At 44.0% G+C, this 138,498-nt stretch overlaps 1 protein-coding gene across 1 annotated transcript; it reads left to right on the top strand.

The window, feature by feature from the left end:
* Window positions 1-24,927: 24,927 nt before the first annotated feature.
* On the top strand, window positions 24,928-121,079 carry LOC120998891 (shieldin complex subunit 1-like). The gene is made up of 3 exons (XM_040429769.1): window positions 24,928-24,939; window positions 43,693-43,885; window positions 120,275-121,079. Exons 2-3 carry the CDS (start codon window positions 43,714-43,716, stop codon window positions 120,739-120,741), a joined length of 639 nt encoding a protein of 212 aa, XP_040285703.1. The 5' UTR covers window positions 24,928-24,939; window positions 43,693-43,713; the 3' UTR covers window positions 120,742-121,079.
* Window positions 121,080-138,498: the final 17,419 nt, after the last annotated feature.

Below are 138,498 nucleotides of genomic sequence, written 5' to 3' on the forward strand. Positions count from 1 at the left end.
CGGTACGGCATGTTGTCCTGGTACTTAAGGACACATGACGTATCGGTACATCATGTATAGTTCCGATCACCGCCGGGCGGTGATCGGAACCCGGTGCCTGCTCAAATCATTGAGCAGGCACCTTGGCTAAATGCGCCGGGTTAAATGCGCCGTGCCCCCCCCCCCATGTCTGCGATCGCAGCAAACCGCAGGTCAATTCAGACCTGCGGTTTGCTGTGTTTCCGGGTTATTCGGGTCTCTGGGGACCCGATAACCCGGAACAGGATGGTGATCACCATCCTGCGATCCTGAGAGGTGATGGTGACATCACCTGTCAGGATCGTCTCTGATTGGTAGGTGGGCAGTCGGGCGGGAGGTTCAAATTAGAGAGGCGCTCCTCTCCTCTTCCTTTTGTGTCCGGGAGTCGACGCGCTGCTGCACGTGGATCCAGAGCTGCACCGATCTCCAGCCAGCACCCCCATCTGTGCCCCAGCACCCCCCAGGTATTTAGGGAAAGGTTGGGTTAGGCAGGGATATTCAGGGAAAGTTAGTGTGAAAAAAACCAAAAAACTAATTTTTGTTGCATCACCCTAAATCGGGTGTCTGGGGTCCACAGCACAGCTGTGTGACCCTAGACCCCCCCAGGGGTGCTGCAGCTTGCCCCTCCCCACCCCTCAACTTTTTTTTTGGCGCAAGCTGTTTTTTCATTTATTTATTTTTTTTGCGTACACTGACTGTGGCCGGCACTCTTAGCGTCCGGCCACTGTTAGCGCATCGCACACCCCACCGCTGATCAACTTCGGACGGTTGATCAGCGATTAAAAAAAAAATAATAATAATTCAAATTTTTTCCCCTTTTTTAGTTAGTCTTTTTTTTTTGTCTGTTAGGTTTAGGGTGAGTTTGCAAACACCCGTGCCCCCACACACACGCACACTGAATAAAGATTTAAACGCACGCACACACACACGCAGACACACACGACCCTATGGCCCGCCGGATGTTCTCGGCCGAGGAGGCATACGCCCAGCTTGCCTTCGAATCCGAGAGTCCCAGTGAGGACGAGTATGACCCCACTTTCCTGTTGTCATCCGCGTCCTCCTCATCATCTAGCGATGATGATGAGCCCCCAAGGCGGCGGAGACGCGCCTGACGGAGCAAGTGGATTGCCATAATAGGGAGCCTGTAGCCAAGCCTAGTATGGGGAGCTCTGGGGCTCGTACTAGTTTTCCGGCCCACCAGTTAAATCCACCGGAGCCCCCTGCCGGTGAACTTGTCTGGTGTACCCCAGAGCAATTTGAGCCCGTGATTCCTGATTTTGTAGGCCAACCAGGAATCCAGATTTCCACAGTGGGCTTCACTGAATATGACTATTTTAGTTTTTTTTTCAGTGACCACTTTGTAAATCTGATGGTGGAGCAAACGAACCTGTACGCCCAACAGTTCGTTGCTCAACACCCGGGCTCCTTTTTGGCTAGGCCCAGTGGCTGGACCCCGGTCAGTGCAGCCGAGATGAGGACGATTTGGGGCCTCGTGCTGCACATGGGCCTAGTCAAGAAATCTAGTGTCAGGCATTACTGGACTGGGGACGTCCTCTACCAGACCCCACTTTACAGTACGGCCATGACACGATCCCGGTTTGAGGCCATCCGGAAATGCCTGCATTATTCAGATAATGCAGCATGTCCCCCCCCCGAGACGATTCTGCCTATGACCGCCTGTACAAAATCAGGCCGGTCATCGATCACTTTGGGGCCAAATTTTTACAGGCCTATGTACCTGGAAGGGAGGTCGCGGTTGATTAGTCTCTCATTGCGTTCAAGGGGAGACTCATTTTCCGCCAGTATGTTCCCTCTAAGCGGGCGAGGTATGGCGTGAAGCTGTACAAACTTTGTGAGAGTACCTCAGGGTACACTTACAAGTTTCGTGTGTACGAGGGGCGAGATTCCCGTAGTCAACCCCCAGAATGTCCCCCCACTCTGGTTGTTAGCGGGAAACTTGTGTCGGACCTTATGCACCCACTGCTAGATAAGGGTTACCACCTGTACGTGGATAACTTTTATACTAGTATCCCCTTGTTCCAGTCCGTCGCCGCCAGATCCACGTCCACTTGTGGGACCGTGCGGAAAATCAACGCGGCCTCCCTGCCCACCCCCTCCAGGTACCTATCCCCAGGGGTGAGACCTGTGCCCTTACCACTGGAAACCTGTTGCTGGTCAGATATAAGGACAAGAGGGATGTCCTTGTACTGTCCACAATTCATGGTAACGGCATCACCCCTGTCCCTGTGCGAGGTACCGCGGCAACGGCCCTTAAGCCCGATTGTATCGTCGACTACAATCGGTATATGGGAGGAGTTGATCTCTCTGATCAAGTCCTCAAGCCATATATAACGCCATGCGCAAAACCCAGGCATGGTACAAAAAAGTTGCGGTCTACTTGGTGCAGGTTGCCTTGTACAACTCTTGTGCTGTCCCGGAGCGCTGGCAACACAGGGACATTCCTTCAGTTCTATGAGGCAGTCCTCAAGGACCTGATCTTTTCTGACCGGGAAAGAGCAGGCCGGAGTACCTCGGGAACTGGAGGCGCCCGGATCATCTCTGGCCAACACTTTCCAGGTGTGGTCCCCCATACTGGAAAGAAGGGACGGACCCAAAAAAGGTGCAGAGTGTGTCACAGGAGGGGGATACGGAAGGACACCACTACTCAGTGTGACACGTGCCCCGATCATCCGGGCCTCTGCATTATTGGTTGCTTCAGGGAGTACCACACTTCCATGGAGTACTAAATTTAGATCCCAATTTAGCCACTGACAATCGGATAAAAAACTGGTTCTCAGACTTGAGACACTAAAACAAAAAAAAAAAATTTTTCAAAAAGATTATTTAGTAAAACTAAAATAAAAAAAAGTAGACAAATTAGGTATCGCCGCGTCCGTAAGAATCTGCTCTATAAAAATACCCCCCCAACTCCTCAGATAAACACGGTCAAAAAAATAAAATATAAACGGTGCAAAAAAAATTTTTTTTTTGTCACCTTACATCACAAAAATTGTAATAGCAAGCGTCATATGCGTCATAAAAGTCATATGCCCCCCCAAAATATTGGCAATCAAACGGTCCTCTCATCCCGCAAAAAATGAGCACCTACATAAGATAATCGGCTAAAAACAACAACAAAAAATGACTCAGACTATGGAGATACTAAAATGTTTTTTTTTTTCTTTATAAAAAGATAATATAGTGTAAAACATAAATAAAAAGTAGACCTATTAGGTATCACCACATCCGTAAGAATCTGCTCTATAAAAATATTGTAAGCATCTAAAGGGTAAGGTTATTGATGGTAAGTATGTGTCACTGAGGCTGCTGCTCTCAGTGATGTAAATCCCGGAGGTAAATGGCAACCAGTGATGTTAGATTGCTGAGTTTGTGGTAGCTGGAATTTGGGTCCGGGATTTAGGAGTGACTGAAGAGTTTGGGTGGGAAGGTCACTCCCATACTCCATCTCCTGTGTTACCACCTCACCCAGCTGAAAGCTAATTTAAAAGACACACTGTCAGTATGTGTTTGGTGTTGGTCTGCAGAGGACTTAGGAGCATTCCTCTCCACAGTGTTCCTGAGAAGGAAAAGACAAGATTCTGCACAAAGGTGACTCCTGTATTTTGCCTGTTTAACAATTGAACTGTTATATGACACATGAGGGCTGAAGATAAGTGCTTTATGTGACTGAACTTTGATGGGCTGAAGCCAAGCCATCCTGTTGGACCAAATTTGAGTTGTGTTTTTTCCAATAAAACCCTTATGTTGCATCCAATCCTGCCGACTGCCTACCATTTGTACAGCTAATCTCCACATATGGTGTCGGATGCGTGCAAGTGGTTGCTAAGGGTAACGGCTGCATAATAATTTTTTTTTACTCTGTAACCGGCTTATGTCCTGGATAAAGGCTGCTACATTGGTGCCCAGTGAGACTCCTGCCATGGATGAGCTGGTTAAGCAGTTTGTGCAGGTCAGTGCTGCCCAACAGGAAACCAACCGTCTGTTGCTGGAACAGATCACAGTCCTGAGAGAGAGTGTGTCAGCTCAACCAAGGAATATAGAGGAATTAGCTGGGACTGTGAATGAAAAAAAAGCAGTGCACCGCGCCTTGCAAAAAATGACTCCAGATGACGACATAGAGGCCTATCTGGCGGTGTTTGAAAGGATTGTGGAAAGGGAGAAACTTCCTGTGGCTGAATGGACTGCGGTTCTGGCGCCTTATTTGACTGGAGAGCCGCAAAAAGCATATTTTGATTTAACAGAACAGGCCAAAGACTATGATATCCTTAAAGCAGAAATCATGGCCAGGCTGGGAGTCACCTTATCTGTGCGCGCTCGCAGAGTCCATGAATGGCGGTTTGAAGAGAAAAAACCGCCCCGCTCTCAAATGTTTGATTTGTTACACCTTGTGCGCAAGTGGCTACAATCCGAGACACTGAGTACAGCAGACATGGTCGAACGAATCGTGCTCGACCGCTATGTGAGTGGACTTCCTTGGGACATTCACCGCTGGGTTGCTCAGGGAGACCCCAAAACCCTGGATCAATTGGTTTCACTTGTGGAGCGGTTTACCACTACCGAGACCTGCCTGAGGCCTGAAGGTAAACCACAGCAGTTCGTGGGATCCTCTGGTGGTCGTCGACAGAGAGCAACCTCCACAGCCATTTCTACCTCTGAGCAGGAGGACCGAGCCAACAGACAAAGCCTGGGTGGCTCACCCCGGGGAAAGAGGTTTTTCATTCCAAGAAAGGTACCCTCCCGTTCTGAAGCCCCACTCGAAGGCCGACCTGAGGTCCGTTGTTGGAAGTGTCAGCAACCAGGGCATATTGCAGCACACTGTTCCCAGGGGGAGGAGCCAATGGAGTGTGGTGCCACCCGCCGCCTCTCCATGTTTGCTCATCCTGTTTGCAGTGCTACACCCCTGCAGGAACCAGGTCCCCAGGAGCGTCAACTCCAGGTAAACGGGGTTAGTGTTGTGGCCCTTTTGGACTCAGGTAGCCTGGTCACCCTCTTGTGTGCTGCCGTACCCCATGACCTGGTCATCCCTGAAAGGCGGGTGGGGGTGGTTTGTATCCATGGGGACACTAAGCATTATCCGCTGGCCAAAGTGACTGTAGGGACTGGCTGCGGGACAGTAACCCATGAAGTGGGTGTGGTACCAGACTTATTACATCCAGTGATTGTGGGACGTGATTTTCCGTTGTTCTGGGAACTCTGGTCTCATTCCCACTGTAATGATACGCCTGTTGCATGTTCACCTTCTTTCAGCCCAATTCCTTTAGGGGAAGAAGCCCAAACAGATGCTGTAGGGGTGACCAATGAGGTATCAGACAGTTTTCCCCTTGAAGTATTGGCTGGGGATGAGGGTGAGGAGTCTAACCCTGAGCAGAATGTACCGGACTTGGAAGTGTCACGGGAGAACTTTGGGACTGCTCAGTTACGAGACTCCACCCTGAAACATGCATGGGAAAATGTAACTGTACTGAATGAGGTGCCTCAGGAGCCTAATGCTGATCAAAGGTTTCCTCATTTTGCTGTCAGTGATAACTTACTGTATCGTATTACTAAGATGCGTAATGAAATTGTGGAGCAATTGGTGGTACCCATACCTTATAGAAGGATGGTCCTTGATATGGCCCACACCCATTTACTTGGGGGTCATCTGGGGACTGACAAAACAAAGGAAAGAATCCTGCAAAGGTTCTATTGGCCAGGTTGTTACCAAGAGGTTGAAAGGTTTTGTCGGTCCTGCCCTACCTGCCAAGTAACGGCTCCTGTGAGTCACTTTCGGAGCCCCTTGGTTCCCCTGCCAATAATTGAGATTCCATTTGACAGAATAGCTATGGATTTGGTGGGGCCGTTAGTTAGGTCTGCCCGAGGCCACCAGTATATTTTGGTAGTGCTGGACTATGCCACCAGGTATCCTGAAGCCATTCCGTTGCGGAATACCTCCTCCAAGTGCATTGCTCGGGAGTTGGTTCATATATTTTCCAGAACTGGCCTACCAAAAGAAATACTGACTGACCAGGGTACACCTTTCATGTCCAAAGTTATGAAGGAGCTTTGCAAACTGCTGAAAATTAAGCAGCTAAGAACCTCTGTATATCATCCCCAAACAGATGGCCTCGTAGAGAGGTTCAATAAAACCTTAAAGGGGATGTTGAGAAGGGTGGTAGAAAAGGATGGGAGGGACTGGGATTGTCTGTTGCCATATCTCATGTTCTCCATCCGAGAGGTCCCCCAGTCCTCCACTGGCTTCTCTCCATTTGAGTTATTATATGGGAGACATCCCAGGGGATTGCTGGATATTGCCAAGGAGACTTGGGAGAGTGAGGCTACCCCTTACAGAAGTGTGATAGAACACGTGGCCCAAATGCAAGATCGCATCAGCAGTATTATGCCCATCGTGAGGGAACACATGCAGAAGGCCCAAGAGTCCCAGAGCAGGGTGTACAATAGAGCGGCCCGGGTGAGGCAGTTCAACCCTGGGGACAGGGTACTGGTGCTGGTTCCCACGGTAGAAAGCAAATTTCTGGCCAAGTGGCAGGGTCCTTTTGAAGTAGTAGAAAGGGTTGGAGAAGTCAATTATAAAATACATCAGCCTGGGAAAAGAAAGCCCATCCAACTCTATCACGTCAATTTAATAAAACCTTGGAAGGATAGAGAGTCCCTGGTAGCGGCCACAAAACCCCAAATGGATTGTCGCACAGATATTGAAAAGGTTGCAATAGGTGACACCCTGTCCAAACCCCAAAAACAAGAAACCAAGGAGTTTCTACAGCAGAACAGGGATATTTTTACGGACCTGCCAGGCACTACAGATGTCATTCAGCATGATATAGTCACTGACCCCGAGGTAACGATAAACCTTAAACCATACAGAATCCCTGAGGCTCGGAGACAAGCGGTCTCTGAGGAGGTAAAGCGTATGTTAGCTCTGCAGGTTATTGAGGAATCCAAAAGCGGGTGGTCCAGCCCCATTGTATTAGTGCCTAAGCCAAATGGGACCTGGCGGTTCTGCAATGACTTCCGCCGTCTAAATGAAGTCTCTAAATGCGATTCCTATCCTATGCCCCGGGTGGATGAATTAATTGAAAGGTTGGGACCAGCTAGGTATATTACCACACTTGACCTCACCAAGGGGTACTGGCAGATTCCCCTATCAGAGGAGGCAAAGGAAGAGACTGCCTTCTCCACCCCAGACGGGCTCTTTCAATATACCAGGATGCCCTTTTGGGTTACAAGGGGCACCCGCAACTTTCCAGAGAGCGATGGACAGGGTCTTGGGCCCCCATAAAAGGTACGCAGCAGCATACTTAGACGATATTGTGGTCTTTAGCACGGACTGGGAATCCCATCTAGGTAAGGTACAGGCCGTACTGGATTCCCTCAGGAAAGCTGGCTTTACTGCTAACCCGGAGAAGTGCGCTATTGGATTAGACGAGGCTCGCTATCTGGGGTATATTGTAGGTAAGGGCACAATAAGACCACAGGTAAACAAAGTGGAGGCAATTCAGAAGTGGCCACAGCCTCGGACAAAAAAACAGGTGAAGGCGTTCTTGGGGATTGTTGGCTATTACCGCAGATTTGTCCCGAACTTTGCCTCCATTGCAGCACCATTAACAGACCTCACGAAAGGGAGAAAGTCAGTAATGGTCCAGTGGTCTCAAGAGACAGAAAAGGCGTTTCAGGACCTTAAAAAAGTCCTATGCAGTCAGCCTGTGCTGATCGCACCAGACTTCTCAAAAGAGTTTATTGTCCAGACCGATGCCTCAGAGGTTGGTTTAGGGGCAGTAATGTCACAAGAGGTAAATGGGGAAGAACACCCCATCATATATTTGAGTAGAAAACTCACCTCCTGTGAGAGAAACTACTCAATAGTGGAGAGGGAGTGTTTGGCAATAAAGTGGGCCCTCGTGGCTTTGAGGTACTATTTGGCAGGTAGGAAGTTCCGCTTGGTATCTGACCATGCCCCTTTAAAATGGATGTGCCGAAATAAAGGAAACAATGCAAGGGTAACACGGTGGTTCCTGGAGTTGCAGGACTTTAATTTTGTGGTAGAGCACAGGGCAGGGAAGCTTCATGTTAATGCTGATGCCTTGTCAAGGATTTACTGTCTATCAGGGTCAAGTGCCCAGTCCCCTGGCCTTGGGCAGAGGGGGGGGATATGTAAGCATCTAAAGGGTAAGGTTATTGATGGCAAGTATGTGTCACTTAGGCTGCTGCTCTCAGTGATGTAAATCCCGGAGGTAAATGGCAACCAGTGATGTTAGATTGCTGAGTTTGTGGTAGCTGGAATTTGGGTCCGGGATTTAGGAGTGACTGAAGAGTTTGGGTGGGAAGGTCACTCCCATACTCCATCTCCTGTGTTACCACCTCACCCAGCTGGAAGCTAATTTAAAAGACACACTGTCAGTATGTGTTTGGTGTTGGTCTGCAGAGGACTTAGGAGCATTCCTCTTCACAGTGTTCCTGAGAAGGAAAAGACCAGATTCTGCACAAAGGTGACTCCTGTATTTTGCCTGTTTAACAATTGAACTGTTATATGACACATGAGGGCTGAAGATAAGTGCTTTATGTGACTGAACTTTGATGGGCTGAAGCCAAGCCATCCTGTTGGACCAAATTTGAGTTGTGTTTTTTCCAATAAAACCCTTATGTTGCATCCAATCCTGCCGACTGCCTACCATTTGTACAGCTAATCTCCACAATATGAATAGATGAACACGGTAAAAAATAAAAACTGTGCCAAAAAAGCAATTTTTTGGCAAATTTTCCATGTTAATCAGTTTTTTTTTCCAATAAAAAAGCAAGGGTTAACAGCCAAACAAAACTTAATATTTATTACCCTCATACTGCAGTTTACAGAAACACCCCATATGTGGTCGTAAACTGCTGTATGACCAAACGGCAGGGCGCAGAAGGAATGGAATATGGTCGTATGGTTTCTGGAAGGCAGATTTTGATGGCATTTTTTTTTGGCACCATGTCCCATTTGAAGCCCCCCTGATGCACCCCTAGAGTAAAAACTCCATAAAAGCGACCCCCATCTAAGAAACTACACCCCTCAAGGTATTCAAAACTGATTTTACAAACGTCCTTAACCCTTTAGGTGTTCCACAAGAGTTATTGGCAAATGGAGATGAAATTTCAGAATTTCTATTTCTGCTAACCTTGCCTCACAAAAATGTAATATAGATAAACCAAAAATCACATGTACCCTAAAAATAGTCCCAACAAAACTGCCACCTTATCCCGTAGTTTCCAAAATGGGGTCACTTTTATGGAGAATCTACTCTATGGGTGCATCAGGGGGGGGCTTCAAATGGGACATGGTGTAAATAAACCAGCAGAATCTGCCTTCCAAAAACCATACGGCGCACCTTTCCCTCTACGCCCTACTGTGTGCCCGTACAGTAGTTTACGGCCACATATGGGGTGTTTCTGCAAACTACAGATTCGGGGCAATAAATACAGCATTTTATTTGGCTGTTAACCCTTGCTTTGTTACTAAACCCTTGCTTTGTTACTGGAAAAATTGATTAAAATGAAATTTGAGAATTTACTTTTTCTGGCAGATTTTCCATCGCCATTTGGCAATAACTCTTGTGCAACACCTAAAGGGTTAACAAAGTTTGTAAAATCAGTTTTAAAATACCTTGAGGGGTGTAGTTTCTTAGATGCGGTCACTTTTATGGAGTTTGTACTCTAGGGGTGCATCAGGGGGGCTTCAAATGGGACATGGTGTAAATAAACCAGTCCAGCAAAATCTGCCTTCCAAAAACCACACGGCGCATCTTTCCCTCTACGCCCTACTATGTGCCCGTACAGTCGTTTTACGGCCACATATGGGGTGTTTCTACAGAATCGAGGCAATAAATATAGCATTTTGTTTGGCTGTTAATCCTTGCTTTGTTACTGGAAAAAATTGATTAAAATGGAAAATTTGCCCAAAAATCTAAATTCTGAAATTTTATCTCCATTTGCCATTAACCTTCCTAGCGGTATTCCCGAGCGTGACTCGAGGTTAATTTTCGCTGCCAGGAGCGATAACCTCGAGTCACGCTCGGGGTAACAATGAAAAGTTGTCAGCGGAGTCCCCTTACCTTCTCCGCTGTGATCGCAGGCGAGAGGACTGGCCGGCATCTGACTTCCTGGTTCGGTTCCCTACGAGCACCTGCGGCGCATGGGAGCGGAACTGGGCGGGAAATTCTAAATTATAAATGGACACACACATAAAAGATATAATACATTGTAATATGAGAGGATTGCACTGTATCACCTCAGATCTGACAGTTGATCACTTTGTGCAGTCCCATGTTTCAAAATTTATCACACTCAGGATGTTTATTGAATTTTCTTTGTTTTAGCAAATTTCATTATTCTTTATTACATTATTGAATAAAATTATATTAATTAGATTATAATTCATGATTTTGTGTTTCAAACTTTAGTAAGTAATTAATTAGTTTAGTAAGTAATTACTAAGAATTGCAGGCCTACAATGCATAACACCAAATTTCCATGCAAAAAATTGTACCACTTTTGGTACAAAATTCCTGACATAATCATACCGCCAGGGAGGTTAACTCTTGGGGAACACCTAAAGGGTTAACAACGTTTGTAAAATCAGTTTTGAATACCTTGAGGGGTGTAGTTTCTACCTGAACTGGTCCCTAAAAATTGGGTTTTTGAAAATTTCTGAAAAATTTCAAGATTTGCTTCTAAACTTCTAAGCCTTGTAACATCCCCAAAATATAAAATTTCATTCCCAAAATGATCCGAACATGAAGTAGACATATGGGGAATGTCAAGTAATAACTATTTTTGGAGGTATTACTATGTATTATAGAAGTAGAGAAATTAAAACTTGGAAATTTGCAATTTTTTTTAAAAAAATTGGTAAACTTGGTATTTTTTTTATAAATAAAAATTATTACTTTTTTACTTCATTTTACCAGTGACATGAAGTACAATATGTGGTGAAAAAACAGTCTCAGAATGGCCTGAATAAGTCAAAGCGTTTTAAAGTTATCAGCACTTAAAGTGACACTGGTCAGATTTGCAAAAAATGGCCTGGTCCTTAATGTGAAATAAGGTTGTGTCCTAAAGGGGTTAAAGGAGTATTCCCATCACAGACAATGGGGGCATATCGCTAGGATATGCCCCCATTGTCTGATAGGTGCAGGTCCCTATTGCCTGATATGTGCGGGTCCCAGCTCTGGAACCTGCACCTACGCCGAGAACGGAGCGGGCAGAGTGGTGGCAGGAGGACTCCGGATTTTCCGGGGTCCAGCCACCGCCAAGCGCTCTCCCCATACAAGTGAATGAGAGCACACTTCGCTTGCGCGGCTACCCCTCCCATTCATTTCTATGGGGCCGACGGAAATAGCCGAGCCAGTGCTTGGCTATTTTCGGTGACCCCACAGAAATGAATGGAGGGAGGCTACGCTAGCGAGGTGTGCTCCCATTCACTTGTATGGGGAGAGCGCTTGGCTGTGGCCGGACCCCGGGAAATCCGAAGTCCTCCTGCCACCACTCTGCCCGCTCCGTTCTCGATGTAGGTGCAGGTCCCAGAGCTGGGACCGCACATATCAGACAATAGGGGCATATCCTAGCGATATGTCCCCATTGTCTGTGATGGGAAAACCCCTTTAATTCTGCACTCCATAATGACAAAGTGAAAACAGAGGGCCAGATGTATAATTATCCACTTTCACAGCTCACTCCACTTTCACATATGGCTAAAGTCAGTTTTAGGCTACTTTCACACTTGCGTTCGGGGTTCCGCTTGTGAGTTCACAAGCGGCCCTGAACGCATCCGTACAGCCCCAATGCATTCTGAGTGGATGCGGATCTGCTCAGAATGCCTCAGTTTGGCTCCGCTTGGCCTCCGTTCAGCTCAGCAGGCGGACACCCAAACGCAGCTTGCAGCGTTCGGGTGTCCGCCTGGCCGTGCGGAGCCAAACGGATCCGTCCAGACTTACAATGTAAGTCAATGGGGACGGATCCGTTTGAAGTTGACACAATATGGTGCAATTTCAAACGGATCCGTCCCCCATTGACTTTCAATGCAAAGTCTGGACGGATCCGTCTGACTAACTTTTACACTTCGATTTTTTTCTGAACTATAATGCAGACGGATCCGTTCTGAACGGATACCATCGTTTGCATTATAGGAGCGGATCTGTCTGTGCAGACATCAGACGGATCCGCTCCGAACGCTAGTGTAAAAGTAGCCTTAGACAAGTCAGATTTATGATCGGCCCTTTAAGACTGTAATAAATGTGGTTTGATGGTAGCAGTTTATCCGTCAGTAAGCGGCTTTACAAAAGTCGCACGTCTTTACGAAAAAGTCGCATGTTCTTTTAAAAAGTCGCATAAGATAAGTATGGTCCTCACTGGAGTGATTTAGCAAAAAATTTTGCGACTTTTTCAATTGTTGCAATAGTAAATCTGTCTAGAGATTCATTTACATAAGAAAACACGCCCACTTTCAGAAAACTGGCGAGCATAGTGCAGAGCCAATAAAAGTCGCAAATTTTTGCGCAGTTTAAGCGATTGCACAAAAATTTGCGACTTTTTCACTCCATTATTCTGACTTGAGCTAATGATAAATCTGTCCCAGAGTGTTTAAAATCTTTGCTAATTTATTGAAAGGAAAAACTAAAAACTTGCATTGACAGCGTATTCACACCGCTATTGCACACGGGGCAGACTTAGGCCTCATACACACGGCCGTTGTTTTGGTCTGCATCCAAGCTGCAGTTTTGGCGGCTCAGATGCGGACCCATTCACTTCAATGGGGCTGCAAAAGATGCGGACAGCACTCTGTGTGCTGTCCGCATCCGTTGCTCCGTTCCGTGGCCCCGCAAAAAAAATATAACCTGTCCTATTCTTGTCCGCGCTTTGCGGACAGCAATAGGCAGTTATATTAAAGGCTGTCCATGCCGTTCCGCAAACGGACGCCATCTGTGTTTTGCAGATCCACGGTTTGCAGACCACAAAAAACGAAACGGTCATGTGCATGAGGCCTTATGTGCAGAAAATCCACATTAATCCACACCAAAACCGCACAGAAATCTGAACTTTTTATCACGGTTTTGGCTTTTTTATGCAATGTTTGGTGCAGATTTCCCACAGATCTCACCCTTTCATTGGAAAAGGGTGAAATCTGCACAAGAAAAACACAACAATTGAAATGCTGCAGATTTCAAATCCACACAGCAGGTCAATTTCCTCACCTAAGGAAAAATCTCATGTCTAATCTCATACACTTTGGTGGTACTACTGTGTTACGTTGCAGTTTTTCTGCAGGAAAATCCGCACTGAAAAACTGCACGTCATCCAAATCGTGTGCAGGCATGCTCAATGGGACTAGTGTAGTGGTTGCTCTGCCCATAATGGGAAGAGCAGTGCACATCCGCAGGCAACCGTGGAGCAGTGCACGCCTGAGATCAGGGAGGCAGAGGAGGGCAAGAGGGCTGAAAGAGGTGTGGTTTTCTGTGCATCGCCAAAGGGCCTGGGCACTTGCGGCAGTAACGCCGCCCTGGGCACTTGCCGAAGCTCATTTGCATACATTTATAAAGTCTGTTTTTCACGATTTCGACAAGGGACACAGACAAGAGAGGTACTATTGTAATGGGGGCCAAATAGTCTATAACCTGATCTGAGCGGTCTAAAACGCTCAGATTAGGTGACAGACTCCTTTTAAGTCAAGGCTCTAGCTGGGCACTCATGGACATTAACAGAGTTGTCCCCAAGCCACTCCTGTGTTCTCATGGCTGTGTGCTTAGGGTCATTGCCTTGTTGGAAGGTGAACTTTCGGCCCAGTCTGAGGTCCAGAGCACACAAAATCGAGTTTTCATTAAAAATATCTATATCTCTATACTTTGCTTTAGGCCTCATGCACACGACCGTTTTTTTTTTTGCGGTCCGCAAAATGGATTTCCGTTGTTCCGTGATCTGTGACCGTTTTTTCTTCCGTGGGTCTTCCTTGATTTTTGGAGGATCCACGGACATGAAAAGTGAAAAAAAAAACTAAGTCAAGTTTGCATTGAAAATGATAGGAGAAACGGACACGGATCACAGACGCGGATGACTATCTTGTGTGCATCCGTGATTTTTCACGGACCCATTGACTTGAATGGGTCCGTGAACCGTTGTCCGTGAAAAAAATAGGACAGGTCATATTTTTTTCACGGACTGGAAAAACGGATCACGGACGCGGAAGCCAAACGGTGCATTTTCCGAATTTTCCACGGACCCATTGAAAGTCAATGGGTCCGCGAAAAAAAACGGAACAACAGCCGCGGATGCACACAACGGTCATGTGCATGAGGCCTTATTCAGCTTTCCCTCAACCGTGACTAGTGTCTCTGTCGCAGCTGCCAAAAATCACCTCCACAGCATGATGCTGCCACCACCATGCTTTACTGTAGGGATGGTATTGGGCAGGTAATGAGCATTGCCTGGTTTCCTCCAAACATAACACTTAGCATTGAGGCCAAAAAGTTCAATCTTGGTTTAATCAGACCAGAGAATCTTGCTTCTCACAATTTAGGTGGGCTTTCATGTGCCATTTACTGAAGAGAGGCTACTGGCTACTCTGCCATAAAACCCAGATTGGTGGAATGCTGCAGTGATGGTTGACCTTCTGGAAGTTTCTTCTATTTGCACAAATGATCTTTAGAGCTCATCCAGAGTGACCACTGGGCTCTGCAATATAAAAAAATATATAAAAAAAGTCAAAGGGCCAGATTTATCATTAGCTCAAGTCAGAATAATGGAGTGAAAAAGTCTCAAATTTTTGCACAATGGCTTAACCCCTTAGGGACGCATGACGTACCGGTACAGCATGTTTCCCGAGTCCTTAAGGACCCATGACATACCGGTACGTCATGTGTTGTTCCGATCACTGCCGCCCGGCCGGCTGTGATCGGAACAAGGTGCCTGCTCAAATCATTGAGCAGGCACCTCGGCTAAATGCGCGGGGGTTCCCGTGACCCCCCCATGTCCGCGATCGCAACAAACCGCAGGTCAATTCAGACCTGCGGTTTGTTGCGATTTCTGCAGTTTCTGATCCCCGCGGTCCCTGACCGCGGCGATCAGAAACTTTAGTGTGGCGAAAATATATATTTATCACCCCCCTGCACCTCTGAATGATTTTAGCCCGGTGGGAGGTGCGGGGGGGGGGTTGCGGGAGGCCGCCCGCCTCCCATTGAATAATCGTTGGTGTACAGTGGGTATACCAGGGTGCCAGCACATTGCTGACATCCTGGTATAAACGGCTGACATCGGTGATGCGATGTCAGCCATTTAACCCTTTCCATACAGCGGTCCGTACGGACCGCTGTATGGAAAAGGTTAACAGCTCAGGGAGCTCCCTCCCTCTCCGATCGGGGGGCTGCTGTGCCTTTGCAGCCCCCCGATGGGAGAGGGAGAGAGCTCCCAGACAGCCCCCCCGCCAGCCCCGTCCTCACCCTTCCCCGTCTGCGAAGTTGTGGCAGACGGGGAAGGTTCCCATGGCAACAGGACGCCTTCTCAGGCGTCCTGCTGTCCATGGTGCTGAACAGATCTGTGCTGAAGGCATAGATCTATTCAGTGTAAGTAAAATACAGTGCAGTACCCTATATAGAGTACTGTACTGTATTATACAGACATCAGACCCACTGGATCTTCAAGAACCAAGTGGGTCTGGGTAAAAAAAAAAGTGAAAAAAAAGTAAAAATCAAAAAACACATTTATCACTGATTAAAAATGAAAAAAAAAAAAAATTCCCTACACATGTTTGGTATCGCCGCGTCCGTAACGACCTGATCTATAAAACGGTCATGTTACTTTACCTGAACGGTGAACGCCATAAAAAAAAATATTAAAAAACTATGATGAAATTGAAATTTTGCCCACCTTACTTCCCAAAAAAATGTAATAAAAGTGATCAAAAAAGTCGCATGTACGCCAAAATTGTAACAATCAAACCGTCATCTCATCCCGCAAAAAATGAAACCCTACTTAAGATAATCGGCCAAAAACTGAAAAAACTATGGCTCTCAGACTATGGAGACACTAAAACATTTATTTTGTTTCAAAAATGAAATGATTGTGTAAAACTTACATAAATTAAAAAAAAGTATACATATTAGGTATCGCCGCGTCCGTATCGACCGACTCTATAAAAATATCACATGACCTAACCCCTCAGGTGACCACCGTAAAAAAATAAAAATAAAAACGGTGTAAAAAAAGCCATTTTTTGTCATCTTACTTCACAAAAAGTGTAATAGCAAGCGATCAAAAAGTCATATGCACCCCAAAATTTTGAAATTGTATCTCTATTTTCCATTAAATCTTGTCCAACACCTAAAGGGTTAACAAAGTTTGTAAAATCAGTTTTGAATACCTTGAGGGGTGTAGTTTCTTAGATGGGGTCACTTTTATGGAGTTTCTACTCTAGGGGTGCATCAGGGGGGCTTCAAATGGACCATGGTGTCAAAAAACCAGTCCAGCAAAATCTGCCTTCCAAAAACCATACAGCGCACCTTTCCCTCTGCGCCCTACTGTGTGCCCGTACAGTAGTTTACGGCCACATATGGAGTGTTTCTGTAAACGGCAGAGTCAGGGCAATAAAGATACAGTCTTGTTTGGCTGTTAACCCTTGCTTTGTTAGTGGTTAAAATGGAAAATTAGGCAAAAAAATGAAATTCTCAAATTTCATCCCCATTTGCCAATAACTCTTGTGCAACACCTAAAGGGTTAACGAAGTTTGTAAAATCAGTTTTGAATACCTTGAGGGGTGTAGTTTATAGAATGGGGTCATTTTTGGGCGGTTTCTATTATGTAAGCCTCGCAAAGTGACTTCAGACCTGTAGTGGTCCCTAAAAATTGGGTTTTTGTAAATTTCTGAAAAATTTCAAGATTTGCTTCTAAACTTCTAAGCCTTGTAACATCCCCAAAAAATAAAATATCATTCCCAAAATGCTACAAACATGAAGTAGACATATGGGGAATGTAAAGTCATCTCAATTTTTGGGGGTATTACTATGTATTACAGAAGTAGAGAAACTGAAACTTTGAAATTTGCAAATTTTTCAAAATTTTTGGTAAATATGGTATTTTTTTATGCAAAAATATTAACTTTTTTGACCCAATTTTAGCAGTGTCATGAAGTACAATATGTGATGAAAAAACAATCTCAGAACGGCCTGGGTAAGTCAAAGCGTTTTAAAGTTATCAGCACTTAAAGTGACATTGGTCAGATTTGCAAAAAATGGCCAAGTCCTTAAAGAGGACCTTTCACTAGAATAAAACATCTAAACTAACTATACAGACATGAAGAGCGGCGCCCAGGGATCTCCCTGCACTTACTGTTATACCTGGGCGCCGCTCCGTTCGCCCGGTATAGCCTCCGGTATCTTCATAGTTAGGCTCCACCCAGGGGAACCTCCATGCGTCTCATTCTCCCATGCTGTAGTGCTGGCCAATCACAGCGCTCAGCTCATAGCCTGAGAGGCTTTTTTTTCTCTCAGGCTATGAGCTGAGCGCTGCGATTGGCCAGCACTACAGCCTGGGAGAATGAGACGCCGGCAGGTTCCCCTGGGTGGAGCCTAACTATGAAGATACCGGAGCCTATACCGGGCAAACGGAGCGGCGCCCAGGTATAACAGTGCAGGGGGATCCCTGGGCGCCGCTCTTCATGTCTGTATACTTAGTTTAGATGTTTTATTCTAGTGAAAGGTCCTCTTTAAGGTGAAATAGGGCTGAGTCCTTAAGGGGTTAAACTGCGCAAAAATTTGCGACTTTTATTGGCTCTGCACTATACTCGCCAGTTTTCTGAAAGTGGGCGTGTTTTCTTATGTAAATGAATCTCTAGACAGATTTACTATTGCGACTATTTAAAAAGTCATAAAAAAATTTGCTATTTCACTCCAGTGACTTTTTAATAGAACATGCGACTTTTTCATAAAGGCGTGCGACTTTTGTAAAGCTGCTTACTGACGGATAAACTGCTACCGTCAAACCACATTTATTACAGTCTTAAAGGGCCGATCATAAATCTGACTTGGCTAAAACTGACTTTAGCCATATGTGAAAGTGGAGTGAGCTGTCAGAGTAATGATAAATCTGGCCCAAAGGGTCTAAAGACTTTCCAAGTGCATTGTTTCAGTGATCCTAAAACACAACATTAATAGGTTTTCCACCTCATCACCACGACGGCTACAAGGAGATTGACCCCTGACCTCTGTAGGGGCAGGAACAGAGAGAAGGTTTAAATCCCCCCCTCCCACCACCAACACCAGTGTTTCCTGTCCCTTCAGAGGACAGGGGCAGAGAGAGTCTCCCTGCGGGGAGATGAAGATGGGAATTCTTTCCTGGCACCTACCGGTGTTCCCCCTGCCCTCCTGCGGTCGGTGTACTAATGCTGGGCAGGGGTGAGGAGGGAGGCCTCGCTCCATTATTAGATGTGAGCCTGCTCCCGGCTGCGATCTCCCGCCGACGCCGAGTCTGGGGCGTTCGCCGGGTGCGCACCAAAGCGCTTCTGGGGCGGCCGGCGTCACTTCCGGTGGACGGAGGGAAGTGACGTCATCCAGGAAGCGTCTCCAGATTCAAATTTTCGGCGCCAGCAAGCGCTGAACGCCCGATCTGTGCGGTGTACCTGGAGCTGTGTTGGTCATGTCGGCTGAACCCCGCTCCCCTGGAGACCCTCCTGTGCTGCCTACAGTAAGTCCCCTGTGGGGAAGCGCTCGTTGCTCTGCTACTTGTTTTGAAAACACTGTACCAGGTTGCATACTCCTTCTCCTCCACTTCTCAGGCTTGGGGCTTTTTTCTCTCCTCGACTTTTACCTATGGCTGATAGGGATTATTTCCCCCAGGTTCCTAAGGAGGTCCAGAAAAGGATCAAGAAACAGGCCAAATGCGTGTCCTGCCTCAAACGGCTTCCGGACGAGTATCGCAAAAAGCTCTGCAAGGACTGTATCTCTAGCGTCATTGCAGAAGAACAGCCTTCCTTCCTTGAGGAACTGAGGTCCATGATTCGTAATGAAGTAAAGACCTCCTTATCCCAAATTTCCCCCCCTCCCCGGGATTCGCCTCCACCGAAAAGGCGAAGGGAACCATCTCCCTCCTTATCTGACCCGGAGGTAACAGGGGAAGATGCGTCTACATCTAGAGCCTGGGAAGACGAGGAGCTTCTCTCTGATACCGATATGGCTGAGTCAGAGAGGAAGTTTTGCTTTTCGCTAGAGGAGATGCCAGACCTTCTAAGGGCTGTCCGGGCTACGATGGGTATAGAAGACACCCCAAAAGCCCACTCTATACAAGATGAGATGTTTGGGAGACTCCGGGTTAAGAAAACCCGTGTATTTCCAATCAATGAAAATATCCGAGATATGGTTTTGGACGAATGGTCCAACCCCGAAAAACGGTTGGGGGTTTCCAAATCCTTCAAGAACCCTTTATTATTTGATTCAAACGAGGTGAAGATCTTCAATGAAACTCCCAAAGTGGACATTCAGGTCGCCAAGGTCAATAAAAAGACTGCCTTGCCCTTTGAAGATACCTCGCAATTACGTGATCCTATGGATAGGAAGGCAGATAGTCTCCTAAAAAAATCATGGGAGGCGGCCATGATTAATCTGAAGACTAACATCGCGGCCACCTCGGTAGCCAGGTCCATGAGGATATGGCTAGACGAGTTAGGAGATCATATTAGGGATAATACCCCTAGGGAAGAGCTACTCAGGTCCCTTCCCTTATTAAAATCAGCCACAGCTTTTATGGCAGACGCCTCGGCCGAATCTGTTAGATTCGCCGCAAAGGATGCGGGGCTTTCCAACGCTGCCCGCCGCGCCTTGTGGATGAAAAGCTGGTCGGGCGACAACACTTCAAAGATGAAGCTGTGTGCTATCCCGTTTTCGGGGGAATATGTATTTGGCCCGGTCTTGGACCGTATCCTGGAAAAGGCCGCAGATAAGAAGGGCTTTCCTGAGGAAAAATCTTTTAAAAGGAAATATCCCTTTCGGGCCCCCTCTAGCCAGAATAAACCCTTTAGGGATAAGGGAAAGTCAGGGCGTTGGAGCTATTCCAAAGGGGGCAGGGGTAGAGGTAATCCCTCTTCTGCCCAAAATAAATCCGATAAACAATGACGCCAGCGTAGGGGGGAGATTGAGGAGATTTCTGACTCCGTGGGAGTCCATCTCCCCGAATCCTTGGGTCCGGGACATCGTAAAATCCGGCTATCGGATCGAACTTTCCTCATTTCCCCCAAACCGCTTCGTCATTACGAATCCAGGCTCCCCCAACACTCGTCTAAAAATTCTACAAGGAGTTCAGAGCCTTCTGGCTATGGACGTGATAGTACGGGTCCCCCCTTCTCAACTGGGGCAGGGCTTCTATTCAAGCCTTTTCCTAGTGGAGAAGAAAGAGGGGTCTTTCCGTACAATTATAAACTTGAAAGCCCTAAACAAGTTTATAACTTATCGAAAGTTCAGGATGGAATCCCTAAAATCCCTGATCCCCTTAATAGGGAAGAACGCCCTAATGTGCTCAGTAGATCTTCAGGATGCCTACTATCATGTCCCAATTCATCCAGAATCCCAGAGGCTCCTAAGATTTGCTATTCAGGATCACAAGGGGATAACCAACCACTTCCAGTTTACGGCCCTCCCCTTTGGGATATCGTCTGCGCCCAGAATCTTTACGAAGCTGGTGGTCGAGATGGTAGCCTTCCTGAGACACAAAGGACTAGTGATCGTTCCATACCTGGACGACTTTCTCCTAGTCGGGAACTCAGAGGACGATCTAAAATCGGACTTACTAACCTTCCTATCTCTCATCCAAGATCTGGGATGGTTGGTGAACCAGAAAAAGTCACATCTGGTACCCTCCGGCACTATCCAGTTTCTGGGGGTCATCCTGGACTCCCGGGCTCACCGTACCTTCCTTCCACCAGACAAAATCAAAGGCCTCCAACTTAAGATCCATCGGTTTCAGAGCAGAAGGTCTTGTCCCATAAGAGAGGCTATGAGCCTCCTGGGCCTTCTTTCATCCTGCATCCCATCCGTTCCCTGGAGCCAGTCTCACTTTCGATCACTTCAGTTATGGATCCTCAGATCTTGGGACAGGCGACAGTCCTCACTGAACCACAAGGTTCTGATTCCCACCGCGGTGAAGGTCTCCCTAAACTGGTGGAGACACTCAGCCAACCTGTCCTTGGGAGTCGCCTGGGAGAAGACCCCCTACATCCAAGTTCTCACGGACGCGAGCGAGAAAGGATGGGGTGCGAAAGTGGGAGATCACTTCTTTCAAGGCTCCTGGGTTTCGGTAACCCGCTCCCAATCTTCCAATTTCAGGGAGCTAGAAGCGGTCCGGAAAGCCCTGAAGGCGGCAGAAGCCCTCCTTGTAGGTCACCACTTAAAAATACTCTCCGACAATACGACGACAGTGGCGTACCTTTCTCATCAGGGAGGCACAAGGTCAGAGAAACTGATGTCAATCTCAAGAAAAATCTTCGACTGGGCAGAGTCCCGCGTGAAGTCCATCTCCGCAATCCATCTAAAAGGGATCCTAAACGTGGAGGCAGACTATCTCAGTCGTCAGTGGATAGACCATACCGAGTGGTCCCTGAATCAGGATGTGTTCCAGACTCTCGTAGAGAAGTGGGGTGTCCCACAGGTGGACCTGTTTGCGTCCAGGAAAAACGCAAAAGTACCAACATTCTGCTCCTTGAACCCTCGGGACAACCCTTGGGCTCTGGACGCGCTGACGATTCCCTGGGACTGGGATCTCGGCTACGCATTCCCACCCTTGCCTCTGCTTCCCAGGGTAATTCAAAAGCTCAACTCAGAAAACTCGACTTTGATCCTAATAGCCCCCTATTGGCCGAAAAGGAGCTGGTTCACTTCACTAAAGAACCTATCGATAGAAGATCCATGGCCTCTTCCCTCCAGGAGGGACCTTCTTCATCAGGGGCCGATACTGCACCCAAATTCGAGTTTTCTCAAGCTATCGGCCTGGATCCTGAAGTCCAGAGGTTGAGATCTCAAGGACTTTCTGATCAAGTGATTTCAACCCTTAAAGCAAGTAGGAAGAAAGTCACCTTTTCGATATACCTAAAAATTTGGAAGCGTTTTTGTTCTTGGAGCGGCAATCCTGCCCCAAATCTAGAGCCACCCAACTTCCAGAGGATCTTAGATTTCCTCCAGCAGGGACTTGAATTGGGTCTCAGGCCTTCCACCCTGAAGGTACAGGTCTCGGCCCTAGCCTGTTTTTTTGATCTAGACCTAGCCAATCATCGCTGGATCAAAAGGTTTATGAGAGCCGCTTCCCGACTTCGTCCCTCCCTGAAAACTAGGATCCCCAATTGGGACCTCAATACGGTACTCACAGGCCTGACCCTCGCCCCGTTTGAGCCCTTGGATTGCTGTTCTATCAAACATCTCTCTCTAAAAACAGCCTTTTTAGTGGCCATCACGTCCGCAAGAAGGTTAGGCGAGATTCAGGCCCTATCCATTCAGGAGCCCTACCTCCGCATCACCGATGACCGAATTATCCTAAGATTAGATCCAGGTTTTCTACCTAAGGTAGTATCAGATTTCCACCGGAACCAGGAGATAATCCTTCCTTCCTTCTGCAGTAATCCCTCTAATGATAGAGAGGCTAGCTTCCATTCCCTGGACGTGAGACGTTCAGTACTACGTTATCTCGAGGTATCTAAAGGTTTCCGTAGATCTAACAACCTATTCATCCTCTTCTCCGGTAAGAGTAAGGGCCTAAAAGCCTCCAGGTCCTCCTTAGCTCGATGGATCAGGGATTCCATTTCCTTTTCTTATGAGTCTCAGGGTCTTCCTTGCCCCACAAATTTGAGAGCCCACTCTACTCGAGCTATGTCCTCTTCCCAAGCCGAGCGAGCAGGAGCTTCCCTGGAGGATATCTGTAAAGCTGCCACTTGGTCTAACATTCACACCTTCACTAAACATTATAGGTTAGACCTATCCAGTTCAGACCTGTCTTTTGGACGTAAGGTCCTTCAGGCGGTCGTCCCCCCCAGGCGATAATTTTGTATATCTCCTTGTAGCCGTCGTGGTGATGAGGTGGAAAGCCGGAATTAGACTTACCGGTAATTCAGTTTCCACGAGATCACCACGACGGCACGTATTTTCCCTACCCCTTACTTATTTTCTATGAGGTTATGAAGTAATACCCTGTTGATTTACTATGTTTGTTCTCACCACCTTTTTTGTTTGATTGTCTCTGTAATTTTGGACACACTGGTGTTGGTGGTGGGAGGGGGGGATTTAAACCCTCTCTCTGTTCCTGCCCCTACAGAGGTCAGGGGTCAATCTCCTTGTAGCCGTCGTGGTGATCTCGTGGAAACTGAATTACCGGTAAGTCTAATTCCGGCTTTTAGTTTTCTCAAATGGTTAGAATGAGCTTGAAAAAGGCTCTGGAACGTTGCAACCACATGGGTGAATAAAGTATTTATCTTTTCACTAATTTTTTGTGAGAGTGCTGCCATTTTTTCTTTTTATATTTTCCTAGATTTGTTGCCAGATCAAAATTTATATACAGTCAGGTCCATAAATATTGGGACATGGACACAATTCTAACATTTTTGGCTCTATACACCACCACAACGGATTTGAAATGAAACAAACAAGATGTGCTTTAACTGCAGACTGTCAGCTTTAATTTGAGGGAATTTACATCCAAATCAGGTGAACGGTGTAGAAATTACAAGAGTTTGCATACGTGCCTCCCACTTGTGGTGATGTATAGAGCCAAAAATGTTAGAATTGTGTCGATGTCCCAATATTTATGGACCTGACTGTGTGTGTATATATATATATATATATATATATATATATATATATATATATACACACACACTATATATTTAACCTCTATGCTTCTGTCAATATTTGACTGTAACTCCAGGGAATGAGGATGGCCCGGGGTAATGTCATCATCATATGTCAATAAACAATGACATAGGACCAGATAAAGCGTAGCATTGCATGCAGGGCTGGGCAGGGACTAAAATTCAGCCCTGACATTTTAAAACACACAAGCCGACCTGCTGTGTGGTGAATGTGAAATATGTGCACACCACTGCCCGCTCGCCCCAGTGCTCATGGCATATTTCCATGGACATTACATTCTGCACTACCAAAACAGGAGAATAAAGCAGTACATTCCTCTTACTTCCAGTGACATCTCCTCTAATGTGGACGTTCCATTTCCTCATCTTCTCCTTTGGAAGCGGATACAATGGGCCAGATTTATCATTAGCTCAAGTCAGAATAATGGAGTGAAAAAGTCGCAAAAAAATGCGCAAACGCTAAAACTGCGCACAAATTTGCGACTTTTTACTGCTCTGCACTATGCTTGCCAGTTTTCTGAAAGTGGGCGTGTTTACTTATGTAAATTAATCTCTAGACAGATTTACTATTGGGACTATTTAAAAAGTCGAAAAAAAATGCGCAATTTCACTCCAGTGAGGACCATGCTTATCTTATGAGACTTTTTAATAGAACATGCGACTTTTTCGTAAAACATGCGACTTTTGTAAAGCTGCTTACTGACGGATAAACTGCTACCGTCAAACCACATTTATTACAGTCTTAAAGGGCCAATCATAAATCTGACTTGGCTAAAACTGACTTCAGCCATATATGAAAAGTGGAGTGAGCTGTCAGAGTAATGATAAATCTGGCCCAATGTCTTGTTTCTGCAGAGTTGGGCACACCGACATTTTAGATTTCTCAAATGTCCATCTTCCCACCCCCTCTTGTTAATTTGCTGCTACCTCCAATACTGTGCCTGCTATGCACCTAATACCCCCAAACACTATATTGCAGAAATGATAGTGCTATACAGAGAGCCCCACCCCCAATCTAATAGTGCTCCCAAAAGTCCCACCAATTGTAGTTCTCTCCCAGAGTGCCCACATTACCAGTAATGGCCCCTACAGTGATAAAGGGGTTGTCGTACTTCAGCAAATAGCATTTATCATGTAGACAAAGTTATTACAACATACTTACTAATGTATTGAGATTGTCTATATTGCCTCCTTTGCTGGCTGGATTCAGTTTTCCATCACATTATACACTGCTCGTTTCCAGGGATTACAACCACCCTTTAATCTATCAGCAGTGGCAGTGCCTGGACACTATAGGAAAAAGTTATAATGCCTCCCTGTATTGTTACAGGTAGTAATAATGTCCACTGTATTGCCCTAGTTAGTTATAATGTCCCCTATATTTCCCCAGGTAGTAATAATGTCCCCTGTATTGTCCCAGTTTGTTATAATGTCTGGTTGCCATGCCCCCAGTAGTTGTACAGTCCCCCTGAAGTGCCACCAAATAGTTGCACTGTCCCTTGAAGTGCCCCGTAGTTATGCAGCCCCCCTGAAGTGCCCCTAATAGTTGTACTGTCCTCCTGAAGTGCCCCCAGTAGTTGTTAAGCCCCCCTGAAGTGCCCCTAATAGTTCTACTGTCCTCCTGAAGTGCCCCTAATAGTTTTACTGTCACCCTGTATTATCTACCTGTTTTTTCCCAAAAGTGACAGTAAAAAAACTGAATTCCGCTTCTTGCTTCACTCTGAAGAGCATGCCTCTTCTGGCCCATGGCATAACTTCCCGCACCCAGCGCGATGACAGTATAGCAACCACCTGAGACCCTGCGGAGGCAGTCACGATGATGTCATCACTTTGCAACCGTCTGCACAACCTCATAGGCTTCACGCCTAACGCTTGTTTCCCATATCCCGCTGCACTATTCAACTGTTTCTCCGTTCTGAGGACCTTGAAAGTATACTAGATTAAGACATTATTTAAAAATAAAAGAGGTTTTTCAGGTATTTAAGACTGATGACTTATGTTCAAGATAGGTCATCAGTACCTGATTGGTGGGGGTCTAGGACACAGCACTCCTGCCAAACAGCTGCCTCCTTGCAGCTTTAAGGGGTTGTCTCATCATAGACAATGGGGGCATATCGCTAGGATATGCCCCCATTGTCTTTTAGTTGCGAGTCCCACCATTGCTGAGACCCGCACCTATATAGAGAACATAGCCCCGCAAGTTGGTGGCTGGAGGACTCCGGTCTGGCCACCACCAAGCCGGCTCCCCATAGAAGTGAATTGGAGCGTACTGCGCCTGCGCAGCCCCCTTTCCCATTGATTTCTATGGTGCCGACGGAAATAGCGGAGCCAGCGCTCGCCTATTTTCGGCGGTCCCATAGAAAATGAATGGAGAGCGGTTGCGCCTGCGCAGTGTGCCCTCCTTCACTTGTGGGGCTCCGTTCTCGATATAGGTGTGGATCCCAGGCACTGGGTGCATATCCTAGCGATATGCCCCAATTGTCCATGATGAGACAACCCCTTTAACAAGCACGGTCTCTTCCATTTTTTTTAGCAGCTGTGCTTGGTATTGCAGCTCAGCCCCATTCACTTGAATTGAACTGAGCTGCACTTAGGCCATTTGACCGATAAACGTGATGTCACTGGCCTAGGAACAACTGATCGACGGGAGTGCCAGGAGTTGGAACCCCACCGGTCAGATATTGATAACCTATCCTGGGGATGTTTATGGAACTTTGCATGTTATTGCTTGGCCATGGATCTAAGGTCAAAGAATGACCCCGCTAAGGGCAGTTCATTCACCCAAGTCCCCTTCTGCCTCAAACAGCTTGGTGAGGGATGGAGATGAGGGTGCTTGTTTTAGGGGAAAGCTATAGAAGGTGTATAGCCACCTTCGTGTCAAGAAACTGAGGAAACCATAGAGAGAATAAAGATTTTCTCAACCTTCTTGTTCACCTTCTTACAAACAACTAAGATTTCTAGCAAATAGGAATAAATAAATGAATAAAAAGAGGGCAGGCCTGCAAGACAGCTCATTGATGGATGTGAAAAGCAGAGTGGCATTTACCAGATATAACTCGTTTAAACCTATAGGTGCTGTGAAATTGAAAATGCATCTTGTTGAAGTAGGGTTGTTGCGGGTATCGAAATTTTGATACAATACCGGGATTTCCATTTTTACGATACTGGGCTGCGCTGCTGCGCAGTCTAGTATCTCTGACCATGAGTGCGCTGCTGTCAGCGCGCTCATGTTCCCTCAGCAGCACAGGGGAGAAGGAAGCAGTCTCTCCTTCCCCCCTGTGCTGCTGCTGCCGCTGCAACCAATGAACGGAGAGAGGGGTGGAGGAGGGGCGGGCGCACTGCGCCACCAATGATAGGACTTTTCCTGGGTCCAGACTTTAAGTATTAGGCTGCACAGAGCGGCGCCCAGAGATGTCCCAGCACTTACTATTATTCCTGGGCGCCGCTCCGTTCGCCCGCCGTGCCCCATTACTGTCTCCTGCTCCATATGCTAATTACTATCGGAGCAATGGGGAGGAGTCATCAGCTTCTCTCCTGGGCGTTCCTTCTCCCTGCGCTGCGCTGCGATTGAACAGCGCTACAGCCAGGGAGAAGGAACGCCCACTAGAGAAGCTGATGTCTCCTCCCCATTGCTCCGATAGTAATTTGCATATGGAGCTTGAGACAGTAATGGAGCACAGCGGGCGAACGGAGCGGCGCCCAGGAATAATAGTAAGTGCTGGGACATCTCTAGGCGCCGCTCTGTGTAGCCTAATACTTAAAGTCTGGACCCATATAAGGTAGTCTTTAACACATAATACAGGAGGCGGGTGCCGGCAGCAGAATGACATGGAGCTGCGATCAGCGGCAGTTAACCCCTCAGGTGCGGCACCTGAGGGGTTAACTGCCGCTGATTTGCTGCCAGTACCCGCCTCCTGTATTAAGGGGTAATTATCATTGGTGGTGCAGTGCCCCCTCAACCCCCCACCCCATTAAAATCATTGGTGGCACAGTGCACCCGCCCCTCTCAACCCCCCCAGTATTAAAATCATTGGTGGCAGTGGCCACAGGGTCCCCTCCCCCTCATTGGTGGCAGTGGCAGCCTCTGATCGAAGCCCCAGCAGTGTAATCACTGCTGGGGCTCCGATCTGTTGCCATGGCAGCCAGGACGCTACTGAAGCCCTGGCTGCCATAGTCAGCTCCCTGCTGCTGTGTGTACAAAGCACAGAGCAGCAGGGAGAGTGAGATCTATCGGGGTGAATAGGACAAGGGATTAAAAGATCCCAGGTTCTGGTCCCTAAGGGGGGAAATAGTTATTAAATAAAAAGTGTAAAAAAAAAAAAAAAAATGTTAAAAAAAACCAACAAAATATTAAGTATGAGTCACCCCCTTTCCCAATTTCACACATAAAATCTATAAACAATAAATAAACATATCGCCACGTCAGAAAACTGCGCGATTCGCCATTTTTAAAAATGCGGAATGCACGTTGCTTTTTTGGTTTATTTTTTCGCGCTGTATCGAGTATCGCAATACTTTTTTATGGTATCGTAATCTAATTAAAAATTTGGTATCGTAACAACTCTATGCTGTGTTCATGTTCACAGCAGTGTAATCCCAAAAATGTGCTCAAGGGTCTGAGGAAGCATAGGTGGATCTAGAAGGTAAAGTAGATCTAGCTGTAGAGATGGAGTTAGCATCACCATATTTGTGCATGAAAATAAAGGGCACAGTTATGCAAAGAGGGGCAGTGGTAAGGAATAGCATGTTACTACTATACAGTGACCATATAGTGAGAGATTCCAGTTCTACACAGATTTGTTCCTTTTCTCTTTTTTTCTCCATGCAGCCCAGACGACCATAATGACTTCTCTCTGTCACAAATCTGAAGAAGTTGTATCGCCCATGCACTTCATTGGATCCAATTTAAGGGGACAGCAGGGACAGTTTTGGTGAGAGGTGAGTAAAAGGTACAGAGATGCAATTGGTGTGAAGGGACAGCAGATACAGTGAGTTATCTAGTCGGGCACAACGGAGACAGTAAGGCACACATTTTTTGGGCAAGGTGAGGGCACAAAGGAGACTGAATATTCAAATAAAGTAGTGTCGAAGCAACATAGGCTGTAATGGGATCATGAATTAGGCTTCGTTCACATCACCGTTCAGCCTTTCCGTTCTCCTGCTCCGTTTAGGAGCAGGAGAACGGAAAGGACGGAAAAGGCACATAACTGATGCCAAACTGAGGACTTTTGTCTCCGCTTCAAAATCATCTGAGCGGAAACATAACGGACCCCATTATAGTCTAGGGGGCCTAAGGGCTCCGTTTGGCTCAGTTTGGCGTCAGTTATGTGCCTTATCCGTCCTTTCCGTTCTCCTGCTCCTAAACGGAGCAGGAGAACGGAAAGGCTGAACGGTGATGTGAATGAAGCCTTAGCCGTGCCTTTCACTGACAGACGGAGCCTGCTCTCCACTCCAGTGAATACTCCCTGTACCACCTCCTGTCTACCACATTAGCTAAATGTATGAAGTGACAAAAGCCAATAGAATGAAAAAGAGATAGAAATGGGAGATAAAGTGCTTGTACTGCGGAGCATGTGTGCCAAGAGCATAGATGGGAGTATGGAAGAGATGACATGTTTGTTTGATTTTGCTCTTTATTATCCCATTGTGTCTTGTGACCCTGAAAGAACAACTTGAAAATCAAAAGATGCCTATTTTTACAGCATGCTACATTGCCCCGGCTGCCAAAGAAGGGCCAGGGTGGCACCCTGGTGACCCTTGGTTTCACTGCTCCAATGCATGTTCAGCCTCGGTGTTCAGTTGGACAATATACAACGTTTCTGAGAATGCAGATCACAATTATTAGGTGATATAAGTATAAGATACCACTTGGAACCGAACCCAAGTTTATTTTGAAAAACACTGTGCATTTCATTTCTTGAGTTGAGCATAACTACATTTCAGCGTTATCAGTAATTTGTGTGTGCTTTTGCCTTGAAAATCCAAGCAAATAGACCTCTAGCACAATTCCCTTAAAATATTGCATTGCATATCGTTTTCGCAATTTTTAGGGCCCTAATCGCAATCACACAAAATTCCCATATCATGCAGCCCTACTGCCATGCAGACCAATTTGATGCAGTGTGCGGCGTATGGTCTGAGCATTGACAGGCTGACCCCCCACCCCCATCCAGTGGGACCGGCACCTACAGTACAGACCAAAAGTTTGGACACACCTTCTCATTCAAAGAGTTTTTTTTATTTTCATGACTATGAAAATTGTAGATTCACACTGAAGGCATCAAAACTATGAATTAACACATGTGGAATTATATACATAACAAACAAGTGTGAAACAACTGAAAATATGTCATATTCTAGGTTCTTCAAAGAAGCAACCTTTTGCTTTGATTACTGCTTTGCACACTCTTGGCATTCTCTTGATGAGCTTCAAGAGGTAGTCCCCTGAAATGGTTTTCACTTCACAGGTGTGCCCTGTCAGCTTTAATAAGTGGGATTTCTTGCCTTATAAATGGGGTTGGGACCATCAGTTGCGTTGAGGAGAAGTCAGGTGGATACACAGCTGATAGTCCTACTGAATAGACTGTTAGAATTTGTATTATGGCAAGAAAAAAGCAGCTAAGTAAAGAAAAACGAGTGGCCTTCATTACTTTAAGAAATGAAGGTCAGTCAGTCAGCCGAAAATTTGGGAAAACTTTGAAAGTAAGGGCTATTTGACCATGAAGGAGAGAGATGGGTTGCTGCGCCAGATGACCTGGCCTCCACAGTCACCGGACCTGAACCCAATCGAGATGGTTTGGGGTGAGCTGGACCGCAGAGTGAAGGCAAAAGGGCCAACAAGTGCTAAGCATCTCTGGGAACTCCTTCAAGACTGTTGGAAGACCATTTCAGGGGACTACCTCTTGAAGCTCATCAAGAGAATGCCAAGAGTGTGCAAAGCAGTAATCAAAGCAAAAGGTGGCTACTTTGAAGAACCTAGAATATGACATATTTTCAGTTGTTTCACACTTGTTTGTTATATATATGATTCCACATGTGTTAATTCATAGTTTTGATGCCTTCATAGTCATGAAAATAAAGAAAACTCTTTGAATGAGAAGGTGTGTCCAAACTTTTGGTCTGTACTGTATAAGACAATGGTGACATATCCTAGCGATATGCCCCCATTGTCTGTAATGAGACAACCCCATTAACAATACAACAATTACCCTTTGCAGTAACCCTTTTCTGGGGTGCTGCAAATCCAGATCTGGCCATGAGATGTGAATGAGTTACATTGATTTGATACACTCAGCTTGTCAGCTTGAATTCTGTCCATCCTTGTTCCTTTTGTCAGGCAGTGACCTTAACACTGTTGTCCATGAACAACAATTATCCAAGGGATAGGTGATAAATGTATAATTGCTTTGGGTCTGACTGCTGGTACCTCCACTGATCAACTCCCTGTGAATCATCCCCCAAATTTTTGAATCGCCTTTTCTTGACAATCCTTTGAAGGCTGCGGTTATCCTTGTTGCTTTTACACCTTTTTTACAACATTTTTCCCTTTTTTACTCAACTTTCTATGAATATGCTTGAATACATCATAATGAGAACAATCTGTTCTTTAGCAATGACCTTTAGTGGCTTACCCTCATTGTGGAGGGTGTCAATAATTGTCTTCTGGACAACTGTCAAGTCAGCAGTCTTCCCCATGTTTGTGTAGCCTACTGAACCAAACTAAGGGACCATTTAAAGGCTTAAGAAATGTTTGCAGGTGTTTTGTGTTGGTTGATTAGCTGACTGTAGTTCAGGTCAAGGAGATGCCATCCTGATATTTTTTCATGATTCCCTCCTCCGCTGTGTCGCTATGTCCCCTGTCTAGTTTTGGCATGTTACCGCGGGTGCTCTGATCAGAGGACAGGAGGAGCCCTCTTCCTGTTTCTAACCCCTTAGATCAGGGATGGCCAACCTGAGGCTCTCCAGCTGTTGCAAAACTCCCAGCATGCCCACACTGCCTACAGCTTTCAGCCTACAGCAGGGCATGATGGTGGTTGTAGTTTTACAACAGCTGGAGAGCCGCAGGTTGGCCATCCCTGCCTTAGATGCTGCGGTCGCTATGGACTGCAGCACCCGAGGAGTTAAATGACCGGATCAGAGTTATTTCCGCCTATCATTGCAGCCTGGTGCCAGCTCTGTTTTTTTTTTTTTTTTTTTTTGCAGACCCATAGAAATGAATGGGTCCTTGTGCAATCCATTTCTAATATATATACCCCAACTCTGTTTTTTCTAAAAACCAAGAATATGGTATTTGCTTTGTTTTGAGCTGTCTGCTTAGGGTGGGTTCACGTCACGTTTTATGCCTCTGTATGACATATATGTTACAAATAAAAGGATACAAAAACGCAGCACTTCACCTTCTTGTATCCTGCACAGTCCAATAAATAAACTGTATAATTTTTTTTTTACAATGGAACTCTATGGTGAATGGCTGCCACTAAAAACGTGATGTGAACCCACCCTTACACATGCAGGTGTGTTCAGTGAGTCTACAGACAGGCTTTGCCCATGGAATTTTATAGATGCAGCTTATGGTTATGGATGTGTAAATCCTTCCATGTAAAGTGGTTCCTGAGGTCTCGGCTTAGGGGCTGGATTGTAGTGGATGTACACTATAAATTTTACCTTAGCCCGACTAAAAAAAGAGAGAATCAGTCTGGTAGCAAGCATATTGCGACTTACAGGAAAAAGAAAGTCTGATCGATGTGCAAATAAGTTGCAGGGCGGTGACCTGTTTGCTGTGATAGCATCTGGTGTTACATTCGCTAACATTTTCCATGTCTGGGAACGCGGATGGTTAGTCTCCCATCTAGTGGCGTTTGTGGGTAATCCAACGCGCTGAAATGCAACAGTAACACTATAATTACCATACACCTATAAACCTTTCCAGGGAAAGCATAATTATTATGTCTAGACTTCTAATAATCACGATTCATTATGTTTACCTGAAAATTATTATTGGTAGCTATTATTACAATAATGATACATTGCTGACGAAGAATCTTTATTATTTTAGGCCTGTTTCCGCACCACAGTGCACATCCGTGAGCGGCCGGAAGTCTGCCTGGTCCCATTCACTATAATGGGGAGCGACGTGGATCCGTCGCAGCACTGCAAATTTGCCGAAAGGCAGACGGACAAAAGCAGCTTCGTGCAGCGGTATTTGTCCGGCCGCCTCTCTGCATATTTGCCGTGCTGGGGCCAGATCCGCTCCGCTCCCCATTATAGTAAATGGGGCTGGGCAGACTTCTGGCAGCTCACGGATGTACACTGTAGTTATGGATCCAGCAGGCTGTTCCCCTGCCGGAACTAGTAGACGCCAGTGTGAAAGTAGCCTTAGGGTACTTTCACACTAGCGTTTTTGTTTTCCGGTATTGAGTTCCGTCACAGGAGCTCAATACCGGAAAAAAACTGATCATTCTGAATGGATCGAAATCCGTTCAGGATGCATCAGGATGTCATCAGTCACTGAACGGCGTTTTGGAAGGAGGAAATACCGCGCATGCGCAGATCGGTAAAAATGTGAACAAAAATATTGAAACGGAGAGGTGGATCCGTTCTTGCAATGGATTTGTGAGACGGATCCGCATCCGGATCCGTCTACAAATGCTGTCCGTTTGCATGCAGATTGCCTGATCCGGCAGGCAGTTCCGGCGACGGAACTGCTTGCCGGATCACTCTGCCGCAAGTGTGAAAGTAGCCTTAGTCCATTTGCTGTTCATGCACCCTGTTGTATCATAATTCCATGCTGTACATATCAGTAATAGATTTACATAAGATTTTCCAATATTGAACCTACATGTGACTCTCAGTTTATAGTGCGATACGGGGGCCATCCAGGTTTTTTTTTTATTTTTATTTCAACACCCCCCACCCTACTTCTCCAAGCGGTACCTGTAGAGAAATCCATAATCGCCTGCTCCCCACCGCTCTATGTTGTCTCTATGGCTCTGAGTTCTGACTGTTTTCAGCAGTGACATGTCCCCATGTGGCATGTGACCTAGCCGTGACATGCTGCCTAGGAACAGGTCACCACTGAGGCCAGTCATTGGCTGCAGCGGCACACGTAACCCTGTCCATGTGGAAGTTGACAGACAGAAACCAGAAGACCAATGAACAAAGCCAAGGAGAGTATAGGTTTCTCCTGAGATACAGCTGAATGAAGGCACTTAAAAAAAAAAAAAAAAAGAAACCTGGTCAACCTCCTTAAGGCTTCATAGTGCATCCTGTGACAAAAATAGTTTTTTGCATTACTTACAGTGTTGTAAGGGTATTTTACGTACTTAAAGACTATGTACACTTTTGGAGGCAATTTTTTTTATGATTGCATGTTACTAATTTTTGGCTAAAAATCTTTTTTTCAATTGGCCTTTATTAAAAATATTGAGCTGTTCAATCACAAAGGGTTAACTCTTTTTCTAGCTGTGTGACTGGTACTTTCACTTTCACTTTGTGCCGTCATCTAATAAACTTTATTTCTAAACTACTGAGAGGTCATAAACATTAATTTAAGCCAAGTTAAGTTTATAATGTCAGAGATAAGGAGTCCGTCTGCTCCTGGTCTGACGGAAAAGACAGAAAACCCAAAGGGTGCTACTAGAGCATGTCAGCTCTGTACAGAAAAAGGATTCCATATTTTTAATAAAGACCAATTAAAAATATATATTTTTAGCTCAAAATGAGTACAATGCAATAAGAAAAAAAAAATTGCCCCCTAAGGTGTACATAGCCTTTAGGTACTGATTGGTTCTGTCCCCTTTATTATGTCACCTTCTATATTCCTTGTAATAATATTCTTTGTAATATAGTGAGTTAGGGATAATTAGATAACGTATACATTGTGCTGTGAAGGCTGCATTCCTGAGTTATTATCTCAGAGAAATGCATACCGCACACTGGACATCCTTAAGAGGAGAGGCTGAAAGGTAGGAAACTTTGTGCACAAAAAAAAGAACTGACCTCCACTGAGAACATAATCCAGGTAGGATGTTGTAGGTCACTATCTCTCTCTCTCTCTCTCTCTCTCTCTCTCTCTCTCTCTCTCTCTCTCTCTCTCTCTCTCTCTCTCTCTCTCTCTCTCGCTCTCTCGCTCTCTCGCTCTCTCTCTCTCGCTCTCTCGCTCTCTCTCTCTCTCTCTCTCTCTCTCTCTCTCGCGCTCTCTCTCTCTCTCGCGCTCTCTCTCTCTCTCTCGCGCTCTCTCTCTCTCTCTCGCGCTCTCTCTCTCTCTCTCTCTCTCTCTCTCTCGCTCTTATATCGACTTGGGGCGTCGGCCATGTGCTGTATCGCGGCGATGGGAGATCCACCATTGTGTAAAATGTGGCCTTTATAAAATCATAAACTCTGTCTATGACTATTTATAATCTTGCATGAAGATACCTGAGATACTCGGCAGAATCGGATACTGCCTATACCAGAGCGTACAATTTTATAGATGGAAGCTCTTGTGGCACATTAACTGATACTCTGTAAAACCTTATATACGCCAGTATTAGTTTGGCTGTATACAGCAATATTTGGACGATTGACAGATTTTTTAGATTTTTGTAATACAGGGTGGGACATTTATATGGATACACCTTAATAAAATGGGAATGGTTGGTGATATTAACTTCCTGTTTGTGGCACATTAGTATATGTGAGGGGGGAAACTTTTCAAGATCGGTGGTGACCATGGCGGACATTTTGAAGTCGGCCATTTTGAATCCAACTTTTGTTTTTTCAATAGGAAGAGGGTCATGTGACACATCAAACTTATTGGGAATTTCACAAGAAAAACAATGATGTGCTTGGTTTTAACGTAACGTTATTCTTTCATGAGTTATTTACAAGTTTCTGACCACTTTTAAAATGTGTTCAATGTGCTGCCCATTGTGTTGGATTGTCAATGCAACCCTCTTCTCCCACTCTTCACACACTGACAGCAACACCGCAGGAGAAATGCTAGCACAGGCTTCCAGTATCCGTAGTTTCAGGTGCTGCACATCTCGTATCATCTGAAGGCAATCGTCTATGCTGTGAAGATACGAGATGTGCAGCACCTGAAACTACGGATACTGGAAGCCTGTGCTAGCATTTCTCCTGCAGTGTTGCTATCAGTGTGTGAAGAGTGGGAGAAGAGGGTTGCATTGACAATCCAACACAATGGGCAGCACATTGAACACATTTTATAAGTGGTCAGAAACTTGTAAATAACTTATGAAAGAATAAAGTTACGTTAAAACCAAGCGCACCATTGTTTTTCTTGTGAAATTCCCAATAAGTTTGATGTGTCACATGACCCTCTTCCTATTGAAAAAACAAAAGTTGGATTCAAAATGGCCGACTTCAAAATGGCCGCCATGGTCACCACCCATCTTGAAAAGTTTCCCCCCTCACATATACTAATGTGCCACAAACAGGAAGTTAATATCACCAACCATTCCCATTTTATTAAGGTGTATCCATATAAATGGCCCACCCTGTATAATAAAACTGGTAAGGCTCCCTTCACATCTCGATCTTTGCACGTGGTTGGCGTATCAGTTAACGTATGCATTATTTTCTATACGCATAAGGGAGTCTGTCACCTACCGGACCGGTTTCAAACAGGTGACATTGTTCAGTGGGGCACAAAGACATGACACAGATGTTACCCGTGTTTAGTTCTTTAGATGCTTCAAATCGCCCAAAAAGTCACTTTTATCATATTCTAATGAGCCGTCGCAAGTGCCCAGGGGCGGAGAGTTTTCTGAAAGTGCCCAAGTTCCCCCGCCTCACTCGCGCCTAACTCCGGCCCTCAGTAAGCTCTGTGACATCATATTTCCCTATAGGCTGTTCGTGCATCACTGCCGTGCCCGGGCATGCACAGTGTTCTGCCCACTGTGGGCAGAGGGACAGGGATATGGAGTGTGCATGCACCAGTTACTGGCGTGAAATTGGCACAGCATATCTCTGTGCCTCTGACCACAGTGGGCAGAACAGTGCGCATGCCCGGGCCCGGCAGTGATGCGCGAACAGCCTATAGGGAAATATGATGTCACAGAGCCACAGGGCTGGCCTGAGCTTACTGAGGGGCGGAGTTAGGCGCGAGTGAGGCGGGGGAACTTGGGCACTTTCAGAAAACTCTCCGCCCCTGGGCACTTGCGACGGCTCATTAGCATATGATAAAATTGACTTTTTGGGCGATTTGAAGCATCTGAACACGGGTAACATCTGTGTCATGTCTTTGTGCCCCACCGAACAATGTCACCTGTTTAAAACCGGTCAGGTAGGTGACAGACTCCCTTTACTTTTCAGGCGTAGACATCATATGCTTTTTAATAAGTTTGTATCCATTCTTCATTGAAAAAAAACTTATTTTTTTGTGTGAGCACAGCTTTCTTGTGTGATCATGATAATTTTTTCAAATACAGTTATTAAAGGGGTTTTCTAGGACTAGAATATTGATGTCCTGTCCTCATAATAGGTCATCAGTATCTGATCGTGAGGGTCTGACTTGCTGCACCCCCGCTGATCAGCTGTTTGAGTCCATAGTGCCCAGTGACGTCTTCGTTCATCGTTCACATGGCCTAGGTGTAGCTCAGTCCCATTCAAGTGAATGGGCCTGGGCTGCAATACCAAACACAGCCACTATACAATATACGGCGCGGTGCCTGGTATACTGTAAGGAGGCCGCAGCCCTTCAAACAGCTAATCAGTGGCTTTGTTCACACCGTTAAAATCCACTGCATCACGGAAAACAGCCTTTTTTCAGTGGCATATTCTGAGATCAAAACGACATTGACTTCAATAGGGAAAATGCCACCATGTGCACATGGTGGCATTTTTTTCCATTGCTGATTTGCAATTGGCATGCTACTTCTTAGAAGCGGATTTTAGCTGCATTCCCCATTGAAGTCTGCTGGAAAGGGCTAAAAGAACTAGAATTCTTGTGCATGTTTTTGTTAGCGTTTTCGCTGCCAAAAACGCATTCCTCACAGGGGCAGATTAACCTACTGATCTACTGAGATGTGAACTTAGCCTAAGGCTTCATTCACATCACTGTTCAGCCTTTCCGTTCTGGGCAGGAAAACGGAAAGGACGGATTCGGCACATAACGGAGCCCACGGGCCCCATAGACTGTATTGTGTTCCGTTAGGTTTTCGCTCAGAAGAAAATTTTTGAGCGGAGACAAAAGTTGTGCATGCAGGACTTTTGTCTCCGCTTCAAAAATCTTCTTCTGAGCGGAAACCTTAAGGACCCCATTATAGTCTATGGGGCCCGTAGGCTCCGTTCGGCTCAGTTATGTGCCAAATCCGTCCTTTCCGTTTTCCTGCCCCTAAACGGGGCAGGAGAATGGAAAGGCTGAACGGTGATATGAAGCCTAACCCAGCAATGACCCCATAGATGTCGGTTACATTTCTAGATTGGGTATTTGGAGTTGCATCTAATCTGTTATTAAGATTTTTATAATTTTGCATGTGTGGAGAGTGTATGGTATTATTCAGTCTATGTAATATATGGTCTTTATTTATTTATTGCACTTACCATATAGCGCTACTATATTCAACAGCGCATAACAGACATCAGCATCACACTGTCCCCAATGGGGCTCACAATCTAAGGTCCCTATCAGTATGTCTTTGGAGTGTGGAAGCAAACCGGAATACCCGGAGAAAATCCACGCAAACACGGGGAAAACCTACAAACTCCATACCGATGTTGACCATGGTCGGATTCGAACCTAGAACCCCAGCTGGCTTCTAGGCTGCAAGGCACCGGTGCCAACCACTGAATCATTTTTTTTTTTTGTATGTTATTTGACATCCCCTGGGTCTGTAGTCTTGTGAGCGGCGTATACTGTATAGGCACGTTTTTAAAATGTTCTTGTTTTAGTGTGCCATGTAGATTGTAGACACTGATAAGGAGGAGCGAGCTGGCAGGAGAGACAATTACTCCTTGCCAGGCTTTTATTTTTTACGGATTTCAGTAGACTGCAGTCTGGATAGAACTGAGGTCTATTAAATCATTGATTACAAAGCAGCAGCTGTTTCCTAACCTCAGCGCTAGGTACAGCACAATGCTCTCTAGTTATGTAATGCCACTTAGTTTTATTACCGCTATTAATGCTCGGCTTCTTTCAAGATAATTAAAGTAAGTTGACACATTTACTTTTCCATTCTCGAAAGGGCCTCATGCACACGACCGTATTCGTTTTTGCGGTCCGCTAAACACAGATACCTGCTGTGTGCATCCCGCATTTTCCCTTTACGCAGGTCCCGCAGAATATTTCAAATGCCATTTCTCATCTGCAAAACGGACAAGAATAGGACATGTTCTATATTTTTGTGGGGCTGCGGAACGGACATACGGAGGCAGACAGCACACTTTGTGCTGTCCAAATCTTTTGCAGCCCCATTGAAATGAATGGGTCCTCATCCAACTACGGTCGTGTGCATGGTTTCTGAAATGCTGCAGACATATCTTGCCTATTAAGTTAAAACGACCAATTGCCAAATGATCTCTGCCATGGCCTGTGCACCTATTAATAGGATGCAGCTCACCATATATCAGTAGCCCCTTTTGCATGGAACAGCCAGATGAATCCTCCAAATAAAAATGAGTTCCAGCACTTTGGTAGAATTTCGTTGCTTTGTCCTTTATTTTCAGTTACACACTGACACGTAGGGACACATCCTGTCACTCATGCACAGTTGACGCCTTTCGAACAGTCTCGTTCTTAATCGTAACAGTTATGATTAAGAACGAGACTGTTCGAAACGCGTCAACTTTGCAAAAGTGAAAGGATGTGTCCCTACGTGTCAATGTGTAACTGAAAATAAAGGACAAAGCAACGAAATTCTACCAAAGTGCTGGAACTCATTTTTATTGTTAATAGATGCAGATCTCTTGTTTGGCATGGAGGACTTTCAAATGTAAATAATCGAAAGAAATCACGACAGATGAACTTTTCCACAGATATCTGCCTGTGGTCGGCATCTGTCATGGTGGTTTGTGCCAAGAAAGTTGCCAATGGTTGGCAGTACATCCAGCCTGCTCAGCTCTAGTAGGCTTTACTCGTTTCAACCTGCTAGTAATAGGAAATTGGTGTGATGTAATGTAATCTAGGTTGTCCAGTTCAGGGGAACCTGTCACTAGGTTTTGGGTCCTGCGGCCCTCCACAGCTGTTGCAAAACGGAAACTCCCAACATACCCTTATATCTGTAGGCTGTCCGGGCATGCTGGGAGTTGTTGTTTTACAACAGCTGGAGGACCGCAGGTTGGGCATCCCTGTAATAAATGAACTCTTATATTACTCGAGGTGAGCCCGGCATCTTAGGGTGCGCTGCACAAATGAAGTGGAGGACAGCACACCTCATTTAATTGCAGATGGCAATGAAGCAAGCTCTACCGTCCACGTCTTCATCTACTCATGTGCCATAAACCACCAGGCTCCTTTCAGGTAGTATGAAGTTCTTTTACTGCATAATAATAACGAAACAGACCATTGTGACGGGGGCATTTTTAGGCCTCCTTCACACAAGAGTGTTTACCATCCGGATGCATCATCTTTGCGTTCAGGAAAAATAGCAGAATGTTCATTATTGTGCGTTTTTCACGTAGCCCCGGCTCCATAGCAGTGAATAGGGCTTGCGTGAAAAACAGAAGGCATTCAGATGATGATTGCTCGGAGATGTAGATTGTTATTCATCAGTTTTTCTTTCCGTGCATCAAAAACACATGCAATCCGGATGGAAAAAACGCACACTCTGAACGCAATCACAGAATAACTGATTGAATTTGCGTGCAAAACCATCAGTTTTTCCCTGAACCGATCCTGACACAATCCGCATGGCTCATGTGAAAGAGGCCTACGAAAGTAAACACCAGCTGTATAACTACATGCTGGTGATTTAGTTGCCCCACACAACCACTACTCAATTTACTGCTGTGGATTTCAGTTATAGCTCAGTAGTTAAAATCAAGTAAAACTATTCCAAAAGTTTAGGTGTAGCTCCAGCCTTACAGGTTCCCTTTAGGCCTCTTTTAGACGAGCACGTCCTGTACTCTGTGTGTGAGAGTGATTTCCCGTTATGGACACTGCTCGTTTATAATGCTGTGTGTCTCTACACGACCGTACTTCTGACAGCATTATTTCAGTATAATTCTGTAGAAGCAAGTTCATGCAGAGACACACAGCATTATAAATCATTATAAGGCCTCCTGCACACGACCGGTTTTTTTTCCCCATTTACTGGCCGTTTTTTGCATTCCGTATATGGTCCGTATACGGAACCATTCATTTCAATGGTTCCGCAAAAAAAACTGAATGTACTCCGTATGCATTCCGTTTCCATATTTCCGTTTTTCCGTTCCGTTTTAAGATAGAACATGTCCTATTATTGCCCGCAAATCACATTCCGTGGCTCCATTCAAGTCAATGGGTCCGCAAAAGAACGGAACACATACGGAAATGCATCCGTATGTCTTCCGTTTCCGTTCCGTTTTTTGCGGAACCATCTATTGAAAATGTTATGCCCAACCCAATTTTTTCTATGTAATTACTGTATACTATTATTGCCCGCAAATCACATTTCGTGGCTCCATTCAAGTCAATGGGTCCTCAAAAGAACGGAACACATACGGAAATGCATCCGTATGTCTTCCGTTTCCGTTCCGTTTTTTGCGGAACCATCTATTGAAAATGTTATACCCAACCCAATTTTTTCTATGTAATTACTGTATACTGTATATGCCATACGGAAAAACGGAACAGAAACGGAAACACAACGGAAACAAAAAACAGAACAACGGATCCGTGAAAAACGGACCGCAAAACACTGAAAAAGCCATACGGTCGTGTGCAGGAGGCCTAATGCTGTGTGATCTTGAGAAACGAGCATTGTCCATAACGAGAAGTCACGCTCACACGCGGAGTGTGTTTTCCGCTCAGGATATGCTCGTCTGAAATCGCCCTTAAAGGGTTCCTGTCACTCATGACACATAGTGCTGTCCGCATTTTTTTAAGTGAATGGGTCCGTGTGCGTTCCACAATTTGCGGAACGGCACGGACAGCCATTGATATAACTGCCTATTCTTGTCCGCAAAACGGACAAGAGTACGACAGGTTATATTTTTTTTACGGAGCAACGGATGCGGACAGGACACGGAGTGCTGTCCGCATCTTTTGTGGCCTCTTTAAAGTGAATGGGTCCGCATTCAAGCCGCAAAAACTGCGGCTCGGATGCAGACCAAAACAACGGTCGTGTGCATGAGGCCTAAGTCACATCAGCGCTGGTCCCCAGTGTGGCACACAATGCAATTATTTTATCACACACCAGTGATGGCCAACTGGGGTATACATGCAGCCTTCAAAAGTCTGACGTACAGCTCCCTGGAGAGGGAATACCTTGTAGCTGCTTTTCCTAGGATAATGATCAGCCATAAGGAAGGAAACAGCTAATCTGTTTCCTCCTCTGTCACAGGAGGACTATGTAATCCTTCCCATTTCTAAAGGTTATGTGAGTATGTTTATTTATCTATGGCCTTTTTTATGTCGGTGGCCTGTTTTCCTCTATATGTTTTTTGCAAAAATAGGAGCAGACCTCAGAAGTTTTGGAATTTTTTTTTTATTTTTTTTTTCAAAACCTGATCTTAGCAAAATTATATACAGTGGTAAGCAGTGTCTACAAATGAAAAGAGGTTAACCAAGAAGAAAACACAAATTTAAACGGTGGGCGGTAAGGGCCCCATGACCCCTATAACCAAGGAGCCCAAACCGGCCAGTTTTCAGTCCTCCCCTGTATATTTACAGTGTTTTTAGTATCTCGCCCATCGACAGTCGCTGCAGTACACAAGTGACCCTGCTAGATCTCCATGCTTCGCTGTAGGCTTCTTGGGGCACTTGTTATACAGCACTTGATTTGGAAATTACTTTGGTTTTCTATTTATTTTTCTTATAGCTTTTATTGTGTTTTTATTTTTTTAGCATGCATTTTTTTTATGTATGAAAACTAAATCAGTAGTTCTGAATCATTCTTTACATGACCCATTGAATTGCATGGAGGTGGCTGGAAAACGGATTTCAATCTGTCTCCCATCCTTATAGGGGTTATCCACTAATTTATATTGATGACCTATTCTCAGGATAGGTGATCAATATCAGATCGATGGGGGTCCGACACCCGAGACCCTCGCTGATCAGCTGTTAGAAGAGTTCAGCACCCTGTGAGGACCACAGCCACTTCCTAGGCCTTGTGACATCACTGTACATCGGTCATATGGACTTGTTGCAGCTCAGCCCCATTGAAGTGAATGGGGCTGAGCTGCAATACCAAGTACAGCCGCTATACTATGTACGGTGCGGTGCTTAGAAAGCTGCTAGAAACCCGCAACGCTCACCAGAGCTCCCTGAAACAGCTGATCAGCGGGGGAGCTGGGACTCACATCGATGTGATAATGATGACCTATCGTGAGGATAGGTCTTCACTATCTTTACCTGGATAACCCCTTTAAGGCCTGTGTTTTTGCATCCATGTCCGATCTGCATTTCTATTCTAATGCGGATTGCACACTGACGGTATTTGTATTTTGCGAATCCATAGTTTGCAGACTGAAATACTGATATGGTTATGTGCATGAGGCCTTTAGCAGAACGGGTAGTGATGTTCAGGATCATGTATGATGATGGCCAAAAATTTATCATTTTGGGGCTATCTGCCCAGTTCAGTTATTATACAAAGAAAAACAATCCTGATCTTTATAGAAGGACGTGTCCTAACTGAACCTTTGTTTTCCAGTCCAGTTTCCGAGACCTGGGAATGGATTCCACAGACAGACCGCCGAGCCAGACATCGGACTGCAGCAGTGTCCTGGATCTGTCCTGCACATATAATCTATCACAGACTATCTGGCTACATGAGCCTTCACCTAGATCATATGAAGAAGATTTCTGCTCCACTTTAACTTCTGCTTCTTCACTGCAAAATACAGGTCAGCCAGTTACTGTATAATTATATAGAAATGTGCTCATAATGCAGGCTCTGCGCATATCCGATACATTCTCTGGTAATTGCAGTGTATATATTCTATTTGCTCCAGATGTGCCAACAAATAAAACTTAAACTCACACCGTATTTCTTGAAAATTACATTGTGCCACCAAATGCAAAGTGCCGTTTTTGTATGCCCTTTTTTTGAAAGAACTTTTTTCTATTTCCATTCAAATGAAGAACGAAAACCGTAATGGTATGTCGTTTGTATGACTGATGCAGAAATGTAGGCTAGCAAACCACCCAGGCAGTGATACCTGTTGACAGGATACTCTGACCCATAGTTTGACCCATATGCAAACAATATTTTACATTTTTCAGTGTACCTGAATCTAAATACTTTTTTGATTGCAATTTACAAGTAATTAACCGAGTTATTCATTAAATTATATCTGTATAGCGCCACCTGCTGTTTGTTCCTTTTCCTAGTTTTTCTGTCCACCTCGGTAACATTGCTGAGGTGGGCGCACATGCTCAGTTCCATCCTTCACCAGCCCTATCTACAAGTTAGAAGCGGTGACAGGAAGAGATCTGCAGCAGAAGGAAACCCCCCCCCCCCCCCCCTGAGAAAGGACATGCCCCTTAAGTTGTCAGCTTGAAATAAATCTAGTAGAACAAGTGGAGCAATGAATGGGGAGATCTCTGGATCCATGTGAGATACAGGGCTGGTTCTGGCTTTGTTAGAGATTGTCATGTACTATATTTTGTGTATTCGTTTTTTTACATTAAAGGGATAATTGGTAGGATCGCCATAAAGTGCGCAATAGATGGTTGTAGACCATTGCAGCGGAGGACATTCTGTCTTTTTTTTTGTTTTTTTAGAGCTTACTCCAAAGCAGGAGACTACATCCCTGTGTGTCCAGGATGAGGCACTGTGTACCCAACAGTCAAGAAGACAGATGTTTAAAGAAAAAATACTGCTTTCTCTCTGAGCAGTCACTTTCCACGTTTGCAACTCTTTTTCAGAAGCACAATTACTTGTGAATAAGCCACCAGAATGATATGTCATATTTACTCAGCACTAAAGTGTTTAAGATCTGATGCTTTATGGGGTTGTCCAGTATTAGAAAACCCGTCTGCTTGTTTCTATTTGAAAAAAAAAAACTCAAACGTATTCAGAGCTTTTAATGTGATATTCACTTTAGTGGAGCCTATCTGCAATACTAGATGCAACCCATGAACAAGTGTGGTGCTATTTCTTGTTTGAATTAGAGCACTTTAGTTAGTTTTTTTTGTTTTTTTTTTAAGTAAAAAAGTGCCACTGTATGTATGTTTTGTTAATGTTAAACACCCCCTTGAGGATGTTGCAAAATCTGGGACTGATTAAGTGATGTTTATTATTCCATCATTTTTAGCTATAAATTTGCATAACATGCAAACAAGTATGTATACAGGGGACAGTTTCATAAGTTGTAACTTCTTTGACTATTAGGTTTTTGGTGTATTAATTATTAGGGAAACACTAATTCCATAATATGTTCTTTAAAGATAACCTGTTACGTTGACCATTGTGTCTAAGGCTTCGTTCACATCACCGCTCAGCCTCTCCGTTCTCCTGCCCCGTTTAGGGGCGGTAAAACGGAAAGGACGGATTCGGCAAATAACTGAGACGAACGGAGCCCACGGGCCCCATAGACTATAATGGGGTCCGTTAGGTTTCCACTCAGGTGGGACTGCGACTGCGGTAGGTTGGCTTGGTATAGTGGGAACGCTGGGCATCATGGCTGCGCACTAATGTTTTGCAATGGACAGTGCTGCAACACCGAAGAGATACTGCTTTTGTAGGGCTCGGTCGTCTCACAGGTTTGAAATGCTTGAGGGTGTTGGGAGGGGGGGGAGCTTGGTTTAATGATCGGGTTTTATTATGATGTGTGTATGCCCTGGATACATTGTGATTAATATGTACTCCTTGGAAATAATAAGCTGACACAACAAAATTGTATTTATATTTTAAAAAGGGAACAAATTTATTTTATTATACATGCCATTGTATGTTGAATTATACAGTATGTGTATATGTCGTACACTGTGTTTTACTCTTTCAATAAAAACTATCTTGATTTTAAAAAAAGCAGCGGGGAAGACACCAGAGGTTAGTGATAGGTTGAAGAGATGAGTTCGGGCTGGGATAAACACTGTGGTGAGGTGGGATGGGATTGGGTCAAGTGCACAAGTGGTAAGATGTGATCTGGAGAGTAGAGTGGAGAGTTTTTCTTCTGTAATTTATGGAGAAGCGGGTTTTGGGAGAAGAAGACCGAGCAGTGTGTAGAGGGTCTGTGGAGACTGTGTACTGAAGCTTTCTCTGCTTTGGCAAAGTCCTCAGCTGAGATGAGAGGAGAGGGTGGGGGCGCTGGGTAACGGAGAAGGGAGTTAAAAGTGTTTAAAAGTTGTTTAGGGCTGTGGCCCAGGGAAGATATGAGAGATGAGAAGTAGGCCTGTTTTGCATCAGCGAGTGAGGATTTGAATATGAGGAGGGATTGCTTGTATGCGGTGAATTGATCTTTAGAATGGGATTTCTTCCATCGCCGCTCAGCAGCCCTGGAAGCTTGTCTGAGTTTTTTGGTCAGGTTGGTGTGCCAGGGTTGTCTGTTAACTTTTCGGGTTTTATTGTGTGTGAGGGGGGCAACAGTGTCCAGAGCTGTACTTATTGTGGTGTTATATAGGGTGGTGGCAGTATCTGGGTCTTGGAGGGAACAGATGGTAGAGAGTGGGAGAAGAGTCAGAAAGCAAGCAAAAGTTGAGATGCTTAAGGGTCCTGCGGGGGGGGGGGGGGGGAAATGCTAGTGTGTGGACCGAGGAAGCAGCAGAAGAGACCAATGAGGAGAAGGTGAGTAGGTTGTGGTCGGATAGGGGGAGAGGCAAATTAGAAAGGTTAGATAGGGATCAGAGGCGGGTAAAGATAAGATCCAGAGTCTGACCATCTCTGTGGGTGGGAGCTGAAAACCACTGTGATAGGCAGAAGGAGGAAGAGAGTGATAGGAGTTTAGAGGCGGCTGAGTGGCAGGTGTCAATAGGGATGTTGAAGTCACCAATGATGATGGTGGGGATGTCGGCAGAAAGAAAGTGCAGTAGCCAGGTGTTAAAGTGGTCAAGAAAGATAGTGGCTGGGCCTTGGGGGCGGTAAATGACAGCTACTTGAAGGTTGGAGGGAGAGTAGATGCGAACAGAGTGTACTTCAAATGAGGTGAGCATAATGGAGGGTGGAAGTGGAGTTGCAGCAGGGGTGGAGGTGTCAGAGGGTGTCAGCCATGTTTCTGTGAGACCCAGAAAGGAAAGTTTTTGAGAGATGAAAAGTTCATGAATGTAGGACAGTTTGTTACAGACAGACAGCGTGCATTCCAATGCTCCTGCAAGAGGAACCAAAGGAGCAGGGGTCAGAGGAATGGTTATTAGGTTTAAGGGGTTGCAGAAATTTGTAGTGGGACATGGAGGTGATAGTGGGGATTTGCTGAAGGGGGCCTGGATTTGGATAGATATCACCAGCGGTCTGCCAAAAACAGATCCGCAAAAAATATGGATGATGTCCGTGTGCATTCCGTATTTTGCGGTACGGAACAGCTGGACAATAATAGGACATGTTCTATTTTTTTGCGGAACAGAAATGCGAAAATGGGATGCACACAGAGTTTTTTTTGTGGACCCATTGAAATGAACGGTTCCGCATACGGACGCAAAAAATCGGAACGGACACAGAAGGAAAATACGTTTGTGTGCATGAGCCCTTAGAGTGGTGTGAAAGACACAAAAAGTTGAATATAGGACGTGGATATTGGAGAGGTGTATTTTGGCTTAGGTGTTTTAAGACAGAGTCAGGGTTCTTTAGATAGTTTGGTTATAACATTTATGGGCACTAATTTTGCACTAAATTTGCATGGAAAAAAAACTATATGTGAACATACTCTAATGGCTGCCATTTTTGTTACCATTGAAAATCCTGCATCTTCTGGACCAAGTAACATTGAAAAAGCGTACAGTATTTCACACAGGGCGGCAAGTGGGAATGTTTGCCTTTCTCCCACACAGAGCCAATCGTGACCTAGTAATTGCTGTGATGAGGCACAATATCAATTAGTTGTTGAGCGTTATCATCGATGGGGCAAAGCAGGCAAAGGGCCCTGTTTGTTTCATGGTCACAATCCAAACAGGATTTTAGAATATTATAAAATCCAAAAGATTTAGAAAGTTTTTTGGTTTATAAAAAAAAAGCTAAAATTGAAGAATTTTAAAGTGAATGTCTTCAGAAAATTGTTTAAATCAACTTTTTATGTTTATCATATTTTTAAAGAATTTTTGTTGATGTTATTTTAAATTTTCCATGTCAATATCTATATAAACAAAACCCATCAATTCCTGCAGTTTTTGCACAGGCCAATAAGCCTATTACAGATCACTTTACTACAGTTACCTGCTTATCTGTCATTTTAATCCTGCCTTTTGTGATATCACCTCTGTGTATAGATAAGACAGGATCCACCATTCACAATGGGTGATTGTCAGAGCTTATCTATTCTATCCTTGTATAATGATCTCTGCACAGGTCACAGAGCATGCCTAGAAAACTTCCCCATAGAAGTCAATAGGATCCCCTCCTAACTATTGTGTCCATGGTCCATGGGGCTGCCATAAAGCAAATTTTATTGCTTTCTAAATGCTGTTAAGAGCAGCTCAGTAATATGTCGGCCCCCATAATCATGTTTAGGAAATAGAATTTAAAAAAATCTGCAATCAGAAAATGAAAACAGAAAAAAAGGATGTGCGTTGCCATCTGATTTTAAATGGTAGATAAAAATTTTAGTGACACATTTCCTTTACAGCAAATAGCATTTATCATGTAGAGAGTTAATACAAGTCACTTACTAATGTATTGTGATTGTCCATATTGCCTCCTTTGCTGGCTGAATTCATTTCTCCATCACATTATGCACTGCACGTTTCCGTGGTTACGACCACCCTGCAATCCATCAGCGGTGGTCGTGCTTGCACATTATAGAAAAAAAGCACCAGCCTATGTGCACTCACACGGTCCCCGCCACCAGAGAGGCCAAAATAAGGCCCTTATATTTTATAAAATCAGGACTAGGACATTGCAGCTGTGTACAGAAAGAACTCAGCATCACAGCATAGGCAAGTATACTGCATGCTATACAACCCTCCTGAGATGCAAATCCAGTACTGGTAATATACATGATGGGTAGATATATCTTCATATATTGTAGTGCATGCTATTTAAATAGCTTCGCATTTCCAAAGAGCTGCTGAAGGATTGTAACCTTGAGGTCTCCACATGTTCTCCAACTCCTCTAATGAACATTTTTCCATCTGATGTTGTACTCCTTACATTTTAATATATATTTTTTACATCCATTTTTTAACATCCATTTTGCAGAGAAAATCATTTGAGATAGAAAAGCTGTCTTCAGGTATGTTGTGCACGGTGTGTGGGAGAACCAGCTTAATGAATCTACTTGTATCATGCTCCAGTGGGCAGGTGAACTTGGGAGATATTTGCGTGCTTTTCTCAAAGTTCAAATGACATGAAATTGAAGATGAGCTGGTAGCTGTAAAAAGTATAATAGTAGTAAGATACAAAGTCTTGCAGTATAGCGGTCATACCTTTGAATGTAATGCTAAGTGCAAAGGGATGATACCAAATCTTAAGGTATCGAGCAGCTTCGTTTTTTTGTTTTCTAGCATCAATAAAATGCCTTAGGCCTTATTCACACAACAGTGAAAAACTGATGTTTTATTAACGCCCATCACACAGCCATTTTCAGAACAATGACATTTCTAACGGACCTTGAATACTGTACCGAAAAATGGCAGCACTAGACACAAAGTTGCTAAAGAGGGAGGTGCGAGCCCAACGGGAAGCGACTGTAGCCCAAATAAACAAAAGTAGCAAAAAGGCAGCACTCTCACCTATAAAAAAGATAAAAAGATGTATTCACCCATGCAGGACGCAACGTTTCGGCTCAACACTAGAGCCTTTCTCAAGCAACTTGTGATAGTGAGCATGTGATCTATAAATGCAAAGTGTATGTGCATATCATCATCAATCAATAAACATGATTACACCTATAACAGTGAAATAAAGTGCTGGCATAGTGCAGAAAATAGGTAAAGTGTACATGATTACATCACATAATACAAGCCATGATCCTTTAACTGTATAGAAGTGGATAAAATGGTGCAAATTCATAATCAAGATAATTATCCTAATTACTGTGATAGGACAAGTGCCATGTGTGTGAATCATGTGTAAGTAATGCCACACTCAGTAATGACAGGGAGGAGAGAAAGATGACTCACCAGGGGCAAAAGAAAAATCAATGGATCGAGCCTAACAACGGAGTTCAACAAAGAGAACTACGCATGTCCTCAGTTGACAGGAGGAAGCGGAGGAGACAACATATATCCACAGCACATGCGTGACATGCGCACAACATTAAAATAACCACGAGTGGCCATATTATACGATGGCAAGCAGGGGAGCCTCACACACAGGCACGCTGCGATAGGAACCTTGAATGCTGGCCGTCAAACAACAGGACATGTCCTGTTTTGTCCATTTTCATGGTCCAACTCACCCATACAAGTCTGGTCTTCACAGATGTGCAACTTGAGATTTCTCCACTCCAATCTCTTACAAGGACCACATCTAAAGCTGGCCATACATCTCCATTTGAGATAATGATTGGCCATATTGAGGCCGATCCATGGGATCGTTCGTCCGAACTGTCCCACCAACTAAACTGCCTGACAAGATAGTCAGTTTTTAATAAAAACTCTCTCTGTTGATTGAGCATAATGGCAAGTGATCGGCTATCTTTTTGACAGTCAAGAGTCTTCTGTCGGTGATCACGAACGGTCGTTCACGCTAGTTCTTCAAACGACAGTCAGCCGAAATCCACCATTCCAGCCAACTGTGTATGGCCACTTTTAGGCCCCATTCATTTGGCAGTTTCTAACTGCATGTGATAACAAGGATATTAAATATACCTTTTTTTATTTTTATGGTGTCTTATCCAAAGTTTCCAAAGACACTTGCATTTGTCTTAATGTTCCCACCAGTCAGAAGTAATTCTGTACTGATTCGTCTGTGATGTGATTAGTTCCTCCATTTAGCATTATTGTGCAGTGGATTATCGAACTGTCATCCAATCTCCATACTTGAGCTTCATTGTCATAGCCACAAACATAAAATAAATAACATACTGAGTGCACACGGATTTGTGTCTTTACTACAATGGAAAAAAAAATTCTGCTAGAAATTTTGTTAAATCTAGAAATCTTCAATCACTTTCTTGGAGTTAGCGCACAAAGCTGATTATACGGCGCCTTATTGACTGATTGGTATGTAACAATGATATATCAAAACTGCTAATGCACAAAGCACATTTTGCTCACACTTCAGAATGATGTTCAGTTTCAAAGCATGACTGATCATTCTTACACTGGTAAAGTAGTTTAGCGCAACAATAAAAAGTAAAGATGCCAGTTGCTGGGGGGGCTGCCTTCTTCCTTGTTCCGTTTTTCCCACTGAATTCTGCATTTTGTTTTATTTATTTTTTGCAATAATGCACTTTTGGGCAGTTTTATATAACAGAATATGCATAACAGAGCATGTGATTTAGAGGAGGATCACTTTTTTGAGGTTTGAAGAAAATCTAAATTAGATAGGACTTTTTTTTTGCATTTACACTTGCTCATATCTCCAGATATTACAGAAATAATGTTAGAATAGTGCCACCGGCTGTTGAACAGCCTTTCTGTGTCCACCTCAACAACTACAGTAACATGGTCTCACACTCTCATCACTTGCTCAGCACCTTCTGTGGCAAATAGAGACGATGTTACAGCTTCAGAAACAGCCACCTCACCACACCAGGGATCTCATGCGTACTCAAAGGAGCAATAATGAGCATGTGTGTCCACCTCGGCTCATTTACTGAGGTGGACACAGAAAGGCTGTTAATTACAATCCTAGACCTAATACCTAAATTAATTCAAACTTCAGAAAAATAAATTAAGACCCTTCAATTTGCTTGTCGTTCCTTGCTCCTATGCTCTATTCATTTCTAATTCTCAGCATACACAACCACCTGATGATGGACAGTATAGCAACTGGAATGGCAGTATTTACAGAACATAAGGGTCCGTTAAGCTTTGGGGCCCGACTGCAGTTGTGACCACTGCTGCCCTATAGCTACGCCACTGTTCTATAGGATTTCATAATGGCTGCAATGGATGATTTAAAGGGGCTGTTTACTTTTTTTGGTGTGTGTGTGTGCGTTTGTGTATGTGTGTGTGTGGAAGGGGGGGGGGGTTGTCAGACATTTCCCCCAGCTATTTACCTGCTCTACACCTCTGGGTCCTCGCTCCTTCACAGCCTCGCTCAAGTCCTTCGCAGCCAACATCTGCTTTAATGCAGCTGCATTGACCTGCTCCCCTTGCATCATGTGAATTGGTCATGTGACGCAAGGGGGGCCAGGTCACCATTGCAGCCAGTCATTGGCTACAGTAGCATCAAAGCAGATGTTGACAACGGGGTACCTGAGCGAGACAGTGGCAGTTGGGCAGCGAAGGAACAGGGACCTAGCTGCGATGGGGTAGGTAAGTAGCTTCCCTTTACAAGTCTTGGCAAGAAGGAGGATCTGACCTAACTCCCCCCAAAAAAGTGAACAACCGCTTCAAAGTGGAGCTGTACTTGAGAGAACATATAAAAAGCTTTGATTGGTTGGGGTCCGGGTCCTAAGACACCCACCAATCTCTAGAACGAGGAGAGAGAAGCACTCACCTAATGCCTTTTTCTTTCTTCCCTCTGCTCTATGGACTTGTCTCATTGAATCTCCTATAGTGAGGAGAAAGAGCGCAGCGTGCGAGTGTTTCTCTCTTCTTGTTCTAGCGATGGAGGGGAGGGGTGTCTTAGCACTCGGACACCCACCAATCAAAACTTTTGATGTGTCACTATGACAAGATATTTTTGTGTGCGGCGGACACTAGCTTCCCTGGCGGTCATAGATCAGCGCAGGCAGTAATAAGACTACAGTTGTTATAAACGCCTTTGCACAGAACACCATACATATAGAGCATCATATGTACCCCAAAATGATACCAACAAAAACAGCCTGTCCCACAAAAAACAAGCTTTCACACAAATGCATAAACAGAAAAATAAAAATGTTATGGGTCCTAGAATATGGTGACACACAAAAACATTTATTTTAAACTGATTTTATGATTCAAAAGTAGTAAAACTTAAATATATAAATTTGGCATCACCAGATTTGTATAAACCCACCGATGAAAATTAGCGGGGTTATTTTTATTTTTTTTGTTCATCCCGCCTCTCAATAAATTTAAATAAAAAATGATTCAAAAGTCATATGTACCCAAAATGGTACCAACACAAGCAAAGCCCTCGCACTGTTCCATCAATGTTAAAATAAAAAGTTATGGCTCTTAGAATATGGCGACACAAAATGTTAATTATTTCTAAGAGATTTTAGCGTGTAAAAGTAAACATAAAAATACTAAATACATTTGGTATAGCTGTAATGGTAAGAACCCAAGGAATAACATAAATGCGTCATTTATGCTGCACAGTGAACCACATAAAAACGGGGGGGGGGGGGGGACGCATAGAATTAGCAATTTTTTGGGCCACTGCACCTCTCAAAATATGTAATAAAAAGCGATTAAAAGGCCATATGTAGCCCAAAAGAGTGTCAATAAAAACGACATCTTGTCCAACAAAAATACAAGCCTTCACATACTGTAGCTCAGTTGACAAAAGAAAAAGCAAAGAAACTGTTTTTGAGCCCTGCAGTCTGCCCAAACAACAGATTATGGCCACACTTGGGGTATTGACATACTTGGGAGAAATTGCATAAAACATTGTAGGAGTACTGTTCCTCTGATTAACCTTTGTGAAAATGAAAAACTTTGAGCTAAGAACTACATATTATTGAAAAAATACAATTTCTTGCACCCGATCATTACAAATACGGCATTGTGAGCATTGGCTTTACAGCTTGTAATGCGCATCAAGCAGAGCACCACACACCTGCTGGAAGGAGAGGAGTAACTGTGGACATTTGCTCAGCTCCTCTTCTTCTTCCAGCAGGCCTGCGGTGTGCTGCTCGGCGGGGCATGCGCATTACAAGCGGTGGAGCCGATGCCCATAGCATTTCACGGCGGATGATGAATAGCATTGCAGAGGGAGGGGAATGGTGTTAGTAAGGTAAGGAGCTATGTACATTTAGGACAGGCGGGCTTGGGCACATGGAGAATGCCTCCCCTGGGCTTTTTGGGGCCTAATTTGATTATCAAATAAAGATCATTTTTTTCCTGCAAGCAGCTGACACAGAAGCTAATGAGGTATGTTTAGAGTGGTGAAAAGGAAACGTTCCAGCACACAGGTAAATCCACACGGTTGTTCGTCTTTATTGGTCTTCAAAATAAAATCACGTACAGCATGTACAGTTGTGTTCAAAATGTTTCAACCCCCAATGCTGTAAAGGGTTTTAGGGAATTTAGTGTACATTTGTAATTGTGTTCAGAATGAAATCTTACAAGGACTTTTTAAAGAACCAAATGCAACTAAAATGACATAAAAATTTTTTGTAATACAGAATTAAATGTTTTTTTTGTGATTTCTTCATTGACACAATTATTCAACCCCTTAAAGACTACCACTCTTAAGAACAGAGGTTCATTCAAGTGTTTTCGATCAGGTATTGAAAACACCTGTGGATGTCAAGGAGCAGCAATCAAGCATAATAAGCACCAATTAGGCAGATTTAAAAGGACTGTGATACTCAGCTCCTTCTAGACATTTACTGGTGTGTTTACAAACATGGTGAAGTCAAGAGAATGGTCCAGGAAGACAAGAGAAGAGGTGATTTCTCTTCACAGGAAGGGCAATGGCTATAAGAAGATTGCAAAGATGTTAAACATACCAAGAGACACCATAGGAAGCACCATTCGCAAATTCAAGGCAAAGGGCACTGTTGAAACGCTACCTGGTCGTGGCAGAAAGAAGATGCTGACTTCGACTGCTGTGCGCTACCTGAAGCGCAAAGTGGAGAAAAGTCCCCGTGTGACTGCTGAGGAACTGAAAAAAGATTTGTCAGATGTGGGTACTGAAGTTTCAGCTCAGACAATAAGGCGCACACTGCGTAATGAAGGCCTCCATGCCAGAACTCCCAGACGCACCCCCTTGCTGTCTCCAAAGAATAAGAAGAATCGACTGCAGTATGCCAAACGTCATGTGGACAAACCACAAAAGTTTTTTGTGGACTGATGAAACAAAATTAGAACTGTTTGGGCCCATGGATCAACGCTATATTTGGAGGAGGAAGAACAAGGCCTATGAAGAAAAGAACACCTTGCCTACTGTGAAGCATGGCGGGGGGACAATCATGCTTTGGGGCTGTTTTGCTTCTACAGGTACAGGGAAGCTTCAGCGTGTGCAAGGTACCATGAATTCTCTTCAGTACCAGGAGATATTGGATGAAAATGTGATGCAGTCCGTCACAAACCTGAGGCTTGGGAGACGTTGGACCTTTCAACAGGACAATGATCCCAAGCATACCTCCAAGTCCACTAGAGCATGGTTGCAGATTAAAGGCTGGAACATTTTGAAGTGGCCATCGCAGTCACCAGACTTAAATCCGATTGAGAACCTCTGGTGGGACTTAAAGAAAGCAGTTGCAGCGCGCAAGCCTAAGAATGTGACTGAACTGGAGGCTTTTGCCCATGAAGAATGGGTGAAGATACCCGTAGATCGCTGCAAGACACTTGTGTCAAGCTATGCTTCACGTTTAAAAGCTGTTATAACTGGAAAAGGATGTTGTACTAAGTACTAAGATTGAATGTCACTTGGGGGTTGAATAAAACTGATAATGATGTGAGCACAGAAAAGACATTTGTGGTTATTTCATTATAAATGTTATGTTATATTTGTCTGACTTACAAGTGCCTCTTTGATTTAATTGTAAACAAGATGACTGAAATGATCAAAATCAATGTCAAACTGGCCAAAACACTCAATTTCAGTGGGGGTTGAATAATTTTGAACACAACTGCATCTACACCCACCACCGTGGACGGTTAACCGTGTGGATTTACCTGTGTGCTAGAACGTTTCATTTTCACTGCATCTATCAAGACTGGTCCAGTCGAGTTCCGTGCACCTTAGCTGGTATGGGGAGCTGGAAAAGCAATTTCTTTACATTTAAGATGTTTAGAGTAAAGCAGGGCGCTGCCAGAAGCTTAATAAGTGGACATGAGATGACAGACTTATTTACTTTTGAAAAACTTTTGATATGGTAAGGTGAGATGTCAAAAATTTTAATTGGTGGAGGTCTGAATGCTGAGACCCCCACAGCTTGCTAAGACAAGGTGAGAGAAGTGCTCACACAGAGTGCAGTCTCTCCTCACTACTGGAGACCATCTTCTATTAGCTTGTCTCCAGTCCATCTCCAGCAGCAAAAGAGACTATATAGTGTTTGAGTGTGCGCTATGGTGGACGTGCAATGTTAAACCATCAAAAATCTATAGATTGCAGTTAGGCCCCATTCATACGACTGTATTTTTGCTCTGCATCCAATCCGCATATTTTGCTGATTGAATGAGGACCTGTTCATTTCAACGGGGCCACAAAAAATGCAGACGGCACACCGTGTCTGCATCCATATATCCGTTCCACAGCAAAAAGGTAGAACATGTCATATTCTTTTCTGTTTTGCGGACAAGAATAGGTTCTACAATGAGTATGCAAAAAAACGGATGCAACACGGACCTCACATGGACATCATCTGTATTTTTTGTGGATCTGCAAAATACCTACAGTCGTGTGAATGCACCCTTATAGGTATGTTTTAAAGTCAGCTCCATTGGAGCTGACTTTAAAACATGCCTATCCAGGTAAAAAATGTAAGCTGAATCAGAACAGGATTTCTTAAAATGTTACCTGTGTGGTGCTTTTGTTTAGCAATGTTCACCTCCGTGGATTACATCTTTGTTAGTTTTTCATGAGATCAGCTGCTGAAGTGGCAGACACTGCCTGCTATGATGTTCTCGCATACAATGTCTCCCAGACCAAAAGTCTGCCCATGCCGCAGATGAACTAGAAGAGAGTTCTTATCAGTGTTCTGGGTGAGCTCCACTTGTTTTCCCTGACCCATTAGTATGATCAGTTTTCTGTTTTGTCATTAGTCATGATAACTAGCAGCCTAGTTACATATTCCTTATAAGGCTGTTTTCACACTAGCGAGTTCAATGCATTAAACCCGCAGCATGTGTCTGCGGAAGCTTCTGTACTGACCTTCCTAGCACTGACGAGTCGAATCTATATATACAATGGGGCAAAAAAGTATTTAGTCAGCCAACAATTGTGCAAGTTCTCCCACTTAAAAAGATGAGAGAGGCCTGTAATTTTCATCATAGGTATACCTCAACTATGAGAGACAGAATGAGATTAAAAAAAATCCCAAAAATCACATTGTCTCATTTTTAAAGAATTTATTTGCAAATTATGGTGGAAAATATAGTAATAGAGTAATGAGCGAGCACTCATACACTTGGCAACCAAATTGACATGTGCAGAAAATATTTATTATATCCCCATAAAATACAAGTAATAAAATTTATAAGAACAATGTAGCAATAATATACAACATTACAATCACATATATTGTGGTAGATATGATCAACACTATATTCATATGACTCAATAGTGTCGATAAATTCAATAATATATATCACACCAAGAAACTTCAAGTATATGCTGTTATTTGGGAAAGAGGGGGTATTATCTTCTAGCGCTCTATCCCAATTTGGGAAACTGAATGTCACTGAAAATGTTGTAGGTGTATTCACTGGGAGCGCAATATGTTCATAAAGTGTCCACAGGAATCCTGATAATGTGAAAAGTCTCTTATAGCATATCCTTTTATGGTCGATATGAGCTTTGGATTGAAGAAAACTTTAAATCGATATTTGGCTTACCGTCTAGCGTCTGCTGTCTCCCTCTTGCTTCAATGGAGCTTTAAATATTTGCCGGCTTATTCAGTCGCTCCATACAGCAAGCTGGTTTAAATTTCGCGGGAGTTCCAAAGATCGCGGGAGTTGCCACTCTGTTCCGCAATTTCCTTTGGTGCAGCTTTCGACGATAAGAATAGTTAATCCTTTACTGTAGAGATTTTCTTCTGTATGGCCATACAGTATTATCGGAGGCTTTTCAATGCAGGTACATCACTTGTTTCACCAAAAGTATTTAGTCAGCCAACAATTGTGCAAGTTCTCCCACTTAAAAAGATGAGAGAGGCCTGTAATTTTCATCATAGGTATACCTCAACTATGAGAGACAGAATGAGATTAAAAAAAATCCCAAAAATCACATTGTCTGATTTTTAAAGAATTTATTTGCAAATTATGGTGGAAAATAAGTATTTGGTCAATAACAAAAGTTCATCTCAATACTTTGTTATATACCCTTTGTTGGCAATGAGAGAGGTCAAACGTTTTCTGTAAGTCTTCACAAGGTTTTCACACACTGTTGCTGGTATTTTGGCCCATTCCTCCATGCATATCTCCTCTAGAGCAGTGATGTTTTGGGGCTGTCGCTGGGCAACACAGACTTTCAACTCCCTCCAAAGGTTTTCTATGGGGTTGAGATCTGGAAACTGGCTAGGCCACTCCAGGACCTTAAAATGCTTCTTACGAAGCCACTCCTTCGTTGCCCAGGCGGTGTGTTTGGGATCATTGTCATGCTGAAAGACCCAACCACGTTTCATCTTCAATGCCCTTGCTGATGGAAGGAGATTTTCACTCAAAATCTCACAATATATGGCCCTATTCATTCTTTCCATTACATTGGTCAGTCATCCTGGTCCCTCTGCAGAAAAACATCCCCAAGGCATGATGTTTCCACCCCCATGCTTCACAGTAGGGATGGTGTTCTTTGGATGCAACTCAGCATTCTTTCTCCTCCAAACACGACGAGTTGAGTTTTTACCAAAAAGTTCTACTTTGGTTTCATCTGACCATATGACATTCTCCCAATCCTCTTCTGGATCATCCAAATGCTCTCTAGCAAACTTCAGACAGGCCCGGACATGTACTGGCTTAAGCAGGGGGACACGTCTGGCACTGCAGGATTTGAGTCCCTGGCGGCGTAGTGTGTTACTGATGGTAGCCTTTGTTATTTTTGGTCCCAGCTCTCTGCTGGTCATTCACTAGGTACGTGTGGTTCTGGGATTTTTGCTCACCGTTCTTGTGATCATTTTGACCCCACGGGGTGAGATCTTGCGTGGAGCCCCAGATCGAGGGAGATTATCAGTGGTCTTGTATTTCTTCCATTTTCTAATAATTGCTCCCTGTCACGGATGGTGTACAGGAAACAAGACAATAATATAAACAATGACTCACTGGATCCACAACTAAGGAACAAAAGGGGAGACCCCTGCAAGAGACCTGCCGCTCTCCCTTATTGCTCAGCCTATGCGACCACCCCAAAGGTGGATGGGCGCATATCCACGTACCTCGACTATCTTACACCTGAAGACCCTACAATAGTGAGGGGACACGACCACCGGCTCCCTACACAGACACGGAGGGAGTCAGGGTCACCTGGATCCAGAAAATCATAAATACATAAACAGAACTTATCTTGCAGACGACTGGGGACTGTGGACTGTGGACTGGGAACAAGGAACAGCATGCACACACACTCCAGGAAGTTGTATAAGCCGCACACTACTGCATTCTGGGGAGGAACTTAAAGGGCAGCAATCAGTCCAACAGCATGACAGCTGAGATAGACTAACGAGATGAGAAACTAAACCAAAACAAAGAAATTCAAGGAGGAGGATCTGAAAGGCTCCTGTCAGAGCTTCTCAACTGTCTGGCTGTGACAGTACCCCTCCCTCTACGAGTGGACTCCGGACACTCAGAGCCCACCTTCTCAGGATGGGACCTATGGAAAGCCCTGATGAGACGAGAGGCCTTAATGTCCGTCACTGGGACCCACATCCTCTCCTCAGGACCATAACCCTCCCAATGAACGAGGTACTGGAGGAAACCGCGGACAAGACGAGAATCCACAATCCTAGAGACCTGAAATTCAAGATTTCCATCAACCACAATCGGAGGAGGAGGCAAAGGCGAGGGCACAATAGGTTGAACATAAGGTTTCAATAAGGACTTATTATGGATCTTCCAAGTCTGAGGAAGATCAAGACGGTAGGCAACAGGATTGATGACAGACAGGATCTTGTAAGGCCCAATAAACCTAGGACCCAACTTCCAGGAGGGAACCTTCAATCTGATATTCTTGGTAGACAACCACACCAGATCACCAACTCATGCTCTTTAGATTATCCTGAATCTTTTGCCAAATAGATGACAAAGACGAGGAGAATCTGTCCTCATCAGGTAAACCAGAAGACCCCTCTCCCGAGAAAATCCCAAACTGCGGATGAAACCCATATGCACCAAAAAATGGTGACTTATCAGAGGATTCCTGACGACGGTTATTTAAAGCAAACTCAGCAAGGGACAAAAAAGAACACCAATCCTCCTGATTCTCCGCCACAAAACAGCGCAGATATGTCTCCAGATTCTGATTGACGCGCTCTGTCTGGCCATTCGACTGCGGGTGGAAAGCAGAAGAGAATGACAACCGAACCCCCAAGCGAGAACAGAAAGCCTTCCAGAATCTGGAAACAAACTGCGTGCCCCTATCAGAGACTATGTCTGAAGGAATACCATGCAATTTGACAATGTGGTCAATAAATGCCTGCGCCAGCGTCTTAGCATTGGGCAAACCAGGAAAAGGGATGAAAGGCACCATTTTGCTAAAACGGTCCACCACCACCAGAATCACAGTCTTCCCGAGGAACGAGGCAAGTCCGTTATGAAGTCCATGGACAGATGTGTCCAAGGACGGGAAGGAATGGGTAAGGGAAGGAGAGGACCTGATGGCCGTGAATGAGGGACTTTGGCACGAGCGCAAGTCTCGCAAGCTGCCACAAAACCCTCAACCGACTTACGAAGCGCAGGCCACCAGAATCTCCGAGCGATGAGATCCAGTGTGGCTCTTGCCCCCGGGTGCCCAGCAAGGACCGTATCGTGGTGTTCCTTAAAAATCTTGTGTCTTAAAGCGAGAGGCACAAACAACCTCCCAGGAGGACAAAGATCAGGAGCCTCTGACTGGGCTGCCTGCACCTCTGCCTCCAATTCAGGAAAAAGAGCAGAGACCACCACACCTTCAGCCAAAATGGGACCCGGGTCTTCAAAATTCCCACCTCCCGGAAAACAACGTGACAGGGCATCTGCCTTCACATTCTTAACCCCAGGGCGGAACTTGACAACAAAATTAAACCTTGAAAAGAACAAAGACCATCTGGCCTGTCTCGGGTTCAGACGCTTGGCTGACTCCAAGTAGGCCAGATTTTTATGGTCAGTAAACACAGTAATAGGGTGTCTGGCTCCCTCTAGCCAATGGCGCCATTCTTCAAAAGCCAACTTGATGGCCAACAATTCCCTATCTCCCACATCATAATTTCTCTCTGCGGAGGAGAGTTTCTTTGAGAAAAAGGCACACGGTTGCCATTTGGCAGGAGAGGAACCCTGAGACAAGACCGCACCCACCCCTACCTCAAAAGCATCAACCTCAACTATGAAGGGTAACGAAATATCAGGTTGTACCAGGATGGGAGCGGAAGCAAAACTCTCCTTGATATTAGAAAAGGCCTTACGCGCTTATACCGACCAGGAAGAAAAATCGACCCCCTTTCTGGTCATATCAGTGAGTGGTTTAACAACAGAGGAATAATTCAAAATAAATTTCCTGTAATAATTGGCAAAGCCCAAAAAACGCATCAGCGCCTTCTGATTCTCAGGAAGTTCCCACTCAAGCACAGCACGGACCTTCTCGGGGTCCATGCGAAAACCAGAAGCGGAGAGAAGAAACCCCAGAAATTGAATTTCTGGAACCGCAAACACACATTTTTCCAGTTTCGCGTATAATTTATTCTCCCGGAGGATGAGCAAGACCTGACGTAAATGTTCCTTATGAGTCTTGAAATCAGGAGAAAAAATCAAAATGTCATCCAAATACACTAATACAAATTTTCCCATTAAATGATAAAAAATGCTGTTCACGAAATGCTGAAAAACGGCTGGGGCATTCATCAAACCAAAAGGCATAACCAAATTCTCAAAATGGCCCTCAGGGGTATTGAAAGCCGTCTTCCATTTGTCTCCTTCTCTGACCCTGACCAGGTTGTATGCCCCTCTTAGGTCTAATTTGGAAAAGACTTTAGCCCCAACAACCTGGTTAAACAGGTCCGGGATCAGAGGAAGCGGATAAGGGTCGTGAATAGTGATACTGTTCAGCTCCCTGAAATCGAGACAAGGTCTTAAAGAACCATCTTTTTTCTTAACAAAGAAAAAACCAGCGGCAACAGGTGACTTCGAGTGTCGTATGTGTCCTTTTCTCAGACTCTCAGAGATATAAGCACGCATTGCGACCCTCTCAGGTTGGGAAAGATTGTATAGACGAGATTTAGGCAGCTTGGCGCCTGGGATGAGATTAATAGGGAAATCGTACTCCCTGTGCGGGGGCAAATCCTGAACTTCACTCTCAGAGAAGACATCCGAAAATTCAGAGAGGAAAGGTGGTACAGTCTTAGTAGAAACCTCAGAAACAGATGTCATGAGGCAATTCTCTCTGCAAAAGTCACTCCAACCATTTATTTGCCTCGCTTGCCAATCAATGGTGGGGTTATGTTTAGTGAGCCAGGGTAGCCCCAACACTAGAGGAGTAGGCAAACCGCTAAGGACGAAACATGACACATCCTCAACATGAGCATCACTGACAATTAAACGGATATTGTGAATTTCCGCCTCAACCCTGCCAATAGTAACAGACGGAACATTTTTAAAAGATTTTTTCCTTTTAGTTTCTTTATTACTCCCAGAAAACTGCCTGAATCTCCTAGAGGGACAAACATTTGCCAAATGATTTATACCTCCACAACAAAAACAAACCCTCCCATGCGGGCTGAATTTTCTATTGTCAGAGGCAATCAACCCCAGCTGCATGGGCTCCTGCTCAGAAGGGGCTGACAGCGACTGAGACCCCTGCGCACAGAAAGAGACCGCTGCACTGTCCCGGGACTGAGTATGACAGGAAGGAGAGATCTCTCCTCTCTCTCTAAGACGCCTGTCAATACGAACGGCCTGAGACATAGCAGAATCCAAGGAGGTAGGTCTCTCATGAAAGGCAAATGCATCTTTCAATCTCTCTGAAAGACCATGGCAAAATTGACTTCGGAGTGCAGCATCATTCCAACCAGTATCTGCTGCCCATCTCCGAAATTCTGAGCAGTATATCTCTGCGGATTATTTACCCTGGCATAACAGACATAGTCTAGACTCAGCCAGAGCAATACGATCCGGATCATCATATATCTGACCCAGGGCTAAAAAGAATTCATCCACTGAACGGAGGGGCCGTGCCCCCTCCGACAGCGAAAAGGCCCAGGATTGAGCGTTACCCCTGAGCAGCGATATAATGATCCCCACGCTCCGTTTTTCATCACCAGAGGAATGGGGAAGAAGGCGAAAATGGAGTTTGCAAGCCTCTCTAAAACGCACAAAATACTCACTACCCCCGGAGAACGTATCCGGGAGCGAGATCTTAGGCTCAGAACAAACTCCATGAACGCAAGCTGAACCAGTCACTTGAAACTGAGAAAAAGTCTTACGGAGATCAGCTACCTCCAATGAAAGACCCTGGAAGCGCTCAGCCAAAAGTGAAACCGGATCCATGCTTGAAACGGTTTTGGCGGCTTATAATGTCACGGATGGTGTACAGGAAACAAGACAATAATATAAACAATGACTCACTGGATCCACAACTAAGGAACAAAAGGGGAGACCCCTGCAAGAGACCTGCCGCTCTCCCTTATTGCTCAGCCTATGCGACCACCCCAAAGGTGGATGGGCGCATATCCACGTACCTCGACTATCTTACACCTGAAGACCCTACAATAGTGAGGGGACACGACCACCGGCTCCCTACACAGACACGGAGGGAGTCAGGGTCACCTGGATCCAGAAAACAGAAAATCATAAATACATAAACAGAACTTATCTTGCAGACGACTGGGGACTGGGGACTGTGGACTGGGAACAAGGAACAGCATGCACACACACTCCAGGAAGTTGTATAAGCCGCACACTACTGCATCCTGGGGAGGAACTTAAAGGGCAGCAATCAGTCCAACAGCATGACAGCTGAGATAGACTAACGAGATGAGAAACTAAACCAAAACAAAGAAATTCAAGGAGGAGGATCTGAAAGGCTCCTGTCAGAGCTTCTCAACTGTCTGGCTGTGACACTCCCACAGTTGATTTCTTCACACCAAGCTGCTTGCCTATTGCAGATTCAGTCTTCCCAGCCTGGTGCAGGTCTACAATTTTGTTTCTGGTGTCCTACGACAGCTCTTTGGTCTTGCCCATAGTGGAGTTTGGAGTGTGATGCAGGTTGTGGACAGGTGTCTTTTATACTGACAACAAGTTCAAACAGGTGCCATTAATACAGGTAATGAGTGGAGGACAGAGGAGCCTCTTAAAGAAGAAGTTACAGGTCTGTGAGAGCCAGAAATCTTGCTTATTTGTAGGTGACCAAATACTTATTTTACAGAGGAATTTACCAATTAATTCATTAGAAATCCTACAATGTGATTTCCTGTATTCTTTCCCCCCAACCTGTCTCTCATAGTTGAAGTGTACCTATGATGAAAATTACAGGCCTCTCTCATCTTTTTAAGTGGGAAAACTTGCACAATTGGTGGCTGACTAAATACCTTTTTGCCCCACTGTATAAAGGACGTATATATGTGTGTGTGTGTGTGTGTGTGTGTATGTATGTATGTATGTATGTTCCCTGATCACTCAAAAACGCAACCATCGATTTCAACAAAACCTTGTATACACATCCCTTGCTACGCCCCTACACAGCAGCTGCATGGAGTTTCTATGCTCCAACTGTTTTTGCTACACACATTGCTCTGTAACTCAAAAACTGATCGATCAATTTCTACTAAACTTGGTACACATATCACTTACTATCTGGGAAAGAATACTGTGGAGGTAACATGCCGGTACACAATGAGTTTCTGTCTGTCCCGACGTCTGTCTGTCTGTCTGTTCTTTATGCGCGACCAAACGACTGGACCAATCTTCACCAAATTTGGCACACAGGTACATCAGGTGTCCGGGAAGGTTTTAGACCGGGTCTCAGCTCTCTAGGACGTACCGTTTCTGAGATATTCCCAAAAAATGACCTGCATTAGCTAATACAAGCCTGCAAGTCTTTCTCTTTATATCCCAACTGCCATACACACGGTCACATGTGCCTTGTCAGCCAATAGAAGCTTGCAGGCCCTTAGTCTCCACATACACACAGTTTTACTCCAGGTTTCCATAACAGCCCAGCCATTTTTCTTCACTGTAGAAGAGAAAAAAGGTTTTGGAGACGGAATATTCTGCACAGATGTAAAAAAAGCAGCTCCCCAAAAACCCCCTAGAAAAAAGGGGGGAAATTCAGTACCAACTGGTGGACTGAAGTTAGAATGAGGTTGCTGGTGATCCAGGTATCCCAGGTGTCCTGATGATACCCAGGGGGCGCCACAAAAACTCCAGTGCTATTAATAAAATTGTGCAGTTATAGTGGAATACACTATTGTTATCTTGATAAAAAGTTGCACTTACTTCACCGGGGAGGAGGGCATAGGATAAAGCTCAAGACACCTATACCTCAACCTCCCCCGCCAATGTCACTTCAAATGATGTAGTAATAGCTTCCTGGTCCCCAAAAGGATGACACTGGGGCTCCAATGTATATAGGAAGTCTTTTATTCAGCTCGACGCGTTTCGGGAATATATCCCTTTTTCAAGAGCATATATATATAACAGAGAGACACAAACTTTTATATAAGGGAATACAAACACATGGTATGAGGTAGGGTTGTCCCGATACCGATACTAGTATCGGTATCGGGACCGATTCCGAGTTTTCTCGGCGGTACTCAGCCGCCGATACCCCGCCCCGATACATAAATAGAATACTATGGGCGTAACTATGGGCGGGGCCCCGCCGCTCACCGAAGTATTTATAAACGTGAATCCTTATCCTGTTGTTAAGTTGAACTAACGCTGCCCTCTCCCATGTTCCCATGTCCCCCCTGTATCCCCACAGCACTTACTTAAGCTTCCATAGCAGGCAGAGCAGACGGCAGCAGTAACGTCACTCACTGACGTAGAGCGCCTGCTCCGCCCCCTTTATGAGTGAAGCAGGCGGAGCAGACGCGCGACGTCAGTGAGTGACGTTACTGGTGCCGTCCGCTCTGCCTGCTATGGAAGCTTAAGTAAGTGCTGTGGAGATACAGGGGAATACAGGGGAACATGAGAGAGGGCAGCGTTAGTTCAACTTAACAACAGGATAAGGATTCACGTTTATAAATACTTCGGTGAGCGGCGGGGCCCGGTGTATTGGGGGACACTGTTATGAGGGGGATCTGTGGATGACATATAGCAGTGTCAGCCACAGATCCTCCCCATAACAGTTCCATCCACAGATCCCCTATAACAGCACCATCCACAGATCCCCCACCAAATAACAATGCCATCCTCAGATCCCCCCACCCCATAACAATGCCATCCACAGATATCCCACCCCATAGCAGTACCATCCACAGATCCCCCATAACAGTGCCATCCACAGATCCCCCATAACAGTGCCATCCACAGATCCCCCATAACAGTGCCATCCACAGATCCCCCATAACAGTGCCATCCACAGATCCCCCATAACAGTGCCATCCACAGATCCCCATAACAGTGCCATCCACAGATCCCCCATAACAGCACCATCCACAGATCCCCATAACAGCGCCATCCACAGATCCCCCATAACAGTGCCATCCACAGATCCCCCATAACAGTGCCATCCACAGATCCCCCATAACAGTGCCATCCACAGATCCCCCATAACAGTGCCATCCACAGATCCCCCATAACAGTGCCATCCACAGATCCCCCATAACAGTGCCATCCACAGATCCCCCATAACAGTGCCATCCACAGATCCCCCATAACAGTGCCATCCTCAGATCCCCCATAACAGTGCCATCCACAGATCCCCATAACAGTGCCATCCACAGATCCCCCATAACAGTGCCATCCACAGATCCCCCACATGACAGTGCGTCATCCACAGATCCACAGATCCCCCAAAACGGTCACTTGACATTTAAAAAAAGTATCGGTATTCGGTATCGGTGACTACTTGAAAAAAAGTATCGGTACTTGTACTCGGTCCTAAAAAAGTGGTATCGGGACAACCCTAGTATGAGGTCATCCTCCTTAGGGGAGGAGAAAAGGTCAAAAAATGGGGTCATTTCCTGTCCATTGTTTCATCCACTGATTGTAGTGAAAAAAAAACAATCCCTTCTAGTGATTCCTATTCGCTCTTTATACAGAATTTCCAATTTATTCATAAGTAGACAGTATTTGAGTGGCTGTCCCTAAAAACCAAAGAAAAGGAGTGGGACTGGCAGTGGATATGCCTTGCGTACCACCGTGGAACGCAAAGGTTTACCCAGTCTGTATAACATTATAAAGCGCAGTATTGCGCTTAGAAAGGATGGAGGTGTATTTATTAGATGTTGGTGGGTCGATGCGCTTCAATTTGTGAGCGCATCGGCTGGGGCTGCTAGTGGTATGGGGCTTAACTGGGGAAAGAACGCTCCGATGCGTTTCACTGTGGAACGCACCGGACAGGAAGTAAACCATATTGGTTCCGATGCGTTCCACTGTGGAACGCATCGGACAGAAAGCAGCCTGCATCAGCTCTAAAGCGCTCCACTGCGGGACCACGGGGACGGATTTAAGATGAAAAAGGACGCCCCATTCACCTAAGAATGGAAGGGTAAATGCTATATTTATCTGTATATTACTATTTACTATTTATCTGTATATTCCTATACGCGCATACAACAGTACAGAGTGGAACGCACCAGCATAGCATTTACCCTTCCATTCTTAGGTGAATGGGGCGTCCTTTTTCATCTTAAATCCGCCCCCGTGCTCCCGCAGTGGGGCGCTTTAAAGCTGATGCAGGTTGCTTTCTGTCCGATGGTGTTGCACTGCGACATGTGACATGCTGCAACGCGACAGTCGCAGAAAAATCCATCTTGTCACATGTCGCAGTGTGACACCATAGCTTATCATAATAAAAATGGTTGAGACAAAATGTTGCGCGACACATGTCGTCATGTAGCCCTAGCATTAAAGGGGCAGGGCGCTGTGGAGGTCACTGTTAATGGGGCGGACACTGTGGAGGTCACTGTTAATGGGACAAGGGCCACTATTAAACAGGCAACTGCTGTGGAGGTCACTGTTAAGGCAGCAGGGTACTGTGAGGTCACTTTTAAGGGAGCGGGGTACTTTGGAGGTCACTGTTAAGGGGCGGGCCCCTGAGGAGGTCACTGTCAAGGTAGTGGGGTGCTGTGAAACTCACTGTTAAAGGGGCGGGCTGCTGTGAAGGTCAAAGTTAAGGGGATGGGCTGCTGTGGAGGTCCAATTTTAAAGTGGCTGGGCACTGTGGGGGGGTCAGTGTTAAGGGGTGGGGGACTGTGGAGTTCACTGTTAAAGGGGCGGGGTGCTGTAGAGGTCACTGTTATGGGGGATACTGTCGATATATTTTAACAACTCACACAAACATGGAAAGAAATAGATGAAATATACCCGTGCGAAGCAGGGTCCTTCTGCTAGTAACATTATATTGATATGTATTGTATAACACTGACATAATGCTGATTCTGAACAGTTACAAATGCAAATGTTAGGTGTAGACAAGATAGGAGAGGAGCGCGTATAGGGAGTATCGCTAAAGCTGGGTTCACATCACGTTTATTTTTTATTTTTTTCAAATGTATTCGTCAAACGGAGACATAAAATGTAATGTGAACCCACCCTTAGACTAGTTTGAACCAAGTACCAGACAACTGGGTGACCACCTGGAGGTGTTGTGCTATGGCTGCTATCACAGTCAGGTCGATTGCCAAGCAATGTATTCAGGAACAAGGAAGAAGATGAGGGAGCGCTGTCCGTATCGGTGGGTGAATAGAGCAGGGTAAGGCTACATGCACACGATAAAAAAAAAACGCCTGTTAAAAACTGACATTTTTAACAGACTTTTTTTTACTGATGCCTTTCTGAGAAACGGACTTTAAAAAACGGGCAGTCGGTCAGTAAAAAACGGACAAGATAGAACATGTTCTATTTTTTACGTCCGTTTTTCACTGACCGTCAAAAAACTGTAGTGTGAATAACCCTGATAGACTACCATTAATATTAAAACGGACATGTGATAACCGTGTGCATGTAGCCTAAGTATGATTTGTTCTTTATTGGTAAATATAATATACTAGCAGAAGGACCCGGCTTCGCACGGGTATATTTCATCTATTTCATTTAAAGTTTCTGTGTCGTAAAAAGATATCGAAAGTTTCCCCCATAACAGTGACCTCTACAGTACCTGTCCCTTTAACATTGACCTCCACAGTGCCCGCCCCTTTAACATTGACCTCCACAGTGGCCGCCCCTTTCACAGTGACCGCCCCATTAACAGTGACTTTCACAGTGACCGTCCCTTTAACAGTAACTTTTACAGTGACCGCCCCTTTAACAGTGACTTTCACAGTGATCTCCCCTTTAGCAGTGACCGCCCCTTTAGCAGTGACTTTCATTGACCGCCCCTTTAACAGTGACTTTCACAGTGACCGCCCCTTTAACAGTGACTTTCACAGTGACTGCCCCTTTAACAGTGACTTTCACAGTGACCGCCCCTTTAACAGTGATTTTCACAGTGACCACCCCTTTAACAGTAACTTTTACAGTGACCGCCCCTTTAACAGTGACTTTTACAGTGACCGTCCCTTTAACAGTGACTTACAGTGACCGCCCCTTTAACAGTGATTTTCAGTGACCGCCCCTTTAACAGTGACTTTCACATTGACCGCCCCTTTAACATTGACTTTCACAGTGGCCGCCCCTTTAACCACCTCCCGACCGCCTAACGCACGGATGCGTCTGGAAGGTGGTTGATTCATTCCTCCTGGACGCATCCGTGCGTCATCTCGCGAGACGCGAGATTTCCTGTGAACGCGCGCACACAGGCGCGCGCGTTCACAGGATCGGAAGGTAAGCGAGTGGATCTCCAGCCTGCCAGCGGCGATCGTTCGCTGGCAGGCTGGAGATGCGATTTTTTTAACCCCTAACAGGTATATTAGACGCTGTTTTGATAACAGCGTCTAATATACCTGCTACCTGGTCCTCTGGTGGTCCCTTTTGTTTGGATCGACCACCAGAGGACACAGGTAGCTCAGTAATAAGTAGCACCACACTACACTACACCCCCCCCTGTCACTTATTAACCCCTTACTAACCCCTGATCACCCCATATAGACTCCCTGATCACCCCCCTGTCATTGATCACTCCCCTGTAAGGCTCCATTCAGACGTCCGTATGATTTTTACGCATCCACTGATACATGGATCGGATCCGCAAAACGCATGCGGACATCTGAATGCAACCTTACAGGGGGGTGATCAATGACGGGGGTGATCACCCCATATAGACTCCCTGATCACCCCCCTGTCATTGATCACCCCCCCTGTCATTGATCACCCCCCTGTAAGGCTCCATTCAGACGTCCGTATGATTTTTACGGATCCACTGATACATGGATCGGATCCGCAAAACACATACAGGCGTCTGAATGGAGCCTTACAGGGGGGTGATCAATGACAGGGGGTGATCACCCCATAGAGACTCCCTGATCACCCCCCTGTCATTGATCACCCCCTTGTAAGGCTCCATTCAGACGTCCGTATAATTTTTACGGATCCACTGATACATGGATCGGATCCGCAAAACACATACGGACGTCTGAATGGAGCCTTACAGGGGGGTGATCAATGACAGGGGGTGATCACCCCATAGAGACTCCCTGATCACCCCCCTGTCATTGATCACCCCCCTGTCATTGATCACCCCCCTGTCATTGATCACCCCCCTGTAAGGCTGCATTCAGATGTCCGTATGATTTTTACGGATCCACTGATACATGGATCGGATCCGCAAAACACATACAGGCGTCTGAATGGAGCCTTACAGGGGGGTGATCACCCCATATAGACTCCCTGATCACCCCCCTGTTAGCGGAAATTATTATTTTTTTTCTTACAAAGTCTCATATTCCACTAACTTGTGTCAAAAAATAAAATCTCACATGAACTCACCATACCCCTCACGGAATCCAAATGCGTAAAAATTTTTAGACATTTATATTCCAGACTTCTTCTCACGCTTTAGGGCCCCTAGAATGCCAGGGCAGTATAAATACCCCACATGTGACCCCATTTCGGAAAGAAGACACCCCAAGGTATTCCGTGAGGGGCATATTGAGTCCATGAAAGATTGAAATTTTTGTCCCAAGTTAGCGGAAAGGGAGACTTTGTGAGAAAAAAATATATATCAATTTTCCCTAACTTGTGCCAAAAAAAAAAAAATTATGATTTCTATGAACTCGCCATGCCCCTCATTGAATACCTTGGGGTGTCTTCTTTCCAAAATGGGGTCACATGTGGGGTATTTATACTGCCCTGGCATTCTAGGGGCCCTAAAGCGTGAGAAGTCTGGGATCCAAATGTCTAAAAATGCCCTCATAAAAGGAATGTGGGCCCCTTTGCGCATCTAGGCTGCAAAAAAGTGTCACACATCTGGTATCGCCGTACTCAGGAGAAGTTGGGCAATGTGTTTTGGGGTGTCATTTTACATATACCCATGCTGGGTGAGATAAATATGTTGGTCAAATGCCAACTTTGTATAAAAAATGGGAAAAGTTGTCTTTTGCCGAGATATTTCTCTCACCCAGCATGAGTATATGTAAAAAGACACCCCAAAACACATTGCCCAACTTCTCCTGAATACGGCGATACCACATGTGTGACACTTTTTTGCAGCCTAGGTGGGCAAAGGGGCCCACATTCCAAAGAGCACCTTTCGGATTTCACAGGTCATTTACCTACTTACCACACATTAGGGCCCCTAGAATGCCAGGGCAGTATAACTACCCCGCAAATGACCCCATTTTAGAAAGAAGACACCCCAAGGTATTCCGTGAGGGGCATGGCGAGTTCCTAGAATTTTTTATTTTTTGTCACAAGTTAGCGGAAAATGATGATTTTTTATTTTATTTTATTTTTCCTTACAAAGTCTCATATTCCACTAACTTGTGACAAAAAATAAAAACTTCCATGAACTCACTATGCCCATCACGAAATACCTTGGGGTGTCTTCTTTCCAAAATGGGGTCACTTGTGGGGTAGTTATACTGCCCTGGCATTTTAGGGGCCGAATGCGTGAGAAGTGGTTTGAAATCAAAATCTGTAAAAAATGGCCGGTGAAATCCGAAAGGTGCTCTTTGGAATGTGGGCCCCTTTGCCCACCTAGGCTGCAAAAAAGTGTCACACATCTGGTATCCCCGTACTCAGGAGAAGTTGGGCAATGTGTTTTGGGGTGTCTTTTTACATATACCCATGCTGGGTGAGAGAAATATCTTGGCAAAAGACAACTTTTCCCATTTTTTTATACAAAGTTGGCATTTGACTGAGATATTTATCTCACCCAGCATGGGTATATGTAAAATGACACCCCAAAACACATTGCCCAACTTCTCCTGAGTACGGAGATACCAGATGTGTGACACTTTTTTGCAGCATAGGTGGGCAAAGGGGCCCACATTCCAAAGAGCACCTTTCGGATTTCACCGGCCATTTTTTACAGATTTTGATTTCAAACTACTTACCACACATTAGGGCCCCTAGAATCCCAGGGCAGTATAACTACCCCACAAGTGACCCCATTTTGGAAAGAAGACACCCCAAGGTATTCGCTGATGGGCATAGTGAGTTCATGGAAGTTTTTATTTTTTGTCACAAGTTAGTGGAAAATGATGATTTTTATTTTTTTTTTCTTACAAAGTCTCATATTCCACTAACTTGTGACAAAAAATAAAAACTTCTATGAACTCACTATGCCCATCAGCGAATACCTTGGGGTGTCTTCTTTCCAAAATGGGGTCACTTGTGGGGTAGTTATACTGCCCTGGCATTCTAGGGGCCCAAATGTGTGGTAAGTAGTTTGAAATCAAAATGTGTAAAAAATGACCGGTGAAATCCGAAAGGTGCTCTTTGGAATGTGGGCCCCTTTGCCCACCTAGGCTGCAAAAAAGTGTCACACATCTGGTATCGCTGTACTCAGGAGAAGTTGGGCAATGTGTTTTGGGGTGTCATTTTACATATACCCATGCTGGGTGAGATAAATATCTTGTCAAAAGGCAACTTTTCCCATTTTTTTATACAAAGTTGGCATTTGACCAAGATATTTCTCTCACCCAGCATGGGTATATGTAAAAAGACACCCCAAAACACATTGCCCAACTTCTCCTGAGTACGGAGATACCAGATGTGTGACACTTTTTTGCAGCCTAGGTGGGCAAAGGGGCCCACATTCCAAAGAGCACCTTTCGGATTTCACCGGCCATTTTTTACGGATTTTGATTTCAAACTACTTACCACACATTTGGGCCCCTAGAATGCCAGGGCAGTATAACTACCCCACAAGTGACCCCATTTTAGAAAGAAGACACCCCAAGGTATTCGCTGATGGGCATAGTGAGTTCATAGAAGTTTTTATTTTTTGTCACAAGTTAGTGGAATATGAGACTTTGTAAGAAAAAAAATAAAGAAAAAATCATCATTTTCCGCTAACTTGTGACAATAAATATAAAATTCTAGGAACTCTCCATGCCCCTCACGGAATACCTTGGGGTGTCTTCTTTCCAAAATGGGGTCACTTGTGGGGTAGTTATACTGCCCTGGCATTTTCCAGGGGCCCTTATGTGTGGTAAGTAGGTAAATGACCTGTGAAATCCTAAAGGTGCTCTTTGAATGTGGGCCCCTTTGCCCACCTAGGCTGCAAAAAAGTGTCACACATGTGGTATCGCCGTATTCAGGAGAAGTTGGGCAATGTGTTTTGAGGTGTCTTTTTACATATACTCATGCTGGGTGAGAGAAATATCTCGGCAAAAGACAACTTTTCCCATTTTTTATACAAAGTTGGCATTTGACCAAGATATTTATCTCACCCAGCATGGGTATATGTAAAATGACACCCCAAAACACATTGCCCAACTTCTCCTGAGTACGGCAATACCAGATGTGTGACACTTTTTTGCAGCCTAGATGCGCAAAGGGGCCCACATTCCTTTTATGAGGGCATTTTTAGACATTTGGATCCCAGACTTCTTCTCACGCTTTAGGGCCCCTAAAATGCCAGGGCAGTATAAATACCCCACATGTGACCCCATTTTGGAAAGAAGACACCCCAAGGTATTCAATGAGGGGCATGGCGAGTTCATAGAAATATTTTTTTTTGGCACAAGTTATCGGAAATTGATTTTATTTTTTTTTCTCACAAAGTCTCCCTTTCCGCTAACTTGGAACAAGAATTTCAATCTTTCATGGACTCAATATCCCCCTCACGGAATACCTGGGGGTGTCTTCTTTCCGAAATGGGGTCACATGTGGGGTATTTATACTGCCCTGGCATTCTAGAGGCCCTAAAGCGTGAGAAGAAGTCTGGAATATAAATGTCTAAAAATTTTACGCATTTGGATTCCGTGAGGGGTATGGTGAGTTCATGTGAGATTTTATTTTTTGATACAAGTTAGTGGAATATGAGACTTTGTAAGAAAAAAATATATATATTTCCGCTAACTTGGGCCAAAAAAATGTCTGAATGGAGCCTTACAGGGGGGTGATCAATGACAGGGGGGTGATCAGGGAGTCTATATGGGATGATCACCCCCCTGTCATTGATCACCCCCTTATAAGGCTCCATTCAGATGTCCGTATGTGTTTTGCGGATCCGATCCATGTATCAGTGGATCCGTAAAAATCATGCGGACGTCTGAATGGAGCCTTACAGGGGAGTGATCAATGACACGGGGGTGATCAATGACAGGGGGGTGATCAGGGAGTCTATATGGGGTGATCACCCCCGTCATTGATCACCCCCCTGTAAGGCTGCATTCAGACGTCTGCATGATTTTTACGGATCCGATCCATGTATCAGTGGATCCGTAAAAATCATGCAGACGTCTGAATGGAGCCTTACAGGGGAGTGATCAATGACAGGGGGGTGATCAGGGAGTCTATATGGGGTGATTACCCCCTGTCATTGATCACCCCCTTATAAGGCTCCATTCAGATGTCCGTATGTGTTTTGCGGATCCGATCCATGTATCAGTGGATCCGTAAAAATCATGCGGACGTCTGAATGGAGCCTTACAGGGGAGTGATCAATGACAGGGGGGTGATCAGGGAGTCTATATGGGGTGATCACCCCCGTCATTGATCACCCCCCTGTAAGGCTCTATTCAGACGTCCACATGATTTTTACGGATCCGATCCATGTATCAGTGGATCCGTAAAAATCATGCGGACGTCTGAATGGAGCCTTACGGGGGAGTGATCGATGACAGGGGGGTGATCAATGACAGGGGGGTGATCAGGGAGTCTATATGGGGTGATCACCCCCCTGTAAGGCTCCATTCAGACGTCCACTGTGACTTTCACAGTGACCGCCCCTTTAACAGTGTCCGCCCCTTTAACAGTGACTTTCACAGTGACTGCCCCCTTAACAGTGACTTTCACAGTGACTGCCCCTTTAACAGTAACTTTTACAGTGACCGCCCCTTTAATAGTGACTTTCACAGTGACCGCCCCTTTAACAGTGACTTTCAGTGACCGCCCCTTTAACAGTGACTTTCACACTGACCGCCCCTTTAACAGTGACTTTCACAGTGACCGCCCCTTTAACAGTGACCGCCCCTTTAGCAGTGACTTTCAGTGACTGCCCCTTTAACAGTGACTTTCACAGTGACCGCCCCTTTAACAGTGACTTTTACAGTGACCGCCCTTTTAACAGTGGCCGCCCCTTTATCAGTGACTTTCAGTTTCCGCCCCTTTAACAGTGACTTTCACAGTGACTGCCCCTTTAACAGGGACTTTCATAGCGCCCGCCCCTTTAATAACAGTGACCTCCACTGTGCCCGCCCCTTTAAAAACAGTGACCTCCACAGTGCCCGCCCCTTTAAGCAGTAAAGAAAAATGGCTGGGTTGTTTTGGAAACCTGTAGTAAAACTGTGTTTAAAGCAGTTGGGATTTTAAGAGAAAGACTTGCAGGCTTTTATTGGCTAATGTGGATCATTTTTTGGGAATATCTCAGGAACGGTACGTCCTAGAGAGCTGAGACCCGGTCTAAAACCTTCCTGGACACCTGATGTACCTGTGTGCCAAATTTGGTGAAGATTGGTCCAGTCGTTTGGTTGCGCATAAAGAACGTCCAGACGTCTAGACAGACAAAGTAAAATGAGAAAGGACGATTCCGGCACTTATAATTCTTCCCATAAAATCTTCCTCTTTATTGAATCACATCATATGCGGAACAGTATCACAAACAAGCTGTTTATGCGTTTCGGAGACCTTCTCCTTAGTCGAAAGGAGAAGGTCTCCGAAACGCGTAAACAACAGCTTGGATGTGATTCAATAAAGAGGAAGATTTTATGGGAAGAATTATAAGTGCCGGAATCGTCCTTTCTCATTTTTAGGCTACTTTCACACTAGCGTTCGGGGCTCCGCTTGTGAGCTCCGTTTGAAGGCTCTTACAAGCGGCCCCGAACGGATCCGTCCAACCCTAATGCATTCTGAGTGGATGCGGATCCGCTCAGAATGCATCAGTTTGGCACCGTTTGTCCTCCGCTCCGCTCAGCAGGCGGACCCCTGAACGCAGCTTGCAGCGTTCGGGTGTCCGCCTGGCCGTGCGGAGGCAAACGGATCCGTCCAGACTTACAATGTAAGTCAATGGAGACGGATCCGTTTGAAGTTGACACAATATGGCTCAATTTTCAAACGGATCCGTCCCCTATTGACTTTCAATGTAAAGTCAAAACGGATCCGTTTGCATTATCATGAACAAAAAAAAAATAATTAATTTTTTTTTTGTTCATGGTAATGCAAACGGATCCGTTCTGAACGGATCTAAGCGTTTGCATTATAGGTGCAGATCCGTCTGTTCAGATACCAGACAGATCCGCACCTAACGCAGGTGTGAAAGTAGCCTTACTTTGCCTACGTCCAGGAACTTGCTGGCTTGACTCCGGGCACACGGGATAAACCATACCGACTAGGCACACGGGATAAACCATACCGACTAGGTGAGCTGGACAAACGTTATCTACATGTCTAGACAGACAGACAGAAACTCATTTTTATATATATAGGAGATAAGAGATATTGGTAATTAAAGAACATGTTACCCTGCTCTATTCACCCACCGATATGGACAGCGCTCCCGTATCTTCTTCCTTGTTCCTGAACGTTAGGCATTTTTCACTTAAGATATATTACAGACTTTATTATCTCGAGTACCCTGTTGTCTTATGGAATTAACTTTTACGCTCTAGGTACACTTTAATGTAACACAATTATAGTTAAGTTGCTAAATATTGTAGCATCATAGTTGATTCTAGCTTCAATTGGACATTTTTTAAATCTGAGATGGAGACACTGAAGTCTACTGAACATAGATTTTTAAAAAAATTTTTATTATTAGTTCTTAAACATGATAGCAAAATCAACTTGAAAGCCGCAGAATTAGGTAATGACTGCATATTCTCTGTGTGCACTGGGAATGAAGCGATCCGAAGAACTGTTTGATGTTCTGAGAATTTACATATCTGCTGTTTTCCTCCCTAGCTCTGGGACATTGTGCTCCCACTGTGCGAGGAAGTCAACATGCATCAAAGGAGTGTTCCCTGTGCTACCAAATAGCTCCTAGCCACCATCTAAAGATGAAGATGTCAGGTCCTTGAAGAGATAAATATAACAGCTGTAATGTTATAAGCAGTTGAATAAAGGGTAACGTCAACTGGACGGCAGCCATGTGTTTACGATTTTGCTAACATCAAAACTTGCATTAGAATTTTTTTAAGTCTGTTCGGCAAAGATACACAAGTAAATGACACATAGTTAAAAGGGTTTTCTGAGATCGTTGGGGGTCTGATACCCGGGACCCCCACAGATCAGCTGTTTGAGACAGCACCGGCGCTCCTGTGAGCGCTGCGGCCTTCTCTCTGCTCACCAAGCACAGCGACGTACATTGTATAAATCAGGGTGGCGGCCTTCTCAAACCGCTGATCAGCGTGGGGTCCTGGATGTTGGACCCCAACCAATCAGATACCATGACCTATACAGAGGACAGGTCGTCAGTATATAAATCTTGGAAAACACTTTTAACATTGCTGTTGCGCAAGTTGTGACAAGATAGAGACCGTCTATTATCTAGACATACATGTTACCAGGATCCTCAGGATAGGTTATCAATATCAAATCTAGGGATCGACCGATTATCGGAAGTACCAATATTATCAGCCAATATTCAGGATTTTGTACATCATTGGTATCGGCATCTAACCTTGCCGATATACCGATAATGCGTATAAAGCGAATACTAGTGAGCCCTTCCATTATGGAATCACGCACTAGTATGCATCGGGTGCCGGGAGCGGAGAAGAAGCGCACTAAGCGCTTCCGATACTCACCCTCCCTGGTCGTCTTTGATGGGGCCCGCGCTGCACTGTCCTTACCCCATACAGCGTCAGGATGGAGTCAGGTGACAGTGCAGCGCGGGCCGGAGAAGACAGGAGAGTGAGACGCCGGACCCGGAGATGAAGAGGAGCCGCGGCGCAGGAGAGGGGAGGAGTTTTTTATTTTATTCATCTGAGGTCTGATAGGGGTTAATAAAGGTCTCATGTGAGGTCTGATAGGGGTTAATAAAGGGCTGATCTTTGGTCTGATAGGGGTTAATAAAGGTCTTATGTGAGGTCTGATAGGGGTTAATAAAGGGCTGATCTTTGGTCTGATAGGGGTTAATAAAGTCAGTGAGGATGGGGGATGGTGTGGATATTGGCATTTGGCACTAGTATATTATAAATGTAAATTATAAATTGACTACCAACTAAGGGCTTTATTAATTTATAATTTACATTTATAATATACTAGTGCCAAATGCAAATTTCCACCACCTCAGTAACTACCAACTAATATAATATATATTATGAGATATAAAATATCGGTATAAATTATTGGCTATCGGCCTGAAAGTTCACAGATTATCAGTATCGGTATCGGCTCTAAAAAATCAATATCGCTCGATCCCTAATAAAATCGGCATGTGGAAAAAGTACCGATCTCTCTGGTGGCCGGTACCGTGGGAGCTCACACAGGCTAGTGCTTTTTTCTATAGTGTGCAAGCACGGCCACCACTGCTGGATTGCAGGGTGGTTGTAACCATGGAAACGAGCAGTGCATAATGTGATGGAAAAATGACACAACCCCTTTAATGATACTCATTTATCAGTTTGCTAATGTTGGCCTCCTTCAGGCAAACCAAATACCCGACATAAAAGGTATTTTAGGAAGAGAACTTAATATATTCCCATTGAGTGCCCCGAACATCTGGCTGTTGCATTTTTATCCGTCAATGAAAACTTGCCCAAATTGCTGTGTGAGTCCACGCTGCGGTTAGAAATGCGTGACTGTGTCCTACTGAACTTTTCTGGTACGAATACTGCACCCAAAAACCATGCCAAAAAATGCTTGTAAATCATCCTCCTTAATTTCAATGGTAAAAATTTTTTTTTTTCCACTCACGTTTTTCAAAAACTGCAGCATGGAAAAAAAAAGTTGTGAAGGTTTAATATTCTTGGTACAGATTCCATGTCGAATTCACATCCAAACTTCCCACTGTCAGGATCAAAAACCTCATTGGAATAAAAACCACACGGAATACTGAAGCAGAATTTGCTTCCTTTTTTTAAGCACAGAAATGTGAACTTAGTCTAAATTTTTGGGAAATCATTTTGACTTGACTGAGATAAAGTCGTCTTTTTAGATGAATATGCAGACATAATTGTAAAAATATTTAAAGGGGTTGTCTCATCGTGGACAATGGGGGCATATAGCTAGGATATGCCCCCGTTGTCTTATAGGTGCGGGTCGGACGGCTGGAACCCGCACCTATATCGAGAACTTAGCCCCGCAAGGGAAGAAGGTTGCACTGTGCATGCGCAGCCGCCCTCCATTCATTTTCTATGGGGCCGGCAAATAAATAGAAATAAATGGGAGCTGGCGCCAAGCGTGCTCGATACGCTCCCTTTCACTTCTATGGGGAGCTGGCTTGGTGGTGGCCGTACCGGAGTCCTCCAGCCACCACCTTGCGAGGCTCTGTCCTAGTATATAGGTGCGAGTCCCAGCGGTGGGACTTGCACCTATAAGACAATGGGGGCATATCCTAGCGATATGCCCCCATTGTCCATGATGAAACAACCCCTTTAAGACAAGTGCTACTTAATAGTCATCGTGACATTTCATGTGTTAATGTGTGTTCCTTCTCCTCCTCTGTGTCCAGCCTAGGGTAAAGCTTCTGGTCTGGTTGGAAATACAACATTAGCGGAAGAGAAATTTTATTACAAGCTCAAGCTGTTTGAAAAAGACTTTTGGCTACGATAAACCTCCCCATAAATCACATTACAGTCACCGTTTAATCAGCCACTTGTACAATTATAGAAAAGAGAAAAGATTGGAGCTTTGCTTTTGAAAAAAAAAAAAAAAGGTAAAAAAAAAAGAAGCAATTAGTATGCAGCAGATGTATGAGGCGCATCAGCACCGCTCCGAGATACAGCCACAGATTTTATCATTTTACAAAAACCATCTGCACACATTTACTTTCAGGTCCGAGGTCTTCAGACCTACCCTATTCTACCAAGGTAAAGTGCTGCTGAATCTAATTAACTTTTTGATATCAATATCCTGTTTTCTCCACGTACGGCGTATGTCAGCTGTACTTTCGCTCTCCACATGTGAGGTTTAATTTCCTTTTATAAAAGTTTTGAGCAGAATATTAAAGATTGGACAGTTAGATATCCATATAACACAAATCAATGGCAGCATTATTACTGCCGACGCAGTGAGTCATAGGCTGCAGTGATTTTTTTTCATATGATCGGAAAAGATTGGTGGCTTGTGGTTGTTTTTGTGTCCATCCTGTAAAGTGTAAGGGGAAATGTCAAAGTAAGATGAGAGATCATTGAAAAGGAAAAAAAATAATATTTGCTGTAGTTCTGGACCACCAACGGTTCTCTACTATGGTTAATGCTGTGCTCTTGCCCCACAAAAGATTCTTCTCTCTCATGCTTACATAGTTGAATAGTTGATAAAAGGCAGGTCGATCAAGTCCAACCTATAATCCTATGGGGTTGATCTAGAGGTAGGCAAAAAAAAAACCTATGAGGCTGATTCCAATCACCCCATATTAGAAGAAAAATTACAGACTCGAGATGCGAAAGAATAAATAGTTGGATCAACGCCCCAGCTCCAGAAATCTACTACCCATAACTGGCAATATTTTTACATTCAAGAAATACATCCAGAGATGAGAAAATTGAATTTATCGATTTGGAATTCGTCCCGAATTTCCCCAAAACATTTGGATTGAGAAAGCAAGAGGATAAGGCCTGTTTTACACTTGCGTTGTTGTTTTCCAGTATTGAGATCCTGCAGCCGCCATCAATTCATTTTCTATGAGGCCGGCGAAAATAGCTGAGCGCTGGCTCGGCTATTTCCGTCGGCGCCATAGAAATTAATGGGAGCGGGGGCTGCGCATGCGCGGTATGCTCCCATTCACTTCTATGGGGAGCCGGCTTGGTGGTGGCCGGACCGGAGTCCTCCAGCTACCACCTTACGGGGCTCCGTTCTCGATATAGGTGCGGGTCCCAACGGTGAAACCCGCACCTATAAGACAATGGGGGCATATCCTAGCGATATGCCCCCATTTTCCATGATGAGACAAGTTCAACCCCTTTAAGCCTATTGGATGGCAGCAGATGTAAAATACAAAAATTTGCCTTTATGTTTACAATAAAAGCAGAGCAGTGTTGGCTGGACTAAGATACTCCTTATGCATACTTGTTGGTCTCCCTAATCAGAAAGAGGGCCCCCCGAGGCCTTTCTTGTCTGTAGGACTCCCTGAATTGAAAAGATTCTCTGAATCTTTTCAGCAAAAACTTGCGTCCTAGGAGACCATAGGCTGATATATACCAATTTTCGGAGCAATTGGAGAATGTTTGATTCTGGTGGAATCAATTTTGACCCAAACTGACTTTTTTTGGAAAGATTTCCCAAATCCAAAACAAAACAAAGAGAAATTCTCTCATCTGAAAACCAGACCCTGCTTGAACTTTTCATTCAGTTGGTCATTATCACTTCCTCTAGCAGAGAGCTCCATAGTCTCACTGCTCTTACAGTAAAGAATCCTTATCTATGTTGATACTAAACCTTCATTCCTCTATGAACAGGATGTCCTCTTGTCCTCCAGGTCTAGGTATAAAAAGATCATTAAAATTATTTCTTTACTTTTCATTCATATTCATTGGCAAGGAAGTTTTTTTGTTTGTTTGTTTAAAGGGGTGTTCCACAGCCTTTTATCCAAAATGTTTGGCAATATACTGTAAGTGATGCAGCATTTCAATCTGGTATTAAATTACTGCATCCTCCAATGGTTCTGGTGCTGTGCATGATCTTTTGCTAAAAACTTCTCAGTTTGCAGAAGCGTAAAGCTTCTTCTAATCCCCTCTGATCTCTTGCTTTGATGTGGCTAGTGGTATGGGGACAATATCAGTAGACCTGTTGAATTGCTTTAATCTCCATGTACTCCCCTCAGTCCAATAACCCACGTGTTCACAATAAACTCATTTCTTCTGCACTGAACTCAGCAGTTACAAAGTGTGATCAGTGTACTACAAATGTTACGTCACATGCATCTATTTCAGGATCCAAAACTGCAAAATCATTGCCTCTCCACATAGTAACCGTGCAATGTATGGATGTCCCTGATCAGTCCACCGCTTGAGCAAACTGAGCCTTTCTTGGTTATGTTTACCTCTGCTATGCTCTTAACGTAGAGACCAATAAGCTGGAGAAAAGATTTAATTTCCTGATGCAGTATCTTGTTATTACCCACAGCTGATAGCACATGATACGCCGTCTGTTTACTGAGCTCTTATAATGTTCTTTTCTTCTGTGCATGTGATCCGTATTTCTGCTGAGGTTATTACAATGGTCTACAATGCCTTTTAGAATGTGTGTGTGTGTGTGTATATATATATACAGTCGTGGCCAAAAGTTTTGAGAATGACACAAATATTAGTTTTCACAAAGTTTGCTGCTAAACTGCTTTTAGATCTTTGTTTCAGTTGTTTCTGTGATGTAGTGAAATATAATTACACGCACTTCATACGTTTCAAAGGCTTTTATCGACAATTACATGACATTTATGCAAAGAGTCAGTATTTGCAGTGTTGGCCCTTCTTTTTCAGAACCTCTGCAATTCGACTGTGCATGCTCTCAATCAACTTTTGGGCCAATTCCTGACTGATAGCAACCCATTCTTTCATAATCACTTCTTGGAGTTTGTCAGAATTAGTGGGTTTTTGTTTGTCCACCTGCCTCTTGAGGATTGACCACAAGTTCTCAATGGGATTAAGATCTGGGGAGTTTCCAGGCTATGGACCCAAAATGTCAAAGTTTTGGTCCCCGAGCCACTTACTGTAGTTATCACTTTTGCCTTATGGCACGGTGCTCCATCGTGCTGGAAAATGCATTGTTCTTCACCAAACTGTTGTTGGATTGTTGGAAGAAGTTGCTGTTGGAGGGTGTTTTGGTACCATTCTTTATTCATGGCTGTGTTTTTGGGCAAAATTGTGAGTGAGCCCACTCCCTTGGATGAGAAGCAACCCCACACATGAATGGTCTCAGGATGCTTTACTGTTGGCATGACACAGGACTGATGGTAGCGCTCACCTTTTCTTCTCCGGATAAGCCTTTTTCCAGATGCCCCAAACAATCGGAAAGAGGCTTCATCGGAGAATATGACTTTGCCCCAGTCCTCAGCAGTCCATTCACCATACTTTCTGCAGAAGATCAATCTGTCCCTGATGTTTTTTTTGGAGAGAAGTGGCTTCTTTGCTGCCCTTCTTGACACCAGGCCATCTTCCAAAAGTCTTGGCCTCACTGTGCGTGCAGATGCGCTCACACCTGCCTGCTGCCATTCCTGAGCAAGCTCTGCACTGGTGGCACTCCGATCCCGCAGCTGAATCTTAGTAGCCACAATATCCTTGCCTGTGAAGCCATTTTTATGCAACGCAATGATGGCTGCACGCGTTTCTTTGCAGGTCACCATGGTTAACAATGGAAGAACAATGATTTCAAGCATCACCCTCCTTTTAACATGTCAAGTCTGCCATTTTAACCCAATCAGCCTGACATAATGATCTCCAGCCTTGTGCTCGTCAACATTCTCATCTGAGTTAACAAGACGATTACTGAAATGATCTCAGCAGGTCCTTTAATGACAGCAATGAAATGCAGTGGAAAGTTTTTTTTGGGATTAAGTTAATTTTCATGGCAAAGAAGGACTATGCAATTCATCTGATCACTCTTCATAACATTCTGGAGTATATGCAAATTGCTATTATAAAAACTTAAGCAGCAACTTTTCCAATTTCCAATATTTATGTAATTCTCAAAACTTTTGGCCACGACTGTATATATACAGTGGGATGCGAAAGTTTGGGCAACCTTGTTAATCGTCATGATTTTCCTGTATAAATCGTTGGTTGTTACGATAAAAAATGTCAGTTAAATATATCATATAAGAGACAAACACAGTGATATTTGAGAAGTGAAATGAAGTTTATTGGATTTACAGAAAGTGTGCTATAATTGTTTAAACAAAATTAGGCAGGTGCATAAATTTGGGCACCACAAAAAAGAAATGTAATCAATATTTTGTAGATCCTTCTTTTGCAGAAATTACAGCCTCTGAACGCTTCCTGTAGGTTCCAATGAGAGTCTGGATTCTGGTTGAAGGTATTTTGGACCATTCCTCTTTACAAAACATCTTTAGTTCATTCAGGTTTGATGGCTTCCGAGCATGGACAGCTCTCTTTAAGTCACACCACAGATTTTCAATTATATTCAGGTCTGGGGACTGAGATGGCCATTCCAGAATGTTGTACTTGTTCCTCTGCATAAATGCCTTAGTGGATTTTGAGCAGTGTTTAGGGTCATTGTCTTGTTGAAAGATCCAACCCCGGCGCAGCTTCAGCTTTGTCACTGATTCCTGGACATTGGTCTCCAGAATCTGCTGATACTGAGTGGAATCCATGTGTCCCTCAACTTTGACAAGATTCCCAGTCCCTGCACTGGCCACACAGCCCCACAGCATGATGGAACCACCACCATATTTTACTGTAGGTAGCAGGTGTTTTTCTTGGAATGCTGTGTTCTTTTTCCTCCATGCATAACGCCCCTTGTTATGGCCAAATAACTAAATTTTAGTTTCATCAGTCCACAGCACCTCATTCCAAAATGAAGCTGGCTTGTCCAAATGTGCTTTAGCCCACCTCAAGCGGCACTTTTTGTGCTTCCTCTGCATCACTCTCGCATACAGCATCTCCTTGTGTAAAGTGCGCCGAATGGTTGAACGATGCACAGTGACTCCATCTGCACCAAGATGATGTTGTAGGTCTTTGGTGCTGGTCTGTGGGTTGACTCTGACTGTTCTCACCATTCGTCGCTTCTGTCTATCCGAGATTTTTCTTGGTCTGCCACTTCGAGCCTTAACTTGAACTGAGCCTGTTGTCTTCCATTTCCTCAATATGTTCCTTACTGTGGAAACAGACAGCTGAAATCTCTGAGACAGCTTTCTGTATCCTTCCCCTAAACCATGATGGTGAACAATCTTTGTCTTCAGGTCATTTGAGAGTTGTTTTGAGGGAAACTTACAATTGACCCCCTTAAATACTCTTTCTCATAATTGGATTCACCTGTGTATGTAGGTCAGGGGTCACTGAGCTTACCAAGCCAATTTGAGTTCCAATAATTCGTTCTAAAGGTTTTGGAATCAATAAAATGACAACAGTGCCCAAATTTATGCACCTGCCTAATTTTGTTTAAACAATAATAGCACACTTTCTGTAAATCCAATAAACTTCATTTCACTTCTCAAATATAACTGTGTGTGTCTCCTATATGATATATTTAACTGACATTTTTTATCGTAACAACCAACGATTTATACAGGAAAATCATGAGGATTAACAAGGTTGCCCAAACTTTTGCATCCCACTGTATATATATATATATATATATATATACGCTATGGATATACACTGCCCTACACTGTGGGTCATTTATTATAGTTCTACGTCAGTTTTCTGGCGTAGAGAAATCTAAAATTTAGTAGCAAGTGGCGGTTTGTGACAAAATTTACAAATCGCGCTTTCTCAGACACCTTCGCCATTTTTCCTGAAGCTGGACGAGAAGCGGCAGGTCGCTGGGCAGGACCTCCGCGGTCCAACTCAGCCATGTGGCGCACACTACACCAGAAACCTTCTTCAGCTCCTAGATGGAGTAGATTTCAGTTCTAGCACTTGGATCGCAGAAGATGTAAAACATTAATTCAGGTGTGTGCACCTCTTAATGAATTGGTAAAATTTTTCTCCATCAAGTTTTTTTTAGCTAAGACTAAGTAAATGAACCCCCTTATGCGTATGTTACTACTAAAATTAATTTCTAAAATTTCAAGTTTTCTCGAAAACGAATGTTACTCCTGAGTGCTTAGGTTGGGAAAGCTTGGTTATTCTGTTGTGACAATGGTATTCTGATTTTGACCAAAATATTGTTTTTGGGACATGTTTTCTAATACAACCCTTAGTCTTTGACCAGTCTTTGACCAATTCATTAAGAGGTGCACACATCTGAATACATTTTTGACATCTTCTGCGGTCCATGTGCCAGAACTGAAATCTACTGTACTCCATCTAGAAGCTGGGGAAGGTTTCTGGTGTAGTGTGCGCCACATGGCTGAGTTGGGCCGCGGAGGTCCTGCCCAGCATTGTGCCACCTCCCCCTAATAGCCTTCTTTATGAAAGTTTCCGCCGTTCAAACTCTTCTTGATTTTCAGAAAGGAATAGTTTCATTTCCGCCCACCATCTTGATTGTGGAAATTACCATCTGTAGGCAGGTGCTCTGGTAACTACATGTTCACACCTTGCCCAGGCATCACATCCATTGGATGCTATAGATCTGTAGATTATTTTAAAAGCAGAAAAGCAGACTATGCAACAGTATATGTGTCACTGGCAGTGGAAGAAGAAATGATCGTGATCGGCTGGCCGCCATGATGTTACATCATCTACAGATGGAGGAAGTTCACTGACAACAGCAGAGTACAAGAAGACTGGCAACCTCTGCCCTTGTTGCTATGGTCAGGCATGTTTTGTCTGATAATTTTATTACTAGAATCCGAGAGAAGGAAGTTGCATCAGATATTACAGTAATATTTGCATGGGAAACCTTTTTTTTAAATCAATGTTCCCTTTAGAGCCAAGGGCATTGTATATTAAATTAGTGGGTGGAATTGATGCCAGTTGGTGAAACTGGGCACAAGTCATGTTTCCCTCCCCTTCCCCCGGCTCTGAAACAATGGGGCAAATTTGCTAATGTAATTGTGCCAACACCTTGCTGTAAAATGCATGACATGCAGAAGTCTTAGCTTAGCGAAACAGGCAGAAGCCCGCTCCGCTAAGCTAATCCTGGCATAGCACATGGGTACAAGATACCCATGTGCTATGTCAGCATTTAGGAAACACACTCTGGCGGGCACGGGCAGGAGCAGAAATGTGTGCTCCTTCCCGTACTCCAACTGGTGACAGTTAAAGGATAGAACTGAGCATGTGCATCAACCTAAACAATGTTACAGAGGGGAATGAAGAAATAGGGAATGAAACAGACAGCAGGGGCACTATACAAATACATTTTATCAATAACTCCGTGCATATACTAAATATACAGATCCAGGTGCTGATCTGAAAAATGTAGAATGTTTTTGGGAAAACCTCAATGTGTCATCACAGAAGAGCCAGTGCCTCCTTAAAGGGTTTCTGTCACCCCATTAAACCGTTTTTTTTTTTTTTCTTTACTAATAATCCCTATAGTGCGATCTCAGCATACATAAGCTAATTAATGATTTTCGTTCAGTAGAATTTTCTAAAAATCGATTTTTGAAATATGCTAATTACCTTGCTACCAGCAAGTAGGGCGGCTACTTGCTGGTAGCAGCCGCATCCTCCGATGGTAATGACGCCCCCTCGGCATGCTGATTGACAGGGCCAGGGAAGGGAATCGTTCTCTGCTGGCGCTGTTAGAATTTGAAATCTCGCGCCTGCGCCGTACCTGTCTTCAATCGGCGCAGGCGCACTGAGAGGCGGCCGCTCTCTCGACCGCTCCATCCTCAATGCGCCTGCGTCGATGACGTCATCAAGTACACCCGGAAGAGATTTATTATTAATAATCGTTGGTGGTATAGTGTTAATAACTGTCATTTTTATAAAATTATTTATTCCCATTTCGTTGGTGGTTTTTGTGGCAGCATGCTTATTACATACATACTTACCTGATTCGAGCATCCAGCGACGTCACCAGACTCTCCGCCTCCTTCCAGCGTTGCTGGCGTCTTCTCTTCCGGGTGTACTTGATGACGTCATCGACGCAGGCGCATTGAGGATGGAGCGGTCGAGCGAGCGGCCGCCTCTCAGTGCGCCTGCGCCGATTGAAGACAGGTACGGCGCAGGCGCGAGATTTCAAATTCTAACAGCGCCAGCAGAGAACGATTCCCTTCCCTGGCCCTGTCAATCAGCATGCCGAGGGGGCGTCATTACCATCGGAGGATGCGGCTGCTACCAGCAAGTAGCCGCCCTACTTGCTGGTAGCAAGGTAATTAGCATATTTTAAAAATCGATTTTTAGCAAATTCTACTGAACCAAAATGATTAATTTGCTTATGTATGCTGAGATCGCACTATAGGGATTATTAGTAAAGAAAAAAAAAAAAAACGGTTTAATGGGGTGACAGAAACCCTTTAAACAGCTGATTGGCTGGGGTCCCGGGTGTCGGACCCCCACCGATCAGATACTCATGACCTATCCAGAGGACAGGTCATCAGTATCAAAATCTTGGAAAACTCCTTTAAAAGACTGCACATTTTGAACAGCTCCTCATAGCCTCCTGTTTGGCTCGCCACAATCAGTGTTTTTACATAATGCAAATATTTAGAATATTAGTATTCTGCACAATCTGTTCTCCCTCTCTGATCTGTTATGTTCACTTAACCTTTCTCCATCTTGCAGTTCGCAGTATGAACGATAGATATGAACATATCACTGCAGATTGCACTGTACATGCAGAACGTTTTAAGAGCAACGCTTTTTGCTTCCTGTCTCTTTTCCTTGGTTGAGTTGGTTTAAATATGTGTAAACTCTTGACACATTTATTATGAGATGACATTGCCTCCGCTTGAAGTTGTCAGCCGTACCATTTGGAGTATTGAAGCAGGCCGATCTGCCTCTTCAGGAGCTCATCAGGCGCAGACGATACACAGATTTGCCAGAAGAGCCAATGATTTTACAAGGTTTTTTCTTACTGACAATAATCCCTATTCGCCAAAGGACTCTGTTCCTGTCTAGTAAATTGACATCTGAAGATTTCAGAAACATCTCACAAAAAGCCGTCTGCGGAGATGAGAAATTGCTGGAGCCAAATTTTTACAAAGACTATACATCATTTTTTGTACTCTATATCTGATACATTGTACAGTAGTGGAGGAAGCATTTGAAGGTCTTGACGCGTACCTGTCTTATATTTAGCTTTATTGTGATAGACTGGTATCTGACTATAAGCCTGGGTTCACACCTGAGCGTATTCGATAAGCGCTTTTTACAGGCGTTTTTATCTGGTGTTTTTGAGGCGTATTTTGGGCGTTTTTGTATTTTGGAAACGCGCGTAGTACGCACGTTTGTGTGATTAATCCAATGAAAAACTGCCACAATACGCGCGACAATACGCCCCAAAGAAGCTCCTGTACTTCTTGGGGCGTAGGGCGTTTTACAACGCATTCGTACGCGCTGTAAAACGCTCAGGTGAGAACCATGCCCATAGGGAAACATTGGTTTTTGCCTGTTGAGCGTTTTACAGCGTGTAGGAACGCGCTGTAAAACGCTCAGGTGTGAACCCAGCCTTAGCCTACCTGCACACGTTGCAGATTATGTGCTGTTTTTCCGTCCAGATTTTTGTGCCAAAAAAGTGCAGCGTAATACAGTGAAAGTAGCAATGTCTTGCATGAAACCTGTCCCTGGTGCAAAAAAGATTGGGGACCACTGCTTTGGGTGATGGCCTGGGATGCAGATGCATGCTTCTTGGACTTCGGTGAATTCGGTTTGGCAACCTGTTGCCAGGAATCTGGTTTCTTGATAGAAGGAAGAACTATATTATCGTTAGCTGTCAGCCAGTTATGGATCTCCAGAGGAGGGATCTTCAAGCAATTCCAAGCTTTGGCTAGGTCATCAAGTGAACGAATAGTGACAGAGTGGCATCCTTGTTAAATGATAATCCAAACAGCCAAAAGGACCTGGATTTAAGATATTTACCCACATTTGTTTGGTTCTTATTCGCTTGGGGTGTTCCCGTTATCCTTTGCTGATTTTATTCATATTGAAGAATGTTCTCTGCAAAGACACAGGAAAAATGAATGGACTATAAAAGTATAGCTTTATTGGACAAATGCATAAAAGATTATTAATAAGACATATAGAGAGACGTTTCTACACAGATGTCGTGTTACCGAGTTTAGTACTTTAGTTTAAACATTAAATTAGGGCTGGGCGATTTTTGCACAAAAAATCTTGATTATTTTCAACTTCAAATTTTAATCTTGATTTATTTTTTTATCTCATTTTTTTTGGCCATAACATTTTTTGTTTTGTTTTTTGTTTTTCCGTTGACATATTTTATGGGGTTTGTTTGGTTGTTGGAGCAGTAATGGGAAAAAACTATTGTTTTTTACAACTTTCGCACTATAATAACATTGCATGCATCTCAAGAGCTGTAACTTATTCATTTTACTATCGATGTAGCCATATGCAGGCCTGTTTTTTTAGGGATAAGATGTAGTTTTCACTAGTACCAATTTGTGGTACATGGGATTTATTAACATTTATTTGTTCTTTTGCTTTTTTTTACATTCATGGGGCGGTTCAAATAATATCTTTTTAGGTTTCAGTGAACAGCTCAACCATACTGCTATTTGTGCTGTGTTTTTCTTTTTACTACGTAAAAATAAAGGCACTTTTTATGGATTTTTTTTATTTTTTTATAAACTTTATTATCCATGTAAATACTGATTTCTATTTTTAGTCCTGCGAGGGAACATCACTTTTATAATGCACTGGTATACCTTGATGTAGAATGGTACATCAGCGTAGCTTGCTTGGGGTCTGTTTTGAGAAATTCACCCAAATCACCAAAGATTCAGATTTGACCTGAATTTGTGAAAAATTGTGGATGAATTTGCTTACCTGTAATTAATGCTGTCAAAGAACTTCACGGTACTGATGTTTTACAGTGTACCATCTATTCCTACATATTTAAATGCGTACAACAAGCCTGGCACTACAGAGATATACACAGAGCTATATAGAAAGCTGATTTATAAAAGTATAGCTTTTAGGGGGCTGACTCCGGACAAGAAACCGGACAACCCCTTTAAGAGAAGTGTGGTGTAAACTAAAGAGAAATGTGCGTGGATCTGCTTTTTCTAGTGACAGGTTGATTGTTTTAATAAGTATCTGCAGGGTCTCTTTAACCGTCAGACTCTAGTCTCATATAGGTCTTTGTATTTTTTTAGAGTAGATTTATCCACGTCTTATGTGGCTGACAAAGGATCTGTCATTCCTCATTCTGGATGCAACTCACATGAACACACTTCAGTTGATGTGAAGTATAATTTTCTAAAATAAATTTGATAGTCCTTTTCTGATTTGGATGGAAAATTTTATGCCAGAAAACTGTATCTCAGGACATGATGACATGAAATGAAAATCTGTGTTTTTTTTCTATAAAACAGGGACATTGCTAAGGTCTCAAAAGATTCCAGGCCCAAGCCCCAATGCATATGTCAAACCACAGTGTTAACAACATATTTGAATGGATATTACATTTAACGCTATCACACATACAGGTGAATACAGCACCATATACCTATTACATCCAGTAATGTCTCCTCTCATGTAGATGAACTCATTCCTTTTCTTCTCCATTCGGCCCAGACAGCCATGACTACTTCTTTTAGCCGTGTCTCATCTCTGTAGAGTTTGCCACACAAACATCTTAGGTTCCTTGGGTTTCTATCATAATCCTCCTCCTAGTGTCTCAGCATTGTTATCCTGCTGGTACCCCAAATACTGTGCCCGCTTTTCTCCCCAATGCCCCCAAGTACTATACTTACGAAATAACAGTACCAAAACTGCTCCTGAAAGTCTCAATGATAGTAATAATTCTCTCCCAGTTTGCCGTCATTAGTAATAGTACCCCCTGTAGTGATAATACTCACAGAGAGTGCCCCTGTTAGTAGTAGGGCCCTCCATATTATGCCCAATAATATTGTTCCCACTGAACACAGGGTAGTAGTAATGCCACATAGTGCCCCCAGTAGTAATAAAGCTCCCCAAAGTTCCCCCATAGTAGTAAAGTCCTTCCATAAGGCCCCCTTCTAGAGTCCCCAGCTGTTATAATGCCTCCTATAGTGCCCAAGTAGTTATAATGCCCCTTATAGTGCTCCCAGTAGTTACATTACTTCCTCTAATACCCCTAGTAGGTATAATGCCCACTATTGTGCCCCCATCGGCATAGCTACAAGGGTAGCAGACATATCAGCTGCTATGGGCCCCATATCTACTCAGACATAAGGTGCAGTTATTGGTAAAATGTATAGAAATTGCCATGGGAAATTTATATCATGACCTCACTCTAAATTTTATTATGGAGCCTCATGGTTACTTTGGCAGTTCATACTTTCCCTTCTGTACGCCATTAATTTTTATACTTTTTGTGCTGTGACATTGTTGCATTATTCCTGCCCTGTGACATCATATGTGTATTATATTGGCATGTGACATCATGGTTTGCATAATTTCAATGTTCTAACATCAGATAACATCTCTGTACTGTGACATTACTGTGTGTATTATGCGAATATTGTGACATTGTGTGCACTATCCCTATACTGTGACTTTACTGTGCACATTATTCCACTGTTATTACTTTACTTTGTACTGTACATTATCCCTGGACTGTGACATCACTATATGCATAATCCCTAGACCAGGGATTCCCAACCTGCAGCCCTCCAGAACTACAACTCTCAGCATGCCATGACAATCTACAGCTATCAGGGCATGTTGGGAATTGTAGTTTTGCAATACCTGGAGAGCCGCAGGTTGGGCATCCCTGCCCTAGACTGTAACCTTAATATATGCTTTTAGCCCTCTGCATTAATTACAGAGACCAGTCATAAGCATTTCTGAAAATGTTGCAGAAGGTGGTCATGATAAAATGGGGCCCCCTTCCAAGTTTTGCTATGGGGCCCCATGGTTACAAAGTGACAAAGATGTCCCCCCACTCCGTGTTGGCGTCTGCAATGCAGGCCACTTCCAGCCTGTGGCCTGAATTGGCAGCTTCTTGGCTCAGGCAGTCGCAAAGAAGTCAATGCACCACCTACGTCTTGGAGCAGACACACACAATGACATCATCACTGTGCCGTTCTACTGTCCCATAGGCCTCAGTCCTAGTGGCCTGTGGCCTATGAGAATGAACGGCTGGGTAGAGCACCATTGGCTCCCATGTTCCACCTCTGTAATCCAACTGTATTGCCATCCTGAAGATGGCGATGCTGTTGTGTGGTCAGTGGTCACAAGATTCAGGACACTGGAAAAAACATCTTGGACCCAAGCCCCCGATGTTTAGACCTAGCAACGCCCCAGCTATACAGAAAGAGCATCTATGTTTAACTATGTTTAAGTACTACAGGCTAAATACCTGTATGGTTGCTATTATACTGTCGTTAGCAAGTGCAGGTAGTGCTGGTGATTTATCTATAATTGCCCAGTTGCATGTGGACAGTTATCCTCTACAGCTTTCAGTTTCATTGCTTCTAGAGACTAGTGATGAGCGAGCACCAAAGTATTTGGGTGTTCGGCCCGAACACATTGTTATATTTGTGTGCTCGGCCGAGCACCCGAGTATAATGGAAGTCGATGGGAGACAACCAGGCACCCCCTGCTCGGAAGAGAAGAGGGTGTCTGGTTCATAAAAAAAGGTTAGAAATTGATGGAAACTCCATCAAAATGGTTTGGAAACAGCATTAAGAGGATAGCTGGATGCGTCTTAGACTCCAATTATGTACGCCATACAATAGACAACATAAATAAAAGAGAAAGAGACAGGAGGCAGCGCCTCGTGTGTGGAACCGTTTGATAGTTTAAAAATAACAGTACACTAATTGTGCTTACCGTTTTGGGTTGTGATGAGTCACAACTCCTTTGAATCACTTTTGCTGGTATAAGCCCGTCCAGCTTGCGGGGGTGTCTGCTGCTGCTGCCCAGGTCCTTACCCGTTGCCGTGGTATACGGTTTCAGGGATATGGCGGATAGTAGATAGATAGAAAAAATGAACCTTTTTGGAAGCGGCGCTGCTGCAGAAGAAGTCAGGACTCAGTAGATAAATAAATAAAATTTGGATCTTTATTTATATTTTCGTCTACGCGTTACTGTCCTGATGAAGGGGGCAGTTCACTCCTGAAACGCGTAGACAAAAATATAAATAAAGATCCAAATTTTATTTATTTATCTACTGAGTCCTGACTTCTTCTGCAGCACCGCTTCCATAAAGGTTAATTTTTTCTATCTATCTACTATACAATAGATCAGTGTTTCCCAACCAGTGTGCCTCCAGCTGTTGCAAAACTACAACTCCCAGCATGCCCGCACAGCCAAAGGATGTCCAGGCATGCTGGGAGTTGTAGTTTTACAACAGCTGGAGGCACGCTGGTTGGGAAACACTGCAATAGATAACCACATAAAGGATATATGCCAAAAGCCAGGTATGTGCAAGCCATCAATCTATCCATGAGACAGATTACAGGCTTAGTCAGCATACCTTACAATGGCAGCCTTGTGCACTATGAGATATTCCAAACAGCTCCCATCTGACCAAGAACCAGTAAACCTCAAAGTTATTTTGCATCTGTTGGATGGCTTGGGTGAACCTGCACACCTAGATCAATATCATTAGGGCGACAAAAAGTTTTCTGATTGTCCTAACATAATATTGAATAACCTTTTTTTACAGTTTTGTCATGTAAAAACTAATTTGCATAAACATGGGCATATGGGAAAGACATGCAAATGAGCAGAATCTGCCTTGTTTTTCAGCTGTCATAAGACTATGAAAACCAATAGATGGCGATATTGAGTTATGAACAGCGCCCTCTATTGGTTTCACAGTTTTATAACAAGTCTAATATTCTTGTCAGAAGACTATGAAACCAATAGAGGGCGCTGTTCATAACTCAATAGCGCCCTCTATTGGTTTCATAGTCGTCTGACAAGAATATTAAAATGAGTCTTATGACAAGCTTATTAGTGTAGTCTTTTGCATGGGAAATTTGCGATAAAAATTTGCGATTAGAATATTCGCGATCTACACTAGGATGATATCTGACACTGGGAAAGCTGGGTAATAACTCAGTGATAAAATCTGACACTGAGAAAGCTGGGTAATAACTCAGTGATAAAATCTGACACTGGGAAAGCTGGGTAATAACTCACGATCTACACTGAGTTATTACCCAGCTTTTCCAGTGTCAGATATTATCACTGACTTACTACATAATTATTACATAATATTCGCTATATTGCTATATATTAATTTTTTTGAATATTACGAATATTCTAAAAAACTAATATAGAGCAATATAGCGAATGTTATAGCGAATATAGAGCAATATAGAGTCATAAATCATGACTCATGAACAGCGCCCTCTATTAGTTGCATAAGTGTTATGACAAGACTATTCGCTGTTGTGAGTGAATAGTCTTGTCATAACACTATGCGACTAATAGACGGCGCTGTAATCATGACTCATGAATAGCGCCCTCTATTAGTTGCATAGTGTTATGACAAGACTATTCGCTGTTGTGAGTAAATAGTCTTGTCATAACACTATGCAACTAATAGAGGGCGCTGTTCATGAGAGATTTTGCTCATTTCCCATATGCCCATGTTTATGCAAATTAGTTTTTACATGACAAAAGTTATTGAATATCATGTTAGGACAATCGGAAAACTTTTTGTCTCCCTAATGATATTGATCTAGGTGTGCAGGTCCACCCAAGCCATCCAACAGCTGCAAAATAACTTTGAGGTTTACTGGTTCTCAGTCAGATGAGAGCTGGTTTGGAATATCTCATAGTGCATGAGGCTGCCATTGTAAGGTATGCTGGCTGTTATCTGTCTCATGGATAGATGGAAGCTTGTACATACCTAGCTTTTGGCATATAGCCTTTGTGTGGTTGTCTATTGTATGTTGTACATAATAGGAGTCTAAGACACATCCAGCTATCCTCTTAATGCTGTTTCCAAACCATTTTGATGGGGTTTCCATCAATTTCTAACTTTTTTTATGAACCAGACACTCTCTTCTATTCCAAGCAGAGGGTGCCTGGGGTTCTCCTATTGACTTCCATTGTATTAAATTGTATTTGAGCACCTGAATTATTCAGCCAAGCACACGGATCTGGCGAGCATAGCGATACTCGAGCCGAACAGCAGTTTGCCCGAGCATGCTCACTCATTATTACTAGAGACCATTGCTCTCTGCCTCACACTATATCAGGAGTGCTCGATCTCTGAAGTCCCGAGAGCTCATAAATGCTGATTATAGCTAAAGTCTTATCAAGTGGTTAAGAATTTATCATAGTGAACTGACTTAATTTTTTAACCACCTCCGGACCGCCTAACGCAGGATCGCGTTCCGGAGGTGGCAGCCCTGCGCAGAGTCACGCATATATGCGTCATCTCGCGATGGCCGAGATTTCCTGTGAACGCGCGCACACAGGCGCGCGCGCTCACAGGAACGGAAGGTAAGAGAGTTGATCTCCAGCCTGCCAGCGGCGATCGTTCGCTGGCAGGCTGGAGATGTGTTTTTTTTAACCCCTAACAGGTATATTAGACGCTGTTTTGATAACAGCGTCTAATATACCTGCTACCTGGTCCTCTGGTGGTCCTCTTTGTTTGGATCGACCACCAGAGGACACAGGTAGCTCAGTAAAGTAGCACCAAGCACCACTACACTACACTACACCCCCCCCCCCCCATCACTTATTAACCCCTTATTAGCCCCTGATCACCCCATATAGACTCCCTGATCACCCCCCTGTCATTGATTACCCCCCTGTCATTGATCAACCCCCTGTAAAGCTCCATTCAGACGTCCGCATGATTTTTACGGATCCACTGATAGATGGATCGGATCCGCAAAACGCATCCGGACGTCTGAATGAAGCCTTACAGGGGCGTGATCAATGACTGTGGTGATCACCCCATATAGACCCCCTGATCACCCCCTGTCATTGATTACCCCCCTGTCATTGATTACCCCCCTGTAAAGCTCCATTCAGATGTCCGCATGATTTTTACGGATGCACTGATAGATGGATCGGATCCGCAAAACGCATCCGGACGTCTGAATGAAGCCTTACAGGGGCATGATCAATGACTGTGGTGATCACCCCATATAGACTCCCTGATCACCCCCCTGTCATTGATTACCCCCCTGTAAAGCTCCATTCAGATGTCCGCATGATTTTTACGGATGCACTGATAGATGGATCCGATCCGCAAAACGCATCCGGACGTCTGAATGAAGCCTTACAGGGGCATGATCAATGACTGTGGTGATCACCCCATATAGACTCCCTGATCACCCCCCTGTAAAGCTCCATTCAGATGTCCGCATGATTTTTACGGATGCACTGATAAATGGATCCGATCCGCAAAACGCATCCGGACGTCTGAATGAAGCCTTACAGGGGCATGATCAATGACTGTGGTGATCACCCCATATAGACTCCCTGATCACCCCCCTGTAAAGCTCCATTCAGATGTCCGCATGATTTTTACGGATGCACTGATAGATGGATCCGATCCGCAAAACGCATCCGGACGTCTGAATGAAGCCTTACAGGGGCATGATCAATGTCTGTGGTGATCACCCCCCTGTCATTGATTACCCCCCTGTAAAGCTCCATTCAGATGTCCGCATGATTTTTACGGATGCACTGATAGATGGATCCGATCCGCAAAACGCATCCGGACGTCTGAATGAAGCCTTACAGGGGCGTGATCAATGACTGTGGTGATCACCCCATATAGACTCCCTGATCACCCCCCTGTAAAGCTCCATTCAGATGTCCGCATGATTTTTACGGATGCACTGATAGATGGATCCGATCCGCAAAACGCATCCGGACGTCTGAATGAAGCCTTACAGGGGCATGATCAATGACTGTGGTGATCACCCCATATAGACTCCCTGATCACCCCCCTGTAAAGCTCCATTCAGATGTCCGCATGATTTTTACGGATGCACTGATAGATGGATCCGATCCGCAAAACGCATCCGGACGTCTGAATGAAGCCTTACAGGGGCATGATCAATGACTGTGGTGATCACCCCATATAGACTCCCTGATCACCCCCCTGTCATTGATCACCCCCCCTGTCATTGATCACCCCCCTGTCATTGATCACCCCCCCTGTCATTGATCACCACCCCTGTCATTGATCACCCCCCTGTCATTGATAACCCCCCTGTCATTGATCACCCCTCTGTAAGGCTCCATTCAGACATTTTTTTGGCCCAAGTTAGCGGAATAATTTTTTTTTTTTCTTACAAAGTCTCATATTCCACTAAGGCTACTTTCACACTAGCGCTTGATCGGATCCGTTCTGAACGGATCCGATCATATTAATGCAGACGAAGGCTCCGTTCAGTACGGATCCGTCTGCATTAATTACTTAGAAAAATTTCTAAGTGCGAAAGTAGCCTGAGCGGATCCGTTCAGACTTTCAATGTAAAGTCAATGGGGGACGGATCCGCTTGAAGATTGAGCCATATGGTGTCATCTTCAAGCGGATCCGTTCCCATTGACTTACATTGTAAGTCTGGACGGATCCGCACGCCTCCGCACGGCCAGGCGGACACCCGAACGCTGCAAGCAGCGTTCAGCTGTCCGCCTGGCCGTGCGGAGGCGAGCGGAGCGGAGGCTGAACGCCGCCAGACTGATGCAGTCTGAGCGGATCCGCATCCATTCAGACTGCATCAGGGCTGGACGGAAGCGTTCTGCTCCGCTCGTGAGCCCCTTCAAACGGAGCTCACGAGCGGACAGCAGAACGCTAGTGTGAAAGTAGCCTAACTTGTGTCAAAAAATAAAATCTCACATGAACTCATCATACCCCTCACGGAATCCAAATGCGTAAAATTTTTTAGACATTTATATTCCAGACTTCTTCTCACGCTTTAGGGCCCCTAGAATGCCAGGGCAGTATAAATACCCCACATGTGACCCCATTTCGGAAAGAAGACACCCCCAGGTATTCCGTGAGGGGCATATTGAGTCCATGAAAGATTGAAATTTTTGTCCCAAGTTAGCGGAACGGGAGACTTTGTGAGAAAAAAATTAAAAATATCAATTTCCGCTAACTTGTGCCAAAAAAAATAAAATTCTATGAACTCGCCATGCCCCTCATTGAATACCTTGGGGTGTCTTATTTCCAAAATGGGGTCACATGTGGGGTATTTATACTGCCCTGGCATTCTAGGGGCCCCAAAGCGTGAGAAGAAGTCTGGTATCCAAATGTCTAAAAATGCCCTCCTAAAAGGAATTTGGGCACCTATGCGCATCTAGGCTGCAAAAAAGTGTCACACATCTGGTATCGCCGTACTCAGGAGAAGTTGGGGAATGTGTTTTGGGGTGTCATTTTACATATACCCATGCTGGGTGAGAGAAATATCTTGGTCAAATGCCAACTTTGTATAAAAAAATGGGAAAAGTTGTCTTTTGCCAAGATATTTCTCTCACCCAGCAAGGGTATATGTAAAATGACACCCCAAAACACATTCCCCAACTTCTCCCGAGTATGGAGATACCACATGTGTGACACTTTTTTGCAGCCTAGGTGGGCAAAGGGGCCCATATTCCAAAGAGCACCTTTAGGATTTCACAGGTCATTTACCTACTTACCACACATTAGGGCCCCTGGAAAATGCCAGGGCAGTATAACTACCCCACAAGTGACCCCATTTTGGAAAGAAGACACCCCAAGGTATTCCGTGAGGGGCATGGCGAGTTCCTAGAATTTTTTATTTTTTGTCACAAGTTAGTGGAAAATGATGATTTTTTTTTTTTTTTTTTTTCATACAAAGTCTCATATTCCACTAACTTGTGACAAAAAATAAAAACTTCCATGAACTCACTATGCCCATCAGCGAATACCTTGGGGTCTCTTCTTTCCAAAATGGGGTCACTTGTGGGGTAGTTATACTGCCCTGGCATTCTAGGGGCCCAAATGTGTGGTAAGGAGTTTGAAATCAAATTCTGTAAAAAATGACCTGTGAAATCCGAAAGGTGCTCTTTGGAATATGGGCCCCTTTGCCCACCTAGGCTGCAAAAAAGTGTCACACATCTGGTATCGCCGTACTCAGGAGAAGTTGGGGAATGTGTTTTGGGGTGTCATTTTACATATACCCATGCTGGGTGAGAGAAATATCTTGGCAAAAGACAACTTTTCCCATTTTTTTATACAAAGTTGGCATTTGACCAAGATATTTATCTCACCCAGCATGGGAATATGGAAAATGACACCCCAAAACACATTCCCCACCTTCTCCTGAGTACGGCAATACCAGATGTGTGACACTTTTTTGCAGCCTAGGTGGGCAAAGGGGCCCATATTCCAAAGAGCACCTTTCGGATTTCACAGGTCATTTTTTACAGAATTTGATTTCAAACTCCTTACCACACATTTGGGCCCCTAGAATGCCAGGGCAGTATAACTACCCCACAAGTGACCCCATTTTGGAAAGAAGAGACCCCAAGGTATTCGCTGATGGGCATAGTGAGTTCATGGAAGTTTTTATTTTTTGTCACAAGTTAGTGGAATATGAGACTTTGTATGAAAAAAAAAAAAAAAAAATCATCATTTTCCACTAACTTGTGACAAAAAATAAAAAATTCTAGGAACTCGCCATGCCCCTCACGGAATACCTTGGGGTGTCTTCTTTCCAAAATGGGGTCACTTGTGGGGTAGTTATACTGCCCTGGCATTCTAGGGGCCCAAATGTGTGGTAAGGAGTTTGAAATCAAATTCTGTAAAAAATGACCTGTGAAATCCGAAAGGTGCTCTTTGGAATATGGGCCCCTTTGCCCACCTAGGCTGCAAAAAAGTGTCACACATCTGGTATCTCCGTACTCAGGAGAAGGTGGGGAATGTGTTTTGGGGTGTCATTTTACATATACCCATGCTGGGTGAGATAAATATCTTGGCAAAAGACAACTTTTCCCATTTTTTTATACAAAGTTGGCATTTGACCAAGATATTTATCTCACCCAGCATGGGTATATGTAAAAAGACACCCCAAAACACATTCCCCACCTTCTCCTGAGTACGGAGATACCAGATGTGTGACACTTTTTTGCAGCCTAGGTGGGCAAAGGGGCCCATATTCCAAAGAGCACCTTTCGGATTTCACAGGTCATATTTTACAGAATTTGATTTCAAACTCCTTACCACACATTTGGCCCCTAGAATGCCAGGGCAGTATAACTACCCTACAAGTGACCCCATTTTGGAAAGAAGAGACCCCAAGGTATTTCGTGATGGGCATAGTGAGTTCATAGAAGTTTTTATTTTTTGTCACAAGTTAGTGGAATATGAGACTTTGTAAGAAAAAAAAAAAAAAAAAAAATCATCATTTTCCGCTAACTTGTGACAAAAAATAAAAAGTTCTATGAACTCACTATGCCCATCAGCGAATACCTTAGGGTGTGTACTTTCCGAAATGGGGTCATTTGTGGGGTGTTTGTACTGTCTGGCCATTGTAGAACCTCAGGAAACATGACAGGTGCTCAGAAAGTCAGAGCTGCTTCAAAAAGCGGAAATTCACATTTTTGTACCATAGTTTGTAAACGCTATAACTTTTACCCAAACCATTTTTTTTTTTTACCCAAACATTTTTTTTTTATCAAAGACATGTAGAACTATAAATTTAGAGCAAAATTTCTATATGGATCTCGTTTTTTTTGCAAAATTTTACAACTGAAAGTGAAAAATGTCATTTTTTTGCAAAAAAATCGTTAAATTTCGATTAATAACAAAAAAAGTAAAAATGTCAGCAGCAATGAAATACCACCAAATAAAAGCTCTATTAGTGAGAAGAAAAGGAGGTAAAATTCATTTGGGTGGTAAGTTGCATGACCGAGCAATAAACGGTGAAAGTAGTGTAGGTCAGAAGTGTAAAAAGTGGCCTGGTCTTTCAGGGTGTTTAAGCACTGGGGGCTGAAGTGGTTAAAGAGATCTTCTGTCGGGAGACATTGACATTCCTGTTGCTCCCACACAGTTGCTTATAGTTTTTTTTCTGTGAATTTTGTCAGAACTGTTAAACCAGGCACAATGTTTCGAAGGACTAGTTCAGCTGAAAATAATACATTTCACTGAATGAGTCATTGCTTCATTCTGAAGAATAAATACGTTTTATTCCATATGCAAATGAGCAGTTAAGTGCCCTGGGGTTGGACCCAAGCCACTCTTGCTCCTCCAGCCCCTCCCTCTTCTTGATTGGCAAGGCCTGGTCTTCTCGTTGGCCCGGTCAATCAAGAAGAAAAACTGGTGTTGTGCTTATATGGTTTTGTAGTTTATTGCTCTTATTAAGGGAAACAAAATTAGAGTCTTGCAGGTCTGATACTTTTTAATGGCTATCAAAAATAAAAGCAATGATGTTACATAGCGAGCTTTCAAGACAACATCAGTCCCTTCATCTGGCGTACTACAAGAATGTATGAAGAAACAGCAATATACACTCACCTAAAGAATTATTAGGAACACCTGTTCTATTTCTCATTAATGCAATTATCTAGTCAACCAATCACATGGCAGTTGCTTCAATGCATTTAGGGGTGTGGTCCTGGTCAAGACAATCTCCTGAACTCCAAACTGAATGTCAGAATGGGAAAGAAAGGTGATTTAAGCAATTTTGAGCGTGGCATGGTTGTTGGTGCCAGACGGGCCGGTCTGAGTATTTCACAATCTGCTCAGTTACTGGGATTTTCACACACAACCATTTCTAGGGTTTACAAAGAATGGTGTGAAAAGGGAAAAACATCCAGTATGCGGCAGTCCTGTGGGCAAAAATGCCTTGTGGATGCTAGAGGTCAGAGGAGAATGGGCCAACTGATTCAAGCTGATAGAAGAGCAACGTTGACTGAAATAACCACTCGTTACAACCGAGGTATGCAGCAAAGCATTTGTGAAGCCACAACACGCACAACCTTGAGGCGGATGGGCTACAACAGCAGAAGACCCCACTGGGTACCACTCATCTCCACTACAAATAGGAAAAAGAGGCTACAATTTGCACGAGCTCACCAAAATTGGACTGTTGAAGACTGGAAAAATGTTGCCTGGTCTGATGAGTCTCGATTTCTGTTGAGACATTCAAATGGTAGAGTCCGAATTTGGCGGGCGTAAACAGAATGAGAACATGTATCCATCCTCTGATGGCTACTTCCAGCAGGATAAGGCACCATGTCACAAAGCTCGAATCATTTCAAATTGGTTTCTTGAACATGACAATGAGTTCACTGTACTAAAATGGCCCCCACAGTCACCAGATCTCAACCCAATAGAGCATCTTTGGGATGTGGTGGAACGGGAGCTTCGTGCCCTGGATGTGCATCCCTCAAATCTCCATCAACTGCAAGATGCTATCCTATCAATATGGGCCAACATTTCTAAAGAATGCTATCAGCACCTTGTTGAATCAATGCCACATAGAATTAAGGCAGTTCTGAAGGCAAAAGGGGGTCCAACACCGTATTAGTATGGTGTTCCTAATAATTCTTTAGGTGAGTGTATATACAAAAAGAGCAGAGACATGGTGTGATGAATGGGCATTTGAAAAAAAATAAAAATGTCGAAAATCTTATATTATAGACCAGTCGTGTGAAAGTTTTATGGTCTCTAAATTGATGTTATCTCAGAGACCTGGTACCCCCACTATGTCCATAGAAGACTCTTTAGATCTTGTAGTGTGCCATAAATGCCTGAGACAAATTCAGTGCAGTATTCAACGTGTAAGCAGTGTTATAAATTTGTATTCCCAAATTCTTCTGACTCTTTGAAATTAGCTTTTATTTACTAGTTACCTTTTTAGAAGGTTAGTTGAGTTGCTCTTATGGGGAATGGATAGGTTGAGCATTTATGATTTACAGTGAAACTCGAAAAATTTGAATATTGTGCAAAGTTCATTTATTTCAGTAATGCAGCTTAAAAGGTAAAACTAATATATGAGATAGACTCATTACATGCAAAGCGAGATATTTCAAGTCTTTATTTGTTATAATTTGGATGGGTTTATGAAACCCCAAAGTCACAATTTTGAGGTCCCCTTTGCTCAGGGCATATGGATTAATTAGCTGACTAGAGTGTGACACTTTGAGCCAAGAATATTGAACCTTTTCACAAAATTCTAATTTTAAGCTGCATTAATGCAATTCTTTTTAATTTGCATTACTGAAATAAATGGACTTTTGCACGATATTCAAATTTTTCCAGTTTCACCTGTATAATCCCGTGGCCAGTACATGATTATTTATCACCATGTTAGACATTTCCTTGTCAGCCACCTGGTGACTTTTTTGATCTGGATGATCTGGTTTTCCCCTGTTACACCTAGACCACATAGTATGGTAGCCAAACATTGTGATTCATTAAATGGACTCTGTCAGCAGTGTTGACCCTGCTAAACCGCTGACAGCACTAAGTAAGGGGTGGGGAGAGCAGGACAAACATTTTAGCTTTTATTATCAGGAGTAGTGAGGCTATGGAGTTTTATTCTGCCAAATTCTGCTCCAGCCGGTTACCAGGGTGGGGCTTCACTGTGAAGTGCTCTGTGCATTGAGCTGCTTCACAGACCCTCCCCTTTGCTCTGAGTGGTGGCTTTAGTGTATCCTGGTTGGATGCTGTAGCTGTCACTCAGAGTAGAGGGGATGGGTTGTAAAACATCTCAATATAGAGAGCACTTCGCAGTGAAACACCACCTTCTGGGCACTAGCTGGTATAGAATCTAGCAGAATTAATGTTCATATTAAAGGGGTTGCCCGGGTTCCGAGCTGAACCCGGACATACCTATAATTTCACCCAGGCAGCATCCCTGATGTTAGTATAATTTCATGCTCCGATGCTCTCCCTTGCCCTGCGCTGGATAGTTCAGAGCAAGGGCTCTTTTAGTTACAATAACACACTGCCGGGCGGAGGCTTCCGCCCCGCAGTATGTTCGGTGACGTCACCGGCTCTGATGGGCGGGCTTTAGAGCTGCCCTAGCTGTTTTACAAGATAGGGCAGCGCTAAAGCCCGCCCATCAGTGCTGGTACCGTCACCGGGCTCACTGCTGGGCGGAAGCCTCCACCTGGCAGCCCTATGGAAAGCCCATCACCTGAACTTCAGAAATTGCCTTTGCCCTGCGCGATTTAGCATGAAATGCTCCGATGCTCAAGTCAGGGGGGCTGCCTGGGTGAAAATGGGGATATGTCCGGGTTCAGCTCTGAACCCGGACAACCCCTTTCACACTACTTATGATGATAAAAGGTATGTTTTGTAGACCTCTCCGCAGCCCCTACCTAGGGCTGTCAGCAGTTTAGCATGTTCAAAACTGCTGACAGACTTGAACAAGTATCTATTAGATTTCCATGAATTACTGTATATGCCTGTGTAGCCATCATTATAACAAAACATTCTCTAAGCTATTTTCTATTTTTGATACCTTGGGGAAAATGAATATAAGGCATTTTATGTGGTGTGAATATGTGATGAATACTGTTTATGCCACTTGTGGAACATAAAATATGGATACTTCCAATAGCCCTCTACTGTAGGTAATCCTGAACATTGCAGGTATAATCATGTATACTTTCTGCAGTGTGGTCCATTGTTTTTTTTTCCAGCGCTATATTATTTCCAATAGAAATGGTGTGTGTCTTAATGGCGGCTTATGTGATTTAATTAAAACTTGCATTTTACTATTCTGTGCAATCGTATATGTATGAGAAAGGAACGCGGCAGGAATGTGCATGAAGATGAATTGTGATAGGACAAAACTCACACTTTCTCAGAATAATTAAACTAACAAATCTTTAGTGCAATGCTCTGTTTGCTCGTTATGTACATAATGTATCTTTTTTATTCTTGCAAGGAGTCTGCCAAGAGAAAAGCGGTTGTTTTTATTAACAAAAACATGAAAAAAGGACACATTTTTCTCCACACAGTCTTGTGCATAGGCTATAGCTGGAAAATAGTACACACAGACTGTTAAGTCACGACCCAATAATCTTAGCCTTTCAACCACTGTGTTCTGTGCAGGGTTTTTAAGGCTACTTTCACCTCTGCGTTGTGCTGTCTGGTTTTGAGATCCAGCACAGTGTCTCCAAACTGCAGCACAACGCTTCAGTTTTGTCCTCATTCATTGTCAATTGGGGCAAAACTGGACAAACCGGAACAGAGTGCACCAGAATGCATTCCGTTCCGATTTGTTGTGTTCCCATGCTGGACACAAAATCGCTGCAAGCAGCGTTTTTGTGTGCGGCATGGGACACTGAACATGCCGGGTCCAGCACCAAAAGCCATGTAAGTCAATAGTGCCTAATACACTGCTCAAAAAAATAAAGGGAACACAAAAATAACACATCCTAGATCTGAGTTAATTAAATATTCTTCTGAAATACTTTGTTCTTTACATAGTTGAATGTGCTGACAACAAAATCACACAAAAATTAAAAAACGGAAATCAAATTTTTCAACCCATGGAGGTCTGGAGTCACTCAAAATTAAAGTGGAAAAACACACTACAGGCTGATCCAACTTTGATGTAATGTCCTTAAAACAAGTCAAAATAAGGCTCAGTAGTGTGTGTGGCCTCCACATGCCTGTATGACCTCCCTACAACGCCTGTGCATGCTCCTGATGAGGTGGCGGACGGTCTCCTGAGGGATCTCCTCCCAGACCTGGACTAAAGCATCTGCCAACTCCTGGACAGTCTGTGGTGCAACGTGGATAGAGCGAGACAAGATGTCCCAGATGTGCTCAATTGGATTCAGGTCTGGGGAATGGGCGGTCCAGTCCATAGCATCAATGCCTTCGTCTTGCAGGAACTGCTGACACACTCCAGCCACATGAGGTCTAGCATTGTCTTGCATTAGGAGGAACCCAGGCCCAACCGCACCAGCATATGGTCTCACAAGGGGTCTGAGGATCTCACCTTGGTACCTAATGGCAGTCAGGCTACCTCTGGCGAGCACATGGACGGCTGTAAGCACAACCCCCACTTGTGGACGTCGGGCCCTCATATCACCCTCATGGAGTCTGTTTCTGACCGTTTGAGCAGACACATGCACATTTGTGGCCTGCTGGAGGTCATTTTGCAGGGCTCTGGCAGTGCTCCTCCTGTTCCTCCTTGCACAAAGGCGGAGGTAGCGGTCCTGCTGCTGGGCTGTTGCCCTCCTACGGCCTCCTCCACGTCTCCTGATGTACTGGCCTGTCTCCTGATGTACTGGCCTGTCTCCTGGTAGCGCCTCCATACTCTGGACACTACGCTGACAGACACAGCAAACCTTCTTGCCACAGCTCGCATTGATGTGCCATCCTGGATAAGCTGCACTACCTGAGCCACTTGTGTGGGTTGTAGACTCCGTCTCATGCTACCACTAGAGTGAAAGCACCGCCAGCATTCAAAAGTGACCAAAACATCAGCCAGGAAGCATAGGAACTGAGAAGTGGTCTGTGATCACCACCTGCAGAACCACTCCTTTATTGGAGGTGTCTTGCTAATTGCCTATAATTTCCACCTGTTGTCTATCCCATTTGCACAACAGCATGTGAAATTGATTGTCACTCAGTGTTGCTTCCTAAGTGGACAGTTTGATTTCACAGAAGTGTGATTGACTTGGAGTTACATTGTGTTGTTTAAGTGTTCCCTTTATCTTTTTGAGCAGTGTATATTTTTTTTTTTCTTTACACCACTGTTTCTTCATTTTCAATATTATACAACCAGATCCTTTCTGAATGGATGCAGCCGGTTGTATTAGGCCTCATGCACACGAGCGTTGTTTTGGGCTCGGATGCGGACCCATTCACTTCAATGGGGCCGCAAAAGATGCTGACAGCACTCCGTGTGCTGTACTCATCCGTTGCTTCATTCCATAGCCCCTCAAAAAAAATATAACATGTCCTATTCTTGTGCGTTTTGCGGACAAGAATAGGCAATTCTACAATGGGCCGCTCGTTCCGTTCCGCAAATTGCGGAAGGCACATGGCTGGCTTACGTTTTTTGCGGATCCGCGGTTTGCGGACTGCAAAAAAACACAATGGTCGTGTGCATGAGGCCTTACAGTATTATAATGGAAGCATTTTGCAGTGGTTCTGAGATCCCATGCTGGATCTCAAAACCGGACAGCAAAAACGAATATGTGAAAGTAATCTTATTTGTGTCAGAATAATGCAGACAGTCCTGTAGAGGTTCAGGGCCAGCAAAAAAAATATTTTAATATAAAATAATACATGGACAACATTTTTAAAGGGCCACTTTATTTATTTTTTTGCAAATCACATATTAACAACCTATACGTGACTAATCTATATAAAAAATGTTTTATATAAAAAATAGGTGGATGGTTTTGTGGAAATAGTTTTTTGAGGTCACTCCATGTATTCTACTTCCTGTCCTGGCTCTTTAACTTCCTCTTTGTTAGGACTTTCAGCATGGCAAACAGTCTAGCATAACTCTCTCACTCAGACCATCGATGAGGCCAGAGAGAGCCCCTCTATAGTGACTCAGAGCCTCACATATTACGCTAATCACTGCAAAGCTCTTATGTGGACGTCTTCATCTAGACCTCAGTCAAGAGAACAATTGAGCTTTCGTACTGTTATCCCAATTCTGCACCCACTGTTATCATAAGGATTACCAATCAGATAACCTCTTCCCCGCACAACATGCAATAAACTGACAATGGGATCCCTATCTATAGATGAGGTCTTATCCTTTGTGCTGGCGGCTACAGGATAGTAGTCTGTATTTCATTTTCAATGGCATAACACTACCGAAATGAAAAAGAAAGCCAAACTTTTTTTTTTAAATTGTTTTATATAAATATTGAGTTTTAAAAAAAAAGTTGTAAAACACTATCCAAATGTATTTTTGTGATGATCCAGTATTTCAAAGAGCATAATGCTTAAAGGGGTGTTGTGGTTTCACTAAATAAAGTTAATTAATTGTACAGTGAACAGTTATACAATGTTGTAATGTATGTTCTTGCTAGCATGTGGACAGATAGCTGCACAGTGTGTTACCTGCCATTGGCTGCTCCCCCCCCCCCCCCCCCCCCACACACCGGAAGTTTTCACCCGCGCATGGGGAGAAGCATCTGCAGCGGTGCAGGGACCAGGAGCGGCGCGGGGAGCCAGGTAAGTATATTCAATGTGAGGGACCCGGCATATGGGAGGGGGGGCAGTTTATAGCTTTGGATAACCCCTTTAAGCATGAAGGTACCAATTGAATGACTGTAGGCAGAGATCTAGAATACCAAGTGATACTGCCACAGAGTATATTGGAAAATTATACATAATTTCATTGTACAAATATGATTTATTTCCTGAAACTGGAAAACACCTTAAATTTACTATGATCTCAGACCTCATCATGATTTTATTAGGCCTGTGGAGTGATCGCGGCTCTCTGTCTCTGAGGTCCTCTCTGCATGTTTCCATTTTCTGGTAGAAATTGTTGGTAGAAACCTGGGAATCATTTTAAACAATGCGACCTGTCTTCTGAAAATTAAATAAATAAATAAATAAAACTGTCCTAAATGGCATAAAATAGAAAAATCTTCGTTTGTTAACACCGATCCAGCACAAATGCTATTTCAGTCTCTCTGGTCTTTTTATACAAGTGTTGAGCATGTGACTGCTGCAGCCAGCCTATTCTGTACTGTCAACATCAAAGCTCCCATTACTGGACATTGATGCCAGTAGTTCAGCATATGTCTGCTGAGGGCACTGATTGGCTGCAACTGTCACAACCTTACCAATTGTAAACAGAGACCGGGGGACAACAGGATCTTTGCACTGGATTCGTAGGTGATAGAAGAGGTGAGTAGTGAATTTTTCTTTTTTATTACATAGCATTTTCTACATTTTTACTATAATATAAGGGCCACAAAAGGTATGTTTGTACTGCTTTCTCCAGCCCCTTGGTAGTGCTAGCAGCAGTTTAGCATGGTCAAAACTGCTGACAGACTCCCTTTTAAGTATCCTCGTTCTCTGTAAGAAAGCCAGAGGCCTATTCTGTTATGTGCCTGCTGCAGAGTTAATTGATTGGCATAGTTTAGTGGGGGAATCATGTGCAGAGTGGCACCTTGCCCATGAGTGTACACCTTACTATGTGCAGTGGTCGGCTACACCCAGTCTTCAAAGCGCGTGGATGATCAGTGCTGACATGATTTCCATTTGTCTTGATGTTTCATTTCAGCAGTCTCATGGGATATTAAAGATTGGAACGCTCACCATGGATAATGACGGCAGTGAATACTGAGCTGTCTATTAATAGCTTTTCTCTGACAGCTTTTCCCATTATTTAGGAAAATTCTATAAACTGGCCATAGAAATATCAATTATAATTAATAATATTGTTTATATCGTTTAGCAGTATCTAATTATCACATAAAAGAAATGACCTTAACAATAGGAGCAATATTTAACCGGTTAATGAATGATCATTATTCAGTGAACCTTTCCCAGTAGTCAACCATATTGATAGGGACCTCCAATTACACACCATCCTTACATCATGATGATTGATGAAAGCAAGGCTCATGCACACAGCTGTATAATGACTGTGTACTGGTATGAAGCTGTCCATGCTCGATGCGGTCCGGGCAGCAGATCCTCAAGCGGCTAGCCACTAATTGCCAGGCCACTTTTAAATTGACATCTACAGGTGCCGGCCAAAAATTACAGCTATGGGATGGAATTAGCAATGAGCTGCCTGCGGATGCAGCTGCCAGGTCCAAATTATGTACAGGCAGCCTTAAAGGGGTTATCCAGAAATTGATAATGATGACCTATCCTCAGAATAGGTCATCATTATCACATCAGCGGGGGCATGAGTCCCCGCATCCCCGCCGATCTGTTTTAGTGAGCCGCCAAACTCGCCAGAGCTCGGGTGCATACATCCGGCTCCCTGCAGCTTTCCAAGCACAGCGCTGTACAATGTATAGCGGCAATGCTTGGTATTGCAGCTCAGTCCCATTCACTTGAATAGGACTAAGCTGCAACTAGGTCATGTGACCAAGAGACCGCAGTTCACACAGAGCAGTCTCTTGTAAACAGCTGATCCGCGCGTTCCCAGGTGTCGGACCCCCGCCGATCTGATATGGATGACCTATACAGAGGATGCTTCCTCAATATAAATTCCCGGATAACCCCTTTAAAGGCTATGGACAGTTGATCAACTTTCCTTTATTGTTAATTGATCTTGGCTTGGCATTCAGGAGATCACAGGAGTCAGAAAGCCAGACTGATGGAGTTCACAGTGAATAGCATTCTGCAGCTTGATTGTATTGGAATATATGCAGACTGCAAAATGAAAACTGTGCGGAATTGTTAACGAAAATAAATGCAAAAATGAAAGGGCTATTTCCCATCTGAAACTTTATTGGCATTTCGCTAGGACCCGCATGTATCTGACATTGATGGCCTATCCTAGCAGTATGCCATCAGTATCCCAGATGGGCCAACCCCTTTACTTTTTTTTGCCAAAAATACAAGCAGTAAATAAAAAAAAATCCCCAAAGGTGTCCATTGCCTTTAAACATGGTGGTGTAGGGTGATTGTTTGGGCTTTTGAAAGGCCATAATTGCACCACCACCTCTATCTCAGCACTCACTATAACACATCAGTTTTTTCTTCGACTGTCCTTTTAAACATCCATTGCTCTAGTGAGATGTTTTCACCTAAAAATATCTGGTACGTAGGATTGGCATAGGGTTATTCATTAGTGGTGCGTCAGTCAGTGGGATGTTTCCAACAGTCTCATGCTGTGAGATAAATGATGTCTTTCCTTCAGATACTATTGCTTTATTCTAGAAAAATGTAATGATGGAGGAGAGGTTATCAGCACTCCATAGAGCCTGCCACTTGTAAGCTCTCTGTGCGGTTAGAAAACAGCATGAAGGTGCCATGTGCAAAGCTTTATCTTCATTGCTCCTTCGTTGTGCTGAAATTTATCTGCACGGGTCACCAGCTGCAAACCAAATCCGAGCTCCTTAATTAAACATGACATTTGCACCATTCAGGATGGTGTCTAAGTCGTTAATGTTTCTAATTAAATAGCAATCATCTGTTTGGAACCTCAGCCTGCCCTGATTCTTGTATAATGCACATTTTCTTATTGAACAAGATGGAATATGCATTTTCTACACCAACTGTTCCATGGGACCTTGTAACCCAACACCTTTCATATGAGGACCAAATGCCTAACCAAATCATCTGTTAAATGGCTTCTGTCACCCCACTAAACAGATTTTTTTTTTGTGTACTTATAATCCCTATTATGCGATATTGCTATACCTTATGTTATTAATAGTTTTCGTTCAGTAGATTTTGCAAAAAACTTACTTTTATAATATGCTAACTACCTTTCTACCAGCAAGTAGGGCGTCTACTTGCTGGTAGCAGCGCAGAAAACCACCCCCTCCTCTTGTTGATTGACAGGGCCAGCCGTGATCTCCTCCTCCGGCCAGCCCTGTCAGCATTTCAAAAATCGCGTGCCTGTGTTGATTCGGCGCAGGCGCTCTGAGATAAGGAGGCTCGCCTCCTCAGCACTCCCTCAGTGTGTCTGCGCCGATGACGTCTTCTCTTTCGGTGACGTCATCGGCGCAGGCGCACTGAGGGAGTGCTGAGGAGGCGAGCCTCCTTATCTCAGAGCGCCTGCGCCGAATCAACACAGGCGCATGATTTTTTAAATGCTGACAGGGCCGGCCGGAGGAGGAGTCCATAGCTCTATGGAAAACAAGTAATTGGTTCCAAAGCCCAAAAATGTCACCACAGAATAAGAAAAAGTGAAGTTTTAAGAAAAATAAGCAGATAACCACGACATATAAAGCAAGTCCTTAATAAAACAGTCAAGAATGATGGTGACAGCAGGAGCATCTGCAAGGTCTTGCATAGTACATAGATGTACCAGAAAAATAAAATGGAGTCGTCGCCCAACTGGTGTCCAAAAGAGCTAAACAACCATTAACCCCTTAAGGACTCGGCCCTATTTGCCCTTTACGGACTTGGCCATTTTTTGCAAATCTGACCAGTGTCACTTTAAGTGCTGACAACTTTAAAACGCTTTGACTTATCCAGGCCATTCTGAGATAGTTTTTTCGTCACATATTGTACTTCATGACACTGGTAAAATGAAGTAAAAAATTATTTTTATTTAAAAAGAAATACCAAATTTACCAAAAATTGGTAAAAAATAGCAAATTTCCAAGTTTCAATTTCTCTACTTCTATAACACGTAGTAATACCTCCAAAAATAGTTATTACTTTACATTCCCCATATGTCTACTTCATGTTTAGATCATTTTGGGAATGATATTAAATTTTTTTGGGGATGTTACAAGGCTTAGAAGTTTAGAAGCAAATCTTGAAATTTTTCAGAAATTTTCAAAAACCCAATTTTTAGGGACCAGTTCAGGTCTCAAGTCACTTTGCAAGGCTTACATAATAGAAACCACCCAAAAAAAAAAAACATTCTATAAACTACACCCCTCAAGGTATTCAAAACTAATTTTACAAACGTCGTTAACCCTTTAGGTGTTCCACAAGAATTAATGGAAAATAGAGATACAATTTCAAAATGTCACTTTTTTGGCAGATTTTCCATTTTAATAATTTTTTTCCAGTTACAAAGCAAGGGTTAACAGCCAAACCAAACTCAATATTTATGGCCCTGATTCTGTAGTTTACAGAAACACCCCATATGTGGTCGTAAACTACTGTACGGGCACACGGCAGGGCGCAGAAGGAAAGGAATGCCATACGGTTTTTGGAAGGCAGATTTTGCTGGACTGTTTTTTTTTACACCATGTCCCATTTGAAGCCCCCCTGATGCACCCCTAGAGTAGAAACTCCATAAAAGTGACCGCATCTAAGAAACTACACCCCTCAAGGTATTCATAACAGATTTTACAAACGTCGTTAATCCTTTAGGTGTTCCACAAGAATTAATGGAAAATAGAGATACAATTTCAAAATTTCACTTTTTTGGCAGATTTTCTATTTTAATAATTTTTTTCCAGTTACAAAGCAAGGGTTAACAGCCAAACCAAACTCAATATTTATGGGCCTGATTCTGTCGTTTACAGAAACACTCCATATGTGGTCGTAAACTACTGTACGGGCACACGGCAGGGCGCAGAAGGAAAGGAATGCCATACGGTTTTTGGAAGGCAGATTTTGCTGGACTGTTTTTTTGGACACCATGTCCCATTTGAAGCCCCCCTGATGCACCCCTAGAGTAGAAACTCCAAAAAGTGGCCCCATTTTAGAAACTATGGGATAGGGTAGCAGTATTGTTGGTACTAGTTTAGGGTACATATGTTTTTTGGTTGCTCTATATTACACTTTTTGTGAGACAAGATAACAAGAAATAGCTGTTTTGGCACCGTTTTTATTTTTTGTTATTTACAACATTCATCTGACAGGTTAGATCATGTGATATTTTTATAGACCAGGTTGTCACGGATGCGGCGATACCTAATATGTATACTTTTTTTTATTTATGTAAGTTTTACAGAATGATTTCTTTTTTGAAGCAAAAAAAATCATGTTTTAGTGTTTCCATAGTCTGAGAGCCATAATTTTTTCAGTTTTTGGGCGATTACCTTGGGTAGGGTATGATTTTTGCGGAATGAGATGACGGTTTTATTGGCACTATTTTGGGGTGCGTGTGACTTTTTGATCGCTTGCTATTACACTTTTTGTGATGTAAGGTGACAAAAAATGGTTTATTTAGCACAGTTTTCTATTTTTTATTTTTTACGGTGTTCATCTGAGGGGTTAGGTCATGTGATATTTTTATAGAGCCGGTCGATACGGACGCGGCGGCGATACCTAATATGTATACTTTTTATTTTATTTATGTAAGTTTTACACAATAACAGCTTTTTTAAAACAAAAAAAAAGATGTTTTAGTGTCTCCATATTCTGCGCCATAGTTTTTTTATTTTTTGTGCGATTGTCTCAGATAGGGGCTCATTTTTAGCGGGATGAGGTGACTGTTAGATTGGTATTATTTTGGTGGGCAAACGCCTTTTTGATCGCTTGCTGTTGTACTTTTTGTGATGTAAGGTGACAAAAAAATTGTTTATTTAGCACAGTTTTTATTTTTTATTTTTTACGGTGTTTATCTGAGGGGTTATGTCATGTGATATGTTTATAGAGCCGGTCGATACGGACGTGGCGATACCTAATATGTATACTTTTTTTTTCCCCTATTTTTTTACCAATTTTTTCTTACTTTATTTGGGGAAAAGTTTATTTTTACTTGAAACTTTTAACTTTTTTGGAGGAAAACTTTATTTTTTCAACTTTTTTTTCACTTTATTTTTTGTCCCACTTTGGGACTTGAACTTTTGGGGGTCTAATCCTTTACAATGCATTCCAATACTTCTGTATTGGAATGCATTGGCTGTATGAGTAATACTGTGTGTATTACTCATACAGCTTCCGGCCTGTGAGATCCAGGGGGCTGGATCTCACAGGCTCTTCACCGGAAGGCAGCGCGATGCCTCAGGAAGGCATCACGCTGCCTTCCATGCCATCGGGTCCCCCCACAGCCCCATGGGGACCCGATGGCACCGCCGACCACCGCCGCCGCACCAGGTAAAAGCCGCAAACCGCAGGTCTAAATTGACCTGCGGTTTGCGGCGATCGCCGACACGGGGGGGGGTCATGGGACCCCCCGCGCATTTAGCCGTGGTGCCTGCTCAATGAACTATAGATGTTGTACCGGTACGTCATGGGTCCTTAAGGACTCGGGAACCATGCCGTACCGGTACGTCATGGGTCCTTAAGGGGTTAAAGATGTCTTACTAGTCAAATTGCCATGTCGATTGGTTGAATCTAAGTCTGAGACATTGTATATTGAGTCTAGTTTCAACTCACAATGGCCCAGAAAAGAGCATATGTTAAAAATATTGTATCCTTAGGCCAATTGTATCTTGAGGGATCACTGTATTTACATGAGTATGCTAGAAAAAAATGGTACTGATTATTATTATTTTTTTATGGTGCACCTTCTAACAGCCCTGACATTGGTTGCATGGAGGTCAAACTATATCAAATCTCTAACCAAATACCAACCAAAAACAAGCTCAAAGGGTTAGTCCAGGATTTCACTATTAATGGCCTATCTCCAGGATAGGTCATCCGCATCTGATCGGCAGGGTCCGACACCCTGTACCCTACCAATCAGCTGTTCTGCAGTAGCCCTGGCCCCGAAACTACCTAGCTCTGTCCACTGTGTAGTGCAGTGTTTCTCAGCTCCAGTCCTCAGGGCTCATAATTTGAGAATATGCCACAGAATGAATACCTTATAAGTCGCGATGCATTGACAATACCGTTATCACCCGCGTAATACAATGGAAATCCTGAAAACATGACATGCTGAGGGGTCGTGAGGACTAGAGTTGAGAAACACCGGGGTAGTGCATGGAGACGATTACTGAAGTGAGTGGAAGCAGCCCCACATTGCCCGCCTCCGGCCCCTACTAGTGGATGGAGCGGTGTATTTCTGACGCTGAAGCTACTCTGAAACAACTGATTGGTGGGGTATTAGACCCCCGTGGAACAATCCTGAGAATAGGCCATCAATAGTAAAATTCTTTAAGTTTTATAGACCAATGTAGTATGATGATGATGTGGAGTATTTCACTTATGGTGAATATAAAGTTTGTTTCTTTTAATACCCAGACCCTCTTTTTTTGTGCAGAAGGCACTTCATTGTTATCATCAAGTCATAGTTTCATGCTTACATTGTCCCCCTAATAGTTCTACTTAAATTTCAGTCAATTTTTTGTACTCTAAATAATAGGACTGCATCTTACTGGGCTTCAATGGGATAACCAGTGTGTCTGGGACTGACAGTCTTTGATGTCTCGAAATCCACAGAAATTGCTAGCATGTCATGTAGTTTACATTTTTTATAGTCCTCCCAGTTAAGGTTATTGAATATTTTTAAAGCTATAAAAAATATGTTTTTTTCTTGCTTTACCAAAGTATTTTAATTGGCAATTATCTGCTGTGCTGTGTTTTTTATCCATCCGTACCCGATTCCCTGCAATTTGAAGTGACCGAATACACCATGGTTTGTGACTGTAGTGATAAACAATCACTTATGGGGAATAATGAAGCAAATGATTACATGACTATGAATTTAACCATAGAAAATACCTATTAAAAGATAATTGGGACAAGCATTAATGGCAGCCGATGTGGTATTCATGGAGAATGCCACTCAGTTTTCCACATACCACGAATGACATACAAATTTATAACCTTCACCTTTCTATATCTGTATTATTAAATAACTTTTATTACTATTATTGAGTTGCTGCCTAATTGACTGCATCAGCTTTACATATTGTGGGGGCCCCAAATGTTGCCCTCGACACCATTGTAAGGCCAGACATCACACTTACACAATACAACTGTATTTGTGGTTGCAGTTACCACCATTTTATGTAGATAAAACGCATTTTGGACTCTACAGAAGAGATCTTCTAAGATCTATATTTGAAGGGCACAGACACCTATGTATTACAAAGATTTAAGCATACATACAACAAAATTTTGGGATACGAGAACATGCCATATTTTTCACAAAGCAGGAAAAAGAGCTCTTCTGTCTCTATGGTTGGGCAGGTCACTCATCATAGAGGACTATTCTTGCCTGATTATTACCCGTAGGAAGCATCTGCACCATAAAAGTGTGCCATTCCTTGATCGCAACACACTTGGCCATCACTGGACTATGAAGTAAGATTTTAAATGGAAGAAAACTGTGTTCGCTACTGTAGTAAACTGACGAGCTTCCCAAGGTCATTGGCAAAGACAGTGACTGCCCCCCACAGTGTTAGGCTGGGGCTCTATGGGCTCACCTTAGGAAAGGATTCTGAGGGGCTACCATGCAGAAATGTGCAGGCCCACTTTTAATAGCATTGTTATCATTACTGTTAACATTACATACAAAGGACATATCATTAGTAATGAGAGATTTGAAATTTGCAAAGTGGCAAGTGGTTGGTTCCAAGGGAATTGTCTTCTGCAGACTTTGGGGATTAATATGTCAGAGCCTGGCCTACTGGAAGCTCCTCTGGTGGTCCAGTCCAACTCTGACCTCACATCAAACATGTACACATTTTTACAGTCCTACCCAGGGCTTTTTTTCTCAGAGAAAAGGTGGTGGAACCCCCCCCACCCCATAACAGTGCCATCCACAGACCCCCCCCCACCCCATAACAGTGCCATCCACACCCACCCACCCCATAACAGTGCCATCCACAGACCCCCCACCCCATAACAGTGCCATCCACAGACCCCCCCACCCCATAACAGTGCCATCCACAGACCCCCCCACCCCATAACAGTGCCATCCACAGACCCCCCCCCACCCCATAACAGTGCCATCCACAGACCCCCCTTAACAGTGCCATCCACAGACCCCCCCACCCCATAACAGTGCCATCCACAGACCCCCCCACCCCATAACAGTACCATCCACAGACCCCCCCACCCCATAACAGTGCCATCCACAGACCCCCTTAACAGTGCCATCCACAGACCCCCCCACCCCATAACAGTGCCATCCACAGACACCCCCCACCCCATAACAATGCCATCCACAGCCCCCCCACCCCATAACAGTGCCATCCACAGACCCCCCTTTAACAGTGCCATCCACAGACCCCCCCTTAACAGTGCCATCCACAGACCCCCCCTTAACAGTGCCATCCACAGACCCCCCCCCCCATTGGCGCTCCAGTACAGTTATAAAATGTGTACAGTAAAATTAATAATGATTCTATTCATGAGGCCCCCTCTGTAGTAGAACATTCAATCTATCCATCCTACTCACAGGGCTGTTATCGTAATCCAGGCCGGCCGGGCAGACGAGCGGCAGCGTCACTGACTGACGTCACGTGCCTGCGCCGCCTGCTTCATTCATAAAGTAGGCCGGGCAGGAATGTGACGTCAGTCAGTGACGCTGCCGCTCGTCTGCCCGGCCGGTCTGGATTACGATAACAGTCCTGTGAGTAGGATGGATAGATTGAATGTTTGTCTACAGAGGGGGCCTCATGAATAGGAATCATTTCAAATTTTACACATTCTATCACTGTACTGGAGCTGGGGGCCGGAGCACAGTGAACGCACCGGCCCCCAGCTCCTCCTCCCAGTCCCTCCCTGCTGATATTACATCGCAGCCTGCGATGCTGGAGCATGGCAGGCTGCGATGTCAAAAGGTGGCGGAACGCCGTTCCGGTGCGTTCCGCCAGAAAAAAAGCCCTGGTCCTACCATTTCATTTACATTGGATAAATGTTGGAAACTCTCAAGTGCTACAAGTATTCTTAATAAAATCCATTATTAACATAAAGATGGTATGTGGCCGAGTTTTTATACCACCCCCTGTAACATTGAGTCTTTCATTATTTTTATTTATTTCCTGCAGGCTCGAGAACAAATTCTTGTGAAGGTAATGAGGAACTACTGTTGGAAGAAGATGGAAAATCTCAGTATATGCCACGAAGTAGTGACGCATTCAGAGTTAGACAGCAAAGTGCTGCTACCTTGAACTCACATCAAGTGGAATCAAAACAAGGCCTCGATGATGTACAGATTCAAGCTAGCTTGGATGCATTTTATGAACAAAGCTCTTGGAGAGGGAAACATGATACTTTTTCTGACCAACTTTCCGAGAAAATATCAGACTTAAGCAGGAAGCAGCATTTATATGCTTTACGGAGTTTTCAGTTGGGTAAGATTGTGTTAAATCAGGAAGGTGAGAAAGTATTACAGAGCCGTTCCAGCGAAAACGTCTTCTCTCGAGAAAACACAAAGAATGGGGAACCTGTCCCTGGACTTTCTAAAGATGTGGTCAGGTTCATATTGGACCAGACCTCCCCCTCCCAAAACTGACTTTTAAATAATTTCAGGTGACTTTTCAGAACAAGCCGTCGTGATGAATAACACTAGCCGTTACATGACTTGTATTTTTCGTTTATCACCAGTCTTATCCCCTTTGTAGGCTTCATCTTTTATTGTGAGTTGGTCCTGCTCCCCTATCTCGGTCTCTCACTAACACAGAAGCAGCAGTAGCATGGAGGACGTTACACAAATATAGCAGTCTCTGTGTGTCTCTTGCTCTCTGCAGATGCTTCCTTCCTTCTTTCTTTCCCCAGACTGCCATGGATAATCAGCTGATAATCAGTGATAGTGGTGAAAGAGGTATTTTTATGTTATAATGATGTATTAAAGGTTTCTTACCATCACTTGTACTATTGATTAAAGCGGGGAAAAAAAGTAAGCAGTTACTCTTTAATCTTTTTTGGTTGTCTATCATACTTTTACAATTATCTTCCAAACAGCAGAGCTGTGAAGAACTCTAGGTATTTATAGTCCAAAGGAATTATCATTTAAATGAATTCCACCCCCTGTTCTGTGTTTTATAAACTTTTATCACTTGTGGTTATTTTGGGAAAAATGGAAATTGATCTCAGAAAGGTGAAAAGCATAAAAAACTCTGAAAGCTTCAATTTTTACTTTCATATTATTTATTCTTGTTCAGTGCTGCATACCTCTTTGAAGCAAAATTGGATATAGCGGTGGAATTGCAGTGAATAAACAGCTCTTTTCAATTTCCAATTAGAGAGCTGAAAAAAACATTGCCACCACCATGACAGTAGAACCAGAAAAGCCCTGCTGCAAAGTAGTCACACACTAAAACATAAATGCTAGAAGATGATGGTAAAGGGAACGCTTAAAGTATTTAAAGGGGTTATCTCATGAAGACAACCTCTGTCTATATGCCTATTTGGGAATACGGATATTAGAGAGGGGCACCCCTGACTTGAGAGTGCTCTCTATGAACCAGAATGTAGAGCTGCCTTATACAAGCAGTTCCCATTGGGTTCTTTGGCGTTCTAAGTATCCCTTTGTTCCTTATTTTTTTCTCTATAGGGCTTCAAAAACACCAGGAAAAACGTCTGTACAAAACTTCACAAAATAAAAAGAAAACACATCCCAAACACGCATGTGATTGCACTCCACTATGGCAAAACTTTATTAATTTGCACGTTTTGACGCAAAAAATTGTTTGAAGGAGGACTAAAACTCCAGCTAATTGGCCTACAATTCTGTGTTAACCATTTCTACCCCGGAGGTTTTTTTTGTTTTTGGGTTTTCGTTTTGCGCTCCCTGCCTTCCCAGAGCCATAAGTTTTTTTTATTTTTCTGTTCACATAGCCTTATGAGGGCTTGTTTTTTGCAAGACAAGTTGTACTTTCCAACGCCACCATTTAATATTGCATTTGATGTAGTGGAAGCGGGGAAAAAATTCCAAATGGGGTGAAATTGCATAAAAAAAACAATTCCGCCACAGTTTTACGGGTTTTTTATTTACAACGTTCGATGTGCGATAAAACTGACCAGTTACTTTCATTCTACAGGTAAGTACGAATCCGGCGATACCTTACATGTATAGTTTTTCTTGCGTTTAGATAGTGATAAAATAATAAAGTTGGGAAAAAATCTGTTTTATTTTTTCGTCGCCATATTTTGACCCATATAACTTTTTGTAATTATGTGTACGGAGCTGTATGGGGGCTCATTTTTTTGCGGGGCGATCTGAACTTTTCATTGATACCATTCTGTGGTGTATATGACTTTTTGATCACTGTTTTAGGCCTATTGCACACGACCGTTTTTTTCCCCCGTTTACTGGCCGTTTTTTGCGTTCCGTATACGGTCCGTATACGGAACCATTCATTTCAATGGTTCCGCAAAAAAAACGGAATGTACTCCGTATGCATTCCGTTTCCGTATTTCCGTTTTTCCGTTCCGTTTTAACATAGAACATGTCCTATTATTGCCCGCAAATCACAGTCCGTGGCTCCATTCAAGTCAATGGGTCCGCAAAAAAACGGAACACATACGGAAATGCATCCGTATGTCTTCCGTTTCCGTTCCGTTTTTTGCTGAACCATCTATTGAAAATGTTATGCCCAGCCCAATTTTATCTATGTAATTACTGTATACTGTATATGCCATACAAAAACGGAACGGAAAAACGGAACAGAAACGGAAACACAACGGAAACAAAAAACGGAACAACGGATCCGTGAAAAACGGATCGCAAAACACTGAAAAAGCCATACGGTTGTGTGCAATAGGCCTTATTTAATTTTTTTGTAGAAAATGAAGCAACCAAAAACACTGAATCGGCCATTTTGCCGGTTTTTTTTTCAGTTTCGCTGTTTGCTGTATGGGGAATATATTTTTATACTATGGGCGTTTTCGCACATGGCAATACCTATGATGTGTATTTTTGTTTTTTTCAGTTCTTTTATTGTTATTTTGGGGAAAGGGGGGTGATTTGAATTTTAATGTTTTTTTATTTTTATTTTTAAAAACTTTATTAAATATTTTTTTTTTACACTCTTTTGTAGTTTCCATAGGGAACTATAACAAGCAATCATTAGATTGCTATTCTCATAGACCCCAATGCATTAGCATTGGAGACTATGAGAAAATTGCTAGTTTCCTATGGAGCCCTATTACAGGCGAGGGCTCCGTAGGAAATACTATGAAGCAACCTCCTGTCATTCACAAAGACAGGGGCTGCCGCACACAAGCTCCGGCTCCTCCGATTGCCGCACGGGGGAGCCGGAGCATCACCGGAAGTGCGCACTTCCAGTTTTTCGCGCACTCAGATGCACTGGTAAGAGTTGACTACGGCATCTGAGGGGTTAAATGTCCGCGATCGGCATTACCGCCAGTTGCGGACATTAGCCTATAAGAAACAGCAGGCACCCCGCGTCTATGGCGCCCGCTCTGCTCATTTACCACAGTTGGGTAGCCACAGGTTGGAAACTCCCTAATATCCACTGAACAAATCCTAATGTTTAAGCTGAGCTGTGAAAGCTTATTTTAGAAGCAGTCCGGCATAAATCAGCCCTGCAGCTTTCAATTATTGTATTTTTAGCTACTAAGTGATTAGTGATGTATATGCTGTATATAGATGGCAATAGTAATGCTGCCAATTATGAGACTCTATGCAGCCGCCTGGATGTACAGCATGCAGAGCTCTCCTTTTTACTCTCCGATACCATGCTATTTGTATTGTGCTCCTATAGAATTTCTACCCGTTGTGATTATAGGAAGCTTTTGCTGTCATTTTATCCCCACTGATAACAAAAGACCCAAAACACGTAGTCGTCAGGTTGAAGGAAGAGGAATGGCTCGGTCTGCAGCAGATGATTGAAGCTCTGTATGACTCAGCTGACTGACAACAGATGGATTAATGATTAATGGACGTGCTCCCGCCGTCGAGAAACCGTATTTTGTCAAAGTCATTTTCATTTGTTAGACTGTATGAATAACACCCCTCCCCCCAACATCACATCACAGCAAACACCTTATAAAAATAGCATGCCAAACCATGGTACAGCGTGGCACCGATATAAGGAGGGTTCATATATTGCACTGTTCGAGCTGCCAGATTTTCGGTGGTTGTGGCAGGCAGCCCGTGGATTTCATTTGTGTTTGGCATTATATGATTTGGCAAATCTGAGCTTCGGCAAATCCTTTCAGATGATTTATGGACCTTTTGTATAAAATGCAGCTGGCAGAGAGTCTGCTCGGATGCGTATCTTTGCAGATGTAGCAGAGCTTTCAAGTGGCACAGATTTCTCTAATGTAACGAGATCTTCCCGTAGAACGACAGGTAAACACCTGCCGGGATCAAATCCAGTACCTGAGAAATGCACATCAGCTGCTCCATCTGTAAGGAGATCCATTCTGGAAATGATAATATGCAGACCTGGCTAATAAGGGTACTTTCACACTAGCGTTTTTCTTTTCCGGCGCTGAGTTCCGTCCTAGGGGCTCAAATCCGGAAAAGAACTGATCAGTTTTATCCCCATGCATTCTGAATGGAGAATCCGTCCTTCAGGATGCATCAGGATGTCTTCAGTTCAGTCTTTTTGACTGATCAGGCTTTTCAGAAAAACGTAGCATGTTGTATTTTTACCTCCGGCCAAAAATCCTGAACACTTTGACTGAACGCCGGCCGGATCAGGCCTTTTTCCCATTGACTTGCATTAACGCCGGATCTGGCGCTGTGTGTTCAGTCAAACCAGATCCGGCTTTTGCATGTTAAACCCGAAAAATGTGAAAAAAAAGTTAAAGTCCATAAATGGCGGATCCGTTTTTTCCAATGCATTTTTTCATTGTGATCAAAATCCTGATCAGGATTTAAATGTAATCCGTTTTCACACGTTTTTCCGGATCCGGCGGGCAGTTCCGGTGTCGGAATTGAACGCCGGATTAAAACAACGCTAGTGTGAAAGTAGCCTAAGGCTTACTTCAAACACAGTTTATTGTGGCTTTTTTTGTTTGGTCTTGTAAAAAAACCATTATGAAATTCATGCATTGTAGTGAAAGTGGTGTCTTTTTTTTCCGTTTGCACATTTGTTTTACTTTACACATTTTTTTTTAATCACTAAAGATAAGTCTATGGGAAGATGCCTGAGAAAAACTCCATAGCTAGAGCATGTTGGGGGAGATTTATCAAACTGGTGTAAAGTAGAACTGGCTTAGTTGCCCATAGCAACCAATCAGTTTCCACCTTTCATTTTTCACAGCTCCTTTGGAAAATGAAAGGTGGAATCTAATTGGTTGCTGTGAGAAATGTGGAGTTATGATTTCATTCCTGCCATTTGCTCCAGGAGTGGACAGAGGAAATCAAATTCCACAGGGGGGCCCTGCTTCAAAGTGCGGACACGTGTTTATCTTTCACACCCCACTCAGCCGCACTGGCAACTCAACTTTGCTTTGGTCGATAGAACAAAAGAATCCATCAGACATCATGGAACCAGGAGTTCATAAGGGATTAAGAATTGCCGTCCATCACAGGAATAAACCGGTTACATATATGCGACCCTGGAACCAAGGTGGATGTGCCTCTGGTCGTCATTTGGGGGTCGGTTGCCAGGAAGGGGAGATACAGAGCTCTCCCAGTATGAACCTAATAACAGCGCCATCTTTGGTCTCCACTTGTAGCCGGAACCCAGCCGGATACGTTGCTCCTAGAACTATCTCCCTGTGATCTTCCGGTGAGGAGCTATGATTCATAATGGGTTTTTGGATTCTGAGCTGCCTCACCGAACAAAAGGGAAATGGGGTCCTCCCAGGGGGAGAGACGGGAGTGGCCGACTACAGTTGAAAAGGCCCATGCAGGCCAGAGGCCAGCGTCTTTCTCTGGGAACCTGGGAACCCGGGAACCCGCTGACCTCACTGCCACCCATGTGACTACAGCTAAGGATTATAGGAACCAAGAATTCATCATCATAACCCTCAGGATTACTCATCTACCCGGTAACTGACATTTGATCTGTTTAACTCTGTACCATAGCCTTAGTATTTGCACATTCAACCATTGTATATATTCTGTGTGTACATAGTGTTATGTCTAGTGCGACCTTAAGGCAATTGAATATATAATTTTATCTTGCACTGTTCTTGTATCTCGATCCACTAATCCCCACGTGTTTCGGCATAACGTTGTAAACTACCTGGAGTTGATTCTTGACCTGATATAATCCCGCTAGTGGACCAGGCTTATATCTAACGAGGAACTGGTGGCAGTCTACCCAGCTAGCAGGGTGCTGTTTCACTGGGGTAGTGAAAAGGCCCTCTCAGCTTGTCAGGGTTGTGAGCGAGTGTACAGTCGTGGCCAAAAGTTTTGAGAATTACATAAATATTGGAAATTGGAAAAGTTGCTGCTTAAGTTTTTATAATAGCAATTTGCATATACTCCAGAATGTTATGAAGAGTGATCAGATGAATTGCATAGTCCTTCTTTGCCATGAAAATTAACTTAATCCCAAAAAAACCTTTCCACTGCATTTCATTGCTGTCATTAAAGGACCTGCTGAGATCATTTCAGTAATCGTCTTGTTAACTCAGGTGAGAATGTTGACGAGCACAAGGCTGGAGATCATTATGTCAGGCTGATTGGGTTAAAATGGCAGACTTGACATGTTAAAAGGAGGGTGATAATTGAAATCATTGTTCTTCCATTGTTAACCATGGTGACCTGCAAAGAAACGCGTGCAGCCATCATTGCGTTGCATAAAAATGGCTTCACAGGCAAGGATATTGTGGCTACTAAGATTGCACCTCAATCAACAATTTATAGGATCATCAAGAACTTCAAGAAAAGAGGTTCAATTCTTGTTAAGAAGGCTTCAGGGCGTCCAAGAAAGTCCAGCAAGCGCCAGGATCGTCTCCTAAAGAGGATTCAGCTGCGGGATCGGAGTGCCACCAGTGCAGAGCTTGCTCAGGAATGGCAGCAGGCAGGTGTGAGCGCATCTGCACGCACAGTGAGGCCAAGACTTTTGGAAGATGGCCTGGTGTCAAGAAGGGCAGCAAAGAAGCCACTTCTGGGGCAAAGTCATATTCTCAGATGAAGCCTCTTTCCGATTGTTTGGGGCATCTGGAAAAAGGCTTGTCCGGAGAAGAAAAGGTGAGTGCTACCATCAGTCCTGTGTCATGCCAACAGTAAAGCATCCTGAGACCATTCATGTGTGGGGTTGCTTCTCATCCAAGGGAGTGGGCTCACTCACAATTTTGCCTAAAAACACAGCCATGAATAAAGAATGGTACCAAAAGACCCTCCAACAGCAACTTCTTCCAACAATCCAACAACAGTTTGGTGAAGAACAATGCATTTTCCATCACGATGGAGCACCGTGCCATAAGGCAAAAGTGATAACTAAGTGGCTCGGGGACCAAAACGTTGACATTTTGGGTCCATGACCTGGAAACTCCCCAGATCTTAATCCCATTGAGAACTTGTGGTCAATCCTCAAGAGACGGGTGGACAAACAAAAACCTACTAATTCTGACAAACTCCAAGAAGTGATTATGAAAGAATGGGTTGCTATCAGTCAGGAATTGGCCCAGAAGTTGATTGAGAGCATGCCCAGTCGAATTTCAGAGGTCCTGAAAAAGAAGGGCCAACACTGCAAATACTGACTCTTTGCATAAATGTCATGTAATTGTCGATAAAAGCCTTTGAAACGTATGAAGTGCGTGTAATTATATTTCACTACATCACAGAAACAACTGAAACAAAGATCTAAAAGCAGTTTAGCAGCAAACTTTGTGAAAACTAATATTTTTGTCATTCTCAAAACTTTTGGCCACGGCTGTAGAGTCACGCCGAAGGTAGCGTGGACCACCCTTTTTCACTCCTCATGCCTCCCCGTGCCCTTGTGGACAGGAGGTGTCTATGTAAACTGTGCCAAGTTGACCTTGCGCACTCCCAGGGAGGGCATAATGTCACGCCTTGGTAACCAGTGACAAAACTGTATCTCATGAGCACGACGTAATGACGTCAGGCGGGGCTGCGAGGTACGGTATTCGTCACAGTTGCTATGGGCAACTAAGACAGTTCTACTTTACACCAGTGTAATAAATCTCCCCCGTTGTGTTTTGATTAAAAAATATATATAGTCTTGCCGTGGGGTTTTGTGACACAATGGAGGACATTTCCCAACCCCCTATGCCAGAAACATTGTAAAAAAAGGCAAACCACTGGTTTGGGACTTTCTAAATGCATTTGCACAAAATTGTAGCCCCCGCCACTTTCCGAAAAGTGCATATTTATCCTCATTTATGCTAGATTTCTGTAATCTATACCATTAACAAGATGTCGTAGATTTCATTCTAGGTGTACTGACTAGTATGCGCTTAATTTATGACAAGGAGGCATCCTCCAGTGGTGCAGGGGGTACCAAGACTGGTTTGGATAAATCTGCCCTAATTTTTTCAAAAAACACTGAAATGTGTGAAATCGCCCTGAGAGTTTTGGACTGTAAGCATCCTATTTTTGACTTGCAGAAGGTCATTTATCAGCCAAGTCAGCCTGACATTATGTACGGATTTATTGCATGGATTATTCAGAAAGATACTCTGTGCCCAGTGTAAGTGTCTTCTGACACTGAACAGTTGCAAGAAAATTAAATAGGACCTCTCAGCGCATGGAAGGGTACTTTCACACTAGCGGCAAGGAAGTCCGACAGGCTGTTCACCCGCCGGAACAGCCTGCCGGACTTACTTGCCGCTAGTGTGAAACTAGCCTAAGACGTTTACATCTGTAATAACAATCATCTGGTCTCTAGACCACAAGGCAGCTTTTTTCATGCGCTGCTAATTTAAAACTTCACTTTTATTTTATTCTTATTAAATGAAATGATCCACGCTGATTATAATTTAGAACATAACTGTGAGGCTGTTTAAAATATTCAGTAGAAATAAAGCAGTCAGCCAGGTTTTTTCGTCAAAGGTATGTAAGGTGTTGCTGTTATATTTCACACTTTGTAGCAGTAAACAGCCAGTGCGCGCTCTGGCTGGCTGCATCTTGTTTCGATTTGACCCTACTAGTACACTACTTTTTCTAGTAGGCTAACTGCTTGCTTGATACTGTTTTAAAAACACAGACGCCCACCCTGCCTCCCGACATGTTTCGCCGGCAAACCGGCATCTTCGGGGGATCGTGCAGGTATGTGTGTTGGGGGCAGGGACCTTCTTTTATTAGGTTGGTAGGTGATGTCACAATGATTCCTCCTCTGGCGCTGTATCTTACTGTCATTATCTCCCAAAATTTATCAAAAGCTTTCCTTGATTGGCTTACCCTCCTCCTGTGTACCGCCTGAAAAGCTACGCCGCACTGTCATCTCCCCGACTATTCCGCCCATCTCCAAGAGTTCGCGCATGCGCGCCAACTTAGAAGCTTTTTCTTTATTCCTGTAGCATAGCACATGTGGTGGGACTCTGTATACGGCCTCTCCTATAGACCTCCTCTTCTTGATGACTGCCTATGATATCTACGCACATTTAAATGCCACCTCTAAGGGCTGTATTACACCTAGCAATAGTCAGGCAGATTATCGCTAAGCGTTCACAGAAATGCTTGTTAGCGATTATCTGCCTGTGTAATAGTGCCAAAGATTACCCATTGAACGAGCAATCGCAAATTTTAAGCAGGTTGAAAAAAAAAAATCATCATTGGCCAGCGGCAGATCGTGCAGTCTGCTGCCGGCAAATAATGATTCAGTATGGGGACGAACGATGGCATTACTGATCACTCCTCCCCATACTGTGGAGGAGATCGCTGCATGTAAAGTCAGCAGTCTCCTTTACTGACGAGCAGGCGTTTTCCAGGAAGGAACGCTTTTTTCACGACTCATCTGCTGGTGTAATTACCAGCCTAAGTCTGAACTCACATTTGGCGGTCATGATGCAGTTTTTGCCACACTTTTCCGCATTCACTTTTGCATTTCTAGAAAACTGCAGCGAAAAACCACATCATGACACAGCCTCATTGTGTGAACACAGTCCTAAGTATAAAGAAATAGAATAGCATTACATTAGTGGAAACCCCTCCATAAGTAATGGCTAGCTTAAAGGAGTTATCCCATGATTAATGTAAAAAATGAAAATCAGTACTCGACAATCTCTTTCTAACCAAGCTAGAACCAGCCCTGTACCTCACATGGATACAGAGATCTCCTCATTCATTGCTCTGCTGGCTTTATATCATGTTGACAGCTCAGGGAGCGTGCGCATGCTTTCCCAACCACAACTCAGGAGGCATTTGAAAGATGAAACTGAGCATGTGCGGCCTTCTCAGTGAGCAGGTCAAAGAAATAAGAAAAAAAAAACAGCAGGTGGCGCTATACATATACATTTTATTGAGTAACTCAGTGGCTACACTAAATCTTTAATTACACGCAATTACAAAAGTATTCATATCTAGGTGCTGGTTTGAAAACGATGGAATTTTTTTTTGTGCGACAACCCCTTTAATATAATCTAGGCCCCAGGCAGTTGTGTTCCCAGAACTCATAAAACCCCATAGCAAAAACTAGAATGGGTCCCACCTAATGCAGTGCATGTTTTAATGCTAATGTATACCATTACATTTTAGATCCAACATGCTATGCTTATTAATTTCAGAATTCCTTTATGTTGTAAATTATACCAGTATGCAGCCAGCACTAGGGGGAGCTAACTGCAAATAGATTTATACAGCTAGTATTTGTTTTACAAATACATCTGTATCCATGGAGCTCCACCTAGGGCAGCAACAGGTAACCACTATCACTTTGCAACACAAGTAGAGGAAGCCATTCAGTGGCTATATTACCTACTGCACCATAGCTGTGGAATGGCCTGCTTGTATGATAAGCGCCATCCTGAAGATGCACTTGTGATTTACATAACATTCTATTAAATAATGATAGCTGAAAGTACAAAAAAGCTATATCTCCAAGCGACTCATGTGAAAGGCTGCTGAGGGCTAAGTCTTTTCATACTTTTGCACAGGGGCGTAGCTAGAAATGACTGGGCCCCATAGCAAAAAAAATGTATGGGCCCTCCCACCCCCACATACAGTACCTCTCTGACCTCGCCAACGCATTTGTGCCAGTGTAGGAAATGTATGAATCTAAATGTCTGTGTGTTAAAGAAGATTGTTAAATTGTACAGGGGTCTGTAACACAAGAAGGGGAAAGTACATATCGTGGGGTGTGTATGTGTATTAGACAGAAGGTAGGGATATGTATATTGTGTAGTTTGGGTATTAGGGAGAGTAAGGGGTATATATCTAGTGCTGATACACGTGTAGGTGAAGAGCCGCTCTGACATAATTCGTCTCTTTCATATTATAAGCTCCCCTTATATATAATTTACTTACAGTTCTGAAGACTCAGGGGTGCTGGCTGGCTTGGCCTCAGGGGTGCTGACAGGCTTGGCCTCAGGGGTGCTGGCTGATTTGGCCTCAGGGGTGCTGGCTGGCTTGGTCTCAGGGGTGCTGGCTGGCTTGGCCTCAGGGGTGCTGGCTGGCTTGGCCTCAGGGGTGCTGGCAGGCTTGGCCTCGGGTGCTGGCAGGCTTGGCCTCAGGGGTGCTGGCAGGCTTGGCCTCAGGGGTACTGGCAGGCTTGGCCTCAGGGGTGTTGGCAGGCTTGGCCTCAGGGGTGCTGGCAGGCTTGGCCTCAGGGGTACTGGCAGGCTTGGCCAGGCAAAAGGAGTGTGGGAGACTGAGGCCTTTTTTTCTCCAAGCTGCTCCGGAAAAAAAAAAAATTTCATTACACCTCAGGTCAGACCACCAATCAGACCCCCAATGTTAATCAGACCTCAGCTGACCGCCCCAATAAGATTCCCAATGGCAATAAGACCCCAATAAGACCTCAGATAACACCTCAGCTTAGACCCCAATATGAATGACCCCCAATCAGACCTCAGATAAGAGCCCCATGCCTCATAGCAGCCCCAAGTAGCCTTATAGCAGCCCCCAATAGACTCATAGCAGCCCCCAGTAGACTCATAGCAGCCCCCAGTGCCTCTCACCAGCCCCCAGTGCCTCTCACCATTAGGCCCCTAGTCCCTCTCACCAGCCCCCAGTGCCTCTCCATCAGCCCCCAGTGCCTCTCCATCGGCCCCCAGTGCCTCTTACCAGCCCCCAGTGCCTCTTACCAGCCCCCAGTGCCTCTCCATCAGCCCCTAGTACCCTCTCTATTAGGCCCCTAGTGCCTCTTACCAGCCACCAGTACCTTCTCCATCAGCCCCCAGTGCGCCCTCCCCGGTATTTAAATCATTGGTGGGCAGTGCGCCGACCCCCCCCGGGTAATCATTGGTGGGCGGTTTGGCCTCCCCCTGCCCTTCCGAGTATTAAAAATCATCGGTGGGCAGTGGGCAGTGCGCCCCCCGGCCCCCCCCCCCCTTCATTGGTGGCAGCGATCGGTTACCATGGCAGCCAGGACGCTACTGAAATCCTGGCTGCCATGGTCAGACTCAAATACTCTGCAGAATACTTACATGCCTCTCCATCGGCCCCCAGTGCCTCTCCATCGGCCCCCATGGTCAGACTCAGTTACTCTGCAGAATACTTACATGCGCTGTGGCCGCCGGGCGCTCCTTCTTCTTGTAACTCTCAGGTCTGTGCGACGCATTGCTTATGCCTATAGCAATGCGCCGCACAGACCTGTGATGGGTTACAAGAAGGAGGAGCGCCCGGCGGCCACAGCGCATGTAAGTATTCTGCAGAGTAACTGAGTCTGACCATGGCAGCCAGGACTTCAGTAGCGTCCTGGCTGCCATGGTAACCGATCGGAGCCCCAGCATTACACTGCTGGGACTCCGATCGGAACTGCCGCTGCCACCAATGAAGGGGTGGGCCTGGGGCCCCTATCGCACCACCACTCAATTTTATTTATTTTTTATCCTCAGCTGGCAGCCCGGGCCCCCCAGTGGCGTAGGGCCCCATAGCCATTGCTATGGCTGCTATGGCGATCCCTATGCCACTGCTTTTGCAGCATCTTCATATGTATCATATTCTTCAAATATCCTTTCATTTCTGCCAAAGCCTTTCTTGAAGAATCCTGAATTTCTGACCGGGTAATTAGTTTCCTGCAGGCTTTATTTCCCCAGAGTCTACAGTTAATTTCCAGTTTCTCCTCAGCCCGGTAAGATGCGTATTTGCACCTACTCATGTTCTTAGATGCCTATAGAATAGCAATAAGGGCTTCTATAGCCGTCCAATTTGATTCATAGCAAATATTACCATTATATCTGTATAACATAAATGAATACCGCTATGCGTGCTGACTTAATGCTGTATTGTAAGATTTCCCACACTGATTACAGAATTAGTTATAGGCTAATTTTATTCAAAGGGAGCAGCACAAAATACACAAACGAGATGATGGTAATGAGTAAAATATGGGCCCGATGCAAAATCTGCAGCAGAGAACCCCCCCCCCCCCCTCCCCCCACTCCTTTCCCACCTATTGGTGTCTTTAGGCACCACCAGACCCTATAGCTATGTGTGGGACCCCACTTACCTCAATCCAGCACTGGCTCCACCATTATGTTCCCCCTATTTGCTTCATAATTAGCAGAGGTTAATCATATTCCTCCGGATTGTGAATAGTTTTACAGCGTACGTGATGAACAATGTCAATTTACAATGCGTTGAGGAGGTAACCTTGAAAGAGTCGACGAGCCGAGCTTACATTGCAGGCTGTGTCCTGAGAAGACCTTGTCCTGTGCAGGAGATGACAATGCGCGTCAGGTGATAGTTTTTTTTCTTTCATCTATACAATATTTTACCTTCTTTCAAATAGTATACGTAAGATGTTCTGGATTATCAAATGGATGTAGAAAATGAAGAAAAATGTAGCCTCAGTTTTATTGATCTGAGTCCTTATTCTTTTCTGACTTGTCTGGTTTAGTAGCTACTGTACTTGCATTCTTGTGAACTTTATTTTAGGCCATTCCTCTGTTATTCCTTCTAAAAGTGTACGAATGAATGGCCAGCAGTTTGCAATTAAAGGGGTTCTCCAGGAATACTGATTCTTTAGCAAGTGCCTAAGATTCCTACTTCCCCTGCTCCTGTCCTCCGCGATGCCTCTGCTGTGTCCATGTTCCTGGCCTTGGCTAGTATTTCTTCTGGTGTTGCATGGTCACATGCTCCATGCAGCTAATGACTGGCTTCAGCGGTGATGTGGCCTGAAGCAGTATGTCACCGCTGAAGCCAGTCATTGGCTGCAGCGGAGCATGTGGCCATGCCCCTGCAGTGTCGGAAGAAAACGAGCAAGGGACTAGAATGTGGACGGAGCAGAGGCATCGCGATGGACCAGAGTGATGAGGAGCAGGTAAGTATGAATCTTCTGTTTATGGAGGAAGGCTTCGGGGGCTTGCTGAAAAATCAGTATTCACAGAGGACCCTTTGGGGGGAAGGGGGTTCCTGCACCGTCTACCACTGCCAGCCACAGTTAGCACTGATTGGATAGTGTCAGACTGTGCAAGGACATACCCCCAATTGAAGGTCCCAGGTTGGACCTTTATTGAAGACTACTAGAATTTCCTTCATAAACCTAGTAAGAGCTCATGCACACGACTGTATGTATTTTGCAGTCCGCAAAAAATACGGAGGACATCCATGGGGATTCCATATTTTGCGGGGAACAGAACAGCTGGCCCCTAATAGAACAGTCCTACCCTTGTCCGTAATGCGGGCAATAATAGGACATGTTCTATCTTTTTGCGGAACGGAAATACGGACATCCAGAAACGGAATGCACATGGTCCGCAAAAAAAACAACGGAACGGACACGAAAAGAAAATACGTACGTGTGCATGAGCCCTAATAGAGGAATTTTACAACACAGAGTTGTATGAACACTTGCTCCAGAATTGTTATTACATTTAGAACGCAAGTAGTTCCTAAAATAAATGTGTCAGTGGAGGTGACAGGTCCTCTTTAACCCCTTCTACCATCCGTGATTTTCTATTTTTGCTTTTCATTTTTTACTCCTGGCCTTCCCAGAGCCATTACTTATTTATTTTTCCATTCATGTAGCTGTTTGAGGACTTTGTTTTTTGTGGGACAAGTTGTCCTTTCTAATGGCACCAGTTACTGCTGTATACAATGTAGTGTGAAGCTACACTAAGAAATTCCAAATGGGGTCAAATCAGAAAAAAAAAAGCAATTCCACCACAGTTTTATTGGTTTTAGTTTTACGGTGTTCCATATGCAATAAAACTGACTTGTGCCGTTCATTCTCCAGGTCAGTCCGATTAAAATGACACCACATCTGTGTAGATTTTTGTGTGTCCGCATATACTTCTATTATGACGGAATGTAGATTGTAAGTCCTCATAATTGCATTATGGTCCGTGGTAACGGAATCCATAACGCAATTCACCTTTTACCAGTAAACCAAGCGTGAACAAATTTCCAAATAAGAAATTCGCTCATCTCTACACATAATCATGCATTATAATTTTTTGGGGGTTTTCTAAATATGATATTTATGTATTTAGATGATGAGTACATTGTCACCTTAATTGTCACATGTTTATTCTTATGCTGCGTTTGGGATATATGTATATATACAGTATATAATTTTATTTTATTTTTTTACAGATTGTATCACAGATATGCATATATAATTTTGTCATGTCATGGGCTTGTGCATCTATGCTATATGGTGGAGAGGCTTGTCCTCCTTCATACACAGACGCACATCCCTGGTGTGCTGTGTTCCACCGGCTAGGACACGCTACATAGATGTGCAGCCGGGATCACGTGTGTCTGACATGTTTATTGGACATCACATGACCTAAAAGTGTGCCGTGGCATGATTGTGGACTGGTGGAACACATCACCATGTTGTTGCGCCAGCTTGCATGTTTCATGTGGGCCTAATAGGGTTTCCATCAATCTCCTGGAGTAGTTGCCTATATATCTAGCCATTTGAATCACTAGACACCCCCCGACGAAGCCAGCAGGTGAAACTCGAGTCGAGGTGGTAATTCTTCCTGGCGGTGCTGCACCACACTCTCAGTATGTCTCAGGATATGTGGTTGTTAGATCAATTGTATTGATCGGCTGTTTATTTCAGTTTCTGTTATTGACATTTGTTATTGCTTTATTTACTACAAACCGGATTCCAAAAAAGTTGGGACACTAAACAAATTGTGAATAAAAACTGAATGCAATGATGTGGAGATGGCAAATGTCAATATTTTATTTGTAATAGAACTTAGATGACAGATCAAACGTTTAATCCGAGTAAATGTATCATTTTAAAGGAAAAATACGTTGATTCCAATTTTCACGGTGTCAACAAATCCCCAAAAAGTTGGGACAAGTAGCAATAAGAGGCTGGAAAAAGTAAATTTGAGCATAACGAAGAGCTGGAAGACCAATTAACACAAATTAGGTCAATTGGCAACATGATTGGGTATAAAAAGAGCTTCTCAGAGTGGCAGTGTCTCTCAGAAGCCAAGATGGGTAGAGGATCACCAATTCCCACAATGTTGCGCAGAAAGATAGTGGAGCAATATCAGAAAGGTGTTACCCAGCGAAAAAATTGCAAAGACTTTGCATCTATCATCATCAACTGTGCATAACATCATCCGAAGATTCAGAGAATCTGGAACAATCTCTGTGCGTAAGGGTCAAGGCTGTAAAACCATACTGCATGCCCGTGATCTCCGGGCCCTTAAACGACACTGCACCACAAACAGGAATGCTACTGTAAAGGAAATCACAGAGTGGGCTCAGGAATACTTCCAGAAACCATTGTCAGTGAACACAATCCACCGTGCCATCCGCCGTTGCCAGCTGAAACTCTACAGTGCAAAGAAGAAGCCATTTCTAAGCAAGATCCACAAGCTCAGGCGTTTTCACTGGGCCAGGGATCATTTAAAATGGAGTGTGGCAAAATGGAAGACTGTTCTGTGGTCAGACGAGTCACGATTCAAAGTTCTTTTTGGAAATCTGGGACGCCATGTCATCCGGACCAAAGAGGACAAGGACAACCCAAGTTGTTATCAACGCTCAGTTTAGAAGCCTGCATCTCTGATGGTATGGGGTTGGATGAGTGCGTGTGGCATGGGCAGCTTGCATGTCTGGAAAGGCACCATCAATGCAGAAAAATATATTCAGGTTCTAGAACAACATATGCTCCCATCCAGGCGTTTTTCAACAAGATAATGCCAGACCACATTCTGCATCAATCACAACATCATGGCTGCGTAGGAGAAGGATCCGGGTACTGAAATGGCCAGTCTGCAGTCCAGATCTTTCACCTATAGAGAACATTTGGCGCATCGTAAAGAGGAAGGTGCAACAAAGAAGGCCCAAGACGATTGAACAGTTAGAGGCCTGTATTAGACAAGAATGGGAGAGCATTCCTATTTCTAAACTTGAGAAACTGGTCTCCTCGGTCCCCAGATGTCTGTTGAGTGTTGTAAGAAGAAGGGGAGATGCCACACAGTGGTGAAAATGGCCTTGTCCCAACTTTTTTGGGATTTGTTGACACCATGAAATTCTGATTCAACATATTTTTCCCTTAAAATGGTACATTTTCTCAGTTTAAACTTTTGTTCCGTGATTTATGTTCTATTCTGAATAAAATATTAGAAGTTCGCACCTCCACATCATTGCATTCAGTTTTTATTCACGATTTGTATAGTGTCCCAACTTTTTTGGAATCCGGTTTGTATTTACTATTTGTCATAAGACCTTGTGTGGGTGCACTCTGCATGGAAGATTTTTGGTTGTGGTTTTCCTCAATTTTTTTCGGCAATACCCATTCTATGTATTTACATTTTATTTAATCATTTATCAGTACAATGTATTATATAATTTTACTCAGGATAGGTGCTTTCTATGAAACAATTTTTTTTATTGCCATATTCTGAACTCCATAAATTTTTATAGTTATGTCTATGTTAGTTTATGGGAGCTCATTTTTTGCAGGCAGGTATTTTTTATATATATATTTTTGGGTGTGTATGACTTTGTGGTCACTTTTTATTCCTTTTTTTGGGTGAAACAATGAAAGATTGGTGAATTCGCCATTTTGATATTTTTTTTTCTGTTACACCATTTTTAGTATAGGATATGGGATTTTTTTTATTGTTTATTTTTATTCAGGGAAAGGGGGGATTTGAATTTTTATATTCTGTTAGATGGAAAAAAAAGTTCTGTACACACGACTTTTTTTTTTCCCTCTAAAAAGCGGATCTCTGATGTAAGTGGCTCCTTAGTATAGGTCTTTAATATCAGATCGGTGGGGAGGCCAGCTGTTTGAAGAGA

The sequence above is a fragment of the Bufo bufo genome, chromosome 4 (assembly GCF_905171765.1).
Source record: "Bufo bufo chromosome 4, aBufBuf1.1, whole genome shotgun sequence".
NCBI classification, from domain to species: domain Eukaryota; kingdom Metazoa; phylum Chordata; class Amphibia; order Anura; family Bufonidae; genus Bufo; species Bufo bufo.

Excerpts from the sequence above, each read along its gene's own strand:
- LOC120998891 (XM_040429769.1), top strand. The coding sequence starts at position 43,714 with ATGGATTCCACAGACAGACCGCCGAGCCAGACATCGGACTGCAGCAGT. Across the intron at positions 43,886-120,274 it reads TTCTTCACTGCAAAATACAG|GCTCGAGAACAAATTCTTGT; the intron begins GTCAGCCAGTTA and ends TATTTCCTGCAG.